The 144179-nt window shown below is 42.8% G+C and overlaps 2 protein-coding genes across 2 annotated transcripts; both read left to right on the top strand.

Annotated features, from left to right (window-relative positions):
* The first annotated feature begins 24806 nt into the window (after positions 1-24806).
* On the top strand, positions 24807-89358 carry LOC133119395 (NLR family CARD domain-containing protein 3-like). Its single transcript, XM_061229985.1, has 14 exons — positions 24807-24895; positions 25058-25168; positions 25338-25445; positions 27469-27579; positions 27750-27860; positions 29823-29933; positions 30102-30171; positions 32032-32368; positions 33132-35463; positions 42024-42197; positions 81759-81932; positions 88076-88237; positions 88495-88541; positions 88700-89358. The coding sequence occupies exons 1-14, from the start codon at positions 24849-24851 to the stop codon at positions 89299-89301; spliced, it is 4497 nt and encodes a 1498-aa protein (XP_061085969.1). The 5' UTR covers positions 24807-24848; the 3' UTR covers positions 89302-89358.
* Positions 89359-100646: 11288 nt separating this feature from the next.
* On the top strand, positions 100647-116875 carry LOC133119250 (uncharacterized). The gene is made up of 18 exons (XM_061229769.1): positions 100647-100900; positions 101193-101256; positions 101340-101494; positions 102230-102288; positions 104442-104535; positions 105453-105719; positions 105992-106285; positions 107250-107501; positions 107733-108083; positions 108399-108520; positions 108703-108922; positions 109050-109187; positions 109930-110120; positions 111121-111272; positions 112419-112682; positions 112942-113095; positions 113750-113852; positions 116720-116875. Exons 1-18 carry the CDS (start codon positions 100774-100776, stop codon positions 116821-116823), a joined length of 3111 nt encoding a protein of 1036 aa, XP_061085753.1. The 5' UTR covers positions 100647-100773; the 3' UTR covers positions 116824-116875.
* The last annotated feature ends 27304 nt before the right edge of the window (positions 116876-144179 follow it).

Raw genomic sequence — 144179 nt, 5'->3', positions numbered from 1 at the left:
GAGGGAAGCAGGTTCGAGGGTTCAACCAAACTTGCCTAGATCCACTTTCAATAGTGAGGATTTTCAGGCAAACCAACAAGTACTATACAGTATTAACAGCATTTTGACATTCAATTTATGTGTATATTACAGTAGTACTGTGATTTGAGAAGTCTCCAGAAAAAGCAGATGTATCAGTGCACATTTGTCTTTGACTCACTACAGGACCCAGCGGTTACCTCACACAGGGGGAAGGGGTAGAATATTTACACTTCAACGGGAGGATGCAATAGTTGGGATGGTCATTACCAACAACAGCATCAGGCTAAGAGAAATATGCAACAACATAATCACAGAAAACAACATATTTCCAGACATTGACAGTGTTAGCACAACAACCATTTCAAGTGCATTCTGAGTGCTACAGAAACATCGGATCAGGATGAAACAGTTGTACTCTGTCCCCTTTGACAGGAACTCTGAGCGTGTCAAGGAACTCAGGTACCAATATGAAGTTCATGAAGGTATATGTGAAGGTTTATGACCACCACCCACATGACCAGATGTCACTTCTAGGTGCAATGGCTGCTGGGTGTATGGACATAACAGTGGAATACATCCAGGGCTCGATAAGGCACGCAAAGAGATGTTTTCCTCTGTGTATGGCAAGAAATAATATTCGGAGTGAAAATCTATGGCCAAATGCAGATGATGGGATGTATGGGCCAGGCCAACAGTAGACTTCTGATACTGATAGGCAGACAATATATGTGCAAATTACTGTATATAGTGAAAATATTGCTATTTGGTATGTATTTGTTATAGATTGTAATGTATTTTGAGTAACTGATTGAAATCTTTCTTTTCAGAACTACAGTATATTGCGCTGTGAGAACAAATGGCAAAATACTGTAAACCCCCTGAAGAATGCTGTTACTTTTGTGATTTGTTTATTTATCATATATTGTTTTACATTACACAGTAAAACATTGAACATCTTGCTGTTGTTTAATACTGTGGACTGCTGTGCTGCAGTAGTACTTATTTCATATTCTGTATGGGATTATGTTTGTGCTCAAAATGATTAGATCAGGATGGGGCTAAAATCTGCATAGTTCAATTAATGACATTCATCTACAGTAGTGTAAATTAACTCTATTATAAGAAACACACACTTAAGGAGCATAGCCTCCCCAGGGCCAGCATCCTGCTACACACACTGAAGGAGCGAACCATTTATCCATGTCATCAGGTGGACTGTGTGTACGTGTATGTGTGTGTATTTGTGCATCTGTCTATGTTGAGAGTGTGTGCGTGCGTCTGTGCTCTGAGTGTGTAGGAGTATGTGTGCATGAGTCCATTTGTGTGTGTGTGTGTGTGTGTCCGTGTATCCGTGTATTTGTGCATCTGTCTATGTATGAGGGTGTGTTTGTGTGTGTGTGTATTTGTACTCTGTCTGTGTGTGTATTAGTGTGTGTTGTGTGTGTCCGTGAGTGTATTTGTGTGTGTGCACTCTGCGCTGTGTGTGTGTGTGTGTGTGTGTGTGTGTGTGTGTGTGTTTGCATCCATCTGTATGTATGAGAGTGTGTGTGTGTGTGTCTGAGTGTATGGCTGGGGGCTTGCAGGCTGTGTGTTAATGTACTCGGAGGATGTGTGTGTGTGTGTGTGTGTGTGTGTGTGTGTGTGTGTGTGTGTGTGTGTGTGTGTGTGTGTGTGTGCGCGCGCGCGCGTGTGTGCGTGCGGCTGGGGGCTTGCAGGCGGTGTGTTAATGTACTCTGAGGGTGTGTGTGTATGTGAGTGTGTGTCTGTATGTATGACTGTGTGTGTGTGTGTATGTGAGTGTATGTATGACTGAGTTTGTGTGTGTATGTGTGTGCGTGTATGTATGTACAGTGCTCAGCGTAAATGAGTACACCCCCTTCAAAAAGTAACATTTTAAACAATATCTCAATGAACACAAAAACAATTTCCAAAATGTTGACAAGACTAAGTTTTATTTAACATCTGTTTTACTTATAACATGAAAGTAAGGTTAATAATATAACTTAGAGAACAAAATTTTCAGTTTTACTCAAATTAGGGTGATGCAAAAGTGAATACACCCCACTGAAAGTCTCTGGAGCAAAGCTAAATTTTAGACTACAAATGTCTAATTTCACAATAATCAACCACAGGTGAGTCTAATTATTCATTACACAGGTGTCCAGCAGACTGTTGACTATAAAAGGGTGTTACTTCCCTTCCCATTTCATGTTGTTAGCAATGGCACCACATGGAAGAGAAATGTCGAGAGACCTGAGAAAGAAAATAATTTCTTTACACCGCAAAGGTGAAGGCTACAAGAAGATCAGCAAAGCTTTACTTATCAGTCAGAATACTATAGCAAAAGTGATACAACAATTTTAAAAAGATGGAACTGCAACCATCTCACAGAGACGTCCAGGCCGTCCATGGAAGTTACCACCTTGACAGCAGCGTCTTCTGATGAGAAGGGTCGAAGAAAATCGGCATGCAAGTTCACTGCAGTTATCTAAGGAAGTAGAAAGCCAAACTGGGGTGACTATTTCTCGTGACACACTACGGTGTACACTGCAGAGGAATGGCATGCGTGGGTGCGGCCCACAAGGGTGGCCTCTCCTAAAGCCCAGGCACAAAAAAGCCCGCCTAGAGTTTGCCAGGGCCCATGCTGACAAAGATGAAGACTACTGGGACTCTATACTCTGGAGTGATGAGACCAAGATGAATGTTTTTGGAACTGATGGCTTCAAAACTGTATGGCGTTGCAAAGGTGAGGAATACAAAGAAAAATGCATGGTGCCTACAGTGAAACATGGTGGTGGCAGTGTCCTTATGTGGGGTTGCATGAGTGCTGCTGGTGTCGGGGAGCTGCATTTCATTCATGGCATCATGAATTCACAGATGTATTGCTCTATACTGAAAGAGAAGATGCTACCATCACTCCGTGCCCTTGGTCGTCATGCACTTTTCCAACATGACAATGATCCTAAATACACATCTAAGGCCACTGTTGGATTTCTGAAGAAGAACAGGGTGAAAGTGATTCAGTGGCCAAGTATGTCTCCTGATCTGAACCCAATTGAACACCTGTGGGGAATTCTGAAGAGACATGTTGAGCATCACTCTCCATCCAGCATCCAGTCTCTAAAAGAGGTCATTCTTGAAGAATGGAAAAAGATCGATGTAGCAAAATGTTGTCAACTTGTTCATTCCATGCCTAGAAGACTTGGTGCTGTCATTAAAAATAATGGAGGCCATACAAAGTACTAGATGTAGTAGTTTTTGTTGTGGGGTGTACTCATTTTTGCATCGCCCTTATTTGAGTAAAACTGAAAAATGTGGAATCTGTTATATTAACCTTGCTTTCATGTCATAAGTTAAACGGATGTTATATTAAACTTGGTCTTGTCAACATTTTGGAAATAGTTTTTGTGTTCATATTATTGTTTAATAATATATTGTTTAAAATGTTACTTTTGAAAGGGGATGTACTCATTTACGCTGAGCACTGTATGTGTGCGTCTGCATGTATGAGTGAGTGTGTATGTGTCTGTATGTATGAGTGTGTGTGTGTGTGTGTGTGTGTGTGTATTTGTACTCTGTGTGTGCGTGTATGGCTGGTGGCTTGCAGGCTGTGTGTTAATGTACTCTGAGGATGCGTGTGCGTGTGCGTGTGCGTGTGCGTGTGCGTGTGTGTGTAGGCGTGCGAGTGTGTCTGTATGTATGTGTATGTGAATGTGTGTCTATGTATGAGTGCGTGTGTGTGTCTGTATATTTGTACTCTTTGTGCGTGCGTGTGAGAGTCTGTCTGCATGTATGAGTGAGTGTGTGTGTGCAAAAACCATGAGCGTCTTCAGTGCATCTCCCTGAATATTTCTGTGAAATGGCTCCTCCAAAAAACTAAACCATGCACCACACCATAAACTGGAAATAGCCAAAAGTACCACTATCAGATCTGTGGGTCCTGTTCGAAAACTTGAAACACAAAGTGGATGCATTCCGCCATCTGCTGGACTTGTGGCGCTGTTGCAAGTGACTGAACTCGAGGTTGAGATTCATGGTAGAAGTTGAAGGTTCTCAAGAATTCACTGAACAGATCAAGCAAATAAGTAACAGTGCTGTATCGATTTATAGATTATTTACTCTACTGAGTTACAAATTAGTTACTGTATTGATGATAGTTTTGTTGCTGTTTTGATTTCTAGATTATTTCCTGTATTGTGTTATAGATTCGGTGCTGTATTTATTATAGATTAATTCCTGTATTAATTTATAGATTAGTTGCTGTATTGAGTTAGAGATTAGTTGATGTATTGAGCTATAGATTACGTGATGTATTTATGACAGTTTAGTTGCTGTGTTGATTTATAGATTATTTCCTGTATTGAGTTGTAGAGTAGATGCTGTATTTATTATAGATTAGTTGCTGCATTGAGTTACAGATTAGTTGCTGTATTGATTTATTGATGAGCTGCTGTATTGAGTTATTGATTAGTTGATGTATTGAGTTATAGATTAGTTGATGTATTGAGTTATAGATTAGTAGCTGTATTGAGTTACAGATTAGTTCCTGTATTGAGTTATTGATTAGTTGCTGTATTGAGTTATAGATTAGTTGATGTATTGAGGTATAGATTAGTTGCTGTATTGAGTTATTGATTAGTTGCTGTATTGAGTTATTGATTAGTTGCTGTATTGAGTCATAGATTGGCTTCATCCCTTTGAGAGAATCAGTAGAGAATCATCAATGCCATGCTTCTGCTTGTGTGCAGATTGCAGTGGGTCCATCCTGTCTTTGGTATCCTTCAGAATAAATGACAGCACTATTCTCTCCACAAATGTATTGCAGGTGATGTCAGAGTGATCTTGCTGGCTCTTTAGCATGATTGGATAGTACTGCTCTTTTGCAGTATGTGGTCACAGTGTAACACCAATCAGAGGAAAGGCACTGATGCACTGTATAACCGCATAGATGTGACGGGACAGAGGGCAGCCAGCAGTGCTGCGCTGGGCTTTAATAAGGCCAAATTAAAGTTGACACACAACATGAAAACTGAAATAAACCTTGCTCCATTTTGGAGTCCATTTCACTTTCAGTTCCCTGCCAAAGTCTGGATCACTAAGTGATTTGCCTGGGCAGGTTTCTTCAAGCAACACACAAAAACACAACAAGTGTACCAAGAGCACAGTTAAGTGCCATAGCATACATTAATCATAATGTCATATTTAACAGACATTTAATGTTTTCACAGCTATCTTACGTCTTCATTCACCTTGACAGTGGCTTTCACAGTCCTTAAATCCAGTCCAGTTTCACAAAGGTCCAGGCCATGTCTTTGGTTATGCAGCGTCAGTTCAACAACCTGTTCCTCCACCAAAACAGGTCAAGTGGCCATGAAAGCCCTACTCCAGCATTTCCCCCACAGCTACTTCACATCTGGGTGTGGAGTGGCAGGCTTTAGACAGGAAACCTGACGGGTATTAGCCCCAGGTGTGCATCTTTACAGGTGAATTCCTCATTTGAAATCTTTCATGGCTGCATCTGTTTTGCCACCACATATCTCCCTCTAACACCTGCCATACAGGTATCCATAAGACATGCCAACATGCCATACAGTAACAACTTACCAGCATCCATAAGACATGATAACATGCCATACAGTAACACCTTACCAGCATCCATAACGCATGCTAACATGCCATAGAGCAAGCCAAATGATCTACACACTGATAGCAAGGTCCATGAGGTAGACAGGAAAACATGTCAGATGACATTCTTCCATTGTAACAGACTTTAAAGGCCCACTATAAAATATAATGCAAATGGCTTACAATGAGCAAAAATTTAAAGCTATGGTATAATCATAGAGAATTAGTCCCCTAAAAAAATAAAGATAAAGATCCTTGTAAAAATCACTTGAAAAGGAAAAAATAAAATATGTACCGTCACTAGTTCTATGTTCATCTTTGTCTCCCGTATTTCATTCTTATTCTGGTTACCTGTTACCAAGACGACAGTGCAAGACATTAAATACTTTGAGTACCATGATCCACTGAGGTACTTAGTTGCCATACATAAAAAACAACTGAATGTGCTGTGGAAATTACATAGTGGGTCTTTATCGTCAAGTCAAATTTATTATCCCACAATGGGGTTGCCTTAACACTCCAATACAAAATGAAACCAAAAGCATTAACATACAGAACACAAAGAGGACATACATTCAGCACACAAGACAAACGAATATAATACACCATACCTGAGAAATAAGAAAGCATTACTGGGCTGTGACTAATGTTGCTCTGTGTGAGAGCTCATTACACAGACGGACCCCGGCTGGGATAAAGGAGACCGCTGAGCGTTTAGTCCTTCTCCTGTGCTGCAGGAGCCCCCGCTGTCCCTATGGCTGTGCCTGCTCAGCTGGCTCCAGTCACCAGTCATCTGTATGACCTTATTTTCCATGAGTTTAACATCCAGCTCCTCAACAGAGATCTGCTCTATGTCAACAACCCGACTAGCCAGTCACACTACTCGCTCGGGTTTGGTCTGGTCTTGTGCTCTCATGTTTCAAAACAAACATGTAAGATGCTTTGAATAACTGATTAATAAAATGGTTCCATTGTAGTTTTCTCTATGTTAAGTCTCAGTGTCCTTAAAAAGTGACAAACGCTGTTGATATTAGCTGTATTTTGACTGCGCAGATTACACCAGAGGGTTGAGCTGACCCTGACCTGTTGGGCTCTCATTAAAAGCAAATCAACACTCCACAGAATAAGGTTGCTGTTCACTTGCAGCTCAGTCAGTTTCTTGGCCAATATATGAGATTGGATTGTACAAATGTACAATTTTATGCAGAGTATTCTCCAAAGACTCACTGAGCTGTTGATAGTAGTTTCTAAGCATGTAGGCTCTGTCTGCGGTCACACGCATGTTACATCAGTAATTAGGAATCTCAGCACACAACACAACAGCACAGTATAGCTGGGACGGGGGTGGTACATACCCAAGGTGGGTGCCAGAGCTTTTGTGGTCCTCTCAGGAGTGCACTGGGGATGGCCCTGAGCTGCACCTCATCCTCCCTGTAGCTCTCCATCGCTCTGCTCCCTCATGGCCACGCTCACTGGGAATGTGGAGACTGGGACAAGGCCGCAGGCCTAGGAGTACACACAGAAACACAGAGACATACACTTCCCTTCACTAGCTTAAGGCTCTGGGCAGCTGTACACTGCAGAACACTGTCTGAAGTCCTATAATCACTGCAGCTTTCCTCCTGAATCTACAGGAACTGAGGCAGAGCAATGAGAGACTGGGCAGCTGTTCACTATGCAACTAAAACAGACATGAAACCTGTTTTTTTACCAATCAAACATTGTCTGAATGATCTGTAAAACACTTTACTTTACAGCCCTATCTACTGCAATTAAGACATGAGAATACCTGTGGAGTTGTGAGAATTACTGTTGGAAAAACAATGGATTGCAGTTACTTTAAAAGGCCACTAGATGGTGGAGGAAGTTCTGTTTCAAACTAAATGAGTTCTGGGGCCTCATTTAGAAACGTTGCGCACGCACCAAAAAGGGCTTAAAATGTGCTTCTGCCACTTTTTATGAAAAAACAAAAACAAAAAAAACCTTGCGTACATTTATGGAAACCTTGACCCATGCGTACATGCATTTTGGAGGCAGAGGGAAATAGCGACTCTGCAGGCAAAGTAGTGAAATAAAGAAAATGTGTTCAAATGAGAATTTCACTCAATTATTTGGACTCAGAAGCCTGCTAGCCAGCGGAAAATCCATTCCATCCATTGTTTTGTTACCAATAAAGCACATAACCGAAAATAAAAGAAATAAATTAATCTTTTTTTAATTAATTGGGGCATTAATTAGTCCACACTGATTGATTCAAAGCAATTCCACTCATTGTGAAAGGGTTATAAAAGGGCTGGGTGATGCCCGTGCGCAATGATGCGCAATGGCTGCTTTAGCACTGTTGAAGGACTTTGCCAATGGCAGGCTTCAGATGGAGAGGGTGTTCAGGGACCACACAGATTTTCAGGCCCATGATGATGACTGGCTTATGAGCCAATTTCCATTCCCAAGAGCAATTCTCTTTGAATTGTGTGCTGAACTGGGCCCAACATTAGAGCGACCAACCTCCAGAAACCGGCCAATGCCAGTCCGCTTACAGATTTTGTCCACTCTACGGTTTCTGGCAAGCGGCACGTTCCAGAGGGAATTGGGGGGAATCTGTGATGCAAATGGGATTGTGATGTTGTAGTTGCTGGATGGCCTGGCTCAGCCCATCATTCATTTATACTGAGACACAGTAGGGTAGAGCACAGACTTGAGGCTGGAGCTGTGCCTGATGTTTGGCTACTTGGTAAGATAAAGCTTCCAGGAGTCTGTGTTTTACTGACCGATTAACCAACTTAACATTCCTGCAGGCTATCCACTGAAGCGCTGGCTCCTCACCCCGTTCGCAAACCCACAGAGCGCAGAGAGACATGACAACAACGTCCCCCATGGAGCGCACCATCCAGCTTCTGAAAGGGCCATGGCCATGCCTGGATGCAACAGGCTTTCATACCGCCCGGCAAAAAGTCTGTGCTGAACTGCACAACATGGCACAGAGGAATGGACTCCCCCACCCCCCCCTTCAATTTGTCTGATGACCATGACCCTCACCCACCAGACTATCAGCCAAATGCTGTGAAATAATGGCTAGGCTGCCATGCATGCCATAACATTTTTAGTTCCTTGATAGTGGAGCTAATTTCAGACAGTACTGTTCTTATTTCTCTCAGCTCCACAGTGGTGTAATTATTACATTACATTATTGGCATTTTGGCAGACGCTCTTATCCAGAGCGACGTACAGTTGATTAGACTAAGCAGGAGACAATCCTCCCCTGGACCAATGCAGGGTTAAGGGCCTTGCTCAAGGGCCCAACGGCTGTGCAGATTTTATTGTGGCTACACCGGGGTAATTGTACAGGTTTGTGTCTGTCGCAGCATCAGTCAGGGCGTGGTCACTGGTGACGGCACGTGGCGCACGGGGCTGGCTGAAGGGACGGGGCGCTTTGGAGTCGCTGGGACCCGGCACACTCTCATCTTCTGCCACCTCCTCACCTCCAATCACAGCCACTGAGTGATGCGCATGATCTGAGAGTGAACCAATACGCACGTGTTAAAACAACAAAATCTGCAGTGCGTTTTAGTGTGAAAACAGATGTTTAGGTTTGGTGCACTAGGCACATAGCCTTGGGTTGTTTACCTGGTTCACCTGCGGTCTCATCTCCAGCCATGTCTGTGTCTCCCTCCGTCTCAGTTACCACACCGACAACTGAGGCTTCCCTGACAACTGCTGCCATGTGCTCATCAAAGGGAGAGAGGTCTGGCGTCCCCAGTGGCACTTATGCTCTGTCTATGCAGAGCAATGCGCTTCTTGGTGTTAACTTTGAGCTCGGACCACTTCTTCTGCACCTCCGACATGATTGGGCTCTCTGGCTCTCTACAACATGCTGCCACTCAGCTAATTTCATTTTGTTTGCGATGCCAGTGCTATGGCTACCAAAGAAAAAAAATCTGGCCTCAATCTCCCCCAAAAGCGTTGCAAAGAAATTTCTCTTCTCAGCTCTGCACTCTGACATTGCCATTCACAGACATAACCTACATAGGGATTATCCAGGACATTTCTATGCTTATCAGTATTAATTCAGGGCGTTTCTTTAACCATTTATGGGTAATTGTGGGAGTGAAATAGGCTGTGTGTTGGGCTCGTACAGACAATTCACATTAAGACATTAAGACATTAAGAATAATTATTTATTTATTTATTTATTTATTTATTTATTTTTAAATGTTTTTATTGTGCAATAAAGTGCACTACAGAGTCACAAAATAATCACAGAAAAGAACCAAACAAACAAAATAAAACAAACCAGCAAAGTACCAGAGAGAGAAGACAAAAAAAATAAAAAGGAAATTCAATAATAATAAAGATAATGATAACATTGTGTGTGAATAATGCTGTGTTTGTGTGTGTGTGTGTGTGTGTGTGTGTGTGTGTGTGTGTTATACTCATTTCTGAGAGCTGGCCTTCGCATAGCTTGTCACACATGGCTTACAGCAGCTTTCTCAGGTCTGATCGTCACAGACATCAGAATGAAGGTTGGCTTTTTGTGTAATTCTGTTGCACTATGAGTATCATAAAATAGTCATATGGGAATCATAAATGGTTGGATATTTTCACTTATGAGCAAGAACATGGACTGATTCTGAATGGACCATCTATGTTGTGTAAAAGTATAGATTCAGTGTGGGCTTCTTAACATCAGTAGACAAAACTAGTATCATTAATTTGTCCACTGAATCATAAATGACTTTCTCTTTGACTCTGACCAGTGAGATCTGATTCCACAAGTGTAACTCTGTCCATTGTAACATCAATCTAACAATGGGCACTGGTACACAATGCACAGTCTTAAAGTTACTGGCCAAATATGTATCCTTTGGTTACAGCTCACTGATTCATTTCACGTTTTCATTTTAAACCTTTTTTATAAAACATTGTCTCTAATAATGTTGATGAATTTATCAAGTTGGAAATTCACTTGATTATCCATTGAGTACGCATTTAACAAATAAACTGCGGCTGTTAGTAATCAATTCAATTTTGATGTATTAATTCTGGCGATGACCTGTGGTATGAATCATCTAGACACAACTGTATAAAATCTGCTCAGCGTCAATTCAAGGACAAGTGACTGAAAGAGAAAGAGAAATGAGCTGAACTTGTTCTATGCCCGTTCTGATGCCAAGAACAGTACTGCCTGATCCCGGAGGAGTGTGACTCTACGATTGTCAGTATAGATAACGTTCGGCTCAGAAAAGGATAAAAAAATAAACAAACACATGGACTCTGGAGGAAACTGTGGTGTTGGTGGAAGAGGTTGAAACAAAAAAGTAAATAAGTAAAGGAAAATTTAGCCCCACACTTAGGAGTAGATATAAAAATGAGGCATTGAGGCAGATCGCAAATAATTTAAACGTCTGCTTCACCTCTGCAATTCAAAAGCATAAACACATTCGGCAAATGTCAAGTTAAAAGCATTTATGCATACAAATGTACAGGACATGAGATGCAAGCAACAACTCAGCCCATACAGGTTTATTCCATACGTGCAGATCAAACAACAAGTGCCCATGTTCAGAGCAGGAATATAGTTAGGTTTTCGTGAGCTACGTGAAGTTGGCAAATGTTGCTGGCCACAATTGGAGACTTCCGGTTCGCATTTATCAAAATAAAAGTTCGGTGAATAAAATTATTTATGAACTGTCATTTTGTCAATTTTAATTGTTAAATTAATACAGTTGGATATGATTGTATTTGCAGAGAATATAAAATTGTGCACAAATTTCAATAAAAATTTTTTGCCACCTGTTGTCTGTCAGGTGTGGTATGGGCATTCATTGCCATAGACTGTCAGTTGCCACCCAACTCATTTGCATAGCTCATAACTCAAAAACTATAAATTGTTTCAAAATGAAAGGGGGTATACATTTGTTAGCTGGACCCATATCTTTAATATTCTATAGTCCTTTCTGCAAAATCCTGTTCCGAGCAATTGTTGCTGTGTTTCTAGTGTGGGGAGGCCATACGTTGCCATAGACTGTCAATTGCCACCCAACTCATTTGCATAGCTCATGACTCAGAAACTATGAATTGTTTCAAAATGAGAGGGGGTATACATTTGTTAGCTGGACCCATATCTTTAATATTAAACAGTCCTTTCTGTGAAATCCTGTTCCGAGCAATTGTTGCTGTGTTTCTAGTGTGGGGAGGCCATACATTGCCATAGACTGTCAATTGCCACCCAACTCATTTGCATAGCTCATGACTCAGAAACTATGAATTGTTTCAAAATGAAAGGGGGTATACATTTGTTAGCTGGACCCATATCTTTAATATTAAACAGTCCTTTCTGTGAAATCCTGTTCCGAGCAATTGTTGCTGTGTTTCTAGTGTGGGGAGGCCATACGTTGCCATAGACTGTCAATTGCCACCCAGCTCATTTGCATAGCTGATAACTCAAAAACTATGAATTGTTTCAAAATGAAAGGGGGTATACATTTGTTAGCTGGACCCATATCTTTAATATTAAACAGTCCTTTCTGTGAAATCCTGTTCCGAGCAATTGTTGCTGTGATTCTGGTGTGGGGTGGCCATACGTTACTATTGACTGTCAATTCACAAGCAGCTGATAACTCAAAAACTATAAATTGTTTCAAAATGACATTTGTTAGCTGGACCCATATCTTTAATATTCTATTGTCCTTTCTGTGAAATCCTGGAAACAATTGGCTAAATGATTCCATTATAGACACATACCTGTCATTTTTAATCAGAACAGTACCCGAAAAAATAATTCTTGCAGTCCCCTCTACGTTTGTTAGCCAGGAACTGTATAGCTTGTACTGCAAGACAATTGAGGTCTTGCCAAATTTACCAAATTTAAAAAGAAATTGGTGGAGATTTAAATTTGTCCTTGTTCCAGTGAATTTAGATTTGTTACATTGGACCATGATTCATATTACAATGGAACACTGCAGGATATTAGAGGGAAAAATATTTTTAAAAGCAATATTAATGGATTCACTGAAGCACTTGAAGTTCTTGACCGTCTCTCACTCTATTTATCTTTACAGTATTTTGGCATTACAGGAAAACTACATCCAGTAAATTTTGTTTTTGAATATGCTCACCAATGTCCTTCCTTTCCAGGTCAGTTAGATGGGAGCAGCTGTGGACTTTACGTTTGTGTTTTCAAAAAGTATAATACTTGATAGTAATCAGTTAAATTGCAGTCCAAGTAAAATGCGAAAGGTTGTCCTAGAAGACTTAACTTAAAATTAAATACTCATTAGAATTAGCCCAACAGTAAATCCTCCTTACAATTAAGGCCTCGGTTTGTTTCCAAGTCCCATCTGTGTCCCTACTTACTTCCCACTGCCATATTGTCATTTTTTTCCCCCTTGTCTTCATCACAATCATACTGCAGCGCTGAGACACCCCCCACATACTGCCCCAGGACCGCCACCTCCTTCATCTGCACCCTGCCAATCTCACACACATTCAAAACCCATCACACAAACAAATTGTTCATAATTAATTGTTAATTGTTTTATCTGACCATCATTGTCACCCGTAAGCCAGCCAGAGGGGGATGGGCCCCCCCACTTAAGTCTGGTTCCTCCCAAGGTTTCTTCCTTCTCCACCTTGGAAGTTTTTCCTTGCCACTGTTGCCCTAGGCTTGTTTTTGTGGGGGGAAAGGCTGGGGCTTGCTCTAAAGCTGTGTTTCTCAACTCTAGCCTTGCCGGAAGGTTTTTGTTGTAACCAGAAACTGAAACAACTAATTTAATAACTGAACCAATCATACCATCAAAAATGCCCTGAATTAAATAAATCAATGAATAAATTCCTGGTTGAGAAGCACTGCTCTAAAGCATGTACTGACAAATATAGCGTGAAATGTGCAACACAAATAAAGTTGATTTGACTTTCATTTCATTGTAAAGTTGCATGGTTTGGGTTTATCCCTGGGTATATAGGTCTATAATGAGCAGCTTGTGAATTGACAGTCAATAGCAATGAATGCCCACCCTGCACCTGACACACAGCAACAATTGCTGTGAACAGGATTTCACAGAAAGGATTATAGAATATTAAAGATATGGGTATATAGAGTAAATGTATACCCCCTTTCATTTTGAAACAATTCATAGTTTTTGAGTTATGCGCTATGCAAATGAGTTGGGTGGCAACTGACAGTCAATAGCAACGTATGGCCACCCCACACCAGAAACACAGCAACAATTGCTCGGAACAGGATTTCACAGAAAGGACTATAGAATATTAAAGATATGGGCCCAGCTAACAAATGTATACCCCCTTTCATTTTGAAACAATTCATAGTTTTTGAGTTATCAGCTATGCAAATGAGCTGCTTGTGAATTGACAGTCAATAGCAACGTATGGCCACCCCACACAAGAAACACAGCAACAATTGCTCGGAACAGGATTTCACAGAAAGGACTATAGAATATTAAAGATATGGGTCCAGCTAACAAATGTATACCCCCTTTCATTTTGAAACAATCTATAGTTTTTGAGTTATCAGCTATGCAATTGAGTTGGGTGGCAACTGACAGTCTATGGCAATGAATGCCCATACCACACCTCACAGACAGCAACAACAGGTGGCAAACAGTTTTTATTGAAATTTGTGCACAATTTTATATTCTCTGCAAATACATCACAATCATATCCAACTGTATTAATTTAACAATTAAAATTGACAAAATTACAGTTCATAAATAATTTTATTCACCGAACTTTTATTTTGATAAATGCGAACCTGAAGTCTCCAATTGTGGCCAGCAACATTTGCCAACTTCACGCAGCTGTATTTCAAACACCATTTTGAGAAAGAAGATGAGAAAGAAGACGGAGTTAAAGAAGGAATGAAATTGAATAAAATAACGGAGTAAGTATTTCTGTGTAATATGTCCCATTTATTGTATTAAAGTATTTTAATATTTTAATTAGGACAGGCGAGGCTACATTTTGACAGTGACGCGGCTCAGGCTGTAACAGCAAAACAGGGCGAACATTTCAAGTGTCTACGGGCCAGTGTGCAGTTGAAAAACTTGAAACATCCAAAGTAACATCGTTTCGTCAAATGTTTCATTATAGTTTTATGTTACGTAACTGAGTTAACGTCATGTCGCTGCTATAGAATTAGCTAGCAGTCTAAGCAAACGAAGATAGATCAACAAGTTAACGTTAGTTGGTTAACGGGGCAGGTTACAAGCGGTTACAATTTTATAATTCTCCATAGAGATGAAGGCTGCGAATTCAAACGTTGTCACCTGTTTCCTACTTAGGGGATGGTTCCACACAGCACCGAGCAATTTAGACAATTTGATATTTGCAGGGACAACTAGCTAAATAGACAACATAACATCTTCTCTTAACACCGCCCTGCACGCAAGAAGAGAGACAAACCTTTGGTCGAAAAAATTGAAGACTGGTGCTTAACTGAAGGACGCCGAGCTGAATTTTTTTTTTTTTAACGAGCTTTACTTTAAAGTTTCAATTGTTTTCGTTTAGGAAAGGACGTTTAAAACGTCTAGCCATTTCTAGAAGTGAAATGTGTTGCGACATATCGTTTTTTGTTTGGGCTATTTGTCCGTCCGTTATATAGGCTATCCTGCATAGCATATGCCTAGTATTTCAGATACAAACTTAGCCTATACACGCACACTCATTCATTCATCCTTTAAACACCGTCAATCTGGAAGACTGGATACTTTCAACAAATCAAGAAGAAACAATCAACTATCGTGAGTAACCCAATGCAATGATAAATGAAGTAAAATTGAATTGAATACTGAATATTACAAATGATTAATTATGCGATTGAATGTGCGGTTGTCATACATTGGGTATGTGTTATTGCAGATAGTGCCGCATGAATGTATTAATTATGAAGCTGATTGATATTGTCGGCGCCTTAAACGACAAACACGAAATGGCTCGATGTTGCTACCACAGTGGTTGCTCGCCTCTGACCGCTTTGCTCCTGAATGTCCGCTATAAGACATGATCCCTGGACTAGAGTGAGTCGTGTTCTCATAGTCATTGTTTTTAATGTTTATTCAGATGAGTGGTCATGCCCTCCAGTGGCTGTAAGGGTGGCACGTTTTTTGTGTCTGTTGGATTAGGAAGTGTATTATCTCAGTTGTGTCTGTCCCTGTAGGTAAGCTGTAGGCCTGAGGCTTGTTGGAGGGACTAGGGTGGGCTGCAGGGACTGTAGTGGTATTAACCTGGTTATACCCCTTGTCATTTGTGCTGTTGTGTTGCCCCTTTGCTGAGTTGTAGTGGTGCCAGCTTGTATTGTTACCTCTTTTAGGCATTGCTCCAATTGTGGGTCACTAAACTATCCCTTATTGTGGAGTGGTAATTCCACCTCACATTTTGTGTGCTCTGTGCATGGCTATTTGCCATTTGCTTAGTGTGTACTGTTCCCCCTGGTTATGTACTATTCACCCTGGTTACATACTATTGCTTTCTACTACAAAATAAAGTAATTTATATTTCTGTACGCCTCCCTTTTCTCCAGAATGCCCCATTAATGTCACATGTTAGCAAAGATGGAACACTGACTGCAGCATTATTACAATGTCAGGATGTTGTTGATGGCAGGTTACAAAATGTGTTTTCCAATAACGTTCAGGCTAAGATTTACTTTACTATCATAAACGTGCAATTTCTCAATTGAATGCAAGTTAGCTTTGCTTTAAACACAAGGATGTGACATGTTGTTATGAGGCCATTGTCAATCGAAACATGTCAATCAACAAAATGGTAAATGGTTCGCATTTATATAGCGCCTTTATCCAAAGCGCTGTACAATTGATGCTTCTCATTCACCCATTCATACACACACTTGATCGAACCGGGGATCGAACCGGCAACCCTCCGACTGCCATGTTGCCCCAAGCATTGGTGGTGGTAGTGGAAGGATTTGTCAATCCCTGCTTAGCCAGATTCTCATTGTATACACATCGCACTGAACCCTGCTTCAATACTGTTAGCGAAATATTCACTGCAGTGCACTTGGTCATGATGGGGGAATACATTATGCACGGATGCAGAAGGAAGACTAATGGACTAGTCAAGTCAGCTGCTATTGTCTTAATGCTAGCTTGTAGGAGCCTAAATGCAGTTTATTTAAGTTAAAATGATTTTACTTTACAATAAGATAAATATGATTTATAATTTCTTGATATAAAAATGTTAAAATGCATTGATTTTTGCTGTAAGGTTAAGACGGGAGTTTAATATGATCCTGATGCCCACTGTTAAGTGCTTTTATTTTGATATGTGGGGTGAAATAGGGAAAAACAGATGGACGATTGGGGCGAAATAGTTTTTTTGACCTCGCTCTCTCGTTCTCTCGCTCTCTTTATAACCTTGAATTCTATGTATTTTGTGGATAACCTTTTTCATTTTTGTAATGATTGCTTCAAGAATTTCAAGTAAACAGTTAAATGCAAGAAGTGGACTCGTGGAATATTTTTCAAGTGTTCTGTGGATTGAGGGAGTATATCGAGCGTCAAGCTAAAGCTTCAATTTGAATTTAGGAAACTACATAGCTAGCTAGTTTCCTTCTTAACCAATGAGCAGTCAGTTCTATATTTAGCTGGCTTGGCAACCTTACCCAATTAGATTTTGACAAGTGATCTATTCTAATTAGTTAATGTGAGATTGTCTGAATGCATGACACATTTGGTATGAATGAATTGTCACCCAACTGTGAAGATGATGGCACATCTCCCCTATTTTATGACTTTGTGAACAACTGTGGGGGAAAATGTCCTGTTCTTGGCAGGCTGTGCCGTTATAAAGGATGAATTTAAAGATTCAGCGCATCTCCTGTAGCCTCAGCTGACAGTCAGCAACTCCTGTTGCACCATCATTTCTCCTGGTTGTCAGGGTCCTTATTGCGCTCCTTTCATATTCTGGAGCTAACCTAAATATAATGCTTATTCAGTACACATTACAGCTGTGTAGGGGTCCTCGCATGGGACTCCAAATTATGTAGGGTCCTGCCTGAATGTTTGTTCTCTTACTGAGTCCATACGCATTGGATCCAAAAGACGTGCTGTCCTTATAGGAGCCGCGATGGTGCTGTGAATGCGTGTCCTGGAGAGATGCGCAGGCTGGGGCGTCTTAGCCGCGCGCTGTCGTCTGGTCCACTCGGTTGCTGGAAGGATGTTCGCTTGTCCTTTTTCCGGGTGGAAAGGTTCGTTGCTGTTGTTCGATGGTGAGCTTTGCAGGAGTAAACTGATGTAGCGTTCCGCGTACACCAGTTTCCACTCGCTATAGGCCACGAAGTTACCGCGAGGTAACTGGGTGTGTCCGTAGGCCTGGTAGTGCGCTGTGCAGCATTCAGCCTCTGTCCGAGTCTCGGAGCAGATGAGCTGAAGCAAATGGCCAAAAAGGGTGCGTCGAAGAGAAGAAGCAGAAAAAGCAGAAGAGGAAGCTCCCAAGAACATGTCTTGCTCTTATACGGGACCGTTTATTGCTCCCGCCATTACGGGATTGGCTGAACCAAGTTAGACGTCATTCGTGGTGGACGTCGCGGAATTTTCCTGTGGGAATGTGGAAGTTGTAGTCCCTACAGCTGCACAGATTAATAGTGTTGAAGTGTCCGTGAGCAAAGTAACCTAATGCCTAATTGCTCTCGGTGAGCTGTGTCCCACTAAAAACGCTCCTGGACATTTCAAACTAATAACGGTAATGCTAGGGAAACCTTCTTGGAACCTTAGATTGCTAGCTGGCCAGCAGGGCCAAGTATTTTAAAACTTTTTTGGATAGGATTTCAATAATTGGATAGGCTAGCCAATTTTGAGATTTAATCCTATTTCAAAACTAGAAATCTGGATAATCTTGATCCCACTGAAAGGGTGGATCAGGATGGATTCAAGGTTGATGTAGGGACATGTTGGGCACATGGCACATCTTTAATGAATTGTTTTACCCAGTGATTGCACATTAACACAAACCCTTCCAAAACAATATCCATCCTAAATGGATGATAAAATATTTACGAGAAGAACCCACAACAGTAAATGTGAAAGAAGGCCTTAAAAACTGTATATGCTTTGGGATGTTATTTGAAAATATATTCTGTTATCTTTTCGAAAATAATTGCCTAATGGCTAGGTGCAAAAACGGGAATATCATAGTTCTTCCTCAGGAAATGCTATGCCGGAATCCAGATGGACCAGTTGGACAGTTGACGAGACACTGCAGTGAACCATTATTTTAACTAGGGTCAATTTATCAGTAAAAACATTGGGCCTTTTGCAATGATTTTCAGGCACACATACGACGCATGTTTCCTGAGCAGAATGCGTCCTATGTATCAAACTGCCACGTGGAGCTGGAATCACAGGACGCGTGTGATCTAGGCTAGTCGTCTCAAGATGTGCTTATATCCTTAATGCATTTAAGGGTGGATCACGCAAATAAAGGGCTGAGATATTATAAGTCTGGCTGATTGTTGCTTCTGTTGAAGATCATGCAATTAACAAGAGCGGTTTTGTGTGTGAAATTTATCCGCCTCTAAATAGCAGGCATAAACCGAGAAGCAAGTGAGACCGAGATCCAGGCTCTTGAAATAACTTTAAATAATCTTTCCAACAAAAATCACACTTTCAACTCCTAAACATCATCAAACAGATTATTAATCGTAAATATAAATTAATGATTGCAGCCAAGCAATAATTAAGGCTGGGTGTATGTCACAGAAAATATTTAACTTAAGCAATATTGTTGTTAATTGTATATTACTTTTAATTTATTTGTTATTTATTTAAATTCTATCAAATATAAAGAGAGAAATGTATAGTAGCATCCACACACACAAAAAAAAAACGCACCTCATCAGTTTAGAAAGTACTTTGCCGGTTTTTAAAAGAATCTTGAGCCCACCCCCAAAATAACTTAATAATATCTCATGCGAAGCTGTGGGAAATGACTGAAATCACAATGCTCAACCATTGTTTGAAGTTTCAAAGATTCATTGCCGCTAGTAAAAAATGAGTAGGCTGAATGCATTGATATGCTGCTTTTAATCACTTTTGTCCATCGCGGAAAGACATGCATCTTGCCTTTAACAGAACATTGTTAAAAACAGAGCACGCTCAACTGGCACTGCTAACGTAATAAAAACAGGGTTGTGTGTTGGTTTGTATTAGTTATCCTCCAAAACAATCACAGAAAAATAACGGGGAAAGACTTCTGTGATAAACAACCAGCCGTACAAATAATTACGCTTCTGGGAGAAATATAATGTCATGTCTGAGACACAACGTTCCCATTCTATCCCGGCAATAGTCGAGATCATTGCAACGCTACATCTCGCTTTCAATTCAAACTCGCTGCCACAGCTGGAATATGTACACTTTTAGCCCTGCACTGGATATGCTTTTACGTGGCAGCTGATACCAGGAACACGCCACATTCAGTGCACTAAACACGTGTTGTAACTGTGCCGTTTAAGATCTGCCTCTTTCACAAAACGCGGTTTGTAGGCAGTTCGTGTAGCTGTAGCCTTCGTAAATAAGATGTTAATTTCAGGCAGACTGCGACCGCACCAACACACCCTCATCAGGCCACATTTTGTGCTGCGAGCTTCATGTACGTAAGTCTGACTCAAAACTGTTTTGGAAGTTTTTTTATTTTATGAGTTTTAATCATTTTTATCAGACTCACGTTGGCCTATGTATTGAAACCTGGCTAATAATAAAAATATACTTTATTTAAACTCGATAGCATCATAGGTCAAGACATTACAATTAAAAGAAAACATTCAAATGACAGACCTCTTTCTGTGATGGCTAAGAGGTGAACAAAAACACACAAAAGAAATAAAGACAAAATATATCAAATACATTGACACAGTGACTACATGGAGAGATACAATTGATAAAAATAACTGTATGATGAGGAATTAAAACCTGCTAGTGATTTAGAATAACTAACATGGGTAGGAAGATCATTTTGAAGCATAGGACCATTAATACTGAAAGCAGGTTTATACATTTCAGAACAAAAAAACTTTCATTGACACAGATCTTAAGGACATTTGTGTAACCGGGTTATAGTACTTCACTAGATCAGTAATATAACATGGAGTCATCTGATGGACAGCTTTATACATTAAAATACACACTTTCAACTTGTATCGATAAGCAAGCGGAAACCATTTAAGCTTGCGGTACAAGAGTTCAGATACTGCACCAGTTGAACAATTTAAAATGATTTGCATGGACTTTTTCATGAGTCTGTCTAAACATTTCATATTGTTACTGCCACACTTGCCCCAAATGGTCAAGCAGCCGGTTTCTGTAGTTCAGTGCCTGATTGTAATGTGCTCCTGCCATTCTCTCCAGCAGTTTCACTGTCTGAGCTGCCTGTGTCTCCGCTCGTTTTGTGTACCTCAATCACCTACGAACTACTGCCGCCACTACGTTTTGGATTTCCTTTCCTGTGTCTGTTGGCCCCGGTTACGAACCCCTGCCTGGACCATTGATTATGAAGTGTTACATTCTACATCCCCCTGTTTTACCTGCCCATTTTTGAATAAAGACTTTATTTGGCAATACTTTGAGTTTGCAACTGGTTCCTCTGTTCTGAAGCCTGACATGGTGGAGGAAATTTGCATTTAAATTGAAATAATAGCCAGGCAAATAAAAATATCAAGCACTTTTCCACGTTTAAGAATTAAACTCATAGCCCAAAATCAAAAGTGGCTCCAACAACTGCGATAGTGCTGGGATCTTTGTTGGCAACGTTATTCTTTGCTCTGGACTCAAGCTGTTTGGATTTGTGATCAAATCTATAATATAAGCAGAATGTATGTGATGTGACGTCATTTTCAACATTTCTAGGCATGTTTGTTTTAGGATACAATTGTGAAGTAACAGCACTTTTGTGTTCAGCTCCCCATTGTATAAGACAACAGGTAGGTAAGAGGCATACTAGTGACATTCAGTTCACTCTATCATCGATTATTCATCCTTTTAGATGTTTTGTCATTTGAACATTGTTAATTATATAGGGTGGTCAGGTAAATTGGGCCATAAGTTAAAATGGGCCAGATAAGGTTGGGGTGTCTTAGTGGTTTAAGATTGAATAGGCAATCGCTGCAAATAGTCTCTTAACTGTTGCCACAATAGTATTTGACATGTAGAAACTGATTTGATTGGTCTCACGTTGCTAAAGATGGTGGGGTAACGTTTGATACGGAGACTGGTGAAGAAGAGGCATGATGAGCGCCCTGACATGCTACGTTTTAGCTTTCAATGAAAAGGTTGATCTAGAAATAAGAAACAAATGAACATCTGGAAGTAAGGTTTTATGACCAGTGTCTTGGTCTCTTTCAGAAAAACAGTGATTTTGCCAAATGAACTTTGTTAAAATAATTGATTAAATGCATTTTCAGTAACTGGCCCATTTTAGCTTAATGTGGCAGTAATTTCAGTTAAATTGGCCACCTTCTGATTGACTTTCAGTAGATATTTTGATGGTTCCTCTTATTGAAACCTATTCGAATATTATTTCAAATATTCAAGCCTACAGTCATAGTCCTATTGTAAAGATATAGCACCTTTATAAAGAAATGTACATACACACAAACTCACACACAGCATGCGCACACACATACGCACAAACGCACACACATACACACAAACTCACAGCATGCACACACGCATACATAAAGAATACTCATTGTTCGGCATGACGCTTTTGCTGACCAGTTTCACTGGCCTATTTTACCTGATCACGGTACGCTTGTCTTGGAATGATAGAGGAGACATGACTTAATAAACAAGAAACGTATTTCAAAGTTGAGAATTGTATTGTACCTATTTTTGTGGTGTGAAAGACGATTAGCCAAAAGGTGGCCCAATTTACCTGACTTCTCCCAATTAAATAATGGCATGCATTTCGTCACATAATTTTATTTCAGAAACTGATTTCTCACAAATCTCTTGAGACCAGCAGTTTCTGAGAAACTTGAACCACCTCCGATTGTCTGAGAGGACTTAGCAGCGATTTAGAGAAGCTAAAAAATATTCAGTACACTGATATTCTCTGTAAACTACATATCACGTGAAGTCCGTAATAATTGAATATGTCGAGACTGGCTGCAAGAACGAGACATGGCAGCTGATTTTCACAGCTGTGCTGCAGGGCCGTGCACAGACTTTTTGGGCGTGGGCTCAAGATAAAAAAAAACAAAAAACAAAACGGCCAAGTACTTTTTCAACTGATGAGGTGTGTTTTTTTGTGCATACTACTATACCCTCTTTATATTTGTAAATAACAAATAAATTCTAAGTAATATACAATTAACAACAGCCAAAAAATGCACTTTTTGACTCCCAGGGCAAAATGGCAGGGCCTCAAACCCCTTGGACCCTATCTGTGCACGTGCCTGCTGTGCTGTACAACTCAACCAAATATTGACGTCTTTATGCTTCAGTTCAAAATGGGAAGCGCTCCTATCAGTTGCATGGCACTGAAGTCTGGAATAAAGTGTTAAATTTCGATAAATTGCTTACTATTATTTTGCGAGCTAACATTGCTTAATAGCCTAACGTTTTATTTATTTTCGGCGATGGTGACCGAGTGAACTTTTCTTCGGTGATGATTCCTAAGGCTTTTAGTTGCAGCAGACAATTTTAGGCTGCCTTAGCAACAAATACTGCTTTTTTTTTTTTTTTCTGCCGTTCCCTTTGCGCTTCAATGAATACATTTGCTCCTAAACTAAAAATAAGCTGTCCATAAGTACATTAAGTGCGTCGTTGTATAAGCGGCATAATACCCTATGAACGAGTGAGTTATGGGGAAATAATTGCCCTTCAGGGTGGTCAACGTAGCACTATTTCGCCGTAACTGACTCGTTCATATGGTATTATCGCTTGCATAATGTGCCAAAATGCAGTTCAGTTTCAGATGTTCTCTAAACGGTAGCTTCGTTTGTGAGGGAAAATCAATAGAGCGAGAATGATGAAAAAGGAGATGAGTGAGAAAGAGGAGGAGCATGTAAATATGATAGAAGTACCTGGAATTATATCTTATATGGTCTGAAGGATTATGGAATCCAGGGATTTAATAAAACAATCTTTTCTTAAAAAGTTTTCAATGTTTTTCGCCACCTCATGTTTTTACTTTTTGGATATTCCTTGAGTTTTCTTGAGTTTATTTGCATTTACTTTGTGAGCTAGCCTGAGCTATATGACGGACAGCTCTGATTTTGCCAAGTTAGAGGACGAGGTTTTCAATTTTGACGAAAAAATACAACCTTCCAGTTTTGAATCGGAATTTACAGAGAAAGAATTGCGTGAGAGACAGGCGGCGAAGGAACATGGACAACCGAACACGGAGTTTACATCACTGCCAATAATACATTTGAACCCTTGCTACATCCTGTAGTAATTACCAACTTATTCTGCAGCATACCCTCCTATAATAATTGCACTTACACTGACTGTATTTTTTGTTTAGAACAGCACTTCATGTGTATTTTACTTGTTATGGATGTAATGCTTTAGCTTGTGGAAGAACCTATGCACTTGTAAGTCGCTTTGGATTAAAAGCGTCTGCCAAATTACTAATGTAAAATGTGAATGGTTTTAAACAGGACAGTCCTTAAACGCGCATCAAAATATCAAAGATCTGGAAAGATTGTGGATGGAGGAAGGGTATAAGATCCCTCCCCATATGTTTTCCAGTCTTAGAAGACATTACAGAAAAAGACCCCATTATCCTTCCAAGGGGAGGGTGTATAACATTCAATAATTGTGATGCCTAATTTCACTCAATAAATGTATGATCTGAGAAATGTGTAATTGAGTCCATTGAATCATTAATGAAATACATTCTGAATGTCGGACAGTCAATGTATAGCTGAGCACTGACGTTATTTTTATAATACGCTTCTATTATAGAGAAACACTTCTTCAACAACAAGATAGGTGGGCGCTGTTTCTAAAAATGAGTCTCTCAGAGGAGCCAGAGAGCAAAGGTGGAACCCTCAGCGCTGACCGAAAGAGGTATAAATGCACGACTCAGATATTTAATGTGCTGTGAGTTAGAGCTGCAGTCAGAGGGTGAGTTTAACTGGAAGCTCTGTCTCCATGTTTTGTTCACAGGGTCCAGATAGAAAGAGCAGGGTCACCTGTACCCTGTCTGTGAAGAGTGATCATTCAATGGAACCACCACTCAAGTTCAGACGAGAGGACACAGAGGATCAAAGGTAATTAATCAGGTTCAAATCGACACTACTGTTTAATTACACTTCAGTGTCACTGTCACCTTTCAGGTGTAGGTGGATGTTTTATATTCAGATGTGCTGTGAGTTAGAGCTGCAGTGAGAGTATGAGTTTAACTGGAAGCTCTGTCTTTGTTTTGTTCACAGGGTCCAGGTAGAAAGAGCAGGGTCACCTGTACCCAGCTGTCTGTCCATGAAGAGTGATTGTTCAATGAAACCGCCACTCAACTTCAGAGGAGAGGTCACAGGTGATCAAAGGTAATGAATCTGGTTCAAATTGACGCAATTGTTTAATTCTTTTTAAATGACAATGCACGCTTCAGGTATATGTGAGGTGTATTATGTCATATTCAGATGTGCCGTGAGTTAGAGCTGCAGTCAGAGGGTGAGTTTAACTGGAAGCTCTGTCTCCATGTTTTGTTCACAGGGTCCAGGTAGAAGCAGGGTCACCTGTACCCAGCTGTGTGTCGATGAAGAGTGATTGTTCAATGAAACCGCCACTCAACTTCAGAGGAGAGGTCACAGGTGATCAAAGGTAATTAAACCAGTTCAATTCGACACAGTTGTTAAAGGAAAACACCAATATTTTGGGAAATATACCTTTTTCCCCGACTTACTCAGACTTAGTGGAGGTGCTTGATATCATTTAAATCTTTGTGCATTCACTGGCTTGGTTTCCATGTTAGCATATCCTGTTAGCTTAGCATAAAGATTTGAAGCCGAAAGATGTCAGTAGCCTACCTCCTTCATAGTGAAGAAATACCCCTTTCAGCAACTCTGAAGCTGTCTTATTTACATGAGGTATCATGTGTATTTGAAGTACACGTCCAACGAGAGACGTTGTTTTTGGTGAAGTTAGACGGTGAACTATAACCGCTGAACACGCATGTATCCTCTTCCATCTTCCACTGGTTGAACACAGTGATGTGCACCTTCTGAAGGTAGTTTTAAAAGGTTGAACTTCTCCGAAAACAACGTCTCATTTAAAAATATTTTTTTCTGCAAGTGTATTTCAAATACACATGATACCTCATGTAAATAAGACAGCTTCAGAGTTGCTGTAAGGTGTAATTCTTCACTTTGAAGGAGGTATTCTACTGTAGGGTTCTTGCACGTGCCTCCAAATAACGTGGGGATTTTACTCTACGAAACCGGGGCCCCAATTAATGTTATGTAGCAGTATAACTGCAAAAAGTAATCAGTCTCATAAAATTACTGTTATCAGAAATATCTAACCACAAATTTAGTATTTTAATTAATAACTAAAATAACCAATATTAATGATTAAACATGCCGATAACCTGAAGGTTGGGAGTTCTTCGTAAGACTGCTTTAACTCGGCTCTCATGTCTGTTTGACGCCAAAACAGACAATTAAACGAACGTACAAACACAGAACAGATAAACTAACGGGAAGTTAGTAGGGTAAGTTAGTAAGGTGTGTGTGTGTGTGTGTGTGTGTGTGTGTGTGTGTGTGTCCCTTGAACAAAGGAAAGTAAAAGTGGGGGTTAGTTATTGTTAGCTGTGAGAACTACTTGCGTAGTTTACTCTATGTGCAAAAGATGGCGATTCAATTCACATATATATATATATATATCTATAGCTAACAAAATACATTCCAATGATAAGACGGCAAATATAGAATACAGATTCACAATATCAGTCAAGACTAAACTAAACACTGGCTATGCCTGAATGTTTGTTGTCTTACTGAGTCTATATGCATTGCTGGATCCAGAAGACGTGCTGTCCTTGTAGAAGCGGCAATGGTAATGTGAAAGAGGTACAAGAGAGATGCGCAGAGCTGGGATGTTACCGTGGGCTGTGCGTTGTCTGGTCTGTTCGGTTCTGGAAAAAATGTTCTTTGGTCCTTTTTCCGGGTGGAAAAGTTTGTTGCTGTTGTTCGTTGGTGAGCTTTGCAGGAGTAAACTGATGTAGCGTTCCGTGTACACCAGTTTCCACTCGCTATAGGCCACTAAGTCACCGCAAGGTAACTAGGTGTGACCGTAGGCCTGGTAGTGCGCTGTGCTGCATTCAGCCTGTGTCCGAGTCTCGGAGCAGATGAGCTGAAGCGAATGTCCAAAAAGGGTGCGTCGAAAAGAAGGAATGGGGAGAAGAAGAGAGGGATCCCGAGAACATGTCTTGCTCTTATACGGGAAAGTTTATTGCTCCCGCCATTATGGGATTGGCTGAACCGAGCTAGACGTCATGCGGGGTGGACGTCATGGAATTGTCCTGTGGGATTGTGGGAAATGTGGATCCTACACTACTAACACCTATAGGCTTCAAGTCTTTATGCTAAGCTAACACATTTTGCTCACATGGAAACGGAGCCAGTGAATGCAACAAAAGAAGAAAAATCAAACATCTCATCTGCTGGGTAAGTTGTAAAAAATGTGTATTTCCCAAAATATTGGTGTTTTCCTTTAAATTCAATGACAGTCGCACTGTTCAGGTGTATGTGAGGAGTATTATGTCATATTCAGATGTGCTGTGAGCTAGAGCTGCAGTCAGAGGATGAGTTTAACTGGAAGCTCTGTCTCCATGTTTTGTTCACAGGGTCCAGGTAGAAAGAGCAGGGTCACCTGTACCCAGCTGTCTGTCGATGAAGAGTGATCGTTCAATGGACCTGCCACTCAACTTCAGAGGAGAGGTCACAGGTGATCAAAGGTAATTAAACCTGTTCAAATTGATGCAATAGTTTTATTATATTTAAATATCACTGGTAAATTTGAGGTGTAAATGAGGTTTATTTTGTTGTATTCAGATGTGCTATGATTTAGAGCTGCAGTCAGAGGATGAGTTTAACTGGAAGCTCTGTCTCCATGTTTTGTTCACAGGGTCCAGGTAGAAAGAGCAGGGTCACCTGTACCCAGCTGTGTGTCGATGAAGAGTGATTGTTCAATGAAACCGCCACTCAACTTCAGAGGAGAGGTCACAGGTGATCAAAGGTAATTAAACCAGTTCAAATCGACACAATTGTTAAAGGAAAACACCAATATTTTGGGAAATATACCTTTTTCCCCGACTTACTCAGACTTAGTGGAGGTGCTTGATATCATTTAAATCTTTGTGCATTCACTGGCTTGGTTTCCATGTTAGCATATCCTGTTAGCTTAGCATAAAGATTTGAAGCCGAAAGATGTCAGTAGCCTACCTCCTTCAAAGTGAAGAAATACACCTTACAGCAACTCTGAAGCTGTCTTATTTACATGAGGTATCATGTGTATTTGAAGTACACGTGCAGGTTAAAAGTTAAAACGAGAGACGTTGTTTTTGGTGAAGTTAGACCGTTGGAACTATAACCGCTGAACACACATGTATCCTCTTCCATCTTCCACTGGTTGAACACAGTGATGTGCACCTTCTGAAGGTAGTTTTAAAAGGTTGAACTTCTCCGAAAACAACGTCTCATTTAAAAATATTTTTTCCTGCAAGTGTATTTCAAATACACATGATACCTCATGTAAATAAGACAGCTTCAGAGTTGCTGTAAGGTGTAATTCTTCACTTTGAAGGAGGTATTCTACTGTAGGGTCCTTGCACGTGCCTCCAAATAACGTGGGGATTTTACTCTACGAAACCGGGGCCCCAATTAATGTTTTGTAGCAGTATAACTGCAAAAAGTAATCAGTCTCATAAAATTACTGTTATCAGAAATATCTAACCACAAATTTAGTATTTTAATTAAATAACCAATATTAATGATTAAACATGCCGATAACCTGAAGGTTGGAAGTTCTTCATAAGACTGCTTTAACTCGGCTCTCATGTCTGTGTGACGCCAAACAGACACCGGGTTTAATATAATTTATTTATTAAACGAAGTATTTTGTTAGCTATATATATATATATATATATATATATATATATATATATATATATATATATATATATATATATATATATATATATATATATATATATATATATATATATATATATATATATATATAGCTAACAAAATACATTCCAATGATAAGACCGCAAATATAGAATACAGATTCGCAATATCAGTCAAGACTAAACTAAACACTGGCTATGCCTGAATGTTTGTTGTCTTACTGAGTCTATATGCATTGCTTGATCCAGAAGACGTGCTGTCCTTGTAGAAGCGGCGATGGTAATGTGAAAGAGGTACTAGAGAGATGCGCAGAGCTGGGATGTTACCGTGGGCTGTGCGTTGTCTGGTCTGTTCGGTTCTGGAAAAAATGTTCTTTGGTCCTTTTTCCGGGTGGAAAAGTTTGTTGCTGTTATTCGTTGGTGAGCTTTGCAGGAGTAAACTGATGTAGCGTTCCGTGTACACCAGTTTCCACTCGCTATAGGCCACTAAGTCACCGCAAGGTAACTAGGTGTGACCGTAGGCCTGGTAGTGCGCTGTGCTGCATTCAGCCTGTGTCCGAGTCTCGGAGCAGATGAGCTGAAGCGAATGTCCAAAAAGGGTGCGTCGAAAAGAAGGAATGGGGAGAAGAAGAGAGGGATCCCGAGAACATGTCTTGCTCTTACAGGGGAAAGTTTATTGCTCCCGCCATTATGGGATTGGCTGAACCGAGCTAGACGTCATGCGGGGTGGACGTCATGGAATTGTCCTGTGGGATTGTGGGAAATGTGGATCCTACACTACTGACACCTATAGGCTTCAAGTCTTTATGCTAAGCTAACACATTTTGCTCACATGGAAACGGAGCCAGTGAATGCAAAAAAAGAAGAAAAATCAAACATCTCATCTGCTGGGTAAGTTGTAAAAAATGTGTATTTCCCAAAATATTGGTGTTTCCCTTTAAATTCAATGACAGTCGCACTGTTCAGGTATATGTGAGGTGTATTATGTCATATTCAGATGTGCTGTGAGCTAGAGCTGCAGTCAGAGGGTGAGTTTAACTGGAAGCTCTGTCTCCATGTTTTGTTCACAGGGTCCAGGTAGAAAGAGCAGGGTCACCTGTACCCAGCTGTCTGTCGATGAAGAGTGATTGTTCAATGAAACCGCCACTCAACTTCAGAGGAGAGGTCACAGGTGATCAAAGGTAATTAAACCAGTTCAAATTGATGCAATAGTTTTATTATATTTAAATATCACTGGTAAATTTTAGGTGTAAATGAGGTTTATTTTGTCATTCAGATGTGCTGTGAGTTAGAGCTGCAGTAAGAGGATGAGTTTAACTAGAAGCTCTGTCTCTGTGTTTTGTTCACAGGGTCCTGCAGTCACTGGAGTCAAGCTCTTTAGAAGACAAGAGTTCAGAGAAATTATCTTCCCCAAAACAGGTGTGAGATCATCTTCCTCATAACTTCATTAGATTTACAGTACACAGAAAATAACTGATAAAAAAAGAATTAAAACATATAGTGGTATGTAATGCTTCTATTTGCCATTATTTTCTTTTTCAATACAAATGTTTTAATTACAAATTATATTATCAGGATAACAATTTGAGTGAAAAGTTGAATCTTTGAAATTTACACACATTTCATAATTTCTTGGTATTTGGTATGTCCCCCAGCTTTAATGGCAACATGCACATGAGCTGTCTTGGACTCCACATATTTGTGCAAAACCTGATTATCCATGTTATTCCAGCATGTGTTTCAAATGTTTCAAAGAGCATCTTGTGATGTTACTGAATGCTTGGTTTTTGTCAGTCTTCAAGTGTCCCCATAAATTGAGGTTGAGGTCAGGTGATTGTGGATTATGCAGCAATCCTTGCTCTTCTTTGGTCTTTAACCAAAGTAACTTTAATTTGTTTTAAAATGTTCAAAATAACATGAACACAATAAAATGAAAAATAATCCCTGAAATGTCAATGTGGTCTCAGACTTCTGGACCCCACTGGATATCATGAATATTTTCACAATCATGAAAAAAAGTCCCTTTTTACATTTACATTTACATTTTTGTCATTTGTCAGACGCTTTTCAAAGCGACTTACAAGTGCATAGGTTCTACCACAAGTCAAAGCATCACATCCATAACGAGGAAAATACACATGTAATACTGTTCAAAACATATAGTCGTCATCAGTGCCTTTTTTTTTTTTTTTTTTTTTTTTTTTTTTTTTTGCGTAGACGAGGAGGAGAGGGATATCAGAAATGGGGGGGCAGGGGAAATCAGGAGGGAGGACTAAGGTAAAGTTTGAAAAGGTGTGTTTTGAGTCTGCGTCAAAATAGGGGGAGGGATTCTGCTGTCCTGACAGTGGTAGGCAAGGCATTCCACCACTGAGGAACCAGAACTGAAAACAGGTGTGACCGTGCAGCTCGACCGCCAGGTGCACGTAGAGAGGGAACCATAAGGTGACCAGAGCTGGCAGACCGGAGTGGTCTAGCTGGGGAGTAGGGAGTGATCAAGGATTGTATGTAAGGTGGGGCAGTCCCCTTAGCAGCCTGAAATGCCAACACTAGGGCCTTGAATCGGATTTTTTGTACTTAACATTAATAACATGCTCCACCTTTGCCAAATATTACTCATAACCATGCACATCTCATGCATGCATGCAATCAACCCGCTTTTCGTTGAAACATTTAATGTGAACATTAAAACATTTGCGGCTTCTTTGGCTCAAGGAGGTAAAAAATAAACATGAAATTAAAAATCATAAATGTTTGGGAAGAGAATCCTGAGTGGAAACAGCAGGTGAAGCTTTCGGCTGTGCACATGAAGCGCTAGTCCTAGTGCTAATGTACGACTTTCTAAGTCCTGAAAAGACAACAGCAACACAACACACCTTAATCTCTAATCCAGTTCTGCAGTGGTCCTGGCCCTGCGTGGCTCACAGAAAGTCCAGACTCCTTTTTCTGGTCTCAAACACAGCAGCAGAGTAAGCCTCCAAACAGAGCCTTTTAAACCAGAAGCATTCAGCTCACCGTGAGCATTTACTGAATGCATTGCACAGAGCAACTCAATTCTGAGGAAATTAATTATTTATCACACTTCATATGTCTACAAAGCCTTCAAATGGGAACAAAAGCTACACTTCAGATATGAGCATTTGGCACTGCTGTGCATTTGGTGTCTCAAATTATCTGTCCCTTTTCTGGCCATCAAAAGCATGTGACACAAGGCAATGGTTGTAGTGCATTGAGTGTTTATTTCACACTGATACAGCACACCTCTTCATGTGTTTATTTCAGTCTCTCCTGAACACTCTGGTGGAGCTGAAGAAGAATGGAGAGTTTAAACCGTTTCAGAGCCATCTGAGTCAGGACTGCCCAGAATGCTTTAAGACTCTGTCTGAAGATCCTTCTGTGCTGGAGAAGTTCATGAAGATGATGGAATCGTTCACAAGTCATCAAAGCCATGATTACCCAGATTGCAGTGAGAGAGAGCAGGAGGATCCTGAGCTCCTGTACATTGTTGAGAAGATGCTGGAGACCTGTGGCAGTGAGAGGTCTCTGAAGATCACACTCCACATCCTGAGGAACATGAAGCAGAAGGATCTTGCTTACTCACTGGAGAGAGAGCAGTGCAGTAAGTTCTCTCTCATTGCTACTGTGTGTCCATTAGAGTACTGACATGAGTTTAGCAAACAGATCTCACAGTGCAATGTTCTGATTCATAGAATTCACACTTTCGTGATAATGCTTTACCTTGATAATCTTACATCTAGAAAACATCATGAACAACATGTTCACAAAGGCATTTAAATGGAATTATAGCCTCAAGTCGTGATTGCACAGAAGATTAAATGTCTCTGAAGGGGATTCAATGCAGGAACTTTGTGCTCAAAAGTCAGACAACTAAAGCACTCCCATCAGACAGACTGTCCTGAGTTTGTGCAGTAACTAAAGCACTGTCCCATCAGACACACTGTCCTGAGTTCATATTCAGGGCAGAACAGATTTTAAAATGACTGTGTGACCTTTGAAGATGGTATTTACCACAAGGATCCCCACAGCATAAACCTGAGAAATGACATGGAAAAGGACAATTGAAACCATTATCAGTTTTCATCTTTTGAATGTGTTTTTTTCCTTCACTCTTGTACAAGTGTAACAGTATGTACTTTTTGCTCATTAGTTTTGTTTGTGATTGATTATCATTGAGAGGTCTATAATACTGTGAGAGAGGTGTGTTACACTCTTAAATGAATGCATCACTGTGATGTGTGTAAAATACTTTGAAAACTCACTGCATAAGCTTTTTTTTCCCATCTTTTCCATCAATCTATCATTGAATGGGAAATGTTGATCTTATTTTAAATACAATTATTTATCATATTTCCTCTCTTCAGATGAATCCATTAAAAGAGCCCAGCAGGAACTGAAAACCCATCTGAAGAAGAAGTTTGAATACACATTTGAAGGTTTAGCAGTGCAGGGCCACACAACTCTCCTCAATGAGATCTATACAGAGCTCTACATCACAGAGGGGGGAAGTGGGGGGGTCAATAATGAGCATGAGGTCAGACAGATTGAGACGGCATCCAAGAGACAAACCACCCAGGAGACTCCAATCCTCTGCAATGACATCTTTAAGCCTTTACCTGGTCAAGAGAAACGCATCAGAACTGTGCTTACAAAGGGCATCGCTGGCATTGGGAAAACCGTCTCTGTGCAGAAGTTCATTCTGGACTGGGCAGAAGGAAAAGCCAATCAGGACATGGATTTCATCTTCACTCTTCCTTTCCGAGATCTGAATCTGAAGAAGGAAGGAGCATTCAGTCTGATGCAACTTCTGCAGCACTACTTTCCACAACTGAAAGAGGTCAAAAGTGTTGAAGGTGATGAAGTCAAAGTTGTGTTTGTCTTTGATGGTCTGGATGAGTGTCGACTTCCTCTACATTTCCAAAGCAATGAGATCTGCTGTGATATAACAGAGTCATCATCAGTGGATGTGCTGCTGACCAACCTTATTAAGGGGAATCTGCTTCCCTCTGCTCTCCTCTGGATCACCTCCCGACCTGCAGCAGCCAATCGGATCCCTCCTGAGTGCATCCACCAGGTGACAGAGGTACGAGGGTTCAATGACCCACAGAAGGAGGAGTACTTCAGAAAGAGAATCCGAGATCAGAACCAGGCCAGCAGAATTATCTCGCACATCCAGTCATCCAGGAGTCTCTACATCATGTGTCACATACCAGTCTTCTGCTGGATTTCTGCTACTGTCCTGGAGACAATGTTGGGTGAAGTAGAGAGTGGAGATCTGCCCAAAACTCTGACTGAAATGTACACACACTTCCTGCTCATTCAGACTAATGTGAAGAATCTGAAGTATCGTGGCTCTGATGAAACAAACCCAAAGATGTCAGCATCAGATACAGAAATCATCCTGAAACTGGGGCAGCTGGCTTTTCAACAGCTGGAAAAGGGCAATCTGATATTCTATGAAGAGGACCTGAGAGACCGTGGCATTGATGTCAGTGAAGCTTCAGTGCATTCTGGGGTGTGCACAGAGATCTTTAAAGAGGAGCGTGGGTTGGGTCAGGAGAAGGTCTACTGCTTTGTGCATCTGAGCATTCAGGAGTATCTGGCCGCCTTGTTTGCATTTCATTCCTGTGTAAATGAGAACAGAAATCTGCTCAGAACAGAAGAACCAAGACCTCAGAGTGACCGACTGTCTGAGTTCCGCAGGAGGGCAGTGGATCAGGCCTTAGAGAGTGAGAACACGCACCCCAACCAGCTGTCTGGGTTCCGCAGGAGGGCAGTGGATCAGGCCTTAGAGAGTGAGAACACACACCCCAACCAGCTGTCTGGGTTCCGTAGGAGGGCAGTGGATCAGGCCTTAGAGAGTGAGAATGGACACGGCTACCAGCTGCCTGGGTTCCACAGGATGGCAGTGGATCAGGCTTTAGAGAGTGAGAACACACACCCCTACCAGCTGTCTGGGTTACACTGGAGTGCAGTGGGTCAGGCCTTAGAGAGTGAGAATGGACACGGCTACCAGCTGCCTGGGTTCCACAGGATGGCAGTGGATCAGGCTTTAGAGAGTGAGAACACACACCCCTACCAGCTGTCTGGGTTACACTGGAGTGCAGTGGGTCAGGCCTTAAATGGACACCTGGACCAGCTGTCTGGGTTACACTGGAGTGCAGTGAGTCAGGCCTTAAATGGACACCTGGACCAGCTGTCTGAGTTACACAGGACAGCAGTGGATCAGGCCTTACGGAGTAAGAACGGACACCTGGACCTTTTCCTCCGATTCCTTCTCGGCCTCTCTCTGGACACCATTCAGACCCTCTTAGGAGGACTACTGGCACAGACAGGAAGCGGATCCCCTGTGCCAGACCACCATACACAGACAGAAAGCAGATCACGGAGCACTCGGCAAACAGTCCAGTACATTAAGGAGAAGCTCAAATCCGAATCTTCCGCAGAGAGGACCATCAATCTGTTCCACTGTCTGAATGAACTGAATGACAACTCTGCAGTGGAGGAAATCCAGAATTCCCTGAGATCAGGACAACTTTCTCATAAAGAGCTGGAACCCCACCAATGTTCAGCTCTGGCTTTTGTGTTACTGATGTCAGAGGAGGTCCTGGATGAGTTTGATTTGAAGACCTACAAAACATCAGAAGCAGGTCATCACAGACTGGTACCAGTAGTCAGGTACTGCAGGAAGGCCATGTGAGTATTATGTCATTATTCATGTAGATTATTGACAGCATATATTCATTATCATTCTAGTCAGAATGAAGTGCAATAAAATTGTCAGGCAACTGAAAATTTGATTATAATTTCATAATCTATCTTCTGCCCTCATTTGATGTTCTGAATCCAGAAAATTCAGCTGCAAAAACTCCTTGCTTATATATTTAATTGAATTTACTTTTATTATTTCCAAAGAAACGGTCAAATAAAAGATTAATTTGTTGAAAGTGAAAGGCAGAGTAATCTGATGGATCAAAACATACATCACAGCTCATATGTGGGATTAAGCGGGTGAAAGGGGGGATTCTTGGTTCATCCTGTAATCTCGGCAAATTATTTAGTTTCAGTGTTTTGAAAAAGTATTCTCCACGCCTCTAGGGCAGCAGTAATGTTCAATGCATGGTAACCCACCATCTCCCACACAGGTGCTATTGATTCGAATAAGGACGAGTAGTGGAGAGGAGTGAAAGAGAGGGAGATGACTATTGTTAGTACAGTGCATCTGGAAAGTATTCACAGCGCTTCACTTTTCCCACATTTTGTTATGTTCCAGCCTTATTCCAAAATGGAATACATTCTTTTTTTCCTCAATGTTCTACACACAACACCCCATAATGACAACATGAAATTTTTTGGGGGGAAATTTTACCAAATCTATTAAAAATAAAAAACTAAGAAATCACATGTACATAAGTATTCACAGCCTTTGCCATGAAGCTCAAAATTGAGCTCATGTGTATCCTGTTTCCACTGATGAACCTTGAGATGTTTCTACAGCTTAATTGGAGTCCACCTGTGGTAAATTCAGTTGATTGGACATGATTTGGAAAGGCACACACCTGTCTATATAAGGTCCCACAGTTGACCGTGCATGTCGGAGCACAAACCAACTCTACCTTAGTCCCCCCTCCTGATTTACCCCGCCCCCCCCTTCTGATACCCCTATCCCTGTCTAACCCCCCCCCAAAAAAAAAAAAAAAAAAAAAATAAAAAAAAAAATATATATATATATTGCACTTATGATGACGACTATATGTTTAGAACAGCAGTCCAGGTGTATTTTTCTAGTTCTGGATGTGATGCTTTGACTTGTGGTAGAACCTATGCACTTGTAAGTCGCTTTGGATTAAAAGCGTCTGCCAAATGACTAAAATGTAAATGTAAATGTAATGAAGTCAAAGGAATTGTCTGTAGACCTCCGAGACAGGATTGTCTCGAGGCACAAATCTGGGGAAGGGTACAGAGAAATTTCTGCTGCTTTGAAGGTCCCATTGAGCGCAGTGGCCTCCATCATCCGTAAATGGAAGAAGTTCGGAATCACCAGGACTCTTCCTAGAGCTGGCTGCCCGTCTAAAGTGAGCAATCGGGGGAGAAGGGCCTTAGTCAGGGAGGTGACCAAGAACCCGATGGTCACTCTGTCAGAGCTCCAGCGTTCCACTGTAGAGAGAGGAGAACCTTCCAGAAGGACAACCATCTCTGCAGCAATCCACCAATCAGGCCTGTATGGTAGAGTGGCCAGATGGAAGCCACTCCTTAGTAAAAGGCACATGGCAGCCCGCCTGGAGTTTGCCAAAAGACACCTGAAGGACTCTCAGACCTTGAGAAACAAAATGCTCTGGTCTGATGAGATAAAGATTGAACTCTTTGGCGTGAATGCCAGGCGTCATGTTTGGAGGAAACCAGGCACCGCTCATCACCTGGCCAATACCATCCCTACAGTGAAGCATGGGAAGCATCATGCTGTGGGGATGTTTTTCAGCGGCAGGAACTGGGAGACTAGTCAGGATTGAGGGAAAGATGAATGCAGCAATGTACAGAGACATCCTGGATGAAAACCTGTTCCAGAGCGCTCTTGACCTCAGACTGGGGCGACGGTTCATCTTTCATCAGGACAACAACCCTAAGCACACTGCCAAGATATCAAAGGAGTGGCTTCAGGACAACTCTGTGAATGTCCTTGAGTGGCCCAGCCAGAGCCCAGACTTGAATCCGATTGAACATCTCTGGAGAGATCTGAAAATGGCTGTTCACCGACGCTCCCCATCCAACCTGATGGAGCTTGAGAGGTGCTGCAAAGAGGAATGGACAAAACTGCCCAAAGATAGGTGTGCCAAGCTTGTGGCATCATATTCAAAAAGACTTGAGGCTGTAATTGCTGCCAAAGGTGCATCAACAAAGTATTGAGCAAAGGCTGTGAATACTTATGTTCATGTGATTTCTTAGTTTTTTTATTTTTAATACATTTGCAAAAATTTCAAACTTCTTTCATGTTGTCGTTATGGGGTGTGTAATTTTGAGGAAAAAATGAATTTATTCCATTTTGGAATAAGGCTGTAACATGTAAATGTGGGAAAAGTGAAGCGCTGTGAATACTTTCCGGATGCACTGTATATCTAGTGCTATGTGTGTGAACTTGCGAATTAAAACAGAATAGATCTTGGCAAGGTTTTGGCAGGGATGCAAATAGTAGTACAAAGTATTTTACAAAGCTTCGTAAAAAATACCTGTTTCACTTTAATGATAACAATAACTCAAATGTGACTAGCTATATACAAATTCAACTATTCGGTTCATATATTCAGTCATCCATGTCAGACTGACTCTTCCCAGTCCGTGTGAAGAGACACCAATGCTCTGTTAAGCCCGTAAATGCAAATATTTAAACTGTACTGCCAATAGTCCACAGATTTGATGCCACAATAATATCCGCACAGCCGTTGGGCCCTTGAGCAAGGCCTCTTAACCCTGCATTGCTCCAGGGGAGGATTGTCTCCTGCTTAGTCTAATCAACTGTACGTCGCTGTGGATAAGAGTGTAGGCCAAATGCCAATAATGTAATGTTATGTAATGTAATGTAATGTTATAGCCTATGATGTCACAATGGCCTCTGCCCTCTAGCACAGCTCAAATACACTCAGTGACCACTTTATTAGGTAAATGTAAATATTTAAACACCATAGTATTAGCAGTAGCAGCAATATTCGCCCGATTTGCCGCAGTTACACTCCGCATTTTCTTGAGGAAATGTACATCTCTAGTTTAATTTTACATCCACCATAGCCTGCCATACATGCATCATTCCTACAGATATTCAATATTCTTTGTCACTTCTCCCAATAAAGACAAGTGCAAGCTGTGAAAGACGCTCCTCGGTCATTGTTGAGCGAAGGTATGTTGTCAATAGGTTTAGCCTGCTGAAAGAGCACTCTGCTTGCGCACTGCTCACAGGAATTGAGATAAATGTGATTCAATGTTGCAAGGTTTGGGAATGCCCTATTCATAGCAAGGTAGGCAAAAACCGGACCCGTCGCAAACTCATTATTTTGCTCCTAGAATAAATGTCTATAGTATATGTCCCGAAAGGAGCAGTATTCTTCATGCACATCTGACGCACAGACATCACCGCCAGAAAAAGCTGCTCGCTCATTTATGTATTGTATTGAATCTGAGGCTAAGAAATTCTTGTACAGAATTGGGTCAGCACAGTTACTAATGACAAAGCAGAAACACTATGCAGAGCAGTCCACACTGTGTTCAATTTCAGGTTGGGGTAGTGAATGAATAGTAAAGTAACAATAAATTGGCAAACAAACAAAATACACCATAAACCTATTAAATCAGTGTTACACTGCAAATTGTAGGGATATCATACAGAAATACTCTCTGCCCAAATGAGTTTTTGCACTCTGCCCACGGGACCAGCCCAAAGTAGGTTTGTATGAATTGAAAAGACACATACAATAAAAACACAGCTCCTGAATATAAATCTTAAGCGGTGATAAGGCACGTTACTAAATCAGAGGGTAATAAAATACTCAAATTATAAATCAGGGAAAACAGTGACTGAAGGCGTGCCACCTCTTACATAGTCAGGAGCAGGAGAACACACAAAACATCAAAAGAATATGAGAGTTAGATTTAATTGCGTTACTTTCCCGCTGCCATGCAAACCCTAAACCAAACCATTTTTGACACACAAACCCAAACCAAATGGCAAGCTTATGTTCACCTAGAATGGGACGGAACAAACCGCTTACCCCATTTCAATATTTGCCACCCGACAATTCTCTCCGCTTGCATCGAATCGCCATCCACTCAATGCTGCGCTTGAAACATAAAACATGGGAAACTATGAACAATACTGTCGAACTATAAGCCTTCGATGTTTTAGTTTTACTTATGAATCTCCCTTCTGCACAACCACAAGGCAGGTAACAATAGCACGGGTAAAGTGACATATCCCCTTTGTCTAGGTTAACCAGGTGACTGAGGGAAGACTTATGTCCTTATGTCCCACCTGTCACATGTATTTGGTCCTGCTGTCTTTGACAGGGGGCGGCACGGATGGTGCAGTGGGTAGCACTGCCGCCTCACAGTAAGCTCACAGCAAATTCCTGGGTTTGAATCCTGGTCAGCCTCTCTGTGTGGAGTTTGCATGTTCTCCCCGTGTCCGCATGGGTTTCCTCCGGGTACTCCAGTTTCCTCCCACAGTCCTAAGACATTCAGGTTAGGCTGATTGGAGAGTCTAAATTGCCCATGTGTATGAGTATGTGAGTGCATGGTGTGTGTGCCCTGCAATGGACTGCCGACCTGTCCAGGGTGTATTCCTGCCTTTCGCCCAATGTATGGTGGGATAGGCTCCAGCCCCCCTGCGACCCTGTTCAGGATAGGCAGGTTAAGATAATGGATGGATGGATCTTTGACAGGTCTGTTGCTAATTTATCCATGTTAAGGAACTCCTCATCTGACTAATATTTTAAATCGTAATACTTTTAACCTAAAATTTAGGTTTGCTGATCATGTTCACAAAGTGAAGTAGTTTATTAAAATGGTACAGGATAGATATAAAATGAGATGTAGCAAGTTAGCCAGCTAATTTATAACTAACTCAGTCAAGAAAATGTTTAAATGTGAATATGTCTCCAGATGAGTTTGTTAAAAGTAAGTGGAGAGAGAAGGAGGCAGGCAGAAATAGAAGAGAAAGCACAACTACCAAGGAAGAGTGGTTTGAAACGGAAAGATAGAAGTGAGAATTGTTGAGGATGTGTAACTAAATGGAGGAATAGGTGAGGAGGAGGCACAAATGAGTGAATGGTCAGAGGAGGAGAGAATGGACTGGAGCACGTCACAGGTAGCCAACGCAGCAGCAGAAGATTCCTTAAAGTGATATTACAGTTTGGTACAACATACATACTGATGTTATTACAACTGAGTTGTAGCACTGTAGGGAAGAAGACAACTTCAGTAGTTTGGCTTATTGTTGAAAGATTCTCTGTTGATTTCTTTTTATTTAAATTACATTTATTTTCAGATTTTTCCCTTTTTCTCCCAATTTGGTAGCCAGTTGTACCCCGACTGATTCAATTAGAGCTAGCATTAGAGACACCGCTCACACCTCGTCCCTCACGCCTTCTTCAAGCCGTCTCGTCTCATGCTCGTGACCGTGATTCCGAGGCGCCCGGGGTGCTGTTGTATGCGGCGATCCGCTGACCCTGCCAAGTCCCTCCCTCTGGAGCAGCGGGCCAATTACGCTGCTCCACATGACCCGGCCAAACCTTTTGGCAGGACCGGGAATCGAACCCTGGTCCCCGGTGTGCAACTGCAGCAAACTGCAACCACACGTTGCGCCACCGCGGCCCCTAATTCATGAAGATTATTAAATGTGTTTTCACTTTGTCATTATGGCATATTGAGTGTAGAAAAACAAACCTATAAAAACTGATTTCAGTATCTAGTCTTGATTCTTGCCTTTTCAGTGGCATGGATTCTGTTATTGGCTTTTTTTTCTGTTTGGACCAGAATTGTGCCAATTGAAGTCAAGAAAGCCATTAAAAACATTGTTAAAAAACAAAAAACAGTCAAAGACATCGGTGATGCATTAGGCCTACCAAAAAAAACCAGTTTGGAACATCAAACAGTTACAGTATCAGCAGGTAGCTGAATGTATCTGATAAATTTCATTATTATGAGATGGAGCATTTTTTTACTCATTTTGATTTTCAATGCAAGTTCTGTTGGGTTGGTTCTCAGAGTTTGCCAGGTGTCTGGGTAAAAGTCTGAAAGTTCTGCCATGCCTTACAAATAAAGATGCGCAAAGACACGTACACAAAAGGGGAATCACTTGTACTTGGGTACAGCTACAGCACAAAATTAAAGCAGGGGTGCCAAGAATTGTGAAACCAGTTTGGGGGATTTCTTTCTTTTTTTTAATTATTTTTCTTTTTTTCTTTTTTTTTTGTGTCTACAGTATTGTTGTGCATGTTTATGTAGGGAGCCCACAGGATATGAGCAAGTCGTGTGTATGTCAGTCTGCCTTCGGCTGTGTTAGCTGTGGGAAGTTTGTCACAGAAAACCAAAAGGAAAAAAAGCAAACTCCCTGGCCACTGTGGCATGTGTGTTATATTTTACATCTTACCATTAACTGTGCCAAATGTCCCACAGCATTGCAAACTAACTCATTGTCCACTCTGAAAGATGTTATCTTTTACATCCTACCCAACCTTTTTATTCTATCATGTATTCATTCTTCTTTACAGACTGCACAGTTGTAACCTAAGTGAGGAGTCCTGTGAAATTGTGGCCTCAGCTCTCCAGTCATCAAACTCACCCCTGAGAGATCTGGACCTCAGCAGCAATACCCTGGGAGATGCAGGAGTGAAGCTGCTCTGTGCTGGACTGATGAATCCAAACTGTAAACTACAGAGACTGGGGTGAGTAGTGCGGTGTTCTGTGTGACCTTAACTAAATAGAATGAGTGATTATGGCAGCAGGATTAAAATCCTGCTGCGCGTGCAAGGTTCCTCTGCTGAAGAAGGCACATGTACAGGCCCGTCTGAAGTTTGCCAAAGAACACCTGGATGATCCAGAGGAGGGTTGGGAGAAGGTGATGTGGTCAGATGAGACCAAAATAGAGCTATTTGGCATCAACTCGACTTGTGTTTGGAGGAAGAGAAATGCTGAGTACAACCCCAAGAACACCATCCCCACTGTGAAGCATGGAGGTGGGAAACTTATGCTTTGGGGGTGTTTCTCCGCTAAGGGGACAGAACGACTTCACCGTATCGAGGGGAGGATGAATGGGGCCAAGTACCAGGAAATTTTGGGCGACAACCTCCTTCCCTCAGTGAGAGCACTGAAAATGGGTCGTGGATGGGTCTTCCAACATGACAATGACCCAAAACATACGGCCAAGGCAACAAAGGAGTGGCTCAAAAAGAAGCATATTAAGGTCCTGGAGTGGCCTAGCCAGTCTCCACACTTAAATCCCATCGAAAATCTGTGGAGGGAGCTGAAGCTTCGAGTTGCCAAGCGACAGCCTTGGAACCTTAAGGATTTGGAGAGGATCTGCAAAGAGGAGTGGACCAAAATCCCTCCCAAGATCTGTGCAAACCTGGTGAAAAACTACAACAAACATCTGACCTCTGTGCTTGCCAACAAAGGTTTCTCCACCAAGTATTCAGTCATATTGTCAAATACTTATTTCATGTGAAAATATGATATTAAATGTATTAAATTTATATGATTTTATTGTGGATTATTTTGTGATATTCTGTCTCATGTTAAAATGTACCTATGATTAAAATTTTACACAGTTCCATTCTTTGTAAGTGGGCAAACCTACAAAATCAGCAAGGGATCAAATAATTATTGCTGCCACTGTAGGATTTGAAGGCATCTAATGAGACCCACTCCTTAATTTTTATGTCTTTTTGCAAAATGTTTCAAACAGAAGGAGCAGAATACCTAAAGGTCCTTTTCCCCATTTCCGTATGGGCATTGGGAACAAACTGCATAAAAAAGATCAAATGTAAACAATAACTTCCAGCAGTTTTCTGCAATATATAAATGCATTGGTACGACAGAAGCAGACCAAGAATTGCCTTACAAATGAGGATATACCAATTCAGTCTATGGGTGGCCAGTGCTGGCCAGCCAACCCGATCATATAAGGTACAATGGCGAGTAAGAGCCCTACAATTAGTAATAAATCTCAGTGTACCACTATGATCAACAGTGTTGATCGCATGGCGGCACTGAGAGGATGCATGCATGTACAAAACCTCACCATAATAAAGCACAGGCAGAAAAGTCTCCTTTTAGCCTCAAAAGAAAATACTTTTCAGTTTCGTAACTAGGTGCTGAATATGTGGTTTAAAGGAGTCATCAATTAAGACTCATATGAGGAAACAAGCTCAAGAGAAACAATAGATGGCAGATTCAGTCAGGTTTTTCTTGAATTGGTAAACACCATTAGTTTTGTCAGCATTTAAAAGACGTTGCAATTGACATAGCGTATTTTGTACAATATCAAAAGCGCTTTGCAAGTTCTGAAAGGCTTTGACAAGACACAGCAGTGCAGCACAGCAATAAGTAACAGTATCATCAGCATAGAAATGAAGAGCAAGCATTTGACACATTATGACCCAAACTATTGATATTAATAGTAAATAAGATGAGAACCAGAACTGAACCCTGTGGCACCCCCTTATGGATAGATGGCACATTTGAAGTGAGACCATCAAATCGAGTGCATTGAGCTCTGTCAGAAAGATCATTTCCAAACCAAGCAACTGCTTGCTCTGAGAGAGCTGTGTTAAGCAATCTCTGCTTCAGAATGCTTTGGTCAGATTTCGTGACATTCCAGGGTATGATTAAAACTGTTAAAGGTTCAGCTATAATGTCAGCTGCCAATTTCAAACAGCTAGCATCTAAAAGGTCAGGACCAGCAGACTTTCTTGGATCTAAGGCTTTAAGGGCTTTGTGCACTTCCTGTACTGAAAAGGGGGTAAAGCTGAGGTTTGACCATTGTACACAGGACATCTGCACAGGGTTGTATGGAAGCAGATGAGACCGAATCAAACGGGTGCTCATTAAAACAGTTCAACATTTCAACTGAATCATTCATTACACAAGGTAAAACAAGCCTTATTGTTCACAGACATTGACTTAACAGATTTCCAAAATTTTCTAGGATCATTTAGATTTCTTGTAGTAACAGACAAGTAAAACTCTGATCAATATCAGGCCTTGATTTCCTTGCTTTAGTCCAGGCTAAATTAAGTTCACAAATAAGACTTGAGAGCTCTGGTGAAAACCAGAAGTTATCCCACCCCTGAACCTGTACCTGTCTATATATGATTGTAATGAACCCATCATAAAATAATTTCCAGGCTGTTTCAACGTCAGGGATTAGTCATATCCTGCTCCAAAAAAAAACCCTTCTCAATAAATCGCCTTCGATTTCTCTTATGAATAATGCAAGGTTTTGTCACTGGGATCTTAGTATTTCTTACAGCAGCAACAGCACAGTGGTCACTTAGGTCATTGCAGAAAACACCATTTGCAGAAGATTTGTGAGGAACATTAATCAGTAATAAGTCAATGAGAGGAGCTGAAAGATTTAAAATCAGACACTGGTCGTAACTAATCCCAGTTCATGTCACCAAGCAAAATAATTTTGCTATAGTGCAGAGGATAGAGTCATTGGTGGCAGAAGGAGGTCTATAGCGACCAACAACAGTAATACAATGGACAAAACTGAGAGGAGCACGTCTGTAGCAAACAGTAAAATCCAACAAGGTGCTGTTTGGAACAAGGGTGATGAGAATGTTGAGAAAAGGATGGCTACCAAGGCACTCTTGATATGGATGCGTTAAAAATCCTTTATTATACGGCTAATGCATAGGCGAGAAATGAAAAACACGCACTGACACGTTGCAGCACACAGGCCTTCATCAGGGTGAATAAGCAGAGGTGAGGCACAGTCAGGTGTATTTGTTGACCCGTGACGCTTCGGCTCAACAAATGACCATAAATTGCACCGATATCCAATGCACAGGGGAACCCCCAAATACTTATATAAATCTTACATAAAACATGAGACAAAGTGACGTATGTAATGTAGTGTGGGAAAAATTGCCAAACCTAAATGAAAATCCACAAAATCTCATGTCTCGCCCAAAAGAAAAACTAAACTAATCAAATGACAAAAAGGGGAATAAACTATTTCCTCATTAAGCCCTGGAAATACTGCAGCTATCAGGAATAGCTGGAGGAACCATGCGCAGACTCAGGGATAACCAGAAAATAGCAGGTTTAATGAAGCAGGTGGATAAGGGGCAGACAGGGCATAATCGGAGTCCAAAGAGCCAGGCAAGTGTCAAAACAGTAATCCAGAAATAAAAACAGACAGAACTGAACAGAGTATATAAACGGACATCAAACAGAGGCTAGAACAGAGAAGAACCTTACACAGGGGGAAACAGAAGTGACGAATTAGCAACACTGAACTGAAAAAGACAGGCTTAAGTATACTAACAAATGAACTAAACCATTAACAGGCATGGGTGCTGGAGAATAGATATTGAGACAACGAGAAACACCTGGGACAAGACGAGGAGGAAATGCATATAAGGAGTGGGGGCGGAGACACGCAATAGTTAGAGAGGTAAAACAAGGACCGGAGACAAAGGAGCGAAGATAGGAAAGGGAAAAACAAATAGAAGGGCACGGACGTGACGGTAAACTACAGAAATGAAGAGCAAGCATTTGACACATTATGACCCAAACTATTGATATTAATAGTAAATAAGATGAGAACCAGAACTGAACCCTGTGGCACCCCCTTATGGATAGATGGCACATTTGAAGTGAGACCATCAAATCGAGTGCATTGAGCTCTGTCAGAAAGATCATTTCCAAACCAAGCAACTGCTTGCTCTGAGAGAGCTGTGTTAAGCAATCTCTGCTTCAGAATGCTTTGGTCAGATTTCGTGACATTCCAGGGTATGATTAAAACTGTTAAAGGTTCAGCTATAATGTCAGCTGCCAATTTCAAACAGCTAGCATCTAAAAGGTCAGGACCAGCAGACTTTCTTGGATCTAAGGCTTTAAGGGCTTTGTGCACTTCCTGTACTGAAAAGGGGGTAAAGCTGAGGTTTGACCATTGTACACAGGACATCTGCACAGGGTTGTATGGAAGCAGATGAGACCGAATCAAACGGGTGCTCATTAAAACAGTTCAACATTTCAGATTGGTCATAAACAGCAACTGAATCATTCATTACACAAGGAGGTAAAACAAGCCTTATTGTTCACAGACATTGACTTAACAGATTTCCAAAATTTTCTAGGATCATTTAGATTTCTTGTAGTAACAGACAAGTAAAACTCTGATCAATATCAGGCCTTGATTTCCTTGCTTTAGCCCAGGCTAAATTAAGTTCACGAATAAGACTTGAGAGCTCTGGTGAAAACCAAAAGTTATCCCACCCCTGAACCTGTACCTGTCTATATATGATTGTAATGAACCCATCATAAAATAATTTCCAGGCTGTTTCAACGTCAGGGATTAGTCATATCCTGCTCCAAAAAAAAACCCTTCTCAATAAATCGCCTTCGATTTCTCTTATGAATAATGCAAGGTTTTGTCACTGGGATCTTAGTATTTCTTACAGCAGCAACAGCACAGTGGTCACTTAGATTGTTGCAGAAAACACCATTTGCAGAAGATTTGTGAGGAACATTAATCAGTAATAAGTCAATGAGAGGAGCTGAAAGATTTAAAATCAGACACTGGTCGTAACTAATCCCAGTTCATGTCACCAAGCAAAATAATTTTGCTATAGTGCAGAGGATAGAGTCATTGGTGGCAGAAGGAGGTCTATAGCGACCAACAACAGTAATACAATGGACAAAACTGAGAGGAGCACGTCTGTAGCAAACAGTAAAATCCAACAAGGTGCTGTTTGGAACAAGGGTGATGAGAATGTTGAGAAAAGGATGGCTACCAAGGCACTCTTGATATGGATGTGTTAAAAATCCTTTATTATACGGCTAATGCATAGGCGAGAAATGAAAAACACGCACTGACACGTTGCGGCACACAGGCTTTCATCAGGGTGAATAAGCAGAGGTGAGGCACAGTCAGGTGTATCTGTTGACCCGTGACGCTTCGGCTCAACAAATGACCATAAATTGCACCGATATCCAATGCACAGGGGAACCCCCAAATACTTATATAAATCTTACATAAAACATGAGACAAAGTGACGTATGTAATGTAGTGTGGGAAAAATTGCCAAACCTAAATGAAAATCCACAAAATCTCATGTCTCGCCCAAAAGAAAAACTAAACTAATCAAATGACAAAAAGGGGAATAAACTATTTCCTCATTAAACCCTGGAAATACTGCAGCTATCAGGAATAGCTGGAGGAACCATGCGCAGACTCAGGGATAACCAGAAAATAGCAGGTTTAATGAAGCAGGTGGATAAGGGGCAGACAGGGCATAATCGGAGTCCAAAGAGCCAGGCAAGTGTCAAAACAGTAATCCAGAAATAAAAACAGACAGAACTGAACAGAGTATATAAACGGACATCAAACAGAGGCTAGAACAGAGAAGAACCTTACACAGGGGGAAACAGAAGTGACGAATTAGCAACACTGAACTGAAAAAGACAGGCTTAAGTATACTAACAAATGAACTAAACCATTAACAGGCATGGGTGCTGGTGCATGTAAGGAGTGGGGGCGGAGACACGCAATGGTTAGAGAGGTAAAACAAGGACCGGAGACAAAGGAGCGAAGATAGGAAAGGGAAAAACAAATAGAAGGGCACGGACGTGAAGGTAGCTTTCTGCTGAAAAATCCGAAATGTTTCCCGTTGTAGAATACGTTTCAGACGCTCACATATAAGTTTGTGGGGCTTCCCCTGTGCATTGGATTTCGGCGCTATTTATGGTAATGAGCCAAAGCGTCACGGGTCAACAAATACACCTGACTGTGCCTCACCTCTGCTTATTCATCCTGATGAAGGCCTGTGTGCCGCAACGCGTCGGTACGTGTTTTTCATTTCTCGCCTATGCATTAGCCGTATAATAAAGGCTTTTTAACGCATCCATATCAAGAGTGCCTTGGTCGCCATTCTTTAGCTATTTCAAGATTTGCGCCAAAAAATCTAATTGTTTGCAAACAGATTTTAGAAAGTATGATATTAACATGAAATTTGGACTTTACAAAGATCGTTATACCACCCCCTCTCGTGGGTCGGTCGCTACAGAACATTGTAACTGTTATTAGAAATAGGCTGATTTGAAATATTTTTGCAAAGCCATGTTTCTGATAATACAATAAGATCAGCATCCGTAGCATCCAGATTTGGATCATGTCTAATTTCGGAAGTAAACTGCGTACATTCAAATGAATAACGCCGGACCTACATTTAAAATCAGCTGGGGTGCTACAGTTCAACACGGGGCTAGGATTTGGTTGCACATTTCCTGATATTAAAAGCAAAAGAAGAACTGAACATCTTTTCCATTTTTCCATTTAAAATGAAAGGTGAGAGCTTTCAGTATCTTGATTCTTGATTTTTGGTTTTTGATTGCCTTTTCAGCAGGGGTGCACAGCAAGGACCGATCCACTTCAGAATTTTGTGCCAACTTCTGCTCTTAATTATTTAATTAGCTAAATGATGTCTTGATCAGACAATTGTATATGAACCAGCTACAACTTCAGACTGCAAGTGTATCCTATAATGTGCTCAAGTACAGGAGTGAACCAATGTAATTTCTAGAACTGGCAGAAAAATAAATTAAGGTAATCGATTGGAACAAAAAACAGCAGACCGACCCTCCAGGACCGGAGTTGTGCACTTCTACTTTGGAGTTTGTTATTGGCATTTGTCAACAAGAATTGTGCTAATTAAAGTCAAGGAAGCCATTCAAAGCAAACTCACAGAGAAAAAACAGAAAAGACATCAGTGAAGCAATAGGCTTACCGAAATAAACAGTTTGGAACATCTAACAGTTACATTCAGTTACCTGCTGATACATTTTATCATTATGAGACAGAGCAGTCGCCTGTTAGCAAAGGTGGGTAGTAACATGCAACATTTACTCCATGACATTTATTTAAGTACATTCTTAAATATATTGAACCTGTAGAGTGTTTTAAAGGAGGATACTTTTTCTCTTACTTGAGTATATTTGTAAAGGACATTTTTTTACTTTTACTCCGTTATATTCAGTTTAATTTCTCTCACTACATTTTTTTATTCATTTTGATTTTCAATGCAGTTCTGTTGGGTTGGTTCTCAGAGTTTTCCAGGTGTCTGAGTTCTGCCACGGCTCACAAATAAAGATGAGCAAAGACACATACACAAAAGGAATCACTTGTACTTGGGTACAGCTGCAGCACAAAATTAAAGCAGGGGTGCCAATAATTGTGAAACCAGCTTATGGGGGATTTTCCTTTTTATTAATAAATACATTGTCTACAGTATTGTTGTGCATGTGTATGTAGGGTGCCAATAATTCTGGAGCCCACAGGATATGAGCATGTTGTGTGTCAGTCTGCCTTTAGCTGTGTTAGCTTACAATGCTGTGGGAAGTTTATCACAGAAAACCAAAAGTACTCCCTGGCCACTGTGACAGATGTGTGTTATATTTTACATCTTACCATTAACTGTGCCAAATGGCCCACAGCATTGCAAACTAACTCACTGTCCACTCTGAAAGATGTTATCTTTTATATCTTACCTAACCTTTTATTCTATAATGTATTCATTCTTCTTTGCAGACTGAACAGCTGTGACCTAAGTGAGGAGTCCTGTGAAATTGTGGCCTCAGCACTCCAGTCATCAAACTCACCCCTAAGAGATCTGGACCTCGGCTACAATCACCTGGGATATTCAGGAGTGAAGCTGCTCTGTGCTGGACTGATGAGTCCAAACTGTAAACTACAGAGACTGGACCTCAGCTTCAATAACCTGGGAGATTCAAGAGTGGAGCTGCTCTGTGCTGGACTGATCAGTCCAAACTGTAAACTACAGAGACTGGACCTCAGCAGAAATAACCTGGGAGATGCAGGAGTGAAGCTGCTCTGTGCTGGACTGATGAGTCCAAACTGTAAACTACAGAGACTGGACCTCAGCTTCAATAACCTGGGAGATTCAGGAGTGGAGCTGCTCTGTGCTGCACTGATCAGTCCAAACTGTAAACTACAGAGACTGGGGTGAGTAGTGCGGTGTTCTGTGTGACCTTAACTAAATAGAATGAATGATTATGGCTCTCTGCAGGAAATGATGAAAAGCTCTTTCTCTGTCAGTTTACTACTCTGTCCATCGGCATTCTTTCTTTGTCCACATTCGTCTCATCCCTCTCTTCTTACTCCTCTGTCACGGCAAAGAAAAGCAGGATAAAACTTGATGAGCCTTAGGGTTGCCAGGTTTGTGGTTCCTGACCAGAATGTAAGGTGTGCGTGGAATCTGTAGGCACAGGTGATGACTGGATGCTGGATCTCTGATTGATGTGGTAAAAGACTGACCACCTGCCTAGTAAAATGTTTCAGGTCTGTGACACATTGGTCTTCATCCATCTGCACTATTCACTACCTCCTATGAACTGTTATAAAATCCTTAATTTTACCCCACTCTCTGATGAAGGGGAGCTGTCCTCCTCACAATACAGTTAATTCCCACCTGCAGAACAGGACTTTTGTGCTGACTGTAAGGAGGTGCTGTGGTTGGTGATTGACCCTGATAAGAAAGCCAAAGGGCCAAATAACTACAAGGGCTCTGTCGTGAGCCACGGACCCCTTGCCGAGCTCAGACCTCACGTTCCCACGAGCAGTACCCCACGAGGAGGTGTCTCGGGGACGAACTCAAGTACTCCGAACGTCCTGGAGCCCTGGTAAGTTCTACTGAACTTCCAGCCCAGTCTCGAAGTGAAGGGTGTGATGCAAATCTGATATTCGATGTCCTGTATTCAATGTATTCCTCTAAAGAATCTTTATCACATATGATTATAGTAAGATATACTTTAGTATAATCAATCAAAAGAATAGAGTTATACAGATTACAGTGTAAATATCATCTTTCAGTTTGCTGATCACATGCAAGTTACATATACCCCTTTAGCTCTTTCTAATTTACCTTTCCACCATGATGTTTAAAAGTCAAGGTACACCCCTCAAATACCCATCATCCTCTATGGCCTTTACCTTATCTTATGGCTCCCCCTTCATGGAGATAAAAGCTACTGAACTTCCATTAATACAATGGGTACGAACACCCCTAAAGTCTACTACTTATTTATATCGTATATAGTATCTTACTAAAAAATAAAAGACATAAAAATGAAAGGAAACTTATAACGTTGAGCTTCTATGTACTACTTTTCCTACTTTTACAAGTAATATAGATTATAATTACCACCCATGCCCTAAATATAGCCATCTCGTTTTCTGCGGGATTTGATCCCTCCTCCTTGCTGTTGATGAGCTCTTTGAACAGCTGCATTGGTTTGGGAATCTGGGGCAGGATCAGGACCCAGACTTTCGAAAGACGTGACTTTGCACTTCTTCGAACACGTCGGGGGTTTTGCAGTGCTGCCGCAGCATATGCCTCTCCTCACTGACACTGAGGTTAGGGGGGGAGGCTTCAGGTTCTTGCGTGGGTCCAGCAGGAAGGTGTTCTGTAGCGTGGAGGAACCCTGCGTCCCGTCTGTTGGCCTCCAGGTGCAGTTCACGGCTCCAAGCATGTCGTAAAAGCCCTTTAACTCTTTCACCAGCTTTTCTGTATGATGAGGGATGCGCATGAACACCTCTTCGACATCAGTCCCGCTGCCATAACTCTTGGGCTGAGTCCGCACCGCGTACGTCACTCCTCTCTCCATATCCAGATCCACAGAGGGAGCGCGCCACTCCAGCTTGACTACAGCTGTCTTGCGTTGCTCTCTCTTCAACAGCCCGTAGATATATTCTGAAGCCAAATTCTAAGATCCTACCCTAAGGTCTAAAAGCTTATTCCTTATATATCTTTTTTGCATACAAAAAGTGTACCTTTTTGATAAGAAATGTCCCCAATATTTCAAGCGGGAAGACATTTATCTCTTATGTAACTTGTTTTTTAATGACCATATTCATTATTTCTGTTTTTCCAATTGTCATTTTCTCATACCTCAAAAGAAATTTCCCCAATATTTTATCTCATGTGCCCCTCCGGTTTGGGAATTTCCACCATCTTAATATACGAGTGGAAAAACACTAGCTTTTTTGTATTTTTTTAAGGAACCTATTCATCACTGGTGTCTGTTTCAATTTATGTTTGGTGGTATGTCTCTGTTCTGGAAGCCCTCCCAGTCATCCATACAAGCATGGATAAGACCAGGAGGGGGCACCAGCAAACCCCCAAACTACCATACACCAACACACTGTTCGTAAGATGGACTCCGGCTGACATGGTGACTATGTGAACAACATTCGGCTACCGGAAGAAGCCCTTCATCCAGTCAACTTGAGGCCAACATGATGTGGGTCTGTGGCTGTGTGTACCAACAGCTTTTTGGACTTTCCCCTGACCCAAAAGGTAAAAATGAGACCAGGGGAAAATACTTCTTGTACTGGTGAATGCTATGCCGATGTGTCCGGCTTTGGCTTGACTACCTCGTAAGCCCAAGGCCATTCAAACTAGTGAACCAATATTTATTTGGCTATGTGCACCAACAAGCTTGTTAATATTTCCCCCAAGCGCTGAGACTTAAACCATTTAGAGGGAAATGTACTCCTCCTATATCGGTGTACATAAATCCTCACTGATTGCCAGTGAAAACAGAAGCAGCCATGCTTCTATACAGAAAGCTCATCGCTTTCAAAGGCCAACGGATTTCACATTGTAAGGAGCACATGCCCAACGGCTTGTAGCTTTCACTGAGGACGGCAGGTAACAGTTACTGCAGTCGTTGCCGCGCTGAAGCAGGAGTGGTGGAGTGTAGCTCCAGAAAGGGACCGCATGTTGAACAATGCAGACTGTTCCCCAAAAATGTAAGTAGTAGACCAAAGAGAAAGAGTAGCCGGCCTGGGGGGTTCAGATGATGTCCGCTGGCCTCTTTTTTCTGATGCAATTTGGAGGCTTCTGCTGCATTTTAAAATGTTAAATTAATCCCTAATATATGCCTTTATTCTTAAGCATTTTGTTTACATTAATATATGCCGACATCACATACAATTTAATCTTGTATTGTCATTAACTAGAAATTTGTTCAGAAATAAAGAAGAAAATATGGTAATGATAACTCTTTACTTGAATAAACAAGTATTTTACAAAGCGTTGCATAAGATACATGCTTCACTTTAATGATATTGAACAATATCTCTAATATGACTATATACAAATTCAACTATTAGGTTTATATATTCAGTCATCCATGTCAGACTGACTCTTCCCAGTCTGTGTCAAGAGACACCAATGTTCTGTTAAGCCTGTAAATGCAAATATTTAAACTGTACTGGTAATAGTCCACCGATTTGATGTCACAATATCCTGTGATGTCACAATAGCCTCTGCCCTCTAGCACAGCTCAAATACACTCAGTGACCACTTTATTAGGTACATTACTTATTAGGTATTAGGTATGAGCTTGTAAATGTAAATATTTAAATTTTTTAGTATTATTATTGGCAGCAATATTCCACCGATTTGACGCAATCACATTCCGCATTTTCTTGAGGAAATGTACATCTCTAGTTTAATTTTACATCCACCATAGCCTGCCATACATGCATCACGCCTACAGATATTCAGTATTCTTTGTCACTTCTCCCGATAAAGACAAGTGCAAGCTGTGAAAGATGCTCCTCGGTCATTGTCGAGCGCAGGTATGTTGTCAATAGCTTTAGCCTGCTGAAAGAGCGCTCTGCTTGCGCACTGCTCACAGGAATTGTGAGATAAATGCGATACAATGTTGCATGGTTTGGGAATGCTCTATTCATGTCATAGCAACAAGGAAGGCTAAAACCTCATTATTTTGCTCCTCAAATAAACTTTTATCATACTGTATATGTCCCAAAAGGAACAGTATTCATCATGCACAGTGGTGCTTTAGAATGTCGATCTGTGTGTGCATGTGAGCTTGCCAATACATTTCTCACAGAACCGTCATTTGTCTACTGGTTATTTGCTACCTAAACTTGGGCCCACAATTTTAATGCTCGTTTTTGTGTATTGATAGTATATTGAGAAAAGCCTTCATGTCTTCTTTGGTGGTTTTCTTTGTATGTATTTGTAAGTGCAAATGTTTTTGCAGAATTCCACATGCAGGGATTATGAAAGGTGTTTTCCCCATTTGGTGTAATCTTGGTTGGTAATGGGACCCCATACTTCACTACCATAAAGAGCGATTGGTTGAATTACATGTTCAAATATTTAAATCCAAATTTTAATGGGTGGGTTTATATTGTGTAGCCTCCTCTTTATGGTGTAAAAAGCCTTGCGTGCCTTCTCCTTCAATGCATTTACTGCCAGGTCAAACCTGACGCACTGATATTCAGACCCAGGTAGGTGTAATTAGTGGCATGTTCAATGGTGCTTTTGCCTAAAGTAAAGTGGAATTTACTTGCCTGAGATCTTGCTTTCTTTTGGAATATCATGACTGGTCTTTCCATGCTCACTGTCAGGGCCCAGGTCTGGCAGTGCTGCTCTAAGAGATCCAGGTTCTGCTGAAGCCCTTGTTTTGTGTGGGACAGTGGATGAGATCATCTGCATAGAGCAGGACTTTGACTTCATTGTCATGAGTGAGGCCAGGGAATGCAGACTGTTCCAACATGGTGGCCAATTCATTATATAGATGTTAAAGAGGGTTGGTCTCAAGCTGCAGCCCTGTCTCTCTCCACGCCCTTGAGTGAAGAATTAAGTTCTTTGGTTTGCAATTTTTACACTGCAATTGTTTTCTGAGTACACTCATTTTATGATGTCATATATTTTACCCCCTACACCACTTTGAAGAAGTTAATCCATTACATTACATTAATGTAATTTGGCAGACGCTCTTATCCAGAGCGACGTACAGTTGATTAGACTAAGCAGGAGACAATCCTCCCCTCGAGCAATGCAGGGTTAAGGGCCTTGCTCAAGGGCCCAACAGCTGTGTGGATCTTATTGTGTCAACACTGGGATTAGAACCACCGACCTTGCGGGTCCCAGTCATGTGCCTTGAATCAAATGCTTTTTTTAAATCTATAAAACATCCAAATATTTTTCCTCTGTTAGTTTGGTGAACATGTTTGTTTATTAGGGTGTGTAGGGTGTAAATATGATCCGTTGTACATTGTTTTGGAAGAAAGCCAATTTGATTTTTTTACTAAATTGTGTTCAATAAGGAAGGCAAGTATTTGGTCATTTAGAATACTACAGAAAACCTTCCCCAGGTTACTGTTCACACAGATGCAATTGTTGGTCAAATTTGTCTCCACTTCTGTAAATTGGTGTTCTTCGTCCTTGATTCCACATCTCAGGGAAATAGCCGGTTTTCAGTGCAGCTATGCTTTAGTAATTCTCAGAACTGATGGTGTCTCTCTCTGTCTCTCAATTCAATTCAAAATGCTTTTTTGGCATGACATATTTTCCAATACATATTGCCAAAGCGTTATAAACAAAGATATTATTAATATAAACATATTAATAATGAACAATTAACAATACAAAGATTACAATGAAACACATTATCTAATTACAATGGTCTGTTCATAATGACAAATAAACATATATATATATATACAAATTACATTATATCATTAAAACTGGTGGGGGTTAGGGGTCACTGCTGTCCCTCGGCTGTGGCAGGTAGCTACATACTGTGCTGCCAAATGTGCACAGTTCCTTTCCTCTCCAAGGAGGATTTGTAATAATTTTGTCTCAGGTATAGCTGGGAAGTTTGGGTATATATTTTTAAATTTGGGAAAGAGAAGTTCTTGAATTCTATGTATTTGTCACAATGGGTTTGTGTTGGAATATTCCAGTAAGTAATGTAATTTTGTTTTTGTTGCTTTATAATTTGGTTGATTGTAATTGGTTCGTTTGGTATGGAGCTGTCCTGAGGCTGGTTGGTGTTAGTGGGAGTTAGTGAACTGAGCCTCAGGACCAGCTGGTTGAGGGGACTTTTCTCTGGGCTCAGCTCTTGGCATTGCAGGGCTTTGTAATGGTATGAGTGGGGGTTGCTGTTTTTGAAATTTTTCCAAAATTGTATTGCCCCCTTTTGTATTTTGATTAATAATGGATATTGGCCTAATTCTGCCCTGCATGCATTGTTTGCCATTTTCTGCTGTGCTTGTAAGATGTTCTTACAAAACTTTGCATGCAGGGTTTCAGTTCAGTTTGTCCCATTGAGCAAAGTCTTGCTTTGTAAGTGGACCCCCACAGTTCACTGCCATATGGGGCAATTGGTCCAATTACTGATTCTAATTTTTTTAACCGAATTCTGATTGGGATTTCAATTCCAATTTTTTTCTTTATGGCATAGAATGCCCTGTGTGCCTTCTCTTTCAATTGATTTATTGCCATGTTGAAATTTCCAGAACATTTTATATTTAGGCCTAAATAGTTATAGTTTGTGCAGTGTTCTATGTGGTTTGTCCCTATTCTGAAGTTATTTGCATTTCTCTGAGATCTGGATCTTTTTTGGAAAATCATTATCTTTGACTTTTTCACGTTTACCGTCAGGGCCCAGGTCTGACGGTATTTCTCTAGCAGATCCAGGCCCTGCTGTAAGCCCTGTGCTGTGGGCGACAGCAGAACCAGGTCATCTGTGTAGAGTAGGAGTTTCACCTCTGTGTCCTGTAGCATGAAACCGGGGACTTAATTCATTAATATACATGTTGAATTGAGTTGGGCTTAGGTTGGAGCCCTGTCTCACTCCACACTCCTGGATGAAAAAGTCTGTTCTTTTGTTGCCAATTTTTATGCCGCACTTATTGCCTGTGTACATTGATGTAACAATATCATACGTTTTACCTCCTACACCACTTTCAAGAAGCTTGTAGAATAAGCCAATATGCCAAATTGAATCAAATGCTTCTTGGAAATTTATGAAGCAAGCTAAATTTTGTTTTTATTTTGGTTAAGATACTTTTCTATTAGGGTGTGTAGGGTGTAAATATGATCAACTGTGCTGTGTTTTGGTAAGACTCCAATTTGACTATTACTCAAGACATTGTGCTCATTAAGGAAGTCTGTAAGTCTTGTATTCATAATGCTACAGAGAACCTTCCCCAGATTACTGTTCACACAAATGCCTCGGTAATTGTTGGGATCCAGTTTATCTCCACTTTTAAAGATTGGGGTTATAAGCCCTTGATTCCAGATGTCAGGGAAGTAACCCACGCTCAGGAGCAAGTTCAATAATTTTAGAATAGCTTGTGAAATTTGACTCTGACAGTAATGGAGGAATCCAGTGGGTTTTGGTTATCTTTTATTGCCAGTTCTAGTGATTGTAATTTCTGTTGGATGTGGTTTTGTTCTGATGCTGTGTTGAGGTGTATTGTTTTATAGTGTTTTGAAGTGTTCAGTCCTCATCTGTTTTGAATGGCCAATTGTTCAGTTTTGATTTATTCAGTGTTTTCCAATTTTCCCAGAATGAGTTAGTATTAATGGATTCCTCAATTAGTGTCAGCTGTTTATGGGTATACAAGGCTTTTTTGGTTCTGAACATGTATTTGTTGTGTTTGTGTCTCACAGTAATAGAGGTGCAAATCAGGGTTTAATGGGTCTCTGTGTTTTTGATTTGACAGTTTCCACAGTTTTTTCCTTATATTTTGACATTCTGTATCAAACCAGTTGTCGTCTTTGGATTTTATTTGTTCATTACTTGATATTTTCAATTCAGATATGTTAGCAATTTTCCCAAATATAAAATTGCTATTTTTCACTGCCTGATTGACGCTTTCTTTACTGTGAGCGTACGTGGTTTCCAGAAAGGTGTCTAATCATGTTTAAATTTTTTGGGTGCCAACTGATTTCTGGAACTGTTTTTCGGCCCGTCTGTATGATTTTGGAAGTTCGAACAGCTTACTGGGCGGTGTGTGTGTGTGGTGGTGTTAGTTTCTGTCCTTTTCAGATACACAGTAATTTGGCTGTGATCAGACAGAGGGGTTAGTGGCTTGGTAGTAAATGCACTGAAAGAGAAGGGGTCTACATCTGTGTCCATGTAATCAACTGTACTGTTGCCAAGAGGTGAGCAATAGGTGTATCTTCCTAAAGAGTCTCCAACCGTTGACAATGTACAGACTCAGGCTACGTCAGAGCTGCAGGAGCTTTAGGGTGTGTGGGCTCTCTGGTGGCTGTTTTGGGTGAGTTTTTATCTTGTGTTTGAGGGGCTGATGTCTTGTTCTCTTGGCTGGGTTCGGTCTGTGAGGGTGTGAGGGGCTGTGTGTCGGTGTGGGCAGTGCCAGGAGCAGGAGCAGGGGCAGTAGCAGCGGCTGTGATGGAGTGCAGCTGCTCCCTCAGGCTCTCTATGGCCTTGTCTCTGTCCTGCAGCTGCTCTCCCTGACAGTTCTCTCCTCAGTTCCTCCCTTCCTTTCTCATCACCTGCTTTACCTCTGCCAGTTGCCTCTTTAGCCCCTCCTTGTCTTCCCTCCTCTTTGGGTTTCCCCACAAATATTTTAGTTGGTTTCTCAGCTGGCTGAGCTGGTCCTTCAGAAGCTGTGAGTCTGTGTTGGTGGGGATGTGGGTCAGTACCTGCTCCTTCAGCTCAGTTAGCTCCACCTCCAGCACCTCTGATCTGCCCCACAGTGCTGTGGAGTTGTTGGGCTTGGGTCGGGGGGTCCTGATCTGTGTGCTCACCGTTGCAGATTTGGGTGGGTTTGTCCCTCTCAGGCTCAGTGTGTGAATTGCCTTTTTTGGGGCCAGGGATGAGGGGTGTGCTGGCATTTTTCTTTTTTTCCAGCTTTTTCCATCTCTGCCAGATTTTGTATCGTGTTAAAGTCCCTTTCAAATGAGCGCTGCTTCACTGCCTTCACTGACAGGTCGCCAGTCCATCGCAGGGCACACACACCATTCATTCACACTTGCCCCAGTTTGCTCTGTGTACAGCAGGAGGTTGTTGGTAACAGTTTTGCCCTTGCTCTGAGAACAATCTGCAAACAGTGTCTCTGGGCTTTCCCTCTGTAGTTTAAGTTTGTGCTGTGTTCAGAGGTCACTCCTTCAGGGTATAGAAAGCGGCATTGGATGTCGGTGCGATTTATGGCAATGAGCCTAAGTGTCACGGGTCAACAAATACACCTGACTGTGCCTCACCTCTGCTTATTCACCCTGATGAAGGCCTGTGTGCCGCAACGCGTCGGTGCGTGTTTTTCATTTCTCGCCTATGCATTAGCCGTATAATAAAAGCCTTTTAACACATCCATATCAAGAGTGCCTTGGTCGCCATTCTTGAGCTATTTCAAGATTTAGTGCCAAAAAATCGAATTGTTTGCAAACAGATTTTGGAAAGTATGATATTAACATGAAATTTCGACTTCACTAAGATCCTTATTCATGGGTACCATGTGACGTCACTGTGTTTTACCGCCGCCATCTTTGTGTCCGGTCTCAGCTGCGCGCCACAACCAAAACGACCAGAGAAGACGAAGGAAGATCCACGATAAAGTTGATAAAATATGCCCGGGATATGTTGTGCTGTTGGCTGTGACAACAGTCGTCAGAGAAACCCCGGACTACAATTCTATTCGATCCCAAAGGAGTTAGATCGGCGAAATAAATGGTTGGCTTCAATCAGAAGGGACCACTGGCAGCCAACGTCTAACTCCAGATTGTGCAGTCAACACTTTGTCTCCGGTAAGTTTAGCTACGTTTGCCCTCAACTTAGCTAATTATTATTTTTATCTTTTAGCTCCCTTTGCCAGGAAAACGCTTACAAAAAATTTAAACATGGTTAACTTCAGTTGCCATATAATTAACGTTTGCAATGTCATGTCAGTCTCACATTTACAACTAATCGTACCCATGTTAGGGTCCTGTGGTTAATGAATCATCCTCACCAAAGTTGTAAAAATACAATTGAATGCTTGTACCTACCTGTCCACGGCCCTATGTGGAAAAAAGTAATGGTTAGATTTATTACACTAATTTGTTAAAAACGAATCTGTTATTAAACCCAATAGTTGTAAACCTACCCTTACTTACCTCTGCACTTAATGAAATAGACTGTACTTACCTGCAGTATATATGTGAATATGAGAGAAAAAGATGAAAGGGAAATTACCTTGCTCAGGTTGGTCAATATCTTGATAGTATGCACACATTTAATATTCTACCATTTTTGCCACTCTGTCTGCTTAGAAAGAAAAAATGACAACCCCATGAGCCCTGATTATGTACCAAGCCTGTTTGCACACACATCAGCTGGACAGCGACAGAAAAACATCTATGCCAGCAGTAGGTTTGAGCATACCCAGCAGATTAAATGCAAAAGGACTGAGACTTTGGCCCCAAGCAGCGATGACACTGAGCATGAGTCTGTGGCCCCAACTAGCACCAGCGATGACTCCGAGCATGACAACACTATGGAAGTACGGGCAGAATGCATGAAGGATGAGCACAATTACTCCCAAGCCATTCATAGCCCAGGCATCCTGAGACCATGCTCGAATGCAGCCTGCCAAGCTACAGTTGTGGCATTGACAAATGAGTGTGCACAACTTAGAGCAGAGGTTCATCATCTAAAGGAAAAAGTTGATGAGCTGTCTTTGAATGAAGAGACCTTTAAAGGAAATGATGACATGGTACAGGAACTCACAGGCCTTCCAAGCTATGCTAAATTTATGGTTCTCCTTACTTTCCTGTCAGGATTTCTGAAAGCTAGTCCAAGAATGACACCCTTTCATAGCTTTGTGTTAACCCTGATGAGATTGAAGCTTAATTTACCTTTATTTTTTTTGTATATTTTTTTCATATGTCTAAGACAAGTGTTGTCAGAATATTTAATACATTAGATGTCATGTATGTTAGACTGTCATCACTTATATTTTGGCCATCAAAAGAACAAATTCAGATCAGTCTGCCCCTGTGTTTCAGGGATAACTGCACTTCTATCATTGACTGTTTTGAAATATTCATAGAGAAGCCAAAGAACTTGAGAGCTCGTGCACAGACATACTCTCAGTACAAGCATCACAACACTGTAAAATATTCGATTTCAATAACACCACAAGGTGTTATATCCTTTGTGTCAAACGGCTGGGGTGGACGAACAAGCGACAAGCACATCACAGATATCTTGAGAAATTATCACCAGGAGATGTCATTCTTGCAGATAGAGGCTTCACTGTCAAAGATACGGTAGGCCTGTATTGTGCACAGTTGAAAATACCATCATTCACCAAAGGCAAGCAGCAACTGCATCCAGTGGAACTAGAGGCAACAAGGGGACTTGCTGCCGTCAAGATCCATGTGGAAAGAGTCATCGGCCTGGTCAGGAACAAGTACACCATCCTCCAGACAACTATCCCGCTGTCTCTCTGCCAAACAGCCGCTCAAGGACAACCGACCTCCCTTGACAAGATGGTAACAGTTTGCTGTGCTCTCTGTAATATTTGCCCATCTGTGGTCCCCACAGAATAGACACAGTAGTTGCTTAGGAACAGTTATGAAAATGACAGACAAAATGTGTTTTGGTTTTTAGTTTGTGTTTTATGAACAAGTGAACATCTAAATGTGTCATATTAAGAAATGTACAAATAATACAATAATACAAATGTACAATAATATTAAATACTGATTAATTGGAGAAAAAGGTGCTGCAAATGGTCTTGAGTTTCTTGCTCTTGCTTAGCAAATATGTTAGACAGCTTATCATATTTAACTTTTTTCATGCTAGGCTTTGTCCATGGCCGCAGCATGGGAACACACCTCTCCCAACCCTGCCATACATGTGCAATGTGCCATCACCACTGTCCCGATCTCCTGCACCACTATCCATGGACATGTTGCTTTTGTGTTCAGAGCCTGGGAATGATTGACCTGTTAAGTGAAAAATGCAGCACTTTATTATAATTTAGGGATGTTAGTGGTCAGCCAGTTAGTCACAAGATAAAAAAATATTGTTCCACATTTTGTTGACAATGTTACTTGGTTAAATAATGGGAGCGATGTCATTATTTTAAACAAACTCAAGGAGGCGCAATTACGTAGTAGACTAGGCTATGCCTAGTTTCAGACCCGCGGCTGGTTGTCCTGCATTTCTGATCAGAGCGACCGAGAACTGTGTAAAGTCTAACGTTAATAGCCACATGTAAATGAAACGCACGAAGCCGAAGCAATCACTATCACTCTAGACTTAACCACCACCAAAATAACACGGTTGATGATTGTTGTTGAATTACTTGGGTTAATTGGTGACTCTAAAATGACCATATGTGTGAATGTGTGTAACTGTGTGAATGTGAGATCTCGTACCTCAATGGGACCTTTCTGGATAAATAAATAAAATACAAATACTTACATGTCCTGTGATCACAAATATATTTTTTGTTTCCAGATGCCATATATTGGTGTCGTTGACCCATCCTGCAACTGAGTATTGATAGGCATCCATACTCTTGAAAGCCTTAAGGCTGTCTCCGGTGTATGGGGATGGATTATGTAGATTTTAAGGGACAAAATAAAGTTAAAGGTAATAAATAAGGATCACAACCAATAATCGCCGTTTTTTCCAAATATCGCTTTCTTTCTGTCTCGCTTAGATGCGTTGTATTCGCTGTGTGTCAGTGTCAGTCGGACACAAATATGGCGGCGGGCATTCCGGAAGTGACGTCTTTGGTACCCATGAATACCACCCCCTCCCTTGGGTCGGTCGGTACAGAAAACACTGTAGCCATAAATAGAAATATGCTGATTTAAAATATTTTTGCTAAGCCATGTTTCTGATAACACAATAACATCAGCATCCGTAGATCTAGCCCAGATTCGGATCATGTCTAAACTGCGTACATTCAAATGAATAACACCGAGACCAGACCTACATTTAAAATCAGCTGGGGTGCTACAGTTCAACATGGGGTCAGGATTTGGTTGTACATTTCCTGATATTAAAAGCAATAGAAGAACTAAACATCTCTGTCGTGCCAAAGTGAGGCCTCTTTGAGTCTGTGGAAGCAACAAAGTCTGAATGAGAGTTCTTCGAGATTGTGAATCCGTTTTTTATAACAGAGAGGCTGAAAATGCGCCCAGCTTGTATGGCTGAGAGAGTTTGGGAAAAAGCGAGACGGTGGTTGCTCAATTAGTCCATCCTGTTTCACCACACAGGATGACCAGCTGGGAGCACACATTGTCAGAGTCACATGCCCAACAATGGTCGCCGTCATTGCCATCCCACACAATTAGCAAACTGAGCAAGACAAGGATGAAAATCATTGTCCAGGAATAATAAAAATAAAAATAAATACAATCAGCAATCCCGCAAAGGTAGCTCACATCAAGGCCACAACTCGCCCAAGAAAGACAGCCTCGCCTGACAGTCACCACTCCATGCCAAACTCCCAGGTCAACACTGCTAGCTCCACCGACACATCAGCACAGCTCCCAGGTCAACACTGCTAGCTCCACCGACACATCAGCACAGCGGGAGGGCGGAGGGCTTACCCATTGAATTGGCTGCATTAAGGAGATGCAGGTAACTGGGGTCAGGATCTGCAGCAGAATGGATGAAGAGTGACGGACTGATCAGTCAGGCAGGCAGGCGGTAGGCCAAGCACCATAATAATAAGGGGCTGTCACTTCCTGCTGCCTCAGCCGGTTGTGCACCCACCGCACCTACAACTTCTAGCGACAGTGCCTCTGCTGGTTGTGGTGAACCAGCTACAGTGTGGGAGGAAAGTGTCAGAGACAACAGACAGCAGCAGCCCACCACAAATCAGACACCCGCTCTGACTGCTCCAGCTCAGCATCCAGCAGCAGCAATTGCACCACCACCATCACAGAGCGACAAAATGCTTCATCAAAAAGCAGGTACTATACTTTTGTCTTGAAAGAATTAGAGATTATATACTTCTAATATTTTTCTTGCAATATTGTCTTCTAACTGACTGAAGGTCATTTGAAGTTCTTCAGTTAGAACAGTTAGAATTTGCATTTGGGTCTGTCCTTTCATGCTGTGGCTTTGTTAACTGAAAAGAGCTGCTTCCACATAGTTTTTGTTCACTAGCTATGATTGCATTTAGCAGAACGGAGAAGGGCCTCACATTGGTCTTTGCCTGGGGCCTGTAAATCACTAAAACTGCCCCTGATCATGGTGCTTTTGTTGTAATACTAAAACATTACATGTAATTTGGCTGAGTCTATCCAAAGCAACTTAATGTTATCCTCCCCTGGAGCAATGCAGGGTTAAGGGCCTTACTCTAGGGCCCAACAGCTGTGCGGATCTTATTGTGGCTACACTGGGGATTGAACCACCGACCTTGCAGGTCCCAGTCATGTTCCTTAACCACTACGCTACAGGCCGCCAATTTTATTTGTGAAGTGCTTTTCCCAAGCTCAAAGCGCTGTACAGTACAAACATTAATAAAAATAAGAACATTTAGTATTATATAGTTTCAAATTGATGCCACATATCTTACACAGCTGTCTTTGCAGATTATCAGAGTGTTCCCCAAAAAGTACGCCAAAGAGAAAGAGTAGCTATCCAGGGGGGTTCAGATGATGTCCCCTGGCCTCTTTTTTCTGATGCAATTTGGAAGCTTCTGGTGCATTTTGTAGGAACTACAACTTCCACATGCCCACAGGACAATTCCGCGACATCCACCCCGCATTATGTTGTTTGCATGCACCCACAAACCACAGCAAATTCCTTGTACGTAAAACTACATGGCGAATAAAGAGATTCTGATTCTGATTCTGATGACGTCTAGCTTGGTTCAGCCAATCCCGTAATGGCGGGAGCAATAAACGTTCCCGTATCAGAGCAAGACACGTTCTTGGGATCTCTCTTCTGCTTCTTCTCTTCCCTTTCTTCATTCCCTTCCTCTTCCCCTTTTTGGCCATTCGCTTCGGCTCATCTGCTCCGAGACTCGGACAGAGGCTGAATGCTGCACAGCGCACTACCAGGCCTACAGACACACCTAGTTACCTCGCGGTAACTTCGTGGCCAATAGCGAGTGGAAACTGGTGTACACGGAATGCTACATCAGTTTACCCCTGCAAAGCTCACCAAAGAACAACAGCAACAACAAGACCAACAGACATCCTTCCAGCAACCGAGCGGACCAGACAACAACGCGCGGCTAAGACGGGAACGCCCCAGCTTTGCGCACCTCTCCAGGACACGCATTCACAGCACCATCGCGGCTCCTATAAGGACAGCACGTCTTTTGGATGCAATGCGTATGGACTCAGCAAGAGAACAAACATTCAGGCATAGCCAGTGTTTAGTTTAGTCTTGACTGATATTGTGAATCTGTGTTCTATATTTGCCGTCTTACCATTTGAATGTATTCTGTTAGCCGTGTATGTACGTGAATTTATTAGTTGTCTTTCGCACATATATTGAGTGAACTACACAAGTAGTCGCTCTTCTCACAGCTAACACTGACACTCATTAACACACCCAGAACTCTAGCTTACCCAAGCTAGCTACTCCCACTTTTACCTTTCCTTTGTTCAAGCGACACGCACGCTTGCGCGCGCCCACACATATCCACACACACCCACCTTACTTCCCCTACTAATTCCTGTTAGTTTATCTGTTCTGTGTGTGTACGTTGTTTAATAAATATATTTTATTAAACCCCGGTGTCCGTTTTGGAATCACATAGACATGAGAGCCGAGTTAAAGCAGTCTTTCGAAGAACTTCCAACCTTCAGGTTATCGGTAGGTTCAATCATTAATATTGGTTATTTTAATTATTAATTGAAATACTAAATTTGTGGTTGGATATTTCTGATAACAGTAATTTTATGAGACTGATTACTTTTTGCAGTTATGCTGCTACATAACGTTAACTGGCGCCCGGGTTTCGTAGAGAGTAAAATCCCTACGTTATTTGGTGGCCCGTGCGAGGACCCCTACAATTTTAATATCCATCCATCCATCCATTATCTGAACCCGCTTATCCTGAACAGGGTCGCAGGGGGGCTGGAGCCTATCCCAGCATACATTGGGTGAAAGGCAGGAATACACCCTGGACAGGTCGCCAGTCCATCGCAGGGCACACACACCATTCAGTCACACACTCATACCTACGGGCAATTTAGACTCTCCAATCAGCCTAACCTGCATCTTTGGACTGTGGGAGGAAACCGGAGTACCGGAGGAAACCCACGCACGGGTTGTTCCATCCCATTCGAGGTGAACATAAGCTTGCCATGTGGTTTGGGTTTGTGTGTCTTTTAAAATTATTATGTTTACAGTTGTGATGCAGGTTTGGGTTGGGGTTTGCATGGCAGTGGGAAAGTAATGTAATTCAATCGAACTCTCTTATTCTTTCGGTGTTTTGTGTGTTCTCCTGCTCCTGATTATGTAAGGGGTGGTGCGCCTTCAGTCACTGTTTTTCCCCGATTTACAATTTGAGTATTTTATTATCCTCTGATTTAGTAACGTGCCTTATCACCGCTTAAGATGTATATTCAGGAGCGTGTAATAGCTGTGGGTCCACCAGGGGGTGGCGCATTATGAAAGAGGGGAGAAGGTAACCTGAATCACGGGCCTCCTGACTGGTTTATGAACTCCGATTGTCACTGTTTTTATTTTATGTGTCTTTTCAATTCATACAAACCTACTTTGGGCTGGTCCATTGAGCAGAGTGCAATAGCTCATTTGGGCAGACCGTATCTCTGTGTGATATCCATACAATTTGGAGTGTAACACTGATTTAATTGGTTGATGGTGTATTTTGTTTGTTTGCCTATTAATTACTTTACTATTCATTCACTACCTCTACCTGAAATTTACAGTGTGATCTTTGAGAGTGCAGACTGCTCTGCATGGTGTTTCTACTTCGTCATTAGTAACTGTGCTGACCCAATTCTGTACATTGTAACTGTGGTACAAGTGTCCACCTCTCAGCTCTTACGAGCCATTGCTAAACAGTGTGTTTTTATTATTATTCATGTCATTAGCAACAAGGAAGGCTAAAACCTGACCTGTCTCAAACTCAGCCGGTCTCCCAGCTGGAGGGGCTTGATGGCACAACCTGGGAGACCGGCTAGGAGGGAGTTGCAGTAATCCAGGCGGGAAATGATGAACGCCTGGACTAGGAGCTGGGCGGCTTTCTCCATCAGGAGATGACGGATACGGGAACATTGTAGAGGAAAAACCTGAAGGTTCTGGCAGTGGAGGATGCTTGTGGAGCCAGGGTGAGGTGGTTATCAAGAGTCACCCCAAGATGATTCTAGGCCATATGGGAGGAGGATACTACAAAGTCCTCAACAATCAGTGAGAGGTCGATTGTCGGAGAGGACTTGGCAGGGATGTAGAGAAGCTCAGTCTTGGCAAGGTTAAGCTTCAGGTGGTGGGAAGTCATCCACTCAGAGATATCAGCCAAGCAGGCAGAGATCTGTGTGGTGACCTGGGTACTGGGGGGGAAGGAAAGAAAGAGTTGGGTGTCATCGGCGTAAGAGTGATAAGAAAAGCCATGGGAAGAGATCACAGAACCAAGAGACATGGTGTATAGAGAGAAGGACCAAGAAATTAGCCTTGCGGGACTCCAGTCTGTAGGGGGTTAGCTGTGCCAAACATCCCACAGCATTGCAAACTAACTCACTGTCCACTCAGAAAGATGTTATCTTTTACATCTTACCTAATTTTTTAATACTATAATGTATTCATTCTTCTTTACAGACTGAACAGCTGTGACCTAAGAGAGAAGTCCTGTGAAGTTGTGGCCTCTCTCCAGTCATCAAACTCACCCCTGAGAGATCTGGACCTCAGCTTCAATAACCTGGGATATTCAGCATTGAAGCTGCTCTGTGCTGGACTGATGAGTCCAAACTGTAAACTACAGAGACTGGACCTCAGCTACAATAAGCTGGGAGATTCAGGAGTGAAGCTGCTCTGTGCTGGTCTGATGAGTCCAAACTGTGAACTACAGAGACTGGATCTCAGCTACAATAACCTGGGAGATGCAGGAGTGAAGCTGCTCTATGCTGGACTGATGAGTCCAAACTGTAAACTACAGAGACTGGGGTGAGTAGTGCAGTGTTCTGTGTGACCTTAACAGAATAGAATTAGTGATTATGGCTCTATGCACTGAAAAGATGAAAAGCTCTTTCTCTCTTAGTTTACTACTCTGTCCATCGGTATTCTTTCTTTGTCCACATTGGTCTCATCCCTCTCTTCTTACTCCTCTATCACAGCAACGAAAAAGCAGCATAAAACCTGATTAGGGTCTTCGGGTTTGTGGTTCCTGACCAGAATGTAAGGTTTCAGTGGAGTCTGTAGTATCAGGGCACAGGTGATGACTGGATGCTGGATGTCTGATTCATGTGGTAAAAGACTGACCACCTGCATAGTAAAATGTTTCAGGTCTGTCACACATTACAGTCTTCATCCATCTCCACTATTCACTACCTGCTATGAACTCGAATCAAATCCTTAATTTTACCCCACTCTCTGATGAAGGGGAGCTGTACTCCTCACAATACAGTTCATTCCCACCTACAGAACAGGGCTTTTGTGCTGACTATGGCTATATTTTTACCTTGAATGAAGTGGTCTGAACACACTCTTCTCCTTTGTGAAAGCAGGAAATCTTCGCAGTTTATTCTGGCTTGCCATAAATTCCTCCTGGCTTGGCTTAAATGCCTCGTATCCTCTACCAGTTGCCGATGGTAAAATAGACTCAGTGTTATATGTTATAGTGCAAATCAAGCAAATATTGCACTCCCAACGGAGTGCGCAACCTGGTCTGTAAGTTCTTAACAGCAGCATATTTACAGATTTCACGCCAATCAAGTCTGTCTGGCTGAAGCCATAGGGAAGAGGGATAAAAACATGAAGAATTCTTATTAACCAATGCATTCGGACATGCGATCAACCAGCATGCCTGGACGTAAACTACATGGATTCAACTAGCCTAGACTGCTGTAACTGTGAGGTTACACTGCGCCATGTCAATGTACATGTAAACCTTTAATTTGGTAATTAGGCTATTATCTAACTTACAATTTTGACGTGTAACTATTACGTGGCCCAAAATAATGTTGAAAATGCAATTAGATTTGTCAGTACAGTTTTTATAAAAAGAAAAAGATACGAATAGTGTCGGTTACACAGTTAACTGTTTAAAAAATGAGATGGTATCAGTTTACAAAAATTGGTTAGTTGTCACATCCCTGTCTTGTGTAGTGTTTTTACAGTGATATGAGTGCAGTCGATTGCACCGATTACATTTGGGAATGCGCTGCAAATTGCGCTTTGGCGTTGGCTTGTCCACCTGCAGTGTAGGGAAACTATATGTATCGTTGGGTCATTCCAATTATGCCATCCCACACAGATGGCATGAAGAGGCTCAATGTTTCAACAAAATGGGGTCATAAGCCAGTCAACTTGGGCCGGAAAATCTGTGTGGTCCCTGAACACCCAGAAGTCTGCCATTGGCAAAGCCCTCTAACAGTGCTAAAGCAGCCATTGTACATCATTGCGGACGGGCATCACCTAGCTGTTTTATTACCCTTTCACAAATAGTGGAATTGCTGTATTTCACTACTTTGCCTGCAGGGTCGCCATTTCCCTCTGCCTCCATAATGTGCGTAGGCATGGGTCAAAGTTTCTGTCAATGTACGCCAATTTCCACATAACTTTTTTACATTCTATTTTTGTAAATCCCACTTTATGCTTAGAAAGTGGCGAAACCACATTTCAAGCCATTCTTTGAACTAGGTAATTAAGCAGGGCAATTTAGAATGTTTATTTATAAAATAGGCTAGCTAAAACATAGACATACCATTGCGTTTGCCTCTAGATCCCTCATATAGGATTTTAAGGCATCTAATGAGACTCGCTCCTTCATTTTTATGTCCTTTTGCAACATGTCCTTTTGCAGCAAGCAGAGGTATTTTCCCCATTTCCATACGGGCATAGACAGTATAAAAAGATCCTGCAAATGTAAACAATAACTTCCAGCAGTTTTCTGCAGTATATAAATGCAAAGGTACGACAGAAGCAGACCGTGAATTGCCTTATAAATAAGGATATACCAATTAATACGTCTATAGGTGGCCAGGCAACCTGATCATATAAGACACAATGGTGAGTGAGAGCCCTACAATTTGTAATGAATCTCAATGTACCATGATAAACAGTGTTGGTCGCATGGAGGCACTGAGAGGATGCATGCATGTACAAAACCTCACCATAATCAAGCACAGGCATTGGTAAACACCATGAGTTTTGTTTTGTCAGCATTTAAAACACGTTTCAATTGGCTTAGCGTATTTTGCATGTTCTGAAAGGCTTGAACAAGATTTGCAGCACAGCAATAAGTAACAGTATCATCAGCATAGAAATGAAGAGAAGCATTTGACACACTATGACCCAAACTATTGATATACAGTGGGCTCAAGAATTATTGGCACCCCTCACCAGCAATGCACAAACAAAGCTTTTAAAAAAAAGAATAATATAATTATAGAGAAAGGTAATACAACAACATGTGCCAAATACTGTGCTTGATTAATGTTTCAATGGAAACAACCAAAATCATAACAATCATTTAATAAAAAATAAATTTCAACAAAATCAAGGTTTCAGAATTATTGGCACCCTTCACCTTGTACTTAGTGCAACCACCTCAGGCAAGGATAACAGCATGGAGTCTCTTCCTGTAATTTTTGACAAGATTAAGGAACACATTTTGGACCATTCCTCTTTGCATATCCTTTCAAGATCCTTCACGTTCTTGGGTTTGTGCTTATCAACTGACCTCTTCAACTCAGCCCACAGGTTTTCGATTGGATTGAGGTCTGGTGAGATGGCCATTGCAGAACGTTGATTTTGTTGTCACGGAAACATTTCTGTGTGGATCTTGAGGTGTGTTTTGGGTCATTGTCTTGTTGGAAAGTCCACCTACGACCAAGTCCCAGACTTCTGGCAGAGGGAACCAGATTTTCAGCCAAAATTGCCTGATACTTGCTGGAATTCATTATGCCATCAATCCTAACCAGTGCCCCTGGACCTCTGGAATTAAAACAGCCCCAAAACATGACTGACCCACCACCATATTTCACTGTGGGTATGAGGTGCTTCTCCTTGTATGCATCTCTGTTCCTACGCCAAACATACCGATGCTGTATTGTCGAGGACCTGGCCCTAGGCCCCCCTGATGAGAGATTGACGGGGGATGGGTTAGGAAGGAATGCATTGTTAACCCCTCGCACACGCCATCGAAGTGGTAGTAAGAACACCCGTAAGAGGAAAAATATGTGGTTCAGAGATAATAAGCAGCCATACTTGTCAGTAGAGGAGTCTGAAGTCGGGGGACTTAGATTTAGGGTTTTAAGGAGCAAGGTTAAAGTTCTGACTGAGAATACCCCAACCCTACAGGGGAGGGGCACAATGCCTGGCTAAAGAAAAAAAATAAGGAAAACGGAAGGGATGTCAATACCGAAAGAATATTAAGAGGCTTTAAGGGCCTTCCTGATTATAATCTGATAATTTATTGGATAGATTCAAAGGACTGACTGTAGAAGAGTTGGAGGATGATTTACACTCAGCTATTGGCTGGATGTCCTTTGTAGATCCCTTAAGGCGCCGCGGAGAGGGGCACCTGAAGAGTGTGTTGAGATGGTGGAGGGCACTAACTTCTGGCTTGTATGAAGTCAAAGTTTGGAGAGAGTCCAAGGAGAGATTATGACAGGGAGACAAATACCAGTGATGAATAGGTTCATTAAAAAATTACATAAGAGCTAGTGTTTTTCCACTCGTATATTGAGATGGTGGAAATTCCCAACCGGAGGGGCACATGAGATAAAGTATTGGGGAAATTTATTTTGAGGTATGAGAAAATGACAGTGGGAAAAACAGAAGTGATGAATATGGTCATTAAAAAACAAGTTGCATAAGAGATAAATGTCTTCCCGCTTGAAATATTGGGGACATTTCTTATCAAAAAGGTACACTTTTGTATGCAAAAAAGATATATAGGATGGCATCTTAGAATTTTGCTTCAGAAGATATCTATGGGCTGTTGAAGAGAGAGCAACGCAAGACAGCTGTAGTCAAGCAAGGCAAGGCAAGGATGAAAATCATTGTCCAGGAATAATAAAGATAAAAATAAATACAATCAGCAATTGAATCAGAATCCCGCAAAGGTAGCTCACATCAAGGCCACAACTAGCCCAAGAAAGACAGCCTCGCCTGACAGTCAACTCTCCATGCCAAGTTCCCAGGTCAACACTGCTAGCTCCACCGACACATCAGCCAAGCTCCCAGGTCAACACTGCTAGCTCCACCGACACATCAGCCAAGCTCCCAGGTCAACACTGCTAGCTCCACCGACACATCAGCCAAGCTCCCAGGTCAACACTGCTAGCTCCACCGACACATCAGCCAAGCTCCCAGGTCAACACTGCTAGCCCCACCGACACATCAGCCAAGCTCCCAGGTCAACACTGCTAGCTCCACTGACACATCAGCCAAGCTCCCAGGTCAACACTGCTAGCTCCACCGACACATCAGCCAAGCTCCCAGGTCAACACTGCTAGCTCTACTGACACATCAGCCAAGCTCCCAGGTCAGCACTGCTAGCTCCACCGACAGATCAGCACAGCGGGAGAGCGGAGGGCTTACCCACTGAATTGGCTGCATTAAGGAGATGCAGGTAACTGGGGTCAGGATCTGCAGCAGAATGGATGAAGAGTGACGAGCTGATCAGTCAGGCAGGCAGGCGGTAGGCCAAGCACCATAATAATAAGGGGCTGTCACTTACTGCTGCCTCAGCTGGTTGTGCACCCACCACACCTACAACTTCTAGCGACAGTGCCTCTGCTGGTTGTGGTGAACCAGCTACAGTGTGGGAGGAAAGTGTCAGAGACAACAGAGAGCAGCAGCCCACCACAAATCAGACACCCGCTCTGACTGCTCCAGCTCAGCATCCAGCAGCAGCAATTGCACCACCACCATCACAGAGCCACCCTCAAATGCTTCATCAAAAATAATGTACTATACTTTTGTCTTGAAAGAATTAGAGATTATATACTTCTAATATTTTTCTTGCAATATTGTCTTCTAACTGACTGAAGGTCATTTGAAGTTCTTCAGTTAGAACAGTTAGAATTTGCATTTGGGTCTGTCCTTTCATACTGTGGCTTTAACTGAAAAGAGCTGCTTGTTCACTAGCTATGATTGCATTTAGCAAAACGGAGAAGGACCTCACATTGGTCTTTGCCTAGGGCCTCCAAATCACTAAAACCGCCTCTGATCATGGTGCTTTTGTTGTAATAAAACATTTTATTTGTGAAGCGCTTTTCCCGAGCTCAAAGCGCTGTACAGTACACATTTTAAAAAGTAAATAAATACATTTAAAAAATGATATGTACTATATATTATATAACTGTTAAAGGGAAACTATTGTAAATTTGATGTGACATAACTTACACAGCTGTTTTTTCAGATTATCAGAGTGTTCCCCAAAAATGTAAGTAGTAGGCCAAAGAGAAAAAGTAGCCAGCCAGGGGGGTTCAGATGATGTCCCCAGGCCTTTTTTTTTTTCCTGACGCAATTTGGGGGCTTCTGGTTAATGTTAAATTAATCGCCAATAAATGCCTTTATTCCTAAGAATTGTATTAAGTTTACATTCAAATATGCCGACATTGAGACAGCTGCATGGGGGTTGGACCCAGTACTGAGGGAGAAATAGGTACACCATGCAAAAAGTCCAGTAACCAGGAAAGCGGTCAGCGGGGCAGTAGTGCAGACGGACGGCAGGCAGGCTCGGAGTCGAAGGTGGTACAAGAGTCAAGACTGAAGTCACAAAGCACAAAGACAGCAGGCAAATTTTGTGGTACAGGCAGGCAATGGCCAACAAAACAGAAGTCAATAACTTTGGTCAGCAAACCGGCTTGGATCATAATGGGTAAACAATGGCTTGACAAAAATGCTTAAACATGCACTGACAAACAGGAGGCAAAAAATTCACAAAGGCACGACATGAACACTGAGCTTTATGCAGGTGTAGACAGGTGCAGACAATTAGCTTGAGAGCAGCATGTGAATGGAAATCAGGTGTGGAGGATTGACAAGTAAGATAATTAGTCATTGTTAGTAATAAACCTATCCTGCCCTAGCATGAGTAAATTAGTAAATGACATGCACAAGAAATGTAAGGTAAACGTGAACATATGGTTAGAATGTTAGTAATTGAAACAATTAGGGAAGCGTGAGTGACAGCATGGGAGAGAGAAAGCATGAACGCAAGGTCTTCGGGACATGACAAGACTAGAAAATACATCATAACAAGAACTAAACATGAAACATAACATGACATGAAAATGAAATGTAACAAGAAATAAAACATAAAAACATGGCGAGACTAGACTAACATAATACGTAACATGAAAATTAAATTACTAAGACAATAACTAAACATGAAACATGACATGACAAGCAATTTAATCTTGTAGTGCCATTAAACAGACATTTGTTCAGAAAGAAAGAAAATATGGTAATGATAACTCTTTACTTGAATAAACAAAGTATTTTACAAATCGTTACATAAAAGATACTGTGAGAGAGAGAGAGAGAGAGAGAGAGAGAGAGAGAGAGAGAGAGAGAGAGAGAGAGAGAGAGAGAGAGAGAGAGAGATGCCATGGATACCAGCTTGTTTGGCAGCAAATATGATGCACTCCTGAAATAATTACACTTTTATGGTGTTTTCGCATTGAAATATCTTGACTATAATCCAAAACATACACAATGATACGGAGAGGAGAACGAGAGGCCGCTTAAAAAAACAACAACGGGGTTTCTCCCAGATCAAAAGGCTGACGAAGCTGCAGTGAGAAGCACCGAAGCAAGCCGAGGAACGGACACCGTTGCTAACGACGCTAACGAACAGCGAGAGGAACAGAAATATCGTGAATAACGGTGCGGTGAAATAAGGACACTGGACAGAAAAGTAACGAACTACCTTTATAAATTATAATATATATAATTATATATAATATAGAATATAATTATAAATTATAATAACATCAACTGTCCATCACTATAACAACAACGAAGCAGAGCCGAGATGATACAACTGTAGCAGAGTACACATCGCTACATATTGACGGCTGCGAAATCCAATTCCCAAGGGAAGTCACGTCGCTGAAAGCCAGAAAGGCTTTCAAAATAAAAGCCCTTAAAGAACTTCCAGAGACAATAGTTGCAGACTTTGCCAATAAGGACAACTGCAGAGTAAAATGCAACTTGATATTTTTCACGCACCAACCCGCTGCCTGGCACACAACATTATGTGAAACATTTACTCACATAAAAAAAAAATGGGATTAGTAAAGGCAGACAAATTACTGCTTATGAAGACGCAGCCTTTACAAATCCCAACATAACTATTAACTTATATCATAACGGGACAGTTATGATTCAAGGATCGGAAAACAGTCTGGACAACTTTCAGAACAGTTTTCAGACAATGAAAGTGGCAGCATCAAGGAAGAAAACCACCCCTCCTCAGCCAGAGCCCCAGAACCTCCCACCCATCGCCTACAGTCACCCGCTGACTCCATCCCCTGAACGTACCCCCAAACTCTCTAACAGCCTCAGGGGGCTGAAAGAGGGGCTCTCCGTCCTGGAGCGAGAGTTTGTGAACTTCAGGGAGAGAACACTGATCAGCCTTCACCAGCGAACCAGTGACAACAAGGAGCCAGCGGACAAGATATGTTCCCTGGTGCGACAACAAAGGGATGAAATTAGGGAACTCCAACAGGCCATGAGGGAACTCGAGGAGGACAACCAATCCCTGAGGACAACACTGCAGAGAGTAACAGAGGAGCTCGCTATGCTCACCCAGTCCAGCCCAACACTGATGATGCTGCACAGATAGACCCAGCGGAGAAATGAAGACCCCTGCAGCGTTCACCCTCCTACTCCCCCCACCCCTCCCATACCCCCTCACCCCCTCACCCCACCTAACCTTTCCACACCTCCTGCCCCTCCCCCCCTGTCCCTCCTCACCCTCCTATTCCCTCCACCCCTCCCATACCCTCTCTCTCCCTCACCCCACCTAACCTTTCCACACCTCCTGCCCCTCCACCTCCTGTCCCTCCTCATCCTCCTACCCTTCCAAAACCCTTACCAACACATGCACACACCACTGACTCACACACACACACTGATTCCCACCGCACTTACAAACCTGGACCCAGCACACACCCATCACCCACCACAGAGAGAAAAAACACAGAAATTATATTTCTGTGTGACTCTAATGGAAAGCACATTAGCCTGAAACGTCTCTTCCCAGGCAGACCATCAACACAGATCTGGAGCCCCACCTCATCCAAGGCCATGGAGCAGCTGTCCAGTCAGAACTTCCAGGGTGGTAAACACATCCTGATCCACACTGGAACCAACGACCTGACTGAACACAACAAAGAAGTACCCCGCATGCTGAGAGAGGTGGCTATGAAAGCCACCACAGAGTTCCCCACAGCAAGGGTAACTATATCTGCTCTGCTGCCCAGAAGAGACATGCCCCAGCATGTTATTAACAACATCAACGCTGATATAGTTAGAAAATGTGCACAGTTACCAAACGTACATGTGGCACTTCATGGGCAGATATTATACCAACACCTCTACGACCGCCTGCACCTCAACCAGAGGGGTGTGAGACTGTTCGCAAAGAACATTAAGGACACAGCCTTAGACCGGGACACATCCACCCCTCGCACCAGGACCACAAACAGTCAGGCTAACCTCACCAGGAGCCCCCAACACACTAAAACACCTGTAAATGGTGGCCCAAGCCTTTCCAGAGGCCACAGATCCACCACACCACAGTATGCTCCACCCCTCCGGGCTCCTCAGTATGCTCCACCCCTCCGGGCTCCTCAGTATGCTCCACCCCTCCGGGCTCCTCAGTATGCTCCACCCCTCCAGGCTCCTCAGTATGCTCCACCCCTCCGGGCTCCTCAGTATGCTCCACCCCTCCGGGCTCCTCAGTATGCTCCACCCCTCCAGGCTCCTCAGAGACATGACAACTGGTGGCAGCAGCAGCAGATGCCTCAGCCACCACCCCAGAGAGATAGCTATGCCACGGTAGCTGCAAGGGCAGTGATGCCTCCACCTGCTCATGTAAACCCAAATCAGATAAGAAACCTGATTACCTTACTCTGTACTCAATTATTGAGTTAAAGGAACATTTAATTGATGTATGATTGGTGTATGATATTTTGGATTGTAGACCAGATATTTCTTAGTGAAACACTTTTCCTGTAAAAATAAGAAAATGGCATCATTCTCAATTAGTAGCTGGAACATTCAGGGCTTGTACTCTTCAACTTTTAGTTTAAAATCAACAAACCCTGAATTTGTAAATAGTGTAAAAAATACAGATATAATTATTTTGAATGAAACATGGAATCAAAAACATATACACTCTAGTTGTCCAAACAATTACATTGAACTTAGCATACCCTCTGTAAAACATGTTAAGAATGGCAGAGACTCAGGTGGTATCTTGGTATGGTATAATGGATGGTAAAGTGGATTAAAATTGACACAAGTATATTAGAAAACAACAGGGATGTTTATCTATGTGCAGTTTATATCCCACCTTCTAATTCCCCCTACTATGTGGAGGAGGACTTTAAGGAACTCCAAAAAGAAATAAGACATTTCCAGACTATAGGTTCTATCCTAATATGTGGTGATCTAAATGCCAGAACTGGTAGAGAGCCAGATTGCATTGACATGGAGGGAAGCAGACATATATTTGGACAAAACCCTTCGTACCAAACCTACATAACCACACAGAGACAAAGTTATGACAGTGTGGTAAACAAAAGCGGCAAGCAGGTACTCCAGATGTGCAAAGGCCTGGGTCTATACATTGTTGATGGCAGGATCAGAGGGGACTCTCTGGGTAGATTCACTTACTGCTCTGTGCTAGGTAGTAGCATGGTGGACTATTCCATTACTGACATAGAACCAGGATATATCAATGCATTTGTAGTCTTGCCACAACTTCCTATATCAGACCACAGCCAAACAATTTTGGATTTGAAAAAGTCAATGACACACACTGAAAAACCAAACATATACAACCCAACCTTTTTCCTCTCCCGAGGAGATACAGATGGTCAGAACACAGCAATAATGATTATACTGCAGCATTATGCTGTGATGAAATTCATTACATGGTGGATACATTTTTGACCACACAATATCAGCCTAATAGAAAAGATATGAATTTGGCCACACATGATTTGAACAACATATTTATACAATTGGCAAAAAAATCGAAACTAAAAATATCAAGAAGTAGAAAAACAAACACAAAGCAAAAAGAGAAATGGTTTGACAGAGAATGTGCTTCATCAAAAAAGAACTTAAGAAAGCTGTCAAACAAAAAACATAGAAACCCCAATGACCAAGTGGGACGCCTCGGATACTTTCAGGCTCTAAAACAATATAAAAAACAACTCAATGTGAAAAAATCACAATATATGGAGAGTGAACTAACCAAAATTGAAAAGGCTGTAAATCAAAATTCTTTCTGGCAGCTATGGAAAAAAATGAATACAACTCCCCAAACAGAGACTAGTCCAATTAAAAACGGCAATATCTGGAAAAAATACTTTGAAGATCTTTATAAGAATCCAGAGAGCCAAGGTTTAACTTCTAATCAGACCTTAACCATTGAAAAACAAAAAATATTGGAAACCACAATAAAAGATAATCAATGTGCTCTTGACTATCTCATTAGCATTCAAGAACTACAACAAAAACTCAAAGCTCTAAAAAATGGAAAGGCCTGTGGAATTGACAGCATCAATTCAGAAATGCTGAAACACAGCAGTCCTAAACTTCAATTTGCTATCCTAAAGCTCTTCAACCTAGTGCTGAAAACTGGAAGCTTCCCTGTGATTTGGAATAAAGGTCTCATAACTCCCATTTTTAAAAGCGGAGACAAACTTGACCCCTGCAATTACAGAGGGATCTGTGTTAATAGTAACCTTGGAAAGGTCTTCTGTAGCATATTAAATTCTAGATTATCGACATACCTAATTGAACGCAATGCACTATCAAAAAGTCAGATCGGCTTCTTACCCAAACACCAAACATCAGACCACATTTACACTCTACACACACTTATTAAGAATCATGTCCACACAAAAAACAAAGGAAAGATATTTGCCTGCTTTGTAGATCTAAAAAAGGCTTTTGATTCAATTTGGCACAATGGATTACTTTTTCAACTCCTTCAAAGCGGCATAGGTGGAAAAGTATATGACCTAATTAAATCCAAATATTCTGAAAATGAATGCTCTGTGAAAATTGGAAACAACAAAACAGAGTATTTCAATCAAGGGAGAGGAGTTCATCAGGGCTGCAGCCTCTCTCCCACCCTATTCAATATTTACATCAACAAACTGGCCACTACACTCGAACAATCTCCGAGTCCTGGACTAGAATTACAAGGAAAATAAATCAAGTTCCTCATGTATGCAGATGATCTAGTCTTGGTATCTCCTACAGAACAAGGGTTACAACAGAACTTATCACTGCTCGAGAACTACTGTCAAAATTGGGCAATGGCCATTAACCTGGAAGAAACTAAGATTATGGTGTTCAAAAAAAAGGCCAGATCACAGGGATCCCGATACCGGTTTACTCTGGGGGAGACCACATTGCAGCACACTATGGAGTACAATTATCTAGGCATAATAATCAGTGCTTCTGGCAGGTTTGACAGAGCTATAAATGCATTGGCAGATAAAGCATGCAGGGCCTACTATAGCATCAGAAGATCACTGAACAAATTCCATCCACCAAATAAAATTTGGCTTAAAATTTTCAGCTGTGTAATTGAACCCATTCTTCTCTATGGGAGTGAGGTGTGGGGCCAATTACTTAACCAGAAACCTGCATCTTGGGACAAAACTCCCATAGAAAAACTTCATCTTGAATTCTGTAAAGACATCCTTAAGGTTCATAGAAATAACCCAAACCATGCATGCAGAGCAGAGCTGGGTAAATTCCCTCTGTCCCTCAAAGCTTTTCAATATATTTAAGGTATTTTCCATGGGGAAAAAATAGGAATGAATGGAGGAATGTTCAGTTTCTACAGTGGTGACAGATTTTTATTTATTTTTTATTCTCTCTATTTTTACACAACATACATACAGGCTATTATACATGTTCATATACACTGTAACACCAGCTTGTAAATGCAAATATTTAAACTGTACTGCCAATAGTCCACCGATGTGATGTCACAAAAACCTCTGCCCTCTAGCACAGCTCAAATACACTCAGTGACCAATAACATACACCAGCTTGTAAATGGAAATATTTAAACACCATAGTATTAGCAGTAGCAGCAATATTCCACCGATTTGCCGCAATCAAACTCCGCATTTTCTTGAGGAAATGTACATCTCCAGTTTAATTTTACAGCCACCATAGCCTGCCATACCTGCATCATGCCTACATATATTCAATATTCTTTGTCACTTCTCCCGATAAAGACAAGTGCAAGCTGAGAAAGACGCTCCTCGGTCATTGTCGAGCGGGGGGAGACTAAGGTAAAGTTTGAAAAGGTGTGTTTTTAGTCTGCGTCGAAATAGGGGGAGGGATTCTGCTGTTCTGACAGTGGTAGGCAAGTCATTCCACCACTGAGGAACCAGAATGGAAAACAGGCGTGAACGTGCAGCTCGACCGCCAGGTGCTCGTGAGGGAACCAAAAGGCGACCAGAGCTGGCAGACTGGAGTGGTCTAGCTGGGGAGTAGGGAGTGATCAAGGATTGGATGTAAGGTGGGGCAGTCCCCTTAGCAGCCTGAAATGCCAACACTAGGGCCTTGAATCGGATGCATGTGGCGATAGGAAGCCAGTGGAGGCCAATGAGGAGTGGGGTGACATGAGCCAACCTGGGCTGACTGGTGATCAGACGGGCTGCAGCATTCTGTAAAAGTCCTCAACAAGCTCAGTCTTGGCAAGGTTAAGCATCAGGTGGTGGGAAGTCATCCACGCAGAGATATCAGCCAAGCAGACCGAGATCTGTGTGGTGACCTGGGTACTAGGGGGGAAGGAAAGAAAGAGTTGGGTGTCATCGGCATAAGAATGGTAAGAAAAGCCATGAGAAGAGATAACAGAACCAGGAGACATGGTGTGTAGAGAGAAGGACCAAGAACTGAGCCCTGCGGGACTCCAGTCTGTAGGGGGTTAGCTGTGCCAAACGTCCCACAGCATTGCAAACGAACTCACTGTCCACTCAGAAAGAGTTATCTTTTACATCTTACCTAATCTTTTAATACTATAATGTATTCATTCTTCTTCACAGACTGGTCAGCTGTGACCTAAGAGAGGAGTCCTGTGAAGTTGTGGCCTCAGCTCTCCAGTCATCAAACTCACCCCTGAGAGATCTGGACCTCAGCTACAATAACCTGGGAGATTCAGGAGTGAAGCTGCTCTGTGCTGGACTGATGAGTACAAACTGTAAACTACAGAGACTGGGGTGAGTAGTGCGGTGTTCTGTGTGACCTTAACTAAATAGAATTAGTGACACACAATTACTCCTCACAATACAGTTCATTCCCACCTACAGAACAGGACTTTTGTGCTGACTGTAAAGAGCTCATTCCCACCTACAGAACAGGACTTTTGTGCTGACTGTAAAGACCTCATTCCAACCTACAGAAAATGACTTTTCTGCTGACTGTGAAGAGCTCATTCCCACCTACAGAACAGGACTTTTGTGCTGACTGTAAAGAACTCATTCCCACCTACAGAACAGGACTGTTGTGCTGACTGTAAAGAGCTCATTCCCACCTACAGAACAGGACTTTTGTGCTGACTGTAAAGAGCTCATTCCCACCTAGAGAACAGGACTTTTCTGCTGACTGTGAAGAGCTCATTCCCACCTACGGAACAGGACTTTTGTGCTGACTGTAAGGAGATGCTGCAGTTAGCGGTTGATGATTGAGCCTGATAAGGTTCAGTCACTTTTTAGACACACAAGTACAAAGAAAGCCAAAGGGCCAGATAACAACTCTGCACTTCTTTTAAGGACAAGAGGAGATAACAGCATGGTGCCCTGTCTTTAAAAAGTCACCTGATTCACATTAGTTAAATTAGAAAACTAGCTGGAAAGGTAGGACGTTCAAATGAGGGAACGTATAGTGAGCAGTTTGAGGGGCAGGGTGATGCAGTTGGAGCTCCAGGATATCAGAAGGTGTGGGCATGAACCAGGGGAAAATGGGCATTTTCCAGCATATACATCAGGTTTTTTTCTCTTCAATAAATATTCAGTAAAACTAAAATTTGAAAAACCCTTGTTAGTTCCTGAGCTATTCATCACATTCAAATCGAAAATATAACTGAATTGACTTCATCCACGTTGAGAAATAAGTGTGAATTTGTGCATTTTTCATTCTTCATGAGATAATTTGCATATGTTCAAAAAGTGTCAAGATAAAAAAGGTAAGGATTTTTTCACAATTGGCCTGTGATACAGTGTTTAAGAGGAGGTACCACATGTGAAATTGTGTTGTTATTGATTTGGTTAAACCATAGAACAAAACTACAATTCCCATAATTCTGGGGGAGACAAAATGGTGAGAGGAATGTAGCCAGTGTCATTAGGAGAGTGTTGAGGAAAGTTTTCAATAGCCATTAGTGAGGTGGCTAGGTGTTTACTCAGTCAATAAGGCTGCAGTTGTTTGGAGATAACAATGCTTATTTGCGAGTGACGCACACATGAACCTTTAATGGATCTCAATTGGAATTATGGCTGCTAAACAAAGGAATTCAGGCTGTCGTTCCTATGAATGAAGATCGCTTCCGCTCCAACAGACGGTGGTAATTACAACAGGCTACTAGCGGTGAGATGATAACATGAAGTTAATTTAGGTTACAAAGTAGATAACGTTGATCTAAATATTAAAGGTAATTGTGTGTAGGGGGGGTTGTGTATGTCTGTGTGCGTGTATGTATGTAGGGGGGTTTGTGCTTGTGTGTGGAGGTAGGATGGGTGAGTGTGAGTGTGAGTGTGAGTGTGTATGTGTGTGGGCAGTGAGTAATATTAAAAGATATGTGAACATCATGGATATCGGTATGGCTTGAACACAAACTGACCAAATGGAGACAATGGACCGGTCCTATCCCTTATATAAACGGTTACAGGACTAGGAGAAAAATAACTGTCATTAACAGTTATTTTTATCCATTCATGTGTAATGATGAATGTTGAACTTTTAAAAAATGTATATATGTTTGTAGACCGAAGAACATATCACGGGGGATAAAGTGCATCACAGTGATCATATAAACACTGTTTCTTGTGTTTGCAGATTAAATTCATGTTTGCAAATCAGATTCTGTCTCATATATGATCATCATAGATAAAATGTTTGGTAATTAAATCCTTGCGGTAGGTTCCCAACTTTGATCTTTTGTTATTTTTGTTGGTTAATGAAGATAAATAATTGCCTTAGAATTTGGTGGATTAATTTATGAAATAATTTAAGAATAATTTATGAATGTAATTTACACAACCCTCTACCTGTTTTTTGTATGTACCACTCAGGGATGCATAGGCACATAGGAAATGATATATGTATGAACTGCCAAGGTGAACATTATTACAAACAAGTGAATTTTAATGTTTGTGTGTGTCCATGTGTATGTGGTTTCTCTACAGGCTGGGTTGGTGTAATCTCACAGAGGGCTGCTGCGATGTTCTGGCCTCAGTCTTGCACTCTCCTCACTCAGAGCTGAGTGATCTGGAGCTGAGAGACAACGAGCTGCAGGATTCAGGAGTGAGAGCGCTCTCTGCTGGACTGGAGGACCCACACTGTAAACTGCAGAGACTGGGGTGAGTACAAACACTAACCCTTCAATCAGGGTTGGAAATGTAAAAAATTTTAAAGAGCCAATAAAAGCAAATACAGGGGCGTTTTCAAAATAAATGTGTGAAATAGACATGGCAGCATTTCAGCTTTTTAAAAAACAGTTCTAGTACCAACTACTATCATGTGCAATTGGCATCAATATAAATTAAAACTACAGGCAGGGGAGGAGGAGATTGTGGTCTCACAGAATTTTTGATCATGAAGCGATCCATAGTACATACTGTATGTAATGCAATGATCACATTTGTTCGATGATGGGGATTATGTAGGTGCACAGACTTCCTTTACATTTCCAAACTATGAACACAAGAAGAATAAGATCATTCTATATTAGAGTATATAGTAGGCTATAATATAAAATTATATAAATAAATAATATTATCTAACCGGACATGTTGCAGTGGGACAGCATGTCTAACCACTTTTAAGAGATAGTGGTGATCTCCTGAAGCCACTACAACAGTTTTTTTATATCAACATCCACAGGACAATATGGCTTTAAAACAGTGAAAATGATCATGAAAAAATCAAACAGAATATAAGAAATGACAGATTCCATAGTTAGGGCCCTATAGATGCTTATGAATCATAATCATATATTATTCATATCTGAATAATGACTATTTAAATGTGTTGCATGTCTTATTTCTGTTTAACTTGAGCTGGGGTTACTATGTATAACATCGCCATGCTCCACCTCGATATGGCCAATAATATGTTGGCCGGTCTCCCGTTGTACAAGATGCGGCTTTAGACAATCTCACACTCCCACACTTAGTGGAAATGTCTGTTTCTCCATCAGTCATGAATGACATTGAATCCGCGATTTGTACAGACATATTTTTCTGCGATCACTCCAATGAACAGGGCACAGGCAGTTTCATTGCTGTAACGGGTTTACATTTAACCCGTTCCTTTTCGTAAGGATGATCTGGGACTTAAGTTTAGTAAAAGGTAGCTCTTCTTTGGCTATATTCTAAACAGTGTTAAATTGTATTATCATTTCTGACTCCTCACTGCTTCGGTTTTCCGCTGCCTGGCGTTGAAATGCTGTGGGGAGGGGGGCTCCTCTGCCAGCCACGCACCTGTCACGCCCAGGACGTGTTTCTTGGAGACATCGTGCTTTTTAAACATTTCAATTCGGAACATCGATGCTTCGACAGCAAAAGCTCTGTTTCCAGCCATGCTTTGGCCACACTCTTTGCAATAAATGCAATGCATAACTTTGGCTGTTTAATCATATCTGAGCCACAAAAATTGGAAAGGCCATTCTTTGCGAAAGGCAGTATATTCTGGCCTTTTTGTATGTGGTCTGCTCTGGCTCTGGCTCGGAGTCAGATGAAAATGTTTGGTCAGGATTAGGCATCTTCCTGGAGACAGGTGGTGGAGCGGTTAACTCCGCCGATGATGTTGGGTCTGGGCTGGGCCTTTCAGGGCCGGGGACAGGTGTAACGGGCACCCAGGTCACACAGAGACAGACCTGCTAAATGTCAGGCAGACAGATTTTTGGTCACATGTCGCACTCTGGAGGACTGTCTAAGCTATGCCAGGTATGCCTTATTTATAGCAAACTTTGTTTACGCGTACTATGGAATTCATATTCAACTCCAATTAAGCATGAATTAATCAGGATTACCCAAATTAATCATCGCCCATTTTAATGTTGAATCCAGTTGTGTTTTTTTATATGATGAATAATTTGAATTGGCTTATTCAAATAATTTTGCCCAGACCACGGCATAACGTTCTAGTTTTATTTATGAAGGTATTTAAGGGTTGTGTGTGTAAGAGTGTGTGTGGGGGTATGTGTGTGTGCGTGTGGGTGGGGGGTCGGTATGTGTGTGTGTGGTTCGGGGGTTATGTGAGTGTGTGTTGGTGGAGGGTGGTGTATGGTGTCTTGTGGGTGGGGGGGTCAATATGTGAGTGCGTGTTTGTGGGGGGTGTGTGTGGTGGCGGTGGGGTGGTATGTGTGTGTGTGGGTGGGTGGGGGGGGTGGTGGTGGTATGTGAGTGTTTGTGTGTTGGGGTGGGTCAGTATGTGAGTGCGTGTGTGTTTGTGGGGTGGGGGTGTGTTTGTGTGTATGTGTGTAGGGGGGTTTGTGTATATATGTGTGTGTGTGTGTGTGTGTGTGTGTGTGTATGTGTACATCGCTCTGGATAAGAGCGTCTGCCAAATGCCATTAATGTAATGTAATGAATGTAAGGGTGTGTGTAGGGTAGTTTGTGTGTGTGTGTGTGTGTGTGTGTGTGCGCACGTGCGTATCTGTTTGTGTGTAGGTGGGTGCGTGTCTGTATATGTGTGTAGGGGGCTTTGGGTGTGTGTGTAGGCGGGTTTGTGTATGTGTGTGTATATGTGTGTTGGGGGGTTTGTGATTGTGTGTGGTGGCAGGATGGGTGAGTATGTGTGTGTATATTTGTGTGTGGGGGGGTTGTGTATGTGTATGTATGTACAGTACTGTGCAAAAGTCTGAGGCACCTGTATAACGTTCTGTACAGATAAGATTCTTTCAAAAATAATTCAATTAAAGGTAACACACTAAATAAACGCACTATACCTTTTACATTACATTTTATTAATTTGTCAGAACTGTTCAAAACTGTATCAAATCAGGAGTTCTTGTGACCACCCTTCGGTGTTAAATCTGCATCACTCTGAGATAGCCAACTGCAGTTCTATAAGACACTTAGCAGGGAGGTTGTTCCAAGCATGTTGGAGAACTTGCCACAGATCTTCTGCAGACTTTGGTTGGCTCCTTGCTTCTGATCTCAGACAGCCTTGATCAAGTTTTTATGTAAAAAGTAGCCAATTACTTAATGTAGTTTGTTACTTTTTAAAATTATATACAGAAATGTCAGTAAAACTAAATCTTTTGGAAAATGAATATTTGGATGTGTTCTTTAAACTAACACACACAAGAAAATAAGCATTTATATAATAAAGTGTAGGGTGCCTAAGACTTCTGCACAGTACTGTATATATGTGTGTGTGTGTGTGTGTATGTGTGAGTGCATGTGAATTTGTGTGTGTGTGTGCGTGTGTGTGTATGGGGTATGTGCATTTGTGTGTGTGTGTGTGTACGTGTATGTGCATTTGTGTGTATATACAGGATATGTGCATTTGTGTGTGTGTGTGTGTGCGTGTGTGTGTGTGTGTACGGGGTATGTGCATTTGTTTGTGTGTGTGTGTGTGTGTGTGTGTGTGTGTGTGTGTGTGTGTGTGTGTGTGTGTTGGTGTCTCTTCACACGGACTGGGAAGAGTTAGAGTCTGACATGGATGACTGAATATATAAACCTAATAGTTATATTAGATATAGTCACATTAGAGTTATTATTCAATATCATTAAAGTGAAGCATGTATCTTTTATTTCACGCTTTGTAAAATACTTTGTTTATTCAAGTAAAGAATTATCATTACCATATTTTCTTCTTTCTTACTGAAGAAATTTCTGTGTAATGGCAGTACAAGATTATATTGTATGTGATGTTGTCATATTTGAATTTAACAAAATGCTGAAGAATAAAGGCATGTATTAGGGATTAATTTAACTCATTAAAATGCACCAGAAGCCTCCAAATTGCATCAGAAAAAAAACTACTTTTGGGGAACACTGTCAGTGTTTTGTAAGGTGTGTGACACACACGGCTCTGTTAGTTTATGTGAATGTGCTGTAAGCTGTGTGACACACACACAGCTCTGTTAGTTTATGTGAATGTGCTGTAAGGTGTGTGTGTGTTCTTCTCTCTGCAGGCTGTCAGGCTGTAGAGTCACACAGAGAGGCTGTGATTCTCTGGCTTCAGCTCTGCGTTCAAACCCCTCACACCTGAGAGAGCTGGACCTGAGATACAATCACCCAGGAGACTCAGGAGTGAGAGCGCTGTTTGCTGCCAAACTGGACACACTCACACTGCTGTAAGTACACACACACACACACACTCGCACGCGTACACACACAGACACACACACACTCACTCACTCACTCACTCACTCACTCACTCACTCACTCACTCACACACACATACTCACACTGCTGTAAGTACACACACACACACACACACACACACACACACACACTCACACACTCACACTCACACACTCACTCACACACCCACACACACACACACACACACACACACACACACACTCATGCTGTTCTGTGTTTCTTACAGTGTGGAACATGGAGGAGAGAACAGGATCAAACCAGGACCCAGGAAATGTGAGTCTTATTTGATGTAGAATACTTTCCATAGATACATACTGTACTGTGTGAGTGTGTGAATGTGAGTGTGTGTGAGTGTGTGTGAGTGTGAGTGTACCAAAAAAATGAGGTGAATATGAATAATAATGAATGTCATTAATGTCTCTGGTGTGCAGATGGCTGTCTGCTCACACTGGATCCAAACACAGCGTACAGAGAGCTGTCTCTGTCTGAGGGGAACAGAAAGGTGACACGCGCACAGGAAAGAGAGGAGCCATATCCTGATCATCCAGAGAGATTTGAGTCTAAGCCCCAGGTTCTGTGCAGAGAGAGTTTGTGTGCGTGCTGTTACTGGGAGGCTGAGTACAATCTGTCTGAGGGGGGAGGGGTTGATATAGCAGTGACATATAAAGGAATCAGCAGGAAAGGAGGAGATGTTGACTGTGAGTTTGGATTGAATGAAAACTCCTGGAGTCTGTGGTGCGATGAACACAGATACTCTGTCTGGCACAATAATAACCCCACAGACCTACCTGCCCGCCCCTCCCCCTACCACAGAGCAGGAGTGTGTGATGATGGTGCTGGTGCAGGAGTGTGTGTGTACAGGGTAGGAGTGTGTGTGGACCGTCTGGCTGGCACTCTGTCCTTCTACAGCGTCTCTGACTCTGACACACTGACTCTCCTGCACACACTCCACACACACTTCACTCAACACACACCCCTCTATGCTGGGTTTAAAGTGGGGTGGGGCTCAGTGTCCCTCTGCCAACTGGAGTAGAGACACACACACACACACTCACACACAACACACACACCCCTCCACCCCCCACCCCCCCCCACCCCCCACACACACCCTCTGTGCTGGGTTTTATGTGTGGGACTCCTCAGTGTCCCTCTGCCAACTGGAGTAGAGACACAAACACACACACATACACACACACACACACTTCACTTAACACACTCCCCTCTGTGCTGGGTTTGGAGTCGGGTGGGGCTGCTCAGTGTCCCTCTGCCAACTGGATTAGACACTCAAACACACATACACACACACACACACACACACACACACCTCTACCCCACACACACACACACACACCTCTACCCCACACACACACACACAACACACACTCCACACACCCATACACACACACACACATAACACACACACACACACACACCCCTCTAGACACACTTTGTTTAAACCTGTTCACTGCATTTTACTGTTTTTTCCAGTTGATTTGATTCATTTTCACAAGAGTTCCAGTGTGCAAAGTTGTGTGGGTGAATGCAGCTCAAAGGGAGAATGCAGAATGATCACTGCAGTGTACTTATTTCCTTTCATTACTGTGAACAGTAATGTATTGAGTTTCCTTATTTACTGTGTCATGATTGCGTTGTTTGAACCTGTTCCTGTAAAATGTGTGTGATTAAACCTGAATTATAAAAACATTGAACATTTTGCTGTTATTTATTACTGCAGACTCGTGCTACAGTAGTACTTATTTCATATTCTGTATGGGATTATGTTTGTGCTAAATATGAGTAGATCAGGATGGGGCTAAAATCTGCACAGTTCAATGAATGACATTCATCTACAGGAGTGTAAATTAACTATTAACTCTAATATAAGAAACACACACTGAAGGAGCATAGCCTCCCCAGGGCCAGCATCCTGCTATATACACTGAAGGAGCGTAGCCTAGCAAACCATTTATCCATGTGATCAGGTGGACTGTGTGTGTGTGTGTGTGTGTGTGTGTGTGTGTGTCCATCTTTATGTATGAGAGTGTGTGTGCACGTGCGTCTGTGCTCTGATTTTGTATAAGTATGTGTGCGTGAGTCCATTTGTGTGTGTGTGTGTGTGTGTGTGCGTGTATTTGTACTGTGTGTGTATGTGAGTGTGTGTGTGTGTGTGTGTGTGTGTGTGTATGAGTGAGTGTGTGTGTGCTCTGTGTGTGCAAAAACCATGAGCATCTTCAGTGCATCTCCCAGAATATTTCTGTGAAATGGCACCTCCATCCTCATGCTAAATAGATTACAAAACTAAACCATGCACCATACCAGAAGCTGGAAATAGCCAAAAGTACCGCTATCAGGCCTGTGGGTCCTGTTGGAAAACTTGAAACACAAAGTGGATGCATTCCGCCATCTGGTGGCCTTGTGGCGCTATTGCAAGTGACAACTCGAGGTTGAGATTCATGGCAGAAGCTAAAGGTTCTCAAGAATTCACTGAACTGATCAAGCAAATAAGTAACAGTGCTGTATCGATTTATAGATTAGTTACTGTATTGAGTTATAGATTAGTTGCTGTATCAATTTATAGATTAGTTGCTGTATTGAGTTACAGATTAGTTGCTGTATTGAGTTATTGATTAGTTGATTTATTGACTTCTAGATTAGTTGTTGTATTCAGTTACAGATTAGTTCATGCATTGAGTTATTGATTAGTTGCTATATTGTGTTATTGATTAGTTGATGTATTGACTCATAGATTAGTTGCTGTATTGAGTTACAGATTAGTTCATGCATTGAGTTATTGATTAGTTGTTGTATTGTGTTATTGATTAGTTGAAGTATTTACATTTTACATTTTTGTCATTTGGCATACGCTTTTAATCCAAAGCGACTTACAAGTGCATAGTTTCTTCCACAAGTCAAAGCGTCACATCCATAACTTGGAAAATACACATGGAATGCTGTTCTAAACATATATCAGTCATCATCAGTGCACATCAGGTGGCGTAGGTTCCGCCGACAGGTGACAGTGGATGGTGGGAGAGATGGATGGGTGTTAGAGGAGAGTGGAAGAGAAAAAGAGATGAAGGAGTGGTCAGATATATGGAGTGGTGTTACAGAGAGGTTGGTTGTTGTGCAGCTCCTTGTGAAGATGAGGTCAAGAAGGTTGCCTGCTTTGTGGGTGGGAGGGGAAAGAGTGAGGGTAAGGTCAAAAGAAGAAAGGAGGGAGAGAAAGGTAGGCTGGGTGGACTCTGAGTTGAGGTTGAAGTCACCCAGGAGGATCAGGGGGGTGTCATTGACTGGTGAGGAGCTAAGGAGGATGTCCATCTCATCCAAGAAGCTCCCCAGAGGACCCGGGGGGCGATAAACAACAATAATAAACAGTTTGCATGGCAAAGTAACAGAAACCGCAAAGAGGAGAAGGCTGCCGCTGGTGCGCTACACAACTGCTTAAATAACACTGACGCTGAATACAGAAAATGCTACCAACCCACTGCAGAACACTAATGCACACTGAAGTAAGTTCAGGTGTGCCAGTAATTATACCCTAAGCAGGGTGTAAACTATTGGCTCCTCCTACAACAAAAGCTGTCGCCTGCCAGCCAGTAAAAGCAATAGCCTAACTCAATAGCCGAGCTCACCTGAGAGAAATAAACACCTAACCCAGTTTCACTGTACTCCAAATAAACACCACTTGTATTAACTAACAAACAAACAAATAAACAGCAGAACACTATAATGACAACTAAACTGAATTAGAAACAGCAAACAAACAAATGATACTAAACTAATCCAGGAGAAAATGCTACCAACCCACTGCAGAACACTAATGCACGTTGATGTATTGGGTTATAGATTAGTTGCTGTATTGTGTTATAGATTAGTTGCTTTATTGAGTTATAGATTAGTTGCTGTATTGAGTTATAGATTAGTTGATGTATTGAGGTATAGATTAGTTGATGTATTGAGTTATAGATTTGTTGCTTTATTGAGTTATAGATTAGATGCTGAAAATGAAATTAATTTGTTTTAGCTGTTGCGAGAGAAGGTCTCACCATACCACCGTACTCTGGCCATGAGGCCTAATATAGGCTAAGGCTTGCGGTAGCCCCACCCACTGGGTAACCCCAACTCTTGCACGATTCAATAAACTGAACAACACGTGTTTTTCCCAAATAAATTAACTAAATAAGCAAATCCAAAACAAATCAACATATTCAACACTTTTCTCTCATGCAGACCACTCAGTGTAGATAAAATTCCCGTGTTTGTCGTTTCCATTAAACCACCCCTGTCTACGTGGTCTCGTCCACTGGCAGCCCGCGAAACGCCCCTATTTCCATGCAGTCGTACGGCCGTGCGATTTCCCAGGAGAACCAGGTAGCGTATGCATGGTGGAGCGGTGGTGAGTTAAACTATACAGAGTTGTAATAAACACGTAGCATGTCGTGCGTAGCCTTTTAAATGTAAATTTTAAAAGCAACAAGGTGTAGGGCCTATACGTAGATGCAATAAACTTAAGAACCCACTTCAGGATTTTCCATTCTAAATAGATGACAACTTTGATGCAGTTACCTCTTATCTACTAGATGGGGCACACAGGTTGCTGAAATTGGAAAATATATTTTTTCTTTAGAGGATGATTCAAAAGAAAAATATGATAAAATGTATCTAATCAAATGACAAATATCTTAACACAGATTAAAAACAATGTAAAGTCTATATAGGCTAAATATGACATGAAATCAAGAAACAAAGGCTGGCTTGTACAAAGCCAATAATGTACAGTACTAGGCTACAAAATCAACTTTTACTAACAGGAAGGAAGTCCATATAAGGCTCACCTCACAGGTGCCTTTAAAATTTGGAGAACCCCCTGTGAAACATCTGGAGACCCAAAGACCTGCTGCAGTGCGTTCTACCCCAGTGGTACCCAGAAAAGGTCCTGGAGTACCCCTGTGTCTGCTGGTTTTCCTTCCAACCACAAATACAATCCAACAAATTTCAACATGCAGTTATTTTTGCTTAATTAGGTACTTTTCATGTGTTAAAAAAAATAAAATAAAAGAATGACCACGTTCATATTGTGCGTATTATGCAATATTGCAAATGATGCATACATTTTGCATAAAAAGAGGTAAATTATTTTTAACTGATCAAAATAAAAACCCTGAATTGAATCAGTATGCTAATTTGTGAGTGACACCTGGCCACCAAAACTGACCTTGAGAATTTAAGAAGGCATGACCTAATTATGAGCCTAATAGCTAACCTCAGTCTTATTTTTTACCTCTTCTCATATAATTGTTTGCAAGATGGCACAAAAAGCATCATATGAACATGGGAATTGAATTATTTATTCCATAGCAAAGCTAATTCTGGCATAACATGCTTTAAGGTAAATAATCAATTTTAAGATGCAGTTTTGGGGATGTAAAGTGTTCAAGCCCCCAGGTCAAACCAATCTGCCTGGGAAAGAACTTCTGAACTAGATAAGGTGTTTGTACGGTCTGTGGTATGAGCACGTGCTCAATGGAAAGCCCTTTTTCTCCCAAATGTACCCTATCTAATCCAATTAGTGTTAGCTGGGGGATACACCGCCCACACCCCGTCCCTCGGCGGCCCGAAGGAGAGCAACACGCCTATTTTTATAGTAAGTGAAGAGTTGAATGAAATGGTCGTTGAACTCACTCTAGTTTAAATGAGGGATGCTTAGACAAGGCAATTGGCGCAAACCCTGGTGTAAAACCTAGCTTGCGCTGGTCAAACCATGTTGAGTATGGAACTGGTCTGAACTGCTCAACCAGCTGTTTCAAGACCTAGCTTGTTTTTTTCTTCTTATGAATCACTACTTAAATTTTTGTTCGATTGAAGTAGGGCTGCACGATATGAGGAAAATATGTGATATGTGATAAAGTTGTTGAATATTGTGATGACGATATTACTTGCGATAAGTAAACAAATGTCAAAGTGTACACAAAGTCTTTCTGCTTTAGGTACACTGCTAACATAGTCCCCAGACAATGAATAGCCTTTGCCCACTGAATAAAAATACATTATTTCCCACCTGCTTTTTGACCAAATTGCACCTGAACAGCCAATCAATTTAACAGAACATCAATTTAAATGAATACTATTCATCGCAGGTCAAGCAGTCTTTTGCAAAGTGTTTATCTTGCATGTTCATATTCTCGATGATGACAAATATACCATGTATCATGCAGTGCAGCCCTAGATCGATGTTAACGTTTCTTCTGTGTACAAACGATTGGGTGCTGTGGTGTTCAGCCTAGGGCAGTGTGCCAATCTGAGACATGTCCGTGAACATCCATTACAGAAAGGGAAGGGTCCTCCTGAGACAATATGAGTTTGATTAAGTGTGCAGTTAACTCCACTGGCCGGAAAAGCTCTTTAGTTGAGTGAGGTGGGCACAGATTTTGTGCTGTGTGAATGGTGCCTTGTCTCATTGCCTTTGCGAATTCTGACAGCAAACGAGGAAAACATTTTGCTGATTAAATGTGTGCAGCACTTTGTGCACTGCCTACAATACAGACATTCATCTTTAAAACATTCAAAACCATTTCAGATGGTTTTCTCAATGTCAAAATTGATATTCAGAACCATTTCAGATGCCAACAAATGTGTTATGATTTTTAAATTTGATTGGGAAGGAGATTGTTTGACAATGTGCATTTCAGACGTGTCACATCCGTAACACAATTGTGTTACATCCATAATGCTGGTATTGCCTCATAAAAATTAAGATGAAGATAATTATGTTCAGCCAAGCCTCCTACATTACAAGGATATCAAACCTTCTGCATTAGACTTTAAAATTCACAGTTTTTAGAATACCTGTCTTTTTTCTGGCTGAACAATATTAAAAATTCCCCTTCCCCTCAGCAAAGTGGGTGCTCTGATAAGATTCATTTACATGTTTTATCATGTGAGAAGGCTATTTTGTGAAGGGGATTTTGTGTCCAAGTATTACATCCATAACGCTGGACTTGCTACTAATTGTGTTACCTGCCCTCTCTGGCTCACAGAAGGACCAGATTCCTGACTCCAAACTGCATGTTAAGCACTCAGTTCATAGTTAGCATTAACCGTATGTCTTGCGCAGAGGAACTCAATTTTTCCTCAATTCCTAGTTCATAATTTATAACAAGTAGTATCTCCATAGAACAGGATCATGGATCCCATAAAGCAAGGATCTGATCGTTTCAGTGGTTCTGATCCAGCACACCTCTTCATGTGTTTATTTCACACTGATACAGCACACCTCTTCATGTGTTTATTTCAGTCTCTCCTGCACACTCTGGTGGAGCTGAAGAAGAATGGAGAGTTGAAACTGTTTCAGAGCCTTCTGAGTCAGGATTGCCCAGAATGCTTTAAGATCCTGTCTGAAGATCCTTCTGTGCTGGAGAAGTTCATGAAGATGAAGGAATTGTTCAAGAGTCATTAAAGCCATGGTTACCCAGAATGCAGTGAGAGAAAACAGGAGGATTCTGAGGTCCTGTACATTGTTGAGAAGATGCTGGAGACCTGTGGCAGTGAGAGGTCTCTGAAGATCACACTCCACATCCTGAGGAACATGAAGCAGAAGGATCTTGCTGACTCACTAGAGAGAGAGCAGCACAGTAAGTTCTCTCTCATTGCTACTGGGTGTCCATTAGAGTACTGACATGAGTTGAGCAAACAGATCTCACAGTGCAATGTTCTGATTCATAGAATTCACACTTTCATGATAATGCTTTACCTTGATAATCTTACATCTAGAAAACATCATGAACAACACAATGGCATTTAAATGAAATTATAGCCTCAAGTAGTGATTGCACAGACTGACAGACTGTCCTGAGTTTGTGCAGTAACTAAAGCACTGTCCCATCAGACAGACTGTCCTGAGTTTGTGCAGTAACTAAAGCACTGTCCCATCAGACCGACTGTCCCAAGCTTGTGCAGTAACTAAAGCACTGTCCCATCAGACAGAATAGATTTAAAAATGAATATGTGACCTCTGAAGATGGTATTTACCACAAGGATCCACAGCATAAACCTGAAATGAGTTAGTTTTCATGTTTTTAAGATGTTCTTTCCTTAATTTTTATTGTATTAGTGCAGCAGTATGTACTTTTTGCTCATTAGTTTTATTTGTGATTGAATATCATTGAGAGGTCTGTAATACTGTGAGAGAGGTGTGTTACACTGTGTAAGGGTAATTTTCTTAATTGATTCTTAATTGACAATGTGTGTTAACATAAAGACAATCACGTGATTACAAATAACCTTTTAGTGATAATCCTTATTACTATTAAACCACTTTCTGAATTAAGTGCTTACTATGAGTCTTTCTCTGTCTCTCTCCAGCAGACAGACAGCCTTTGACCTTAATGTCTCTGCTTCTCAGCTAGCACATTCTGGTCTTAAGTAAAAGTTGTGTTTATCTTTGATGGTCTGGATGAGTGTTGACTTCCTCTACATTTCCAAAGCAATGAGATCTGCTGTGATATATGAGAGTCATCATCAGTGGATGTGCTGCTGACCAACCTCATTAAGGGGAATCTGCTTCCCTCTGCTCTCCTCTGGATCACCTCCCGACCTGCAGCAGCCAGTCAGATCCCTCCTGAGTGCATCCACCAGGTGACGGAGGTACGAGGGTTCAATGACCTACAGAAGGAGGAGTACTTCAGAAAGAGAATCAGATCAGAAGCAGGCCAGCAGAATCATCTCACACATCCAGTCATCCGGGAGTCTCTACATCATGTGTCACATACCAGTCTTCTGCTGGATTTGTGCTACTGTTCTGGATACAATGTTGGGTAAAGTAGAGAGTGGAGATCTGCCAAAAACTCTAACTGAAATGTACACACACTTCTTGCTCATTCAGACTAATGTGAAGAATCAGAAGTATTGTGGCTCTGATGAAACAAACCCAAAGACGTCAGCATTAGACACAAAAATCATCCTGAAACTGGGGCAGCTGGCTTTTGTACAGCTGGAAAAGGGCAATCTGATATTCTATGAAGAGGACCTGAGAGACAGTGGCATTGATGTCAGTGAAGCTTCAGTGCATTCTGGAGAAGGTCTACTACTTTGTGCATCTGAGCATTTAGTATCTGGCCGCCTTATTCGTGTTTCATTCATGTGTAAATGAGAAGAGAAATGTGCTCAGAGCAGTAAAACCAAAACCTCACAGAGGCAGAGTGCAGCTGTCTGAGTTGCATGAGACTGCTGTGGATCAGGCCTTACAGAGTAAGAACGGACACCTGGACCTTTTCCTCCGATTCCTTCTCGGCCTCTCTCTGGACTCCATTCAGACTCTCTTAGGAGGTCTACTGACACAGACAAGAAGCAGGTCACCTGTACCAGGAAGGCAGACCAGGAGCAGGTCATCTGTTCCAGGAAGGCAGCCAAGAAGCAGGTCATCTGTACCAGACAAACAGACAAAGACAGAACACAGATCAGAGAGCATTGGGAAAACAGTCCATTACATTAACAAGAGGATCAATCAGAAGCAGGTCATCAGAGACTGCAAGAAGGCCATGTGAGTATTACGTCATAAATTATGATGACGGACTGCATGTTTTCATAAAAGCTTTCTATTTCGAGTGAGAATCAGACCTGGGTCAAACACAGTATTTAAAATACACTGCTCAAAAAAATGAAGGGAACAGCTCTTATAGTTTATAACCACAAAAATACTCCTAGTTATGAACATGCATTTATTTTAAACTGAGCTTACCATTTCACCTTCAGAAAAAAATAACGGCTATCGGATAGCAATTTTTTGCAACTGGTTACAAATCAGTTTTGATAAACCATTTTACCGTTCACACCCATAATATACACGCTGGAGAATATGGCAAAAGCACATGACAATCTGGCAAACAGAGGGGTTCGTTACACAGGTAACAAGAGGGAATGACAATCAGGTGTGGGAATGATAGGGAATGAATGAACTGAGAGAGGAACTACGGTGTGCACAGCGGGTAAAAATATGACAAAAATGCACACAGAAAACACAGAACCTGACATCCTCAGAGCATCATCAACCTTAAAATCCTCAATTTCACTCTTCTTCACTCGAGACTAATATTCTTACTTTCCAATGCTTTATATTACACAATTTAATTAGACTGTCTGCCATATATATACTCTTCCTTGCAGTCTGAACAACTGTGATCTCACAGAGAAGGTCAAATGTAATGTAAAAAAATAACTAACATACTGGCAAAAGATGGCAGGATGAAATGCATTTTCAGTCATAATTCTCTCTTTTGTCTCTTAAAGAAGCTAGTGGCAAACTCCTCTTGTTACTGAGCATTTTATGAGTGTGTAAAATTCTGTGTGCAAATGCAGCTGATACGGAGAATGGAGAATTTTCTCTAGTCTACTTGTTTCTTTTCATGACTGTGAATTTTAATGGATTGAGTTTCCTTCTTACTGTGTCATCGTTTTGTTTCAACCTTTTTTTTTTATATTCTGTGTTTATAGATGACGATCTCCAGTGATTAAACCTGAATTGTAGAAACACTGAATGTTTTGCAATGTAATCGCTATTAGTTTCATGTTTATGGGATTACTTATGGGCTCAATATGAATAGATCAGGATGAGGCTAAAATGGACACAGTTGAAGCAATGACATCGATCCACAGTAGTGTGAAATCGGGTGTTGGTGCCGTTTGGTGTTTTGTGCTACCAGTAAAGTCAGTCTTTGTTTGTTTGTTGGGCGACTGTAGGCTAGTCATTAAAATCACCTTTGCAGGTATCCGTGCCATCAGTCGCATGCGTTTTTACAGTGGCCATTAAGAATCATGGAATAGCAAAATGCACAATTCAATACAAAAAATTACATCAAACCGTTTTCAGGAAACGGCATTGTATTCTTGAAGAGCACTAATCCAGATATACATAATACACAGACATAAAATGTAGCTCAGTGCTTTACATTAAGCCAATTACAAAGAATTACAGAGACAACACAAATGAAGATAACAAACACTGTGGAAATAAATCCACATAACAAACAAGACAAACACTTTGGGGCCTTTCCCCTGTGCCTCCCTCAAGTGAGACAACACTGATCCTGGGAATACATACTGTAATTCCATACAACAATCAACCAAAAAAAGACATTTGACTTTAAAGACCACCAAAAGTTCTAAAGACCTGCTAGACATAGCACAGTAATCATTAAAAGCAGAAAGCCCAATTTTAATGAATAAACCAGCTGCAGACGAGCTGAGGGCTCATGAAGGGACATGAAACAACAATGAGTCTGAAAGGAGGAGGAGCCAAACCATTCACAGCTTTGCAGACAAGTAAAAGGATCTTAATCTATTGTAAAAGATACAGGGAGCCAATGCAGTGCAGCTAAAACAGGAGTGATATGCTCTCGTTTCCATGTTTTTGTTCAGTCTCGCAGCAGAGTTCTGAATTGATTCCAGTCTTTCAATTGATTTTTTTGGAGACCAGTAAAGAGCATTGCAGTAGTCCAGCTGACTTGAAATAAAAGCATGGACTAATTTCCCAGAATCCTGACTTGATGAAAATGGCTGTAAACTTAGATCAGAGTCTAAAATTACACCCAGGCTTGTTACTTCTGATTAACCTGGGGAGTGAAATTTTATAATGGATTAGGAAATTTGACTCCCCAGGTGAAATCAGAAGGCTATTGATTTAGTGAAATTTTACTGTAGGAATTTGGAATTATGGCATTACAAAATCCAGCAAAATGGTAAACGTATTCAATAGATGGCACTTTTCTCAAAAGAAAAAGAAAATGTTTTAAATCAAACTGTTTCCTGGATATTCGATATACACCGTGAATAGCACCATGCCAGGTATACATGCTACTGATTTTGTGAATTTTTACAGTAGGAATTTGGAATTATGGGTTTGCGAAATCCTCCAAAATGGTAGACATATTCAATACATGGCACTCTTCAAAAATCAATTGTTAAAATAAAAAACTGTTTTCAGGAAATACCAGGTAGAGCTTGAAGACCATAATATCAAGTATACATGTTTGTGATACAACCACATACTCAGCTATGCTGCTCATCCCACAAATGCATGTTCCTTACAAATGGGGCACCATTTAAAAGGGAAATAAACGGGCTTTCCAACGGTATAAAATGTATTGCCAAGAAGCATTGTTACAACAGAGAAATAATCTACCAAACACAAATTTCCGAACTTTTTGTTCGATATTTATATTGCGCAATGTAGATGCGCGTCGAGATTTGAAGTGCGGAAATCTTGCATTTCACTCGCATTACTTTTTTCACTGAGTGAAAAGGGTGATCAAGGTTTTAATCGTAAGGTGTAGCTAATTGTCTAATTAGTCTAATTGGTCTGATTTTAGAACCAAACGATCTGCAGGTATCGCTATTAACCTTATGTGTAGCGAAATGATGTCGACAGCTGAATGTTTTGTTTTTTATCGCGCATAAACTATCGCTTTCTCACAGAGGGACAGAAGTTCAAATATTCACTGAGACAAGTAATATGCTAAGTTTTTTGTGGTTTTGTGTAAAATACGTCCTCATAATACAGACTCCAATGCGGTCTACGAGGTTTGGATCCGCGTTTGTTCTCTCACTTGCGATATCACTGCTGCTTTCGTCCTCTTTGGGTGAGTAGGCCTATGTTATTTTTGTTGTTGTTGCATGAGCCAGTTTGTGATTCACAGAGGAAGTAGCCTAGAATTAGAATTGTAATCTACGTATGTAGATTTGAAAGAATTAGTGGACTGAAACACTGGTGTTGGTAACACGTAAGTGAAAAGTCGTTTCGGCTCTACATTGCGCAGGCTTTAATGTTTGTTACGTATACCCTTTGTTTTTACAATTCCTTAATTGGTTTGCATATCCACTTAGGCTACTCCGGAATCACCACGTTAGTACGGCCAACTTTTTAATTTTCAGGAAGCTGCAGCAGTCTGGTCTTCTCGGTCTGTTGGGTTCTAAATATCAGCGCCCACGAGAACAGGTATTACGCGGCTCAAAATGCATGCGCAACTTGAAGCATATCCATCTCTTTGTTTGAACGGTGACTTTGTTCTCAATTCTTAGACCAGATATCAATGTATGGCTGGACAACACTGAGCTGACCGCCATAGGAAGTCAAGGCAAATTTGTGTCTTTGTCGGTAACGCCACTCGATGTACATGAATTACGCACCGAATATGAAGGAATCGCACAAGTGTGGAACTTCTCGATTGTTTCGGGTAAGTGCGGAATTCAATTGTAGACTTAACTTGCGACGGGACTGCGGTGAAGTTGGTTATTCAACCTCAGTAGTTCTTGGTTGAATTCAAGAGGCTGAAAGCCATTATTGAATTTTATAAAATCACTCATTTCTAATCCGTAAAACATTTGTTATTGAATACACAGTGGCGGTGGGTGAGCTGAAAACTGGAGAAGCCTTTAAAGTAGGGGTGCACAACTAATTTAGCTAATTAAATAAGAGTAACGGCACAATATCCTGAAGCGGATCGGCCCTTGCTGTGTATTAATAAGCAGTAACACTAACACATTGCTCCAGGGGAGGACTCGCAATCATCACAATTAGGAAAAAATCTTATTTAATCACTAAATTACGATGGTCTACATGTATGCGATGTTCGTACAGACCTTTTTCAAACTTGAATGTTTATTCTCAACCAGTTTATGGCAAAATGAGATTTCATAAATGTTGAAATAATGGCATGGATTAAAATGTTTCACTAAAGTGTAATTTCCCTTTAAAAAGATAAATGGCGTAGCTGTTTCAGTGTACAGTTTGGCATGACTGAATTGTGAAATGCTAACGTTTCTCATTTTCTATACAAATACCATTTTAACTCGGTGAAAGGCGATGGCGATAGAGGTGAGCGAGTGCTCAATATTCTAGGTGTAACGCCCGATTGCGTGCCAGTCGCCTGTCTCCCAAATCCAATGCTATCCATTTTTTTTATTGTCAGATTCCATAAATGTGAGTGGCACACAGAGAACGGCGCATCTTCCCTCCAGCGCAACTGCGGTGAGTATTGCTGACATTTAAATCTGGCCGACAGTTGTTGCCACTGTCAAGAAACTGCTGGACGTGTTTTCCAAAATGCGGTCCATGCCTCGGTTTTTTTTGACAGATTGAATCACTTAAATTAGTATTGCAGGCCACTGAATGTGAACAGATACTTGCATAAAGACGGGAACTGGGCATTTAACGCAAAGATCGCAGGTTCGATTACCGGGTAGGGTACTGATGTTGTACCCTTGAGTGAGGCATTGACCTGGATTGCTTCCGTTTTTTTATTAGACTTATGGCAGCTTTGACCAGTCTGGCCATTCTCCTCTGAATTCTCATTAACACGGCACACAGAACTGCAGCTCACTGGATGGTTTTTGTTTTTCACACCATTCTCTGTAAACTCTAGGGGCTGTTGTATGAGAATCCCAGGAGATCAGCAGCTTCTGAGATACTCAAACCACCCTGTCTGGCACCAACAATCATTCCATGGTCGAAGTAACTTGGATCACACTTCTTTCCCATTCTGGCATTTGGTCTGAAACTGCTGAACATTTTGACCATATCTGCTTACGGTTATGCATTTAGTTGCTGCCAACTTGATTGGCTGATTTAAATATTTGCATGAACAAGCTGTTGTACAGGTCTACCTGAAAGTGCTTACCGAGTGTATACCGAGCTGTAAAAATGGATACTATGTGTAAATGGTTGTACATCACTCTGGATAAGGCGGCACGGATGGTGCAGTGGGTAGCGCTGCCGCATCACAGCAAGGAGGTCCTGGGTTCGAATCCCCGTCGGCCGGGGCCTCTCTATGCGGAGTTTGCATGTTCTCCCTGTGTCTGCGTGGGTTTCCTCCGGGTACTCCGGTTTCCTCCCACAGTCCAAAGACATGCAGGTTAGGCTGATTGGAGAGTCTAAATTGCCCATAGGTATGAGTGTGTGAGTGAATGGTGTGTGCGCCCTGCGATGGACTGGCGACCTGTCCAGGGTGTATTCCTGCCTTTCGCCCAATGTATGCTGGGATAGGCTCCAGCCCCCCTGCGACCCTGTTCAGGATAAGCGGGTTCAGATAATGGATGGATGGATGGATGGATGGATGGATGTTCAGCACTGGTTCTCTAGCTGGATCCTGTGGGTGGGAAAGGTGTGTATCCTAATTTAGCTCCAACTGTGAATTTTAATAAGTTGTTAAAAAGTTCTGATTGTGCTATCGTGCAAATTATTACAAAGGTACATTTTAAAGGTACAATAGGTAAGATTTTTGTGTTAACATTGTTACAAGACCATTGTAAATCCCTTCCTATCATTGAAAAAGGCTCACTGACATGTTGAGTCGCCCACTGCCTGTGTTCGTCAGAAGTCGTCAGAAGTCGTCAGAAGTCGTCAGAAGTCGTCAGAAGTCGTCAGAAGTCGTCAGAAGTCGTCAGAAGTCGTCAGAAGTCGTCAGAAGTCGTCAGAAGTCGTCAGAAGTCGTCAGAAGTCGTCAGAAGTCGTCAGAAGTCGTCAGAAGTCGGGTCTTGGTTCTTCCGTAACTTCCTCTAAAGACCATCAATGTGTCAATCAATACAGTGACACGAGATTACCATCATGTGCTCCTTAATGTTAAAGTAGCTGGTCCTGCGTGTTGGTTGAGGTGGGTCTTTCCCTAAGGATTATCACTAAAAGGTTATTTGTAATCATGTGATTGTCTTTTTGGTGACACACATTGTCAATTAAGAAAATTACCCTTACAACAGTCACAATTACATCACCATCTGCTGCAGCCAATCATCCACACTGACCAAATGTTTGGTATAACTGAGCTGAAGTTGGTCAGAAATTCCAAAATTGAACATTCCTGTGAACACGCTGACGCTGAATTATTGTACTGCTATACAATGAGTGTCGGTCCATCAATTGCATCTTTTGAAACCCGAATCTAAGGACTATAAACGCAGGCAGAGCATGAGTCAACATGTCAGTGAGCCTTTTTCAATGATGGGAAGGCATTTATTATGGTCTTGTAACAATGTTTTAGCACAACATCTTACCTACTGTACCTTTTAAATATGTTTTATTTTTCCATCTCACTGAGATTTGATGCATTTTCAGTTTTTTTTGTTTTGTTTTGGTTTCTATTTCATTGGGTATCTCTACCTGTTCCTCCATCTCTCGCTCACACACAGGAAGCGCTCAAGACTTTCCGGACAGAGGAAGTGTTTCCCTGTGAAAACAGCACAGAGTATCTCCATCAGAAGGAGAGCTTCATCATCGCGCTTGGTACGCCTCTCTCCTAACTCCTCAGGTCTCGTGCCTTATTTATTTCAAGTTGTTTTTATTGAGTTTATTATGGAAAAAGAAGTAAATAAGACCAACAAACAAAAGATGGCCGGATAACACCACTGCATATCTACCATATTTTATGGATATACATCTTGAACTTACCATATGTAAAACTTATGAGGATTTACAGCAGGATGGACAAATGTGGGAAAGGTAGGTAATGTAATGGAAAGAGCCAAAGGAGGGTGAAGGAAAGGATAGGGTAGAGATATAGGGGGGTGGGCTACTAATCCAAGGCACCTGAGCAGACTTCCAGTACTGTATATTTAAAGTGTTTGCATCAAATTATTTTTCATAATAGTCTAAGAAGAGGTACCAAGTATCTTGAAACGTTCTCCCAGAACCCTGAACTGTGCATCTCATTTGAGATATGACATTGTCTCTCGCACCCAGCGTGGATGGGATGGGAGGACCAAGAAGTATAAGCTGGTGGGCTAGTAGTGTTGAGAATGCTATTAGGTCTGATTGGTATCTCGATACCCCACTGTTGGTAGGGAGAACCTGAAATGTTGCTATAATTGGATCTGGGTCAATCTTAGTTTTTAAAAACATATGTTTTTATAACATATGTATGAGTGTGTTAAAATCTGGGGTATGGTACGGTCAGGTCTCTGGGGGTACGGTATGGTCCCGTCGCGTGTCTGGGGGTACGGTCCGGTCACGTGTCTGGGGGTATGGTACGGTACGGTTGCGTGTCTGGGGGTATGGTACGGTACGGTCGCGTGTCTGGGGGTATGGTACGGTACGGTCGCGTGTCTGGGGGTATGGTACGGTCACGTGTCTGGGGGTACGGTCAGGTCTCGGGGTATTTGTCTAGATTCTCGAGCACACCCTGCCATGCACGCTTTCCCCAGGCTACTCCCGTCGCTTTCCCCTGAGGCAGGAGTCTGGGGCTGCCTCTGCGCTCCTGGTGGCCTGGAGCGGGAGATCCCTGGCGGCTTACGACCCCCCGCACAGAGTGACTCTGTACCAGCTGGAGCCGAGCGGCCTGGTGCCCTTGTGCAACGATACCACACACGCGCCGCGCTACCGCTTCACCGGCCTGCAGGGGTGCGGGAGCTACGTGGCGTGTGTGGAGAGGGCGCGCGGCCCCTCCCTCCTGTGCCTCGCCACGCTCACCGGTACGCGTCCGCCGCTACAATTCAGACTCAGGTGTCGATAACTCTTATCTGTCTCCGTTATTTAGCTGTATTGGGCTTTACCACCCAGATATGAACCCGAATACCAGGGGGTTCATATGAGCAGCGGTTGTTTCATACGCGTTCTTTAGCTACTGTATACACACAAGCTCGTAGCAGGTCGGCCTTTTTGTGTGGATTATTACTTGGTAAAGCTTGACTCTGTGAGTTGCCTGCTCGGAGCTCTGTGTTAAGCTCCCTGTTTGAACGCCTAGATCCCGACGTGCCCGCAAACTTCCGGGTGACGGCGTGGGACAGCAGCAGCCTGACGGTGGGGTGGGACTATCCCCCGAGCGACCGGCTGGCCTCCTTCCTGGTCACCGTCTTCCATACGAACGGCTCCGGCCACGTCCTGGAGGAGAGGAGGTACAGGCAGGAGCCCGACCGGCGCGGGTTCACGGCGGGGCCTCTGTCGCCCTGCAGCAGGGTGCGGCTGGGCCTGCAGGCCGAGTGCCGGGGTCCAGGCCCCGCCCGCCCCAGCGCCATGGCCCTCAGTGACGGAAACTCTGGTACAGCCACATGGCCCCTGTGTCTGGAACACACATGCACACTATACCTGGAACACACACACACACACACACGCACACTATACCTGGAACACATGCGCATACACGCACACTATACCTGGAACACACACGCACACATGCACACTATACCTGGAACACACACACACATGCACACTATACCTGGAACACACACACACACGCACACTCTACCTGGAACACACACACACACGCACACTCTACCTGGAACACACACGCACATGCACGCACGCATGCACACCCATGCACACTATACCTGGAACACATGCGCATACACGCACACTATACCTGGAACACACATGCACACTATACCTGGAACACACACACACACACATGCACACTATTCCTGGAACACACACGCACACACACGCACACTATACCTGGAACACATGCACATACGCGCACACCATACCTGGAACATACACGCACATGCACACACACGCACACTATACCTGGACCACACACGCATGCACCATACCTGGAACACACGCATGCACCATACCTGGAACGCATATACACTCACACTGTACCTGGAAACATGCACACTATACCTGGAGCACGCATGCGCACACACACACACACACACACGCACACGCACACGCCATATCTGGGACACGCACACGCCATATCTGGGACACACACACACCATACCTGGAACACACGCACACACACACATACCATACCTGGAACACACGCACACACATACACGCCATACCTGGAACACACGCACGCACACACACCAGGTCTGGAACACACACGCATGCACGCACGCACACACACGCTTGTTGTTGAAAATGTCTGACTCCTAATGGAATATCCCGGACTGAGTTTGTGTGGAGGTACCCTTTCTCTGTTCTTTGCCTTTGATATTCTTTTGTGGAAGCTCAACCTAAACAAAGCATTTGATTTTAGATTTTTTCTTGTCCCCTAGCAAACTCTGAAATCATAAACCTGCGCCAGTCCACCTCCGGGCCGCACAGCTACACGGTGCGCTGGTCTGTGCGGAACTTCTCGTCCGTCTCCAGCTTTCGGGTGTACCACCAGGGGGCGCTCCGGGGCTCCACCCTCCTCAGCTGGCACACGGTGACGGGCCTGCTGCCCTGCAGGCAGTACAGCTGCAGGGTGGAGGCTTTGTGTGGGGCCAGCACGGTCATGAGCTCCACCACCATCCCCACCAGCACAGGTAGGCCTCGAGGCTGGGAGGAGAGGGGCCCTGTGTGTGTGTGTGCGCGTGTGTGTGTGTGTGGGTTTGTTGTGCATTCAGGCCCTGGTGTGGTGTGTGTGTATTCATGCTGGTTTGTTGTGCATTCAGGCCCTGGTGTGTGTGTGTGTGTGTGTGTGTGTGTTCATGCTGGTTTGTTGTGCATTCATGCCCTGGTGTGTGTGTGTTCATGCTGGTTTGTTGTTCATTCAGGCCCTGGCGATGTGCTGGATCTCCGGTTTCGGCAGGAGGACTCGATGGCCTTGTGGAGCAGCAGTTCTGGGGCGGGCCTAGCGCTCTCATACTGGCTCTCTGAGAGAGGCCAGCCAGTCGTCCAGCAGGGCAGGCTTGAGGGTCCCCCCCTGTCTCTGAAGGGCCTGAGGCCTGGTGCCCTGTATGACCTGGAGGTGGTGCCAGAGTGCCCAGGGGGTGCAGAGCAGGGCGCCACAGCTGTGCTGCAGTTCACCACAGAAGAAGTCCCCGGCGACGCCGCCAGAAATTCCAGAGCCCGATCCAGTGGCACCACCAGCGAACGCTCTGCAGGCCCAACCACAGAGCGGCTCGGTCAGTGATACAGCAGGCTGTGCAGGCCCAACCACAGAGCGGCTCGGTCAGTGATACTGCAGGCTGTGCAGGCCCAACTGCAGAGCAGCTTGGTCAGTGATACTGCAGGCTGTGCAGGCCCAACTGCAGAGCGGCTCGGTCAGTGATACTGCAGGCTGGTACTGACAGAGCGGTCTGTATTAAAGCAGGCTGGTACTGACAGAGCGGTCTGTATTAAAGCAGGAGCAAAGAAAATAAAAAGGATGGAAATGAGTGATTTTAATGAGCCCGTTGTTTCGTACTGTTTGTCTGATTTCTGCCCCGACCCTCCTCTAGGACTGCAGGGCCGTCTCGCGGACCACAGGATGTTCCTTGTTGTGCCGTGGACAATTCCGTCACCGCTGAAAGATCCAGCTGCAGAGTCTCGGGTCCTGCTGGAGGGCGTAATTAAACACCAGGTGGGGGTCCTGTTGGGGGGCGTTATTAAACACAGCCCTGCTGTAGCTTGTACCAGCGGGGCGATCCTTCTCTCAGTTTAAGAACCCCCTCCGGTGGTCACATGGGCATCTGCAGCCAGCCTGTATGACAGAAGCCTTTTTAAGATGTCATTCCCTTGCTTTTCCGTTTCCTGCTCTCCCAGCTGCAGAGCTTGCTGAGGAAATCCTGGCCGAGAGCCGAGGTGCAGCTGATCTCTTTTGAAGACTACGAGAAGAAAACGAAAACCAAGATCACTTTTGAAAGCTCCGACGTTTCGAGCCAGAATGGGGTGGTGAGCCTGCTCCCAAAGGAGCAACTGCAGTACTTTACCTCGCTCAACCACCCCAACATCACGGTCACTGAGGAGGTCTTGTACTGGCAGGGTAGGCGTGAGGCATGCTGGGAGATCTGTCTGTGCATGCACATGCAGGTTTGTGTGTGCTCATTGTGTCTGGTGTGATGCAGTGGAGCGGGAGTATATGATGGGCTTTTCTCCTCTGACCCCCACAGACCCTGACGAGTGTGTCGACTCTGCCCTGAATGAGTGTGGCTCACACTCCCTCTGCATCAACACCCTGGACTCCTTCACCTGCGTGTGTCAGCCGGGTTACTATGACCTCAGCCCCTTCCTCACCCCAGCCTGCCACGGTACACCCGGACGCACGCACGCACACACACGCACACACGCGCACACGCACACACACGCACATGCACACACACACGCACACACGCGCACACGCACGCACACGCATGCACCAATGCAGACTTGCTTACACCCGCATGCACACACTCGCACGCTCAAGCGCTCCGGAAAAGACGCCTGTTGTCTCACACACACGCGCACACAAGTGTGCACAGACATGCATTCACACACGCACACGCAAACCCACATACCCAAGTGCGTGCACACACACAGACGCACACACTATCATGCCACGGTCGAAATCATGAGACAACATTTTTTCTCTCATATTGATGGTTGGTGTGAACATTATCTGAAGCTCCTGACCCATATCTGCATGATTTTATGTGAACTGGCTTTTCCCTTGCTGATGGTTGAGAAAGAGATTTTGCATGCTTGTTGAATGACATGATATATAGGTCCTTTAGACTGTGAATGATTAAATGAAGAAAAATTGCCAATTTCACTTTGTTTGATTTACAGTAATTGTTGGTGGTTTTCAGAACAAATGTGATGACTGAATAAAAGAACATTGAAACATGCCAGGGAACATATAGTTGTCCCGTATGTTTGAACGTAAAACATTGATCATTATCCACGTGTGTTATATGCCGTCTTTTTTAAATCCATGTTTAACGAGGGTGCCAGTGATTCTGGAGCCCAGTGTGCATGTGTCCGTCGCGTGACGAAAGGATGTTGTCCTCGCAGAAACGGGGATGTTCTCGCGCTGCCAGACGGGTGACGTCTCGGGCGCCGTCTCCAAGCCTTTCCTCCTCCGGCACTTTGGCGGGAACGTGACCGCCGTCCTCAACGACGGCCGCTGCTCCCTCCAAGAGACGGACAAGTTGTATTACTACAGGATGACTAGCGCCCCTTCTCTGTGCGGAGGGGAAACGCTGGTGAGCAGCAGGGTTCAGGCCCAGGGCCAGATTCCAATCCAGTTTGTAAGCTTTCCCTTTCCAGGAATACCAGGATGAAATTTGGAGCGCCCGCCAAGTGGAGTTTGCTTCCGAATTGCATAAGGGTAGCAATTAGATTCCTTAATTCCCTCCCTCCCGCCAAGGCTAATGCAGTGCAATGCGTGGAAGAGGGGAGCGAATCCGTTCGCTTTCAAGCGCTTTTTTTCGGGCTGAAATGTTTGAACCAAGAATTTCACTTCATCTGATACTTCAGCCAACAGCCTTTGTTCCTGTTTTTGAATAGGGTTTAAGAGAACCTCAAACCCTCTTGGTGTGTTTTTGTCGTCACTAAAAATAAGACGGGGTGGTTATTATTAATTATTAAAAAGTCAATTCCTCAAGTTTGCACTACTGGTGCATTCTGGGAATGCACTCACCTAACCCTGCCATAGCTAACTGAAGGCAACTGCACCTTCCTACATACAGGCCATGAGTACATGAGACCTCTCTGTTCATCCTCTCTCTCTCTACCTCTCCCATCTCTCTTCATCCAGCTGAGCCATAGTGGTATGGTGATTGTGTAATGGGGTTTGTGCTGGTTTAGCTGAGCCATAGTGGTATGGTGATTGTGTATTGTGTTTGTGTTGGTTTAGCTGAACCATAGTGGTATGGTGATTGTGTAATGGGGTTTGTGCTGGTTTAGCTGAGCCATAGTGGTATGGTGATTGTGTAACGGGGTTTTTGCTGGTTTAGCTGAGCCACAGTGGTATGGTGATTGTGTAATGGGGTTTGTGCTGGTTTAGCTGAGCCATAGTGGTATGGTGATTGTGTATTGTGTTTGTGCTGGTTTAGCTGAACCATAGTGGTATGGTGATTGTGTATTGTGTTTGTGCTGGTTTAGCTGAGCCACAGTGGTATGGTGATTGTGTAATGGGGTTTGTGCTGGTTTAGCGGAGCCACAGTGGTATGGTGATTGTGTATTGTGTTTGTGCTGGTTTAGCTGAACCAGACTCATGTGTCTCTGAGGAACACTATGACCGTGACCCTGAGCAGTGGGAGCTCCATCACGCGGAGGGACCTGAAGGTGCTGTGGACCTGTGCCTACCCCCTGCTCCACACCTCCACCGCCCACACCCAGCCTGGCCTGGCATGGTAAGGAGCCCCCCTCTCAACCTGCCATCCAATCAGCTCCCCTCTCAACCTATCATCCAATCAGCTCCCCTCTCAACCTGTCATCCAATCAGCTCCCCTCTCAACCTGTCATCCAATCAGCTCCCCTCTCTACCTGTCATCCAATCAGCTCCCCTTCTCTCAATCTGCTATCCAGTCAACCACAAACCACAGTCATTAAGCCACAAACTAGCATTTTCAGTTCTACATGTTCACTGTGTTCCATGTTTTGGACAGATTATTCTTATTTCCGGGTACCATAATTTTTGGGACTCATGGCTTTGCATGCGTTTCTGATTAAACGGCTGTATTCTGTTTTCTTAGTGCAGGAGTGCAAAAGAACGTTCAGTATCTGAACAATAGGCTTGCAAAAATATTTGTATTTGCTGTTTTATTGCTACTCTTGCCCTGTTTGGGGAAAATTTACGCTTTTTCATAAACTTTTCACAGTTCACTACTGTGCTGTGTAGTTTTTTTAATTTGTTTTTATTAATAATTTTTATCCGATTATTATTATAATTTTTTTTTCCTTTTTCTCCCAATTTGGTAGCCAATTGGACCCTGTCTGATTCAATTAGAGCCAGTATTAGATACACCGCCCACACCCCGTCCCTCGGCGGCCAACGGGAGAGCGACACGCCTTCTTCAAGCCATCTCGCCTCCCAAGCTGTAACCGTGATTCCGAGGCGCCCGAGGTGCTTGATTTGTGCGGCAATCTACTAACCCTGCCAAGTCCCTCCCTCTGGAGCAGCGAGCCAATTATTGCTGCTCCACGTGAGCTGGCCAAACTTGACTTCCCGGGGTCCCCCACTGATCTGTGAACCCCTTTGATCTGTGGATCCTGTAATATCCTGTTAACAACACTTGAACCCTCTTTGTGACCAACTGTCCCTACCAGTGGGAGGGCTATTGCAGTGAGCGTGCGTGTGTGTGCGTGCCTGTGTGTGTGTGTATCCGTAAATCCACAGGTAAAACAGGTCAACGTGATAAATGATAAATTGAACGGAAAAGCTCAAACCTAGCTTGTGGTGGTGCTTTAGAGGGAGGTCTGAGGGGAGAAGTGGACCCGGAGCAGCTGTTTTATATGCGGGAGTGTCTGAGGAGACGCGGTGCTGTGCTCCTCTGCAGGTTCTCCTCTCACAGCGTGGTGCAGGCCAGCTCCTCGCGCCTCCTGCAGCTCAGCATGGGCCTTTACAGCGACGCCTCCTACGCCTCCTCCCACGCCTACGCCGGCCCTGTGGAGCTGCCCCTCTCCGCGCGCCTGCACATCCAGGTGACCCTGCACTCCCAGGACAGCCTGGCCTTCCAAATGAGCCTGCAGCTGGAGGCCTGCTGGGCCACAGAGACCACCGACCCACTGGAGGAGAGGAGGGCCTTTTACCTGAAGGAAGGGTGAGCTCTCTCTCTGTCTCTGTCTGTCTCTCTCTGTCTCTGTCTGTCTCTCTGTCCCTCTCTGTCTGTCTCTCTCTCTGTCTCTCTATTGGTGCTTGCCCCCTGTTAATTGCGGGTTGAAGCTTTATTGCCATTAGAGTAAGTGCTTTGTGTTCCTATTAAATTTGTGCCATGGGAATTTTGGAGGCAAATGACAAATACCGGATGACCGGGTGTGTGTGTGAGGCTCGACTAGACGCACAGCCCGTTATCCCCCCAGCTGCCCCAACGACAGAACCTTCCGCTGGCACCTCCAGGATGGCTGGCCTCAGAGGAGAAGGTTTTCGATTCAGATGTTCACCATGTCTGACCACGCCCACGTCTACCTCCACTGCCTCACCCGCATATGCAGCCCGGACGAGGACTGCACCACGGTAACATTTCAACAGGGGTATTTTACCAATTTGTAAATTGTATAAATATCATGCAGGAATTGTCAGATGCAATTGACAAACTAAAACCATCCACCGTTGTCAATATTCCAAGCAGTGAGCGGTTGCTGCGTTTGAGTTATGGTGAAAAACCAGTGTTCTACAGTCATCCTTGGCCTTTTTGCTGTTATTCTGATGCATGTGCGTATTTCGGTCATTGCACTTTCTTACGAACTTGCTGAGAACTTCATGAAGAATACTGTCCTCCTGCTTCCTTTTCCTGCTTTTGCGTAATGTCAACCACAGAGAGAGGGCCTGTGTGTGCAGGAGACTCTGGGGTGAGAGAGGGCCTGTGTGTGCAGGAGACTCTGGGGTGAGAGAGGGCCTGTGTGTGCGGGAGACTCTGGGGTGAGAGAGGGCCTGTGTGTGCAGGAGACTCTGGGGTGAGAGAGGGCCTGTGTGTGCGGGAGACTCTGGGGTGAGAGAGGGCCTGTGTGTGCGGGAGACTCTGGGGTGAGAGAGGGCCTGTGTGTGCAGGAGACTCTGGGGTGAGAGGGCCTGTGTGTGCAGGAGACTCTGGGGTGAGAGAGGGCCTGTGTGTGCAGGAGACTCTGGGATGAGAAATGTGCAAGATTGCCCCTGTGTACATCTGCACAGAACTGCAGCGAAGGCCGAAAGGTGAAAAGAGATCTACCAGACACACTGACGGCCATCGTTTCAGCAGGGCCCATCTCTGCCGCAACAGAGGAACTCTCAAATTGTGAGTGCCGTTTATTCAAACTGCTGTGTGAGTGAGTACACACACGCCTTTGCGTGCATGTTGCATGTATATTTTTATTTGTCAGATCACTGTTTCTGAATTGCATAGTGAGGGTCACTGGGAACAAATGCATATCCAGGTCAGATACAGTAAAGTACAGTTCTATCAAAGCAGCAGCTACCCATACGCTACATCAGTATCAGTCTTGAGGCAAAGTGAGTTAAGTCTGATTTACACCCGTCACTCAACCCTTGCTAGTGTCCTATGACTGAAATGGAAGTGCCGCACAGCGTTTTTGCATGTATACTTGGGCTAAGGTCGGCCATGATGGTTCTGTTGTCTCCATGGCGTATACTTGGGCTAAGGTCGGCCATGATGTTCTGTTGTCTCCATGGCGTATACTTGGGCTAAGGTCGGCCATGATGGTTCTGTTGTCTCCATGGCAACACGATGCCAAACAGCCACATGTTTACATTTTTGAAAACATGGCGGAACATGGCAGAGCCTATCCAGGACACTGAATTTCAGTGTTCCATCTGGCTGACGAATCAGTGCTGTGCAGCAAGGCATGACTGGTTGCATCATGACAAAATTCCACAGGTGCGCACGATTAAGTAAGTGTCATACTACACTTTTCTTTTTCAGTTGAAGTGTCATTTTCATCATACAACACTGCTACTGTAATAAGGGAGCAGGATAGGTTGTCACATTAATTTATCCAAAACAATTGAATAGCCATTTTGTATGATTTTGTGGTATACAGTGCATCCGGAAAGTATTCACAGCGCTTTCACTTTTACAGCCTTTTTCCAAAATGGAATACAGTTTTTTATTTCCTCAAAATTCTCCACACAACACCCCATAATGACAACATGAAATGGGTTTTTTTATTTTTATTTTTGCTAATTAAAAATAAAAAACTAAGAAATCACATGTACATAAGTATTCACAGCCTTTGCCATGAAGCTCAAAATTGAGCTCAGGTGCATCCTGTTTCCACTGATCAACCTTGAGAGGTTTCTACAGCTTAATTGGAGTCCACCTGTGGTAAATTCAGTTGATTGGACATGATTTCGAAAGGCACACACCTGTCTATATAAGGTCCCACAGTTGACAGAGCATGTCCCGATGGTCACTTTGTCAGAGCTCCAGCGTTCCTCTGTGGAGAGAGGAGAACCTTCTAGAAGGACAACCATCTCTGCAGCAATCCACCAATCAGGCCTGTATGGTAGAGTGGCCAGACAGAAGCCACTCCTTAGTCAAAGGCACATGGCAGCCCGCCTGGAGTTTGCCAAAAGGCACCTGAAGGACTCTCAGACCATGAGAAACAAAATTCTCTGGTCTGATGAGACAAAGATTGAACTCTTTGGCGTGAATGCCAGGCGTCATGTTTGGAGGAAACCAGGCACCGCTCATCACCTGGCCAATACCATCCCTACAGTGAAGCATGGTGGTGGCAGCATCATGCTGTGGGGATGTTTTTCAGCGGCAGGAACTGGGAGACTAGTCAGGATTGAGGGAAAGATGAACGTAGCAATGTACAGAGACATCCTGGATGAAAACCTGCTCCAGAGCGCTCTTAACCTCAGACTGGGGCTACGGTTCATCTTTCAGCAGGACAACAACCCTAAGCACACTGCCAAGATATCAAAGGAGTGGCTTCAGGACAACTCTGTGAATGTCCTTGAGTGGCCCAGCCAGAGCCCAGACTTGAATCCGATTGAACATCTCTGGAGAGATCTGAAAATGGCTGTGCACCGACGCTCCCCATCCAACCTGATGGAGCTTGAGAGGTGCTGCAAAGAGGAATGGGCAAAACTGCCCGAAGATAGGCGTGGCAAGCTTGTGGCATCATATTCAAAAAGACTTGAGGCTGCAATTGCTGCCAAAGGTGCATCAACAAAGTATTGAGCAAAGGCTGTGAATACTTATGTACATGTGATTTCTTAGTTTTGTATTTTCAATAAATTAGCAAAAATTTCAAAAAAATTATTTAATGTTGTCATTATGGGGTGTTGTGTGTAGAATTTTGAGGAAAAAAATGAATTTATTCAATTTTGGAATAAGGCTGTAACATAAAAGTGAAGCGCTGTGAATACTTTCCGGATGCGCTGTATATGGTCAAATTCACACTAATCTGAAATGCAGATATTATAATTTTTTGCTTCACACACCACACGGTCTAAAAATCTAACCTGAAATAAGATATGAAAATGGAATGGATACTAAACATTCAATGGGATTAATTAATATGAATCCGATTAATATTCCATTGTAATATTGTGTCCAAGAAATATGAGTGAAAAGTGTGCCATTATGCCCCTACTGGTAGTAGTAGTTGTGGTAATTACAATAACATATTGTTTATTTTGGGCTTCTGTGTCACTTATAAATGTCATGTAGAATGTGTTGTAGACTGGATTAGAATGTGAGGTGTGATTGTGGTTGACTGTATTAGAATGTGAGGTGTGATTGTGATTGACTGGATTAGAATGTGAGGTGTGATTGTGGTTGACTATTAGAATGTGAGGTGTGATTGTGATTGTGGTTGACTGGATTAGAATGTGTTGTGTAATTGTGGTTGACTGGATTAGAATGTGAGTTGTGATTGTGATTGTGGTTGAATGTATTAGAATGTGTTGTGTAATTGTGGTTGACTGGATTAGAATGTGAGGTGTGATTGTGGTTGACTGGATTAGAATGTGTTGTGTAATTGTGGTTGACTGGATTAGAATGTGTTGTGTAATTGTGGTTGACTGGATTAGAATGTGAGGTGTGATTGTGGTTGACTAGATTAGAATGTGAGGTGTGATTGTGGTTGACTGGATTAGAATGTGAGGTGTGATTGCTGTTCTTACTCTTTGCAGGGACTGCTGCCCTGATCATACTCTCTGTGGGTGGAGGACTGATTGGCCTCTTTGTTCTGACTGCACTGGGTGTGCGTGCTGCACAGGTCCTAGCACAGCCATAGACAATGAAGATCCATGTACACCTGCACTGTGCCCTTATTCTGTTATTGTACACCTGCACTGTGTCCTTATTCTGTTATGGTACACCTGCACTGTGTCCTTATTCTGTTTGTGTTACTGTGCACAAACCGCACTGTCATTATTCTGTTTGTGTTACTGTGCACAAACAGCACTGTCATTCTGTTTGTGTTAGTGTCTTTTCTGCACAGTAACAGTGTCATTATTCTGTTTACTGTACACCTGTACTGTGTCCTTATTCGCTGTATGTTATTGTGCACAAACAGTCCTGTGTTTTTGTTTTGTTTTTTCTAATCATGAAAGAATTACCATTTTGTCTGAAATAAACAATAAGTTAATGTTTTTGTAATTGAAGATTTTAGTTTTATATTAGATGGCAAGGTTTTGCAGCAGAGGGCTTCAGACTGCGCAGCCAAAAACCACCGCTTTCATTTCTGCTCTTACCGCCAGAGCCAGTCTCATTGGCTCAGGCGGTAAGAGCAGTCGTCTGGCCGTCGGAGGGTTGCCAGTTGAATCCCGCCCTGCATGTGTCGGAAGTGTACCTGAGCAAGAGGCCTAGCCCCCAAATTGCTCCTGACGAGCTGGTTGGTGCCTTGCATGGCAGCCAATCGTCGTGTATGAATGGGTGAATGAGAAGCATCAGTTGTACAGCGCTTTGGATAAAGGCGCCATGTAAATGCCAAATGTTTTGCTGTGACGCTATGGAGCTCTCAAACGGGCTTTCACCCCCTCGAAAATGCGCCCGACCACAAGCGCAGCTGCAGGGCAGGAAGCTGGTTCTCATGCATCATATGAGGTTTATTCATCTATGTTTTTCCTCTAGAGGTAATCAGATTACATGCCCACACATTTTGTAGCAGTTTGTTTTTTCCTGCGCTGGGCACAGGGGTGCACGTGCGAGTATGGGGTGTCAGTCATACAAAAGGTGCACACATTGTAACGCTGTTCAATGTTCTCACATTTAGCATCTCCAAGTGTTTAAAAAAGAAAATAAATGCAGTACAATTCTCAAATGTCTTTGGTCACTTGTGGCTCTTGATTGCAGCCTTCCTCTCTCTGATCCTGACCGTTGTGGAACACTTCTCCAAGTCCGTCCACTTCGTGGCCCATCCATAGCTTCCGTCATCCAAGGAAAGGGAGCTCCTGTTCCTGCATGTTTTCTGCCTCCACGGCCTCCCTCTAGTAGCCATGTCCCACAGGGGACCTCGAGTTTCCTGCCCGCTCTGGACGGCGTTCTGTGCCCTGATGGGAGCCAAGGCACGATTATCCTCCGGAGTTCATCCCCAAACCAACGGTCAGACAAACCGATTACATTACATTATTGGCATTTGGCAGACGTTCTTATCCAGAGCGACATACAGTTGATTAGACCAAACGGGAGACAATCCTCCCCTGGAGCGATTCAGCGTTAAGGGCCTTGCTCAAGGGCCCAAAGGCTGTACAGATCTTATTGTGGCTACACCGGGATTAGAACCACCGACCTTGCGTGTCCCAGTCATTTACCTTAACCACTACGCTATAGGCTGCCCCCAGATGAATCAGGAGTTGGGGGGTTGGGGGGGGAATCCTCCATTGTCTCATTGAGAAGTCCCCCTGCAGGTATCTGACCGTTCTCTCTATGCATTCCACTTATGGCGCCAAGTTGATGGTGTGTTTGGCCAAAAAGTTGACCAGAGCACTCTCTTCCAGTCACAATTCCAATCATATTTGGCAAACTCCAGATGCTTGGTTGTTGTTTATTATGCTCAGTTTTGGGCTCCCTTTGTACTGCCCTTCCAAAGAGTTTTTTGGTATGCAGGTGGACTGGTTATTTTTGGGACTTGTTGACCCCAAGATGCAACCAATCTCTGCAAATGTTAAACCATGATCCATGGGTTCCTTATGGCCTCCCACTATCGTCCTCCCCGTCTGTGGGGACAAAATGCAGTTGCATCCTGTTCCTGGCAAATCTGTAATGGAACCGTTTATTATTTTTTATCGTTTATTATATTTTTGGACCCATTACCAAAAATGACTTGTGAGGGTCAATTGCCATATCTATTTTGAATTGACAGCTCTTAGGATGCGATGGATTGACACTATAATTCCTGTAGACTGAGATGTAGTTTTAAGTTTTATATTAGTCGAGGTTTAGCTGCATAGGGCTTCAGACTTTGTGGCCAAACACTGTATGAAAACCTTTTAGAAATAAGTCTCCCGTGTCTGTCTGTGGTGAGAGGAGTCCTGGCTGACTGCAGTGACGCAGAGTTGGTATATATGGAGAAAATGTAAATGGCGGGTTCTGATTTGTTATTACGAGTGTTTGAAGTGTGATTGAAGTGTGCTGTCTCAGGGGGGCAGGGCTCAGTCTCACTCAGAGCTCAGAGGTGCAGGTGTGAGGATCCACTCCGCTCTGTAGAATGGTGCGTTTGTCTGCGCTGAAGATGGAGAGATGTCTGCTGTTCATCTCTCTCCTCCCTCCTCCTGCTCTCAACAGCCAGTGAGTACCAGCTTCATCCTCCTCTCTTGCTTCTCCACACCCAGTCAGGGTCAGAGACTGGGGGCCAGGGCCAAGGGGTCAGAGGGCCTGCTGGTCCTGTAAGAGCAGGGTTACAGGCAGCCTTCAAACACCACAAATCACTGAATAATCAAAGTAGGAATATTTCCCTGCATGATTCATTACGTAAACTAATGTGATTGTGTTGATTTAAAAAGTATTTCTGTATTTGATTCACTGGTTGTAAATTAATATATTGAAAACTCTTAAGTATATAAAGTCCAATGTAAAATGGTCTTTTTATAATTTTTCATGTCTAGATAAGTTGCCATCTGCTTTCTCCTTTAAAGTCTAGGGCCAGCTTGCTCCCTTAAAAATACAACCTGCAGTTTAGAGTCAGATTTGTCATGAGATGGTATATTTTTTTTCCTTATTTTGTGTCGTTGCAAGTTTGTGAAAGTCTGAAGCCTCTAGCATGTTTTAACTGAACAGAAATGTGACACTGTCTTCACAGCGATACATTTGTTTTTAATATATATATGTGATGCCATGCACACAGTCAAGGAGTCCAGTGCCAGAGGCAGCAAAGCAACCCCAAAACATCCTGGAACCTCCACCATATTTGACTGTAGGGACTGTGTTCTTTTCTTTAAAGGCCTCATTTTGTTTTCTGTAAACATTGCGTTGATATCCTTTACCAGAAAGCTCTACTTTAGTCTCATCTGTCCACAAGACGTTCTCCCAAAAGGTTTTTGGCTTCCTCCGGTAACTCCATTGTAGCCCCCGTTGGGTCACACAGGTCGCTGAAATTGGAAAATATATTTTTTCTTTAGAGGATGATTCAAAAGAAAAATATGCTTGATAAAATGTATCTAATCAAATGACAAATATCTTAACACAGATTAAAAACAATGTAACGTCTATATAGACTAAATATGACATGAAATCAAGAAACAAAGGCTGGCTTGTACAAAGCCAATAATGTAGAGTACTAGGCTACAAAATCAACTATTACTAACAGGAAGGAAGTCCATATAAGGCTCACCTCACAGGTGCCTTTAAAATTTGGAGAACCCCCAGTGAAACATCTGGAGATCCAAAGAACTGCTGCAGTGCGTTCTACCCTGGAGTACCCCTGTGTCTGCTGGTTTTCCTTCCAACCACAAATACAATCCGACAAATTTCAAAATGCAGTTATTTTTGCGTAATTAGGTGCTTTTCATGTGCTTTTTCAAACATTTTTAAAATAAAATGACCACATTTCATATTGTGCTTATTATGCAATATTGCGCATGACGCATACATTTTGCATAAAAAGAGGAAAATTATTTTTTACTGATCAAATTAAAAACACTGAATTGAATCAGTATGCTCCTAATTTGTGAGTGACACCTGGTCACCAAAACTGACCTTAAGAAGTTTATTTAAGGCATGACCTAATTATGAGCCTATTAGCTAACCTCAGTCTTATTTTTTACCTCTTCTCATATAATTGTTTGCAAGATGGCACAAAAAGCATCATATGAACATGGGAATGGTATTATTTATTCCATAGCGAAGCTAATTCTGGCATAACATGCTTTAAGGTAAATAATTTTAAGATGCAGTTTTGGGGATGTAAAGTGTTCAAGCCCCCAGGTCAAACCAATCTGCCTGAGAAAGAACTTCTGAACTAGATAAGGTGTTTGTACAGTCTGTACGGTATGAGCACATGCTCAATGGAAAGCCCTTTTTCTCCCAAATGTACCCTATCTAATCCAATTAGTGTTAGCTGGGGGATACACCGAAGAGCAACACCTTCTTTTAAATTTTTATAGTAAGTGAAGAGTTGAATGAAATGGTCATTGAACTCACTCTAGTTTAAATGAGGGATGCTTAGACAAGGTAATTGGCGCAAACCCTGGTGTAAAACCTAGCTTGCGCTGGTCAAACCATGTTGAGTATGGAACTGGTCTGAACTGCTCAACCAGCTGTTTCAAAACCTAGTTTCTTCTTATGAATCACTACTTAAATTTTTGTTGGATTGAAGTAGGGCTGCACGATATGAGGAAAATATATGATATGTGATAAAGTTGTTGAATATTGTGATGACGATATTACTTGCGATAAGTAAACCAATATCAAAGTGTGCACAAAGTCTTTCTGCTTTAGGTACACTGCTAACATAGTCCCCAGACAATGAATCTGGTGGGGATGAGTCCACCTACAGGTGGGAGATTGACCATCTGGTGACCTGGTGCAGTCAGAACAACTTGGAGCTCAACATTGTGAAGACACTGGAGATGGTTGTAGACTTCAGAAAGAACCCAGCCCCACCCACCCCCATCACCTTGAGAGACTCCTCTGTCAACATTGTGGAGTCCTGCCGCTTTCTGGGAACCATCATCTCCCAGGACCTCAAGTGGGAGCTGAACATCAGCTCCCTCACCAAAAAAAGCCCAGCAGAGGATATTCTTCCTGCGGCAGTTGAAGAAGTTCATCTTGCCAAAGACAATGATGGTGCACTTCTCCACCGCCATAATTCAGTCCATCCTCACCTCCTCCATCACCATCTGGTATGCTGCTGCCACTGCCAAGGACAAGGGCAGACTGCAGCGTATCATCCGCTCTGCAGAGAAGGTGATTGGCTGCAATCTGCCATCTCTTCAGGACCTGTACGCCTCCAGAATCCTGAGGCATGTAGGAAGGATTGTGGCTGACCCCTCTCACCCCGGACACAGACTATTAGAAACACTTCCCTCTGGCAGGAGGCTGCGGTCCCATCAGGACCAAAACCTTTCGCCACAGAAACGGTTTCGACCCATCTGCAGCTGGCCTCATCAACAAGGCCCAGGGGACCCCCCACTGTCACAGAACTGTTACAACCGTTACAGACACGTTACATCAACGCACTGTCTCCCTGTGATTAATGTCAACTAGGCCTGGGACCCCCCATTGTCACAGACTTTTATCCCGCCCCCATAAACTTTATATTTCATATTTTGCACTTTAATAGATAAATTGCTGTTTTCAGTTACAGATTAGTTGCTGTATTGAGTTATTGATTAGTTGCTATATTGTGTTATTGATAAATTGATGTTTTGAGTTATAGATTAGTTGCTGTATTGAGTTATAGATTAGCTGCTGTATTGAGGTACAGATTTGTTGATGTGTTGAGGTATAGATTTGTTGATCTATTGAGTTATAGATTGGCTTCATCCCTTTGAGAGAATAAGTAGAGAATCATCAATGCCGTGCCTCTGCTTGTGTACAGATTGCAGTGGGTCCATCCTGTCTTTGGCATCCTTCAGGATAAATGACAGCACTATTCTCTCCACAAATGTTTTGCAGGTGATGTCAGTGTGATCATGCTGGCTCTTTAACATGATTGGACAGTACTGTTCTTTTGCAGTATGTGGTCACAGTGTAACACCAATCAGAGGAAAGGCACTGATGGACTGTATAGCTGGGGCTTTAATAAGGCCAAACTAAAGTTTACAGAAAACACACAACCTGAAAATTGAAATAAACCTTGCTCCATTTTGGAGTTCCCTGCCTCAGCAGAAAATACTGTGTTTTCGTTCATTACAACGCATCTAAGTACCAATGTATCCAACTACTCAAAATGATAAATAACTAACATTATGTAGGGGAAAATTCACAGAACGAAAGATCTCCCTCCTAAAAGCATGATAACCAATCACAAGTCAAAATCAGACTCCGCCTTAGTGAGCAGGCTGGTTCCTCCAAAACTCTCGACGATGTGTGCTAAAACTTTATCAATATATCTGTATTTAAGTATGATATGTACCCTGTATAGTTTCAAACTGATTAACTGCTAAATTGTGCTAGGATTACACAGTGAGCCCAGCCAGCTGGCAGGGGGGGGCCCCGTCTTGAACTGTGTAGACCAAACTGTCAAGGACACGGGCAGAGCAAGATATGACTGTACAGCTGATTTCTCCGGGACTCTCGATGTTTTATGCCAGAAGTGTATCTATTTGACCTAGAACATTAATTATAGCTGAGCTTATGAAAACGCAAGAAACCACAGTGAAAACTGTTGAAATGAGAGCAAAGAATGCTCCGTACATTTACTCCCTTAGAAGAGAATAATTAATCAAATGTTTAGTATTTCTGTATATTAGAAAAGTATATTAGAAGTGAATATTAATGAAATGTTTAGTTTGTCTGTATATTTTCAATGATTACTGCTGCTTAGTTTGTCTTATAAAAGCGAAAGATACAGAGTGACGTGTATGGATGACGTGTTAGAGGGAGGGCATCCAGAACTTTATGAGGTCTGGTAGTTTGCCAAGAGCAGGTGCGGGGTGAAGTGAGGACACGTAGTTGGCAGAATGCCCTGAACTTTGTACAGAGTTGGCAGAGCATAAGGACCATTGGCAATTTGCCACAATGACGTTGTGGGAGGAGCGTTGGGAGGAGTTACGATAAGAAAAGTGTGGGTGATTTGCCAGAATGCGGTTTGAGGAGGAGTTGTAGGTGGAGTAACTGTGTATAAAATGGGTGTACAAATGCCAGTCGGGGTTCAGTTCTGGAGAGCTGATCCGGCTTTATGCACGTGTGCTAATGAAGTCTGATTTTCTTTTTTTTTCTGATTTTACTTTTATTTTACATTGAAATTAGGGGTTGTGAAAAGGTATCCTTTCCAGAACAACTGTGGCATCCCGTTTTTAAGTTGGTTATTGCATATTTTATGATAAATCGCTGGGCATTCATTGGTATTTTTTGAACAGATGATGATGAGGCCAACAATTAGTGTCAATTTCACCCTCATGAATATCGTATGTAACCGATTTGAAGTATCCTATCTTCAGTAGCGGAATTATGAGGCTTTGAGAATTAATCACTTTTGCTCTGTTTGTTTGTTTCTTGTTTAAAAAAATAATAATAATAATAATAATGATAATAATAATTGGCCCTCGTCCTTATCTTTGTTGTACAGGTAGCAGTTCAAATTGTACTTCCCTCTAGGGTCTTTCAGCGAACTTATCCCTGGTTATGGATATGCACTTTGTTGTACGTCGCTCTGGATAAGAGCGTCTGCCAAATGCCAATAATGTAATGTAATCCATACAAGCGTAGCTGAAAGAATGCATCTGAAGTGTAACAGAACAGAATACAAATGAAATATCACTTGGGGTAAATCATAAGAGGCCGACAAAGAACGTAATTAATTAAACACTAAATGTGTTCTCTTTAAGAAAAACGGGAAAGCAAGCGGGAAAGACGCACGTTTCTTTGTGTGGTAAGTTTATTTTTTTAAATATATGCCAGTTAAAATGTATGCCGAAATGAAATAATTTGGTTTCAACAAACCTTGTAATTAGGCTATTCCATTTAAATGAATATAACTATTTAATTCCTGTTGATAATTTTACACAGACGAGTCTCTTAATTTGAAGCCATTAGTTGTCCAGAAGCAGATATAGTTTTTTCGGTAGTTTGTGAAATATAATTTAGTATTAATGACAAAATGTAATAAATCTTGTAAAGTGTAGGAATATTCAAAAAGTGTAACCGTTAAATTGAGTTATTTCTGATTGATTACTTAATACTTTCAGAAGCCAATATATATTATAGGTAATATTGTAGAATGAAAATGAGCTATGGCTTTAAGTATGTACAACAGGATAAGTTATCATTTTCAGTCGCTTCAAACTCGGCCTGTGCTGATGTGTAGCGTCATTGAGCTTGTAGACTGCTGTGGGTTTGTTGAAAGCTCGTGGTTATTTAAAATCAGACGGTTTGCGTTTGTCAGCAAAAGTTAAGCTTGTTTAATATTTGAGATGGTATGAGTTTGTCGATGTCTTAGTTTAGGGGTCTGCTGAATAAAATAAAAAAAACGCAGCAAACTTGTTTGCTCTTACTAAGAGCAAAGATCATACATTGATGTAACTGATGGTAAAATCTAACGAAATAAAATGGGGAAAGATTAAACATTTAATTCATTGGTATTAGGGTTGAGAGAGAAGGTCTGACCGTACCTTCTCTCTCAACCATCTCTCCCGTATTCTGGCCATGGGACCTAATATAGGCTAAGGCTTGCTGTAGCCCCACCCACTGGGTAACCCCAACCCCAAACATGTTTTTACCACATAAACGTGGTCTCGCCCACTGGCAGCCCGCGGTGGTGAGTGAAACTATACAGAGTTGTAATAATGAAGTTTTAACCGATGTGAAAGAGTATTTTTACAACCAGAGTGAATGTTTGCATTTGTTGATTCCAACGGAATATTCGTTGCTTACGAAATGCCGGTAGGCCTTTCCCCGCATTCTAAAACAATGTCGTTTGTTTGATGGAAGTTAAAGTGACGGTAATGGTGCTTAATGACGGTGAACCAGTAATGCAAAACACTATGAAAACAGTCGTGACAATGAAAAGGAGATGCTGCCGAAGCAAAACTATTTGTCCAAGTATATATTGCACAGAATGCAGTGCTTTTAGGGTTTGCAATCAATACGAAATCATAGTAGGTTGAGTCTGTTTCCTATCAAATGTATCTCTGTTTTGGTCATTATTTTGAAGAAGCTGGAACAATGCAATTTGTACTCTTTGAAAGTATCAATTTTGGAAACCGTTTACAATCAAATGATTTCAAATGAACAGCACTTGATTTATTTATATGGAAGGGACATGAATGCACGGATTGGCAGGTTTTGCGCACAAGATGATTTTCTGCTGTGGTCTCCTGGCAGGTTATCCCGATCGTTTTGAACAGTAAAATGGTATGGCTATGAAATAAAATGATGGCAGCACTGATTTGATTTCAATCATACTTCAAGAGATTTTGCAAAAGAGTAATAAGTGCAGCAGGACCTTATATCCACAGGCAAAGAGTTCCAGTATGTAGAGGCTGTTATGGAGAAGCTAAAAATCTCCAAGAGGGACAGATCTAAGTGACAGATTGAACAGTTTTTTGTTTGCCATACAAAACATACAATTTGCGTATAGTGTCAGGTTCTGTATTTTTCATTGTCTAAGTTTCCATGTATTGTTACCCTCTGTGCACACCAGTCAGTTTCCTGGTTGTTCCTTTCATTCATTTGTTTCATCCGTCTCGTTTCATGTCTCCGCCTTTCCAATCCTTGTATGTATTTCTTTCATGTCTACTGTAATTTTTCCCAACTGTCTCTAGTTTAGATTCTAGTTAGTTGCTTGTATTTGAACCTCTTTGTGTCTTTTGTCGCCAGATTATGTGTCCTGATCACAGTCTCTCTTAGACTTCCACCTTTATCGTTTTGTTTTGACACGTAGTTTCATGTTTCTAGCCACTGAATCACAACCCTACATTTGTGGAAGTGGAAAAACAAATATTTGCTTGTGAGCTTAACGATAACCTTTCCAGTTGGTTATTGCATATACCCATTTTTAATTCCTTGTCAGAAATATAGAATGTTAACCCCTTTCACAGATATACATCTATTCTTTATATTTGTCCTTACCCTTGTTTATGATTATTATCCAGAGCGACATACAGTGCAGATCGAACACAGAGTCAAGTGTGAAGAGGACCCTAGAGGATAATATATACAGACACACATACATGTACACAGATACATACACATTCAAGATCACAAGATGGCGGTAACAATGGTCCTGCTGCTGTTATCTCTGTATGTCCAACAAACCTGGTTAACCTTTGTATTACAGCTGGATGCTGACTCACAGGTAACTTGCATGAGGGCACTTGAAAGCAGCTGCCTTTGATGTTGTCTTCTTTGCATTCAAATATTCCTGTTCTTTCAGGAAGTGAAGAATGCTACCAGCCTCAGCAATGATGGTGACGATGGTTTTCCTGGTTCCGCCCGGTCTGGGGGTGTTTGCCAATGTCGCCTACGAGTGGAATCTTAAAATTATATTATACTCTAATGTGATTATTCGAAGTAAGAGAGATTTGCTGTTCTTCAGTAAGTAAAGAGCTGAATAAAATGTTTTGTTTAATCATTGTTTGTGTTTGAGTGTGTGGTGTTTTGTGTGTTCAATCATTGTGTGTTGTGTGTGGGTGTTTTGTGTTGTGTTTTGCGTGTTTGTGTTCAATCATTGTTTGTGTTTGAGTGTGTTGTGTTTTGTGTGTTTGTGTGAGTGTTCAATCATTCAATCATTGTTTGTGTGTTGTGTGGGTGTGGGTGTGAGTGTTAAATCATTCAATCATTCAATCATTGTGTGTTGTGTGGGTGTTTTGTGTTCAATCATTGTTTGTGTGTTTTTTGTGAGTGTTCAATCATTGTTTGTGTGTTGTGGGTGTTTTGTGTGTTCAATTACTGTTTGTGTGTGGTTGTGTTGTGAGTGTGGGTGTGTGTGAGTTTTTAATCATTGTTTGTGTGTGTGTGTGTGTGTGTGTGTGGTTGTGTGTGTGGGTGTTTTGTGTTCAATCATTGTTTGTGTGTTGTGTTTTGTGTGAGTGTTCAATCATGTGGGGGGTGTGTGTGTTCAATCATTGTTTGTGTGTTGTGTGGGTGTTTTGTGTTTGGTTTTCAATCATTGTTTGTGTGTTCAAGTGTGTGGTGTTTGTGTGTGAGTGTTCAATCATTGTTTTTGTGGGTGTGTTGTGTGTTTAATCATTCACTCATTGTTTGTGTGTTGTGTGAGTGTTCAATCTTGTGTTTGAGTGTTAGTTTTTAATCATTGTTTGTTTGTTGTGTTTGAGTGTGGGTGTGTAATCATTGTGTGTTGTGTGGGAGTGTTCAATTATTGTTTGTGAGTGTGTGTCAGTGTTGCGTGGGTGTTTTGTGTGAATGTATGTGTATGGGTGTTTTGAGTGTGTGTGAGTGTTCAATCATTGCTTGTGTGTTGTGTGGATGTTTTGTGAGTGTTTTGTGTTTAATCATTCACTCATTGTTCGTGTGAGTGTTCAATCATTGTTTGAGTTTGGGTGTTTTGTGTGTTCAAGTGTGTGGTGTTTGTGTGGGTGTGTTTTAATCATTCACTCATTGTTTGTGTTTTTTGTGAGTGTTCAATCATTGTTTGTGAGTGTTGCGTGAATGTATGTGTATGGGTGTTTTGTGTTTGAGTGTGTGTGAGTGTTCAATCATTGCTTGTGTGTTTTGTGAGTGTTTTGTGTTTAATCATTCAATCATTGTTTGTATCTTGTGTTTGAGTGTTAGTTTTTAATCATTGTGTGTGGGTGTTTTGTGTGTTTTTAAGTGTGTGGTGTTTGTGTGGGTGTGTTTAATCATTCACTCTTGTTTGTGTTTTTGTGAGTGTTCAATCATTTTTTGTGAGTGTTGCGTGAATGTATGTGTATGGGTGTTTTGTGTTTGAGTGTGTGTGAGTGTTCAATCATTGCTTGTGTGTTTTGTGATTAATCATTCGATCATTGTTTGTGTGTGGGGTTTTGTGTGTTCAAGTGTGTGTTCAATCATTGTTTGTGTGTGTGTTTTTTGTGAGTGTTCAATCATTGTTTGTGTGTAGTGTGGGAGTGTTCAATCATTGCTTGTGGATGTTTTGTGAGTTTTTTGTGTTTAATCATTCACTCATTGTTCGTGTTTTGGGTTTGGTTTTCATTGTTTGTGTGAGTGGGAGGACCCTTAAACTACACCAGTGAACTCACACAGGAGAGAGGCCGTACCACTGTCGGGAGGGAAGCCTTAAACTACACCATCGAAGTAAGGGAGTGTTGCTGTTCTTCAGGAAGTAAAAGGAGGCTTTTTTCTATTTCATGGCAAATTCAGAAGCATCAAGAGGAACCATGAAGTTGTTAGCCCTCCACAGTGCAAGGTTGTACTTCCTGACAAGCACCAAAACACATTCATAATAAAACATTTTATTATATAAATTGTGAAGTGTCTTTTGTGTTTACTTTGCCAAGTTGAAAAGTAAGATGCAGTTTGTCCTAGTGTCTAGAAATGAAATAGTACCTAGGTACAATCCAGCACGAGGAATTGCCATAGTCCATGTAACAGGTGGGCTCCTGGATCCAACCAGTGGATGTGGTCTGCATGTCCCTCCACTGCTGAACCGGCTTGATCTTCCAACCAGTGGATGTGGTCTGCACGTCCCTCCACTGGTGAGCCGGCTTGCAATTCTCGTACTGGGTCCGCTGGGGCACTGTTGATGCTTCTGGCACTCCCAGCTGTAAGCTGGAATAAACCAACCCTAAAAAAATTAAACTAACCAAAATAACATACAACCTAGAAAAAACACTAGGCTCTATGTGTTACTACTCTGTTCACCAAGTTTACTTTTATCTCCTCCAATTTTTGTTTGCTTTTGTTCTTTGGCTTCCAGCTCCTTCAGCTGCACAGTAGTTTTCTTTGAATGTCTTTTGCTTGATCTTCCAGCTTTTTTCCTCTTCTCGCTGTCTCTCTACAGCGTGCGCCACATGATCCACAAACTCCCTGTGTGTCATGGCTTTACAGCATTATGGGATCTGTTTGTGCGTCCCTTTCGGTTATCAGCCTCCACCTGCGCAGCACGTACATTGTCAAATGGCCCACTGTCCACTGCTGTAGGTTGCACCTGGGCTCTGACACAGCCAGCCTCTGACACAGCCAGCCTGCTCGAATATGTCCAGCATTGTTTCCATCCCCACGACCTTCCCCAGGAGAGCCTTCAGGCCCCACAGCCAAGATTCGGCCTGTCATCTCCTCCTCCAGCACGTTGAACCAATGGCTCACTCCATACTGTAACTCAGGGAGATTTGTTATTACATGTTGCTGAGTGGGGCGGCACGGATGGTGCAGTGGGTAGCACTGCTGCCTCACAGCAAGGAGGTCCTGGGTTCGAATCCCCGTCGGCCGGGGCCTCTCTGTGCGGAGTTTGCATGTTCTCCCCGTGTCTGCGTGGGTTTCCTCCGGGTACTCCGGTTTCCTCCCACAGTCCAAAGACATGCAGGTTAGGCTGATTGGAGAGTCTAAATTGCCCGTAGGTATGAGTGTGTGAGTGAATGGTGTGTGTGCCCTGTGATGGACTGGCGACCTGTCCAGGGTGTATTCCTGCCTTTCGCCCAATGTATGCTGGGATAGGCTCCAGCCCCCCTGTGACCCTGATCAGGATAAGCGGGTTCAGATAATGGATGGATGGATGGATATATATTGGCTTCTGAAAGAAATCAATCAGAAATAACTCAATTTAATGGTTACCCTTTTTGAATATTCCTACACTTTACATAATTTATTACATTTTTTTCATCTTGTAAAATTATCAGCAGCAATTAAATACTGTTATTATATTCATTTAAATTGAATAGCCTAATTACATGGTTTGTTGAAACCAAATGATTTTATTTCATTTTAAGCACACAATATCGGCTCAGAGTTCCTACTTCTTTCTCATTGTTTCACAAAGTAACTCTGTAAAAGTGGAAGTATACATACATTTCATCTGGCACATATATATATAAAAAATAAAATAAACTTACCACACAAAGAAACGTGCGTCTTTCCCGCTTGCTTCGTCCAGCCATTGCTAAGGGAAAGTGCGCCTCGGATTACGTTCTTTGTCATTTTTATTCTGTTCTGTTACACTTCAGCTGCATTTTTACAGCTACGCTTGTATGGATTAATTTCCAAAGCCTCATAATTCAGATACTTAAGATAGGATTTATCATACAATATGCAATAACCAACTTAAAAACTGGATGCCACAGTTGTTCTGGAAAGGATACTTTGATTTTTTTTCGGCCTCCTACAGATCACAAATGTGTTGCACGGTATACCTGTAAGAGCCCCATCTCATTAACGCACAATCAATCACACAAATTTGATGCTTTCAAATTATTTTCTTTCAAAGCTTCTAGAAAAGACATTGTTTGAAACAATAGAATTCTTTATTGGTTTTTCAAATATCATGCTTTATATGCAGTTAATACATCCTGCACAATTATGCTGTCACATAAAATGGCAATATGAAGCATTTTTCCAATCCCATAATAATACATTACAAGTAAATTGTACAGGATTCATGCAATCAGTAACTTAACAATGGTTAATCAGTCGATAATCCTCTGCATTTCTTTTTAATAATATCAAACATTCTAGGATTGCATGAACCAATAAAACTTATGGTCAACATGTGACTGACAAAAGCTACACATCACCAGCACAAGTTATCCAGGATTTTAAAAATTATTATTTGTCCATGCAATGCAATCACTGTGCTCTACACTAAATACCAGATCACATAAAATCTAATTACACAAATAAAACTTGTTATCAGCCGTGGATACTGCTTTAAATTATGTATAACAGGATTAGTTACTTTTCAAATCATTTTCAATCCCTTCAAAATGCGCACATGCAGACATGCACGATTTGTACCTACACAGAATAATAAACTACACATTCCAAGAAAACGATAAGGGATTCTTGTCAGAAACGTAGTGTTTGCCTCATTCATTTCCTAGCATATAACGTTTATGTTTTACTCAGCAAAAGTAAGAGCAGACCTAGGCAGGATTTTTGGTTATTGTCGTTTTCCAAATGTTGATGTTACCCGGCTAGCAAGATAATATTTTAAACCACAGCCAGAAAGGTGCCAGAGATGGATTCGGAAGATGAGGTAAGAACGTAACGCTCACTTAAGCGATCAGTCAAGGTGACTGGCGTTGGGGTGGGAGGCAGCCGTTAGCGACATCTTGGTGTTTTCCCGTAACTTAGTACCTTGGTAGTTGAGCCGCCTCCTTAACTGTTTGTTGGCTAGATGTGAAATTTAACATTTTAACACGAACAAAGTATATATCCATTATTGTGAATTATATTCTATTCGCATTCTTTAATACGCTTACGTAGGTAACTTACAAGGTTTTATTGATCTTGGCTATATCCCAATAATTTTTACCACTTGTGGTAGAATCTAGCCAACACTCAAGATGCGAAACTGTTAACTTAGTTGGAATCGCAGTTCGCAGAAATGTCCTTGGCTACAAACGTAACGACGAAAAATATTTGACAAGTATAGTTGAAACCCAACACCTGTAGATGGTGCCATTGCATCGTATGTGATGTTTTCACACGGAACAAAATGGCATTTCTCTCCGACGGAATCAAGACCTCCCACAATTATTTCGTTCTCATGAATATATCAGCCTCCTGTGGATAGATTGTCTTCATATTGAGTTTAATTGTCATGAGCAAGACCAATTTGCTTTGTACATTTACTGGTTATAGAATTCAATTTGCAATGATATTTTCTAGATGCATTAGTTGGCTACATGACAGTTCAAGTAATGTTATTTGAGAAGTTAAGATTCTCATTTCAATAGCCATTGTCTTCCTAGCTGTGTCAGGGCTCTACACTGCACTATTTTACACAGTGCAAGGTTGTACTTCCTGACAAGTACCAAACCTACTCAGTTGAAAAATGTTTTTCAATATTCATAAAATAAAATGTTTTATGACAAATTATGAAATCTGTTTTGTTTTTACTTTGTCAAGAAAATGATCCTCACCTCAGATGAGTGTGACTTTGTCCACATGTGAACAGGATGTTGCAGTTGCAAAGGCTTGCAGTTTGTCGGAGAGCCATGCTGGCAAGGGCTGCAGAGCCAAGCGACTCTGAAGATGAGGAATGGAACCCTCGTCTGGAGAGAAAGCCTGGTACACAAACAGCCGCAATACACACACACACACACACACACACACACACACACACAAGTAATCATTAAGCTCACAAGCAAATATCTGTTTTTCCACTTCCACAAATGTATGGTTGTAAAATAGCAACTGCACACAGCACAGCAGACATCTTCATTAACAGCAATTCCTCTGGGGTATTTGAGTGGTTACAAACATGAAACTATGAAACTACAGGTCAAAACAAAACAGCAAGAGGAATAAAGGCTAAAGCAAGAGGCAGAAGTCTAAGACAGAACAGGTTGTAACATAAATCAATCAGAAATAAAAGCTGGAGAGTGTGTTCAGGACACATAACAATCTGGAAACAAAAGACAGAAACAAAGAGGTTTAAATACACGTAACTAACTTGAATCCAAACTAGACACAGGTGGGAACAATGACAGTAGACAGGAAGTACATTCAAGGATTGGAAAGGCATGAAACGAGACAGATGAAATGAATGAAACAACCAGGAAACTGACGACGGTGTGCACAGAGGGCAACAATACATGGAAACACTAACAACTTTGACATAACTAGACAATGAAAAATACAGAACCTGACTCAATAGGCATACTGTACATTCACAATGCCACATGTTTACTACATCACTACTCTATAGGCATACTGTACATTCACAATGCTACAAATACACTGTACATCTCCAGTGTCCCGGAGCTTCAGTTCCAAAATCAGGAGTGCCAGTCAGACTGGTGCTTCAGGGAGCAGTGCAGCAGGACAGGCCAGGACACAGGCAGCCTCGCTGGCTCAAACGCAGGCAGAACCTCCAGCGTCCTGCAGCACACAGGTGAAGTGAGCGGCCCACGTGCTCACACTCCACTGGTGCTCATGTCATTGAGGACGTCATGGGGCCGACATGGCTCAGGCAGTAAGAGCAGTCGTCTGGCAGTCGGAGGGTTGCCGGTTCGATCCCCTGCCTGGGCTTTGTCGAAGTGTCTCTGAGCAAGACACCTAACCCCCAAATGCTCCTGACGAGCTGATCGGGGCCTTGCATGAGTGTGTGTATGAATGGGTGAATGGAGAAGCATCAATTGTACAGCGCTTTGGATAAAGGCGCTATATAAATGCCATTTACCATTTACCAAGTCACCCAGGAGGATCAGGCGATAAACAACAATAATAAAGAGATTGCATGGGAGAGTAACAGAAATGAGATTAGGAGACCTGTGCCACCTAAACCTAAAATTCCCAACTGCCAATTTTTCAACTTCCAATTTTCCAACTGCCAATTTTCCAAGTGCCAATTTTTCAATTGCCAATTTTCCAACTGCCAATTTCCCAACTGCCAATTTCCAATTTTTCAACTGCCAATTTTTCAACTGCCAATTTTCCAACTGCCAATTTTTCAACTGCCAATTTTCCAACTGCCAATTTTTCAACTGCCAATTTCCCAACTGCCAATTTTTCAACTTCCAATTTTCCAATTGCCAATTTTCCAACTGCCAATTTTCCAACTGCCAATTTTTCAACTGCCAATTTCCCAATTTCCAATTTTCCAACTGCCAATTTTCCAACTGCCAATTTTTCAACTGCCAATTTTCCAACTGCCAATTTTTCAACTGCCAATTTCCCAACTGCCAATTTTCCAACTGCCAATTTTTCAACTTCCAATTTTCCAACTGCCAATTTCCCAAATGCCAATTTCCAATTTTCCAACTGCCAATTTTCCAACTGCCAATTTTCCAACTGCCAATTTTTCAACTGCCAATTTCCCAACTGCCAATTTTCCAACTGCCAATTTTTCAACTGCCAATTTTTCAACTTCCAATTTTCCAACTGCCAATTTCCAATTTTCCAACTGCCAATTTTCCAACTGCCAGTTTTTCAACTGCCAATTTTCCAACTGCCAATTTTGTGAGTGTGCAAGTGCGCGAGTGCGCTATTTCGCGTGTGTGCGTGAGTACGCGAGTGCGCGATTTCGCATGTGTGCATTAGTGCATGTGTGTATTAGTGCATGAGTGCGCGAGTGTCACTGTGAGTGTGCGAGTGCGCGATTTCGCGTGAGTACGGGAGTGCGCGATTTCGCGTGTGTGCGTTAGTGTGTGAGTGCGCGAGAGTGACTGTGAGTGTGTGAGTGTGTGTGAGTGTGCGAATGTGCGTGAATGCCCAAGTCTGCGATTTCGCGTGAGTACGCGATTTTGCGCGCGTGCGTGAGTGCGCGAGTGTGAGTGTGCGAGTGCGTGAGTGTGAGTGTGCGAGTACGCGAGTGCACGTGATTCCACGTGCGTGAGCCTGCGTGCGCGAGTGCGCGATTCCACGTGTGTGCGTCAGTGCATGCGTGCGTGTGTGAGTGTGTGTGAGTGTGCAAGTGTGACTGTGAGTGTGCAAGTGCGCGTGTGGGCGAGTGTGCGATTCCGCGTGTGTGCGTTTCTGCGTGCGTGCGTGTGTGTGAGTGTGCGAATGTGCGTGAGTGCGCGAGTGTGCGATTTCGCATGAGTGCGTGCGTGAGGGCGTGAGTACGCGAGTGTGAGAGTGCGAGTGCGCGATTTCGCATGTGTGCCTGAGTCTGTGCATGCGTGCATGGGTGTGCGAGTGTGAGCGTGCGTGTGTGTGAGAGTGCGAGTGTGTGTGTGAGTGCGCAAGTACGCGAGTGTGTGTGTGAGTGCGCAAGTGCGCAAGTGTGAGTACGTGAGTGCTCGATTTCGCGTGTGTGCGTGAGTACGTGAGTGCGCGATTTCGCGTGAGTGCGTGTGTGTGAGTGTGCGAGTGCACGAATGCGTGCGTGAGTGCGCGAGTGTGAGTGTGCGTGAGTGCGCAAGTACGCGAGTGCGGTATTTCGCATGTGTGCGTGAGTACGCGAGTGCGCGATTTCGCGTGAGTGCGTGTGCGAGTGTGCGATTTCACGTGAGTACGTGTGTGTGAGTGTGCGAGTGTGCGAGTGCGCAATTTCGCGTGAGTACGTGTGTGTGAGTGCGCGATTTCGCGTGTGCGTGCGTGAGTGCGCGATTTCGCGTGAGTGCGTGTGCGAGTGCGCAATTTCGCGTGAGTGCGTGTGCGAGTGCGATTTCGCGTGAGTACGTGTGTGTGAGTGCGCGAGTGCGCGATTTCGCGTGAGTGCGTGTGTGTGAGTGTGCGAGTGTGCGTGCGTGAGTGCGCGAGTGTGACTGAGTGTGCGAGTGCGCGAATGCGTGCGCGAGTGTGAGTGTGCGTGAGTGCGCAAGTACGCGAGTGGGCGAGTGCGCGACTGCGCTATTTCGCGTGTGTGCGTGTGTGTGAGTGCGCGAGTGTGACTGTGAGTGTGCGAGTGCGCAAGTGCGCGAATGCGTGCGCCAGTGTGAGTGTGCGTGAGTGCGCAAGTACGCGAGTGGGCGAGTGCGCGACTGCGCTATTTCGCGTGTGTGCATTAGTGAGTGAGTGTGCGATTTCGCGTGAGTGCGTGTGAGTGTGCGAGTGTGCGAATGCGTGCGTGAGGGCGCGAGTGTGAGTGTGCGTGAGTGCGCAAGTACGCGAGTGGGTGAGTGCGCGATTTCGCGTGAGTGTGTGTGTGAGTGCGTGAGTGTGTGTGAGTGTGCGAATGTGCGTGAGTGCCCGAGTGTGCGATTTTGCATGTGTGCGTTAGTGCGTGAGTGCGCGAGAGTGACTGTGAGTGTGTGAGTGTGTGTGAGTGTGCGAATGTGCGTGAGTGCCCGAGTGTGCGATTTCGCGTGAGTGCGTGCGCGAGTGTGAGTGCGTGTGTGTGAGTGTGCGAGTGTGCATGCGTGAGTGCGCGAGTGTGACTGTGAGTGTGCGAGTGCGCAAGTGCGCGAATGCGTGCGCCAGTGTGAGTGTGCGTGAGTGCGCAAGTACGCGAGTGGGCGAGTGCGCGACTGCGCTATTTCGTGTGTGTGCATTAGTGAGTGAGTGCGCGATTTCGCGTGAGTGCGTGTGAGTGTGCGAGTGTGCGAATGCGTGCGTGAGGGCGCGAGTGTGAGTGTGCGTGAGTGCGCAAGTACGCGAGTGGGCGAGTGCGCGATTTCGCGTGAGTGTGTGTGTGAGTGCGTGAGTGTGTGTGAGTGTGCGAATATGCGTGAGTGCCCGAGTGTGCGATTTTGCATGTGTGCGTTAGTGCGTGAGTGCGTGAGAGTGACTGTGAGTGTGTGAGTGTGTGTGAGTGTGCGAATGTGCGTGAGTGCCCGAGTGTGCGATTTCGCGTGAGTGCGTGCGCGAGTGTGAGTGCGCGAGTGTGAGTGTGCGCGAGTGTGAGTGCGCGAGTGTGAGTGTGCGAGTGCGTGTGTGTGAGTGTGTGTGCGTGAGTGCGTGAGTGCGCAAGTGTGACTGTGAGTGTGCGAGTGCGCAAATGCGTGCGTGAGTGCGTGAGTACGCGAGTGTGCGTGAGTGCGCAAGTACGCGAGTGCGTGAGTACGCGAGTACGCAAGTGCGCGAGTGCGCGATTTCGCATGTGTGCATTAGTGCGTGAGTGTCACTGTGAGTGTGTGAGTGCGCGATTTCGCATGTGTGCGTTAGTGCGTGAGTGTGCGAGTGTGACTGTGAGTGTGCCCGAGTGTGCGATTTCGCGTGAGTGCATGCGTGAATGCACGAGTGTGAGTACGCGAGTGCGCGATTTCGCATGAGTGCGTGAGTGTGACTGTGAGTGTGCGCGATTTCACGTGTGTGCGTGAGTACACGAGTGCGCGATTTTGCGTGTGTGCGTTAGTGCGCGAGAGTGAGTGTGCGAATGTGCGTGAGTGCCCGAGTGTGCGATTTCGCGTGAGTGTGTGCGTTAGTGCGTGAGTGCGTGAGTGTGACTGTGAGTGTGCGAGTGCGCGAGTGCGCGATTTCGCGTGTGTGCGTGAGTACGCGAGTGCGCGATTTTGCGTGTGTGCGTTAGTGCGCGAGAGTGAGTGTGCGAATGTGCGTGAGTGCCCGAGTGTGCGATTTCGTGTGAGTGTGTGCGTTAGTGCGTGAGTGCGTGAGTGTGACTGTGAGTGTGCGAGTGCGCGAGTGCGCGTGAGTGAGTGTGGGTGTGTGCGTGAGTGAGTGCATGAGTGCGTGAGTGTGCGAGTGTGACTGTGAGTGTGCGAGTGCGCGAGTGCGAGATTTCGCGTGTGCTCGAGTATGTGAGTATGCGATTTCGCGTGAGCGTGTGCGTGCGTGCGTGAGCCTTCACTTCGAGACTGGGCTGGAAGTTCAGTAGAACTTACCAGGGCTCCAGGACGTTCGGAGTACTTAAAGTAAAAGAGAGTTCGTCCCCGAGACACCTCCTCGTGGGGTACTGCTCCTGGGAACGTGAGGTCTGAGCTCGGCAAGGGGTCCGTGGCTCACGACAGTATACAAGGCTTTTTTGGTTCTGAACATGTATTTGTTGTGTTTGTGTCTCACAGTAATAGAGGTGCAAATCAGGGTTTAATGGGTCTCTGTGTTTTTGATTTGACAGTTCCTCAGCTGTTTGATTATAGTTTCCTTATATTTTGACATTCTGTATCAAACCAGTTGTCGTCTTTGGATTTTATTTGTTCATTACTTGATATTTTCAATTCAGATATGTTAGCAATTTTCCCAAATATAAAATTGATATTTTTCACTGCCTGATTTACGCCTTCTTTACTGTGAGCGTACGTGGTTTCCAGAAAGGTGTCTAATAATGTTTACATTTTCTGGGTGCCAACTGCTTTCTGGAACTGTTCTGTACAGTTTTTTGGCCCGTCTGTATGATTTTGGAAGTTCGAACAGCTTACTGGGTGGTGTGTGTGTGGTGGTGTTAGTTTCTGTCCTTTTCAGATACACAGTAATTTGGCTGTGATCAGACAGAGGGGTTAGTGGCTTGGTAGTAAATGCACTGAAAGAGAAGGGGTCTACATCTGTGTCCATGTAATCAACTGTACTGTTGCCAAGAGGTGAGCAATAGGTGTATCTTCCTAAAGAGTCTCCCACCATTGACAATGTACAGACTCAGGCTACGCCCTGTCATGGTTGTTTCTTTGCAGGATATTCCAATTGTTGCAGGATTTTTGGCCGCTAATGTAGTTGTCTCCCTCTCTGCTGGTGAAATCCAGCAGAGTTCCGGTTCTGGAGTTCAGATCCCCACAGATGAGTACATTCCCCTGGGCCTGGAAATGACTTGATTCTTTCTGCAGGTTGGGAACATTTCTTCACAGACATAAGGGGACTCTGAAGGAGGAATTTAGACTGCACAAAATTCTTTTTTGATTTTCAACCATAAGTAATTTTTTCCTTTTTTGATGGGCTCAATTAGTTTTTGTAGTTCAGATTTGTACCAGATTATTAGTCCCTCGAGTCTCGAGTCTTGAGTGATGGTACTTAGTTTTTGTGAGGGCACAATTATTTATTTGTAATCAGACAGTGAGTGACAGCACCTTCCAGACATCATGTCTCTTGTAAAATAATTATGTAAATACTTTTTATATTTTCTTTGAATTCCAGGGCCTGGCTCTTGAAACCAAAAAAGCCATCATTGGCTTTGTACAGATGTACATGAGCAGCTGTTTGATCTCACCCATGTACTCAGAGTCATTTGGGCCTCGCAGGGCTTCAGCGTAGCTGTGTGGGCTGTGTTGTGGGGCGGGGTCCTGGGGGGGTGTGAGTCGGGCCGGGGCTGGGCTGGTGGGTCTGCGAGAGGCAGTGTGCTTGGTTGGGCTGGTGGGTCTGTGAGAGGCAGTGTGCTTGGTTGGGCTGGTGGGTCTGTGAGAGGCAGTGTGCTTGGTTGGGCTGGTGGGGGTAGTGTGCTTGGTTGGGCTGGTGGGGGTAGTGTGCTTGGTTGGGCTGGTGGGGGTAGTGTGCTTGGTTGGGGTGGTGGGGGCAGTGTGCTTGGTTGGGGTGGTGCATTCAGGTGGGCCGGGTGAGGTTGGTATCCCGGTCCTTTGTTGGGTGCGATGTGTCTGAGGTGGGCTGGGTGGTGAGGGGGGGTCCTGGGTGGTGCAGGAGGGCTCTGCTGGGCGTTACTGGAGACTCTTGCCAGAGCGTCTGCTGAGTGCCACGTCTTTCAGCGTCTTAGCGAACTCCATGACTGCTGACTTGAAGAGGTGCACCTGGTTGTGCAGGTCCCAGGGTCCGATGGTGGGGTGATGAGCCAGATGCATGTTGGGTAGCAGAGCGCAGCCTCTGGAGATATATAGTGAGGGGGTGGAAGTCCCTGTGGGGCAGGAGGGCTGAGATGGTGATTTTGAAGTTGGGGAAGCTCTCTGAGGACCTCTCTGCCACTCTCCTGAGCAGAGCCCCCACCCTCTCCTGCTCTTCCCTCAGGTCATTTGTGCCTGTGTGGATGATGATGTGTTTGGAGGAGCTGAAATCAGGCTCGGACAGAATCCGAAGTGCATCCTTGGTTCTGGGACGCCAAATCTTTGTAATTTTTGGCCAGGAAAAAGCTGCTCCTTTTTTATAAACTTCCCGTTGGAGTCTATTAAAATGGCCACCTCTGTGTCTTTTTGTGCGATCTGTTTGTTTGAGGGATTGTGTTCTTTAGGGTATGTGGGCTCTCTGGTGGCTGTTTTGGGTGTGGGTGAGTTTTTATCTTGTGTTTGAGGGATTGTGTGCTTTAGGGTGTGTGGGCTCTCTGGTGGCTGTTTTGGGTGAGTTTTTATCTTGTGTTTGAGGGGCAGATGTCTTGTTCTCTTGGCTGTGAGGGGCTGTGTGTCGGTGTGGGCAGTGTCAGGGGTAGGGGCAGGAGCAGGGGCTGTGATGGAGTGCAACTCCTGAAGCTGCTCTCCCTGACCCCTGACAGTTCTCTCCTCAGTACAGTGCGGAGGCCCAGGTCAGTGTGTATCTCAGTGCGGAGGCCCAGGTCAGTATGTATATCAGTGCTGTGGGGAGGCCCATGTCAGTGTGCATCTCAGTGCAGAGGCCCAGGTCAGTGTGCATCTCAGTGGGGAGGCCCAGGTCAATGTGTATCTCAGTGCGGAGGCCCAGGTCAGTGTGTATCTCAGTGCAGTGGAGAGGCCCAGGTCAGTGTGCATCTCAGTGCGGAGGCCCAGGTCAGTGTGTATCTCAGTGCAGTGGAGGCCCAGGTCAGTGTGTATCTCAGTGGGGAGGCCCAGGTCAGTGTGTATCTCAGTGCAGTGGGGAGGCCCAGGTCAGTGTGTATTTCAGTGCGGAGGCCCAGGTCAGTGTGTATCTCAGTGCAGTGGGCTGTTTAAGACACACCATGTCTACTGTGACCACCTGAGTTCATCCATGTCAGTCTACCTGAGTTAGTTCACCTGAGCCAGTTTGGTTTAGAGCATATTAACCTGTCTGCCATGACCTGATGGCACAGAACGTAATCAGACAATGAACCCGATTAGAATAGTAGACCTCTAGGGCAGCTAGAAAGGTAGTATATAGTTATGCTACTAGTTATTTTTTATGGAATGATAGGCAGTCATAATAGGTATCTATTAGACCTATTTTTTTATTACGTTTTCTGCTGCTGTAGTCTATCCAGGTTTGACGCATGGTGCATTTAAGAGATGCTCTTCTGTACACTACCTTTGTTTTTCACAGCATTGGCTTTTTGGCGGGGCCGGGAATCGAACCTCGGTCCTGCCAACAAACTACAGCAGTAAGTCCACTGCATCTTAGCCTTAGACTGCTTTATTTATTCATTTACTCATTTAATCCTCCTCCTCCTCTCCGAGCTGCCTTCAGGAATCTTCTTTAATTCGGAGAATTTATTACATAAGAATACATTTGAAAGTGGCATTTGGCAGACGCTCTTATCCAGAGCGACGTACCTTTGATTAGGCTAAGCAGGAGACAATCCTCCCCTGGAGCAATGCAGGGTTAAGGGCCTTGCTCAACGGCTGTGCGGATCTTATTGTGGCTACACCAGGATTAGAACCATCGACCTTGCGTGTCCCAGTCATGTGCCTTAACCACTACACTACAGGCCGCCCTGCATCAGTCTTAATCTCCCTGGTCAAGTTTAACTTGAAGGTATATTATAATCTGCCAGCTCTTTATCAACTGCCATTGATCACTTTGATCAATCAACCTGCCAAGTCCTACACTGTGGATACACTGCAGCACTGAATGTGTGTGTTTGTATGTGGCTATTTATCAATCTCTTTATCAACCTATTTATTTGTGAGACGGGTGCGTGGGGGTTGGACCCAAAATGCACGACTCAGAAACAATAGTAATATAAAGACCCCTCAGGGCTTTATTCGGGACGAATCCCAGGAGAGTAGTCAACACAAGCAAAGTCCATACACGTAGATCCAGCCAAACAAAAAGTAAACAAACAAAAAAGCACGGTGCCGAGGGAAGAGGCAAACTCGTAGTCGGTAGACGTGCAGGGAGGTCCGGTAGCGGGAGAGCTGTCAGCGGGGCAGATGAACAGACGGGCGGCAGGCAGAGGCGTAGTCGTGGGCGAAGCGGGAGTCGAAACCATGAAACAATCAGCGAAGCAAAAGTACAAAAACGGTAGGCGAGGACGTAGTCAAAAAACAAACGATGGTCACAAAACAGAAATCAATAAACAATGGTCGGTAAACAGGCGTGGATCGTAACGTGTAATCAAACAGTAAATAATGCTCAAGAGTTGCGTGGTAAACAGAGGCAGACAATTTCGCAGTGAACAGTTGCGCGACTGGGCTATAAATGCAGGTGTAGACAGGTGTAGACAATTAGTTAGAGCGTAGCAAGGAAATGGAAAACAGGTGCGATGGATGACAAGTTTAACAAGGAGATTAGTAATCGTTAGTAATAAACCTATCCTGCCCTAGCATTAGTAAATTAGTAAATGACATGCACGAGAAACGTAAGGTAACATGAACACATGATTAGTCTTGTTAGTTTCTACCCAATCCTGATCTAGCGTTAGTAGTTTTAGTAAATAGACAAATAGAAACACTAGGGGAGTGAAGGACAGAACGAGAGAGAGAGAGAGAGAGAGAAAAAAGGCGGAACGCAAGGTTTGCGGAAAAACATGTAAAAGTGTATGCATAACAACGACCAGTTAACGTAACAATAAACATGCATCGAAACATAACACAAAGCGAAACTAAGACGATAATCACTCAACATAACCAGGTAATATAATCGTAACGAAACATAACTAGACATGACGAGAAAATAAATCGTAACAAGAAATAAACTAAACAACATGACGAACCTAGACTAACATAATACATGATAAGACACTACGTGACTAAGACAACACGAATAAACATAAAACATGGCGAGACAGACCTGAAACGTGACAATTTGTTTCATTTCATAGTTTTTTTTGTGATAATTGTATTGTCTTTCATTGTGTTTTAGTGTGCGTATGTGCTTGTTCCTGTTGTATTAGATTTTCTGTGTGGTTATCAGAGGTTTTCTGTGTGGTTTCCTTGGTAATGATTTTGTGTGGGTGGGTGCACGCGCCTGTGTCTGTATACACACACGCACACATACACACGCACACACGCACGCACACGCACACACACTCGCATGCACACACACGCACGCACACACGCACACACACGCACGCACACGCATGCACGCACACAGGCACGCACACACGCACGCACACACAGACGCACGCACACACGCACACACAGACCCGCACACGCACACACACACACACACACACACGTACACACACACACACACACGCACACACAGACACACACGCACACACACGCACACGCACACACACGCACGCACACACGCACACGCACGCACACGCATGCACACACAGACGCACACACGCACACACAGGCGTACACACACACACACACACACACACGCACACACACACACACACACGCACACACGCACACACAGACGCACACGCACACACAGACACACACGCACACACAGACACACACGCACACACACACACACACACACACACACACACACACGCACGCACGTGGGTGGGTGAGTGTGTGTATGAATGGGTGAATGGAGAAGCATAAATTGTACAGCGCTTTTGATAAAGGCGCTATATAAATTCCTACCATTTAATTGTGTGTTGTGTGTGTGTGATGTGTGTGGTGTGTGTGTGCCTGCGTGAGCTGGAGGTGTTGTTTGTGTGTGTGTGTTTCAGCTGGAGGTGTTCTGTGAGGTGATGACCCTGCAGCAGGCTGGCTTCGCGATGCTGATGGATTACCTGCAGAATAACTTCAGGGAGCAACAGGAGCAGTTCATGGGCCAGGTGTTCTCCTCCTACACTGGGATAGAGGAAGTGCAAATGTCCAGTACGTACCATCTCCTTCCTGCTCACTGCACATGCTCAGTGTGAACCAAAATCACGAAACCTCAGTGGATATGTAAATGGAAGACCCTGATGGCCTCTTCCCTGTGGGGGTGCCGGGACCATGGGACTCATCTACACACTGGAACAGCATGAGAATCTGCAGAAAAAGCACTGATAGTGGACACACA

This window comes from Conger conger, chromosome 19, assembly GCF_963514075.1.
Source record: "Conger conger chromosome 19, fConCon1.1, whole genome shotgun sequence".
NCBI lineage: Eukaryota > Metazoa > Chordata > Actinopteri > Anguilliformes > Congridae > Conger > Conger conger.
The sequence above is the reverse complement of the archived record's forward strand: the minus strand, read 5'-3'. Positions and strand labels throughout refer to the sequence as shown.

Coding starts and splice junctions, on each gene's coding strand:
- LOC133119395 (XM_061229985.1), top strand. CDS start 24,849: ATGGAACCACCACTCAAGTTCAGACGAGAGGACACAGAGGATCAAAG. Junction 42,198..81,758: donor TGTAAACTACAGAGACTGGG/GTGAGTAGTGCG, acceptor TCTTCTTCACAG/ACTGGTCAGCTGTGACCTAA. Junction 88,542..88,699: donor CAAACCAGGACCCAGGAAAT/GTGAGTCTTATT, acceptor TCTGGTGTGCAG/ATGGCTGTCTGCTCACACTG.
- LOC133119250 (XM_061229769.1), top strand. CDS start 100,774: ATGCTAAGTTTTTTGTGGTTTTGTGTAAAATACGTCCTCATAATACAG. Junction 107,502..107,732: donor CACCATCCCCACCAGCACAG/GTAGGCCTCGAG, acceptor TTGTTCATTCAG/GCCCTGGCGATGTGCTGGAT. Junction 111,273..112,418: donor ACCCAGCCTGGCCTGGCATG/GTAAGGAGCCCC, acceptor GCTCCTCTGCAG/GTTCTCCTCTCACAGCGTGG.